The 131,331-nt window shown below is 44.7% G+C and overlaps 1 protein-coding gene across 2 annotated transcripts; it reads left to right on the top strand.

The window, feature by feature from the left end:
- Positions 1–10,613: 10,613 nt before the first annotated feature.
- TNFRSF11A (TNF receptor superfamily member 11a) lies at positions 10,614–78,593 on the top strand (the record flags this gene model as incomplete). 2 transcript variants are annotated; one of them, XM_080714442.1, is made up of 8 exons in its annotated part: positions 10,614–10,688; positions 40,052–40,133; positions 42,024–42,149; positions 47,571–47,714; positions 51,529–51,622; positions 53,680–53,774; positions 56,391–56,507; positions 78,304–78,593. In XM_080714442.1, the coding sequence occupies 8 exons, from the start codon at positions 10,614–10,616 to the stop codon at positions 78,591–78,593; spliced, it is 1,023 nt and encodes a 340-aa protein (XP_080570568.1). The 2 variants fall into 2 exon arrangements, with proteins under 2 accessions (XP_080570568.1, XP_080570569.1); XM_080714443.1 differs by lacking the exon at positions 56,391–56,507.
- Between the last annotated feature and the right edge of the window lie 52,738 nt (positions 78,594–131,331).

Raw genomic sequence — 131,331 nt, 5'->3', positions numbered from 1 at the left:
ATATATTGAAGCAAGAATTGACAACTGAAAGGGAAAAAATCATACATTTTGAGGTCTTCTTGATTTTAACCCATTCCTCTCAGAAACTAATGGACAACAACAACTTAAAGACCAATAATAACCAGGTGTGGTGGCACACCCTTGTAATTCCAGTACTTGGGAGGCTGAGACAGGAGGATCGCAGGTTCGTGGCCAGCCTCAGCTACTTACTGAGGCCCTCTGCAACTTAGTGAGAGTCTGTTTCAAAATAAAGAATAAAAAATAAGGCTAGGGTGCAGCTTGGAGGTAGAATTCCCCTGGTTTCAATTCCCAGTACCACTAAATAAATAAATAAATAAATACAGACGGGCGGACAGACAGACAGAGAGACAGACATACCAGTAATGAGCCAGGCATAGTGGCTCATGCCTGTAATCCCAGTACTTGTGAGGCTGAGACTGTTGTGTAACAGATTCAAAGCTAGACTCAGCAACTTACTAAAGCTCTCAATAACTTAGTGAGAACTGGGCGTGGTGGCGCACGCTTGTAATCCCCGCACTTGGGAGGCTGAGACAGGAGGATCGCACAGGTTCGAAGCCAGCCTCAGCTACTTAGTGAGGCTCTCAGCAACTTAGTGAGACCCTGTTTCAAAATAAAATATAAAATAGGTCTGGGAGTATAGCCCAGAGGTAGAAAGCCTCTGGGTTCCACCCCCAGTACCACAAAAAATAATAATATAAATAAATAAATAAAAAATAAAAGAGGGCAGATTGTGTAGCTTGGAGTTAGAACACCACTGGGTTCCATCCCCAGTACCACAAAAAAAGGGGGCCAATAATGATATAAAATATTTGAAAAAAATTTAAATCTGACATGACTTTCTTATAGAGAACTTTGTACCCAACAACTGCAAAATACACATTATTTTCAAATGCACATAGAATATTTACCCAAACTGGCTGTATGCTGGACCACCAAGCGGGTCTCAAAGGTTTGAAATCTTATTAAATATACATTCTCTGACCATAGTGGAATTATATTAAGTCAATAACAAATGTTGGGAATGTAAGTAATGTACTTTTTATGGTACTGAGAGTTAAACCCAGGGGCATTCTACCTCTAAGCTATACCCCCTACCTTATTTTATATTTTATTTTGAAACAGGGTCTCAGTAAGTTGTGGAGATCATTGCTGAGGCTGGCCAGGAACCTGAGCTCCTCCTGTCTCGGCCTTCCTAGGATCAGAGGGATGTGTCGTCTGCCAGCTGTTATGTACTTCTAATAGCAACCATAAGTTAAGGAACAAATGGCAGTGGAAACCAGAAGTTTTTATTAAATACAAATTCAAGAATATCAAAGCTTGTAAGATGACATGAAAGCCTTCCTTAGAAGAAAATATGCATCATGTTAAAATCCTGATAGTGCTTTTGCGAAAATTAATAACATGCTTCAGAATACATTTGGAAATTCATAGGACCAAGAACCAAAACAATCTTAAAAAGACGAGGGTTTTGCCGGGCATGGTGGCCACCCTTGTCATCCCCGCACTTGGGAGGCGGGGACAGGAGGATCGCGCAGGTTCCAAGCCAGCCACACTGGCTTAGGAGACCCTGTTTCCAAATAAATATAAAAATAGGTCTGGGAGTGTAGCTCGGAGGTAGAAGGGCTTTCAGGAACCCCAGTACCACCAAAAAAAAAAAAAAAAAAAAAAAAAGACAAGCGTTTACAACGCCTGTTAGAAAGACTTCTTATAAAGCTGTAACAATTAAGATAGTGTAGTTAGAGGCAGAGATAAAGAAATGGATAAAAAGAACACAGCCAAAGAAGCCAGAAATAGACCCAGAAAGGAACTGAACTTTTCAATAACTGCTACTAAACCAAATAATATCTTTACAGGGAAAAAGACTCTGGTGGATGCTAAGATAGAAACGTAAATTAGCCACGTATCTAAAAGATAATGTGAGATGAGATTTCCAGTCTTGAATTAGAGATATAACTGCGTGTGTGTGCGCAGGCGTGCACATGCACACTCTATCAGGGATCGAACCCAGGGGGATTCTACCTCTAAACTACACCCTCAGCCTTTTTTTAACTTTTTAAATTAAAAAAACTAAATTTTATTTATTTATTTATTTATTTAGGTGGTACTGGGGTTACTGGAAACCCTTCTACCTCCGGGCTATACTCCCAGACCTATTTTTTTTTATATTTTTATTTTGGAAACAGGGTCTCTTAAGCCAGCACGGCTGGCTTCGAACCTGCGCGATCCTCCCAAGCGCGGGGATTACAAGCGTGCGCCACCACGCCCAGCGTAAAAAACTAAATTTTAAAACAGAGTCTCCCTGGGTTGCTGAGGCTGTCCTCAAACCTGCGATCTTACTGTCTCAGCCTCCTAAGTATTGGGATTATAGGTGTGTACCACCAGGCCTGACTGAGATATACGTTTTAAATAACATACAAAATGTACTAATTACAAGGGAAATGATTGACAAATTGGAACAGTTAGTCTCAAAGGATACTATTGTTAGTCTCAAAGGATACCATTAAGAGGTTAAAAAGATAATCCACAGGCACACACTTATAATTCCAGTACTCGGGAGGCTGAGAATACAATTCAGTGAGGCCTTCCACCATTTGGTAAGATTCTGCTTTAAAATAAAATAGGGCTGGAAGGAAATCTCAGAGGCAGAATGCTCCAGGGTCCCATCCCCAATAACACACACATATACACACAAAGATAATCCACAAGACAGGAGAATATATTTGTAATACATATAACCAACCAAAGAACCAAATCCACACTATATACAGAATTCCCACAAACTCCTAAGAAAGACAAGAACCCGTGGATAAATGGACCACAGGCTTGAACAAACCCTACACGAAAGAAGATAACCAAGGATCAATAAGTTAATGAAAACACATTTAACTTCATTAGTCATCAGGAAATAAAAGGATACTAGTGATACATCTTTAGTCGTAATGGTACATCATCACAATAATACAACATTTATAATGATAACTCATCACGAGATGACACTCAATACTTTCTGGAAGAGCCAAAATGTGGAGGCTGATAACTCCAAGTGTTGCTAAGGAAGAGGAACAGGAACTCTTCACACGCTTCTGGCAGAAGTTAAGATATGGAAAAACCAGTTTGGAAAACCAGCAGTACTTACTAAGACTGAACCTAAGTCTCCCCGTGACCCGGCAGTCTCATTCCTACAGAAACACACATACGTTTTCACCAGGATACACCCAGGCACGTCCACAACAGCACAATTCCTTAAGAGTCTCAAACTAAAATAGCCTTCATGAGTAAACGGATGAACACATCGTACTGTATCCATGCGTTGCTGTGCGGTAATGACATGGATGAATCTCACACACAACAGCAAACAAAAGCCACACACACACAAATAATGCCCTAGCGCAGACTCCATTTATAGAGAGTTCAAAAGCAGGCAAAGCTAACTCAAGGAGCATGAGCTGTGCTGGCCATGTTCTGCTATCGGATTAGTGTGTTGGCCATGTGTATATTGTCATTTTCATCAAGCTTTACATCTTATATGTTATATTTGGTAAAAAAAAAAAACTATTTAAAATATTCCTTCAGCCGGGTACATGCATGTAATCCCAGTGTTTGGGAGGCTGAGACAGGAGGATTGCAGGTTGGAGCACAGTCTCACTACTAGTGGGACTCTCATCAACCCGTAGGTGAGACCCTGTTTCAAAATGAAAATAAAGGCCGGGCATGGTGGCGCACGCTTGTAATCCCCGTGCCTGGGAGGCAGAAACAGGAGGATCGCGCAGGTTCAAAGCCAGCCGCGCGCACTGGCTTAGGAGACCCTGTTTCCAAATAAAAATGTAAAAACAGGTCTGGGAGTGTAGCCCGGAGATAGAAGGGCTTCCAGGAACCCCAGTACCACCAAAAAAAAAAAAAAAAATGAAAATAAAATAGGGCTGGGGGTTTATCTTGGAGTCGAATGCCCCTGAGGTCAATCCCCAGTACCACACACACGAGAAAATGTTCTTTCAAAAGTCCATAACTTAGCTCACGTAGTGATCATTTTTAGATTTTCTTTAGATATGGAGTTGCATGTAGCATGACATCCCAGGCTGGCAAATACTCTTCTTGAATGTAAAATATTGACTTTTCAAATTAGCAAAAGGCACATTTTGCTAATTTTATGAGAAATAATTCAGAATAAAGCTGGATGACTATTTTTAAACTGCACTGAATTTGAATTTATAACTAACGGGAAAATGGAATGGGGTAAATTAGTACAATTTGTTTTCATATCCAATGACCTCATAACTGGTGTCCGTGGCATGAAAATCGCAGAATATGTCAGGAGAAAAACTCATTCTATCTTGATCTAGATGGAAGGGTTAGTAGTCTACTGAACCTGAGCAATCTGACAGTAAAACCTGGCCACCAGCCGCAAGACGACACTTTGTTTCTGTTCATGTGCGAGGGACGCACACCTCTGTCCTCCCAGTGTGACATCAAAGCATGACAGGAGGGAAGACGGAGGAGAATAGAAAAGCAAATTATATTTCCGCTTCCACTGAAAACTGGGTTGCTCTGGTAACAAGATATTCAAAAAGTGTGTGATAATTACTAGTTTTACTTACAGTTTAGAAATGTCTTTATTTTGAATATGTCTGTAAAACTGAAAAGAAAAAAAAAATTCTTACCAAAGTAAGCAAGACAGGATCCCACATATACAGTTCAAAGTTTTTCTGTTATGTTCATGTGTTATTATGGGGTAATACTATGCCTTGATTTATCTCGGAGTCAGTACTGATTTATTAATGGTTTACTTTCACTTAAAGTTTTACAGAAGATATAAGAGTAAGACCAAAACATTAACAGAGTAGGCAATAAAAATATTTTACACCGGGCTTGGTGGCACACGCCTTTATACCCAGTACGTGGGAGGCTGAAACAGAAGAATTGCAAGTTCAGGACCAGTCTTGGCAACTTAGTGAGGCCCTCAGCAACCTAGTGAGACCTGTTTCAAAAAAAAAAATACAAAGGTCCGGTGTTGTACCTTAGAGGTAGAATGCTCCTGCACTCAATTTCAGTACCAAAAAGCAAACAAACAAACAAGCCAGAAGAATAACAGCAAAAACCTTTTAACTACAAGAAGCATTCTAGTTTTACACTAACTTACTAACTTTAAGTATTTTATGCATCCTTTTTAGCTTTTTACCCGATAACAACAACTATTTTTATTATCACCAGGTGAAAATAATTACATCAACTGATGACTTCTCGTTCTTTTCTTTCTGACACTTCTAAGCATTCCACTTACAAGAGCGTGCCCGTTTTCTGTCGCTGAAATGGAGACCTGTTAAAATGTGATGTAACACTTGCAAGTCGTCCACCAGAAACAAACATGACGCCACATTCTTCTTTCACTTTGTAATGGTGAAAACTAGAGTTTATGCAGAAGTCCGGATAAGTGGGATTTCCAGGGTGAGGTCTACACTGTCCTTTAATCCTTTTCAGTATAAAGCGGTGATTCCGAAATGTGCATGCTATCTTTGTTTCTCCCCAGTACAAATAATAAGGTTCATTGTCAACTGGTTACTTATTTAAAGTTGGAAACTTTGGCTGGGCATGGTGGTGGACGCTTGTAATCCCAGTACTTGGGAGGCTGAGACAGGAGGATCCGGGTTCACGACCCGTCTCTGCATCTTAGTGAGACCTCGTTTCAAAATAAAGAACAAAAAATCAGGCTGTGAGTATAGCTTGGAGATAGAATACCCCTGAGTTCAATCTCCAGCACCACACACACACACACACACACACACACACACGCACGCACACACGCACACACAGTTGGGAACACTGAACGCTAACAAATATTAAAGCATTAAGTGTTTAAAACATATTTGTGCATTTATCACATATAACCAACATGTAATTGTGTGCTTTTCAAAGTGGGCTTTTTCATCACAAATAACACAGTAGTTTTTGAAAATGATGAGCAAACACCTTTGCTATCAGTGTGTGCCTTCTTCAGTTAATATTGAGATAACTTACTTCCACACTTGTGATAAGAATGCTCTGTATATACTTATGTATAAGTATCACATATATAATGCGTGTAAAGATGTCATCTTTCACATATATATCTATCTGCTATCTTAAAGATGAAATATATACATGTATATATGAAACATGACATCTTTACACTTAGTGGATTTTATTCGCAAATGATATTCTGCATGAAAATTTATAAAATATTTCAATTACTTGAGGGGTAGCTCTGTCAAGGTAGAACCTTTAAAAGTAACTTAATTCGTTTAACTAAAAACATTGTGGTAGAGTTAATGCATTATCAGGGACCTTTCTCTGTTCAAAAGTGCTTCCAAAACCAGCACACACCCTTCAGGGGCTTTCCAAGCAGAAGTTTAAGTCCCCTGATCTTTTGTGAAAATAGCAAAGGGCAATGCTGGAAGCGTTCCAGGAATAAGCCTTGGTACTTCTCATGAAGCGCCACCGTAAAAAGTACCTGCTCCTACAAGCCAGTTCCTTTCAGCAAAATCATACCTTAGCCAGCTTTTCTAACTGCTTTTTCCAGAAAAGTCGTGAGACTTTTCAAGAGAACAGAGGCCAGATTACTCAGTATTATCTCATCTGTACTTGGGACCACTCCTGCAGGCTCTCTATTTGGAGAAGTTCAACATCCACGTACCAGGTATACACAACTGTGAGTTGAAGATGCAAAAGTAATTTGCCCAAACCTAAATCAGCGATGAGTACATGTTTATACACACAAGTTTTTACCCCAATAAGTTGTATGAATATAATGCACCAATTAAAAAAAAAAAAAGTAACTTGCCCTCATTGTACTACAGACCATTCCCGGGTTATAATGATCAGACTCGTAAGAGAATTTTCAATTTCATGACGGTGCAAAAGTGATTCAGTAGAAACGGTGCTTGAGTTCTATTCTGGTTCTTTTCCACAGCTAGCAATAGAAGGTACCACCTTCTCTGGCCGTGCTGCGCGGTAGCAGTGAGCTGCAGCCCGTCACCAGTGGGGTCAAGAGGGGACCCAGCCAACACGAAGCTATGACATTTGGTGGGTTGGGTGTATTCAAAGCAATTTTGTTTTTCCTTCCTCTTTCCTTTCTTTCTCTCTTTCTCTTCCTCTCTTTTCTTTCAGTTGAACTCAGAGACTTTCTACTTCCAAGCTACTCCCCAGCCATATTTTGTTGTATTGTTGTTGTTATTGTTGTGTGTGCGCGCTTGTTTTGAACCAGGGCCTTGCTAGATTGCTGAGAACCTAAGTTGCTGAGGCTGGTCTCAAACTTGTAATCCTCCTGTCTCAGACTCCCAAGTACTGAGATTGCAGGCATGTGCCACCACATCCAGCTTTCAAGGCAGTGTGTGTGTGTGTGTGTGTGTGGTGTTGGGGATTGAACCCAGGGGCATTACACCCTCAGCCTGATTCTTATTATTTATTTTGAAACAAGGTCTCTAAGTTGCAGAGGGCCTCACTAAGTAGCTGAGGCTGGATGCGCCTGATCCTCTTGTCTCAGCCCCCCCCCCCCAGTACTGGGATTACAAGCGTGCGGCTCGAGGAAGTTCTGAGTTAGGATATTTCCAACTTCTGATGGGTTGATCTTGATGTAACCACATCGTAAGTCAAGGAGCATCTGAAGCTTAAAAAATCAAAAATAAAGTTAGTACTTTCTCCTTTCCCTTCTGCAACTCGCCTGTTATTAAAAATTCGGTGCCTTGTGAGTTAGGACAAGCAGTCCAGAGGCAGGCAGCCAGGATGCGAATGGTAACTCTGTCATCTACTGACGACAGCCCTGGGCTGACTGACCCCTCTGTGCCTCAGTCTTCAGCTGAAAAAATGAAAGTAGTAATGGTCTTCCTCTCAAGGCAGTGTGCTGGCAAATGTGACTCTTCTATGTAAGGATGCTAGCCGGGCGTGGTAGTGCATGCCTGTAATCCCAGTACTAGAAAGGCTGAGACAGGAGGATCACAGGTTCAACGACAACCTCAGTGAGCAGTAAGAGTCTCAGCAACCTAGCAAGACCCTCTTTCCAAATAAGAAACAAAACTGGGCTAGGAGTGTAGCTCAAAGGTCTGGGTTCAATCCCCAATACCACACACACACACACACACACACACACACACACACACACACACGGATGTCATCAACCTTATATTACTGTTCTTTCCAGAAACTTCCTCTGCTTATATAAAGCCGTTTGCTTATATGAAATCACATTATAATTGTTGTTTTTTGTTTGGTTTGGTTCAATTACTGGGAATTGAACCAAGGGGCATTCTACTTCTGAGATAGACTCCCACCCCTATTTTTTATTTTTTTATTTTGAAACAAGGTCTTGATAAGTTGGTAAGGGTCTCTTTAAATTGCTGAGGCTGCCAGGAATGGTGGTGCATGCTTGTAATCCCCGCGCTTGGGAGGCAGAGACAGGAGGATCGCGCAGGTTCGAAGCCAGCCGCATGCGCTGGCTTAGGAGACCCTGTTTCCAAATAAAAAAGTATCAGATAGTTCTGGGAGTGTAGCCCGGAGGTAGAAGGGCTTCCAGGAACCCTAGTACCACCAAAATAATAATAATAATAATAATAATAATAATAATAATAATAAATAGCTGAGGCTGGCCTTGAAGCTGAGATTCTCCTGTCTCAGTCTCCCAAGTACTAGGATTACACGTGTGTGCCACCATGCCAGGCTTCTGGTGTTTTTTATTTGTTTTACAAGTATGTGATTATGTTGCTCTGTAACCTGTTTCTTTACTTGATATCATGGTCATCTTCCAAAACCTACTTACGTTTCTCAATATTTTATTCTAAACTATGAGGGACAATAATACTTTTGACCAGTTCTCTATTAACACTTCTCTATCACATTCTTTTCTTTCTGTGGTTTTATAAACTGCTACAGTAAACATCCTTGTGCTTCTCCTTTTATGTATTGATGTGTTAATGCAGAATTATTTCATCAAAGGATATTGGCATTTACAAAGTTTTAAGTCAACACTCCCAGATTACTTTCTAAAAAGCACATAAGCAACTGGGTAGTGCCCCAACCAGAGTACACAGTAGGGAGATTAAAAACTATATGAATAGTGTATCTACAAAAGCACCCAGGTAAGGAAGGGGAAATGGAAGTGTACTGTCGGCAGGTTCTCACTGAAGTGGCAGAATCTTATCGGAAGGTCCATTGCAATAACTCATAGAAGCCAGCTCTAACCCTAAAAAAAAATAAGTAAATAAAACCAGGAGACAATATAAAGTAGACTAACAGTGGAGAGAAAATGGAATCCTAAACAATAATCCAAAAGAAGGTGGTGAAAGAAGGAACCAAGAAGTCACCTGGAACAGAGGAAAAAAATAACAGGGTAGTAGATTGACATTTCACCAAATACATCGTCACATTAAATATGAGTGCTACAAATGCACCAGTAGAGAGACAGAGATCGTAAAAGATAAGATGGAAACGCAACCGTCAGTTTTGTGCTACCAGTTTAAGCAGGCATAAACTGAAAAGAATTAGACCGTTTAAGTGCTCTTCATACCAAAGGGGATGTAACTGTTTAACGCAGTCACCTTGAGAGCCTGACATTTCGTCGCTGATCAAGGATTGCATGTGATAATGATAAAAAGTTAGCTCATCCGGAAAACATAACACTAACATTTTATGCCTCTCATCAATTTTAAAAGCGCACACACACACACACACACACACACACACACACACACACACACTTGACAGAACTGCACTGAAGGGAAAAATAGACCAATCCAGTGATTGTTGGGAATTTCCACACTGTGTTCTCAGAGCAAGTGGACAGAAGCCACTAAGATATACCACGTTCTGGGCCAGAAGTCAGGCAAGCAGATTCAATTTCTGGCTGTCAAGAATTCAAAACGGAGTATTGTATGGACTGGGAACACATATCTTCATATATATAAACAGCGCCCTATACAGAGGAGGCGCCGGTGTAACCAACACCGACTTAGAACGTAAAAGAAGACATACTCATAAGCATGTAATGGCAAGCGACAAAAGACCAGTGATGCTACGCCCCGATGGCCTATCTCTGAATCAGAACAGGGACGACGTGGCGATTGGGGCGAAGGGACAGTCGAGGCTGGAGCCTGTGCCGCCCCGGAGAGCTTGGCGGGTGCAGGAGGAAGACCAGTGAGGGGCGGAGACAAGTGTGGAGAGGGGTCGGGAAGAGAGGCCAGAGGGAGCCAGGGCTGGCGGTCTTCAGGAAGCGAAGCAGGCATCCTGTGGCTCCTTTAACTGCAGCAAGGAAGTCTCCCACCCGGGTCCACCTCCCGTTAACTCTGGGTAGGCCCGGGGTGCAGGAAGGCGGGGTCCGGTGATGGAGGCAGGCGGTGCAGGGCGGGCGAGGTGCCCCCTGCAGAGCCCAGGGCCAGGCGGGGACCCGAGGAGCGGGGAGCGGCCCCCTTGCAGCTGTGCGCACCGGACCTGCGGCCTCGCCCTCGGGCGCCCCCTGGCGGCGCAGCGCGGCGCGGCCGGAGGGCGCAGGTGCCTTGGGTTGGGGCGGGGCTGGCGGGCGGGAGCCGGCCACCCCGGCCAGAGGCCGCACCGCGCCGCCCGCACCGGCCATGGCCCCGCGCGCCCGGCGGCGCCGCCCGCTGCCCTCGCTGCTGGCGCTGTGCGCGCTGCTCGCCCCGCTGCAGGTAAGGAGCGGCGCCCCCCGCCCGCCGCCGCCGTCCTGAGCCCGGGACGCGCGACACCTGGCTCCTCTTTGGGGATGCTGGAAACCTGGGGCTTCCTGGCGGTTCCCGGAATTGGACGGTGGAAGGAGAGAAGGACGAGTGGAGGGGTATTGGGGCACTGAAGGGGACCCCAACACCGCGACACGGGCTCTTCCGAACCCTCCCCTTAATCGCAGGCTTTGGTGATACCATTTGCCATCCAAACACTTACCCAGCATCTACTAAGCGCGTATGGAAAGTAGATACAGGCGGGGCAGAGCGGTGTAGACACTGTTCGGTGTAGACCTCTGTCCCCCGTGAATCGAGTAAGCGGGCAGACAACGCCCAAGGTAGAGGACCCTTCCTAAAGACGGTTTCTCTCTAGGGTCTGCTTTCAGCGGGACTCTCGGGAGTTTGGGTCTCTAGCGTGGGTTTCAAACCCTTTTCTACCTTCCGATTTCTTTTTGCATCCCCCGCCCCAAAGCGGGGGTCTTGGGGGTGGGGTACAGTGAGAATTGGGAAGTTTCTTTGGAAAAGATGTAAGATTTCTTTTTTTTGTATCTCTTTCCCTCCCTTTCCCACTGCTCTGTTCTCCCCCAAACACCTCAAAGTTTGCCAGTTCCAATGAAAAACTATAGAATTGCTTATTCTCAAAAGCTCTGTGCATAGCTGAATTTTCTTTTTCTATTATTATTATTATTATTATTATTATTAATTATTACTGCAATTGGAGAAACCAGGGTACTGATATGTTTCAAGCCAGCACTAGCACCAAAAACAGAGCTCTACTCTCCAAGTCAGAGCCTGACTGGGACCCTGCCTGACTGCAGGAATGCACAGCGCTGGGTAGGAGCTAATCTCTGTGGTCAAGGCCCTTCTGGGGTTTCCTTCTGGGGCACCCACAGGTCCAAATGCAGCCCCGTGCCTGGAACAAATCACTTCTGGAGAACCTGTCCTCTCCCCAGACAGCCAAGTGTTTGCTTCTTGAAAGAGTTCTAATTGCCTTAATCCCTGGGTTGAGGGGATGTCTTTGGTCAGAACCCCTGGGAACCCACATGAGGAGCATCTCATGGCCCATAAAGAGCTTCAGCCCCAGGTGCAGGGCTGCTGGAAACTTGAATGGCTTCTCGGAGCTTTTTCACCACGCAGGACACTCCGCAGACTGCTCAATACGATTGCCAAATAAGTAAAGCCAGGTGCCCATTTTGTGTTCCCAGAGGAGAGTTCCGGAGTGCAGCGGCCCCAGCAGCCAAAAGCGTACAGTACTAGAAAACTCACTTATACTTGAAAGTTGCTCAGACGGAAAGGTGAATGTTGGTGGTTTTCTTGGTTTCAGTAGTTTGAGATTTCCCGTCTCTGTCGAAATTGGCTTAGGTTTCCTGCTGAGGTCACTCCCGTGGAGACTTAGGGAGGCGCTCTTAGAGACTCTTGTTTGGGTTGAGAAGAGAGGAAACCTAGGGCAGGTAAAAGCCTTGACAGAAGTAGTTGAGATGTGCTGAAAATTCTGGTGAAGATCCATTTTATTCCATTTTCAATTGCATGGGTCTCTCGGAATAGTTGGAGGAAAAGAAAGCGGAAAAACCTAATGGAATTTTTCATCTTAAGCACACCCAGTGTTGCTTAATTAAGTGTTCAACAGGTTGAACAGGGTGCTACCTTATTTGAACTAAAGGACTGGGGCCCCACTGATCAGCCAGCCACCTAAGACAAACCTGCCTGTCCTTGCAGCTAAAGAAGTATCTTATGTTGCTTTTGAAAAACCCGATACATGCATATATGCATGAAATACATTCAGTTCCAATGTTAATAACATATTTGGCCAGACACAGTGGCATATACTTGTATTCTCAATACTTAGAAGACTAATACGGGAGGATCACAGGCTTCTGGAAGTTCTCAGCAACCTACTGAGGCCTTCAGCAACTTAATGATACCCTGTTTCAAATTAAAAAAAAAAAAAGACTGATGATGTAGCCAAGAGTATGAGATTCCTGAGTTCAATCCCTACTGCTGAAAAAAAAGAAGAAAATTCTATTATAACAGGTTTATTTTTCAGAGTGATCTTTCAACAAATGTCGTTGTTGTTGTGTGTGTGTGTGTGTGTGTGTGTGTGTGTGTGTTTTACTGGAATTGAACCCTGAGGCATTCTACCTCCAAGCCATAATCTCAGCCCTATTTTTTATTTGTTAATATTTTCATTTAATTTTTAATTCTTTTTATCAGTGCATTGTAGTCATACATCTTAATGGAGTATAAGATGGTGGAGGCATGCATGCATACAACACCCATTTAGCCCTTACCCAATTTTTTGTTTCAAAACAGGTTCTCCCTAAGTTGCTGAGGCTGGCTTCGAACCTGCAACCCTTCTGTCTCAGCCTCCTAAATACTGGGATTACAGGTATGTGCCACCTTCTGGCTTCCTTTAATGCATTTTAATTTTGTGCATTAAAAAAATAAGAGGCCTATTCTATCAAGTTACTGGGAGTGTGCACTGCTAACATTCAAGTTACAATGGATGAGCTACCACAAACAATTAGAATACACATTAGTTACTGTGTGCATTTTTAAGTAGACCTAAACTTCTACATGAGTTAGTTCCAATCAAATGACACTGTGATGCTCTGCTTATTTTAGTCTGTGCCCAGCCTCCTGGAGAGAAGTGTGTGCTCTCTGAAACCTGGGGCTGAAAGACTCAAATTATCAAAGATTCAATATTATCCCTCAAAGATACAGTGGTTACATGTATTTCCTGTATTTAATTACTGCATCTTTGGCCAACTTATTCTCTGAGTCCAAAAATGTAGGGATTGCACTTGGCAGCAAGGCTTAAGGAACTGCTTAGCTGGGGAATTGATTGTGCGAAATAGTTGGCAAAAATAGATTCCGGAAAGTGCATTATCTGCAAATACTGTACTTGGTGTCATTTACATTCAACTAAAGAGATTGAAACTTACCTAGGGGGATTTAAGTTTTGCCTTTCAAAACATATCTGTGATTGTTTGTCTGCCTGTATGTGTGATTGAATTTGCCTTTAGACATAAAGAAGAGCATTTGAGTTTGTATACTGATGGTTTATTCTAAGTAAGAAAATAGAGATGCACGCCAGGCATCATGGTGGCACATGCTTGTAATCCTAGTACTTGGAAAGCTTGAGAGTCGGGAGGCCCACTGCAACTTCATGAGACCCTGATTCAAAATAAAAAAATAAACCAGGTGTGGTGGCACACGCTTGTAATCCCAGCATTTGGGAGACTAATGCAGGAGGATCGAGGTTCACGGACAGCCTTGGCTACTTAGTGAGGCCCTCTGCAACTTAGGGAGACCCTGTTTCCAAATAAAGAATAAAAAATAGGACTGGAAGGTAAAATGCCCCTGAGTTCCATCCCCAGTACTGCAATAAATAAGCAAGCAAACAAACAAATAAATAATAAAATAGGGCCGGGGATATAGCTCAGAGGTAGAATGCCCTGTGTTCATTTCCCAGCCACACACACGCGTGCGTGCACGCACACACACGAAAATACAAATGCACACTTTTCATGAAGAAAATTGTCTATGCACAGTTATGTTTATTCTGGGTTACTTAAGACCTAAGGGCAGCGCCAGCATTCCCAGGACAACCAATGTCTCTAATGCGCAAATCATCCTGCTGGTGAGAAACGGACAATGATATGACTGTGTCTTCACAGGTCACAGTCTAGTGAGGAGGGCCAGGTGGGGAGCACTGCCACGATAGTGAGGCAGCCTGTGATAAGGAGAGTGTAGAGGGCATGGGAGGAGAGGAGGGGCCAGCCCAGCCAAGAGGCTCTAGACGGACTGGGAGGAAAGCATATCTCAAGCGGGTTTGAAGGATCGGGAGGCATCAAGGGTCAGAGAAGAAATGATCCCGAGAGGCGGGTGAGGAAGAACGCTTTCTAGGTCAAGAGGATTCTGTGAGTGGTTTAGATCTAAAGGATTCTTGCCAGAAAGAAACCACATAGGCCTCTGACCTTGCAGACGGCACAAAGCACTTCCTTCAGGAAATCCCACCAAGCACATGGGCATTATAAATTTACAGTTTGGAGATAGCTGCGGTGTGGCCCTTAGTGAGGTGGATAAGGTGGATAAGAAGCAGATCGGGTACAGGGCGCTGGACCGGCCAGCGTGGGGAGCCCTGGGAGGAAATCCCCTAAGGTGGGGCTCGGGGTTATAGGGTAGGTGGGTCCTCATTTTTCCTGCCCATCCCAGAGGTGAGACTTGGTTATAGATTAATTCCCTATTTGAGAACACAGACACATAGACCCATGAGCTTTCTCTTGGTTTGGTTGATAAATATTTCAGATACCTCCCCTGTTATTTCCTTTCCCCTGCTTCCCGCAGACGACACATCTGTGATGGGAACACATTCTCTGTGTTGATAAGAAGCCATGAGCCTGCACTTTGTAGCTATCTGCCAGTAGTTCTCATACCAGGAAGACCGAAACAATACAGACATGTCTCTGGAGGTGAATAAATCAGTGTTTTATGAGGACAGGGAAAGGGAACTTCCAACCCTGGGCCTCCTTCGCAGAGAGTGTTGTTTTAAGAAGGCATAGTGTGAATTTGATCTGCCAGATCAGTAATTAAAAATGTCCCTTATTGTATTTTCCTAGTTTTGGAGTACATGGGAAAAAAATATATATGTATACACACACACACACACACACAGTGTTTTTCCCAGTTGGTGTGTTCAGTGGCGTCTAGGAATGTTGTCTGTGCCCTGGCCCCCTGCTGTTCCCTGGGATCTGCATCCTGTCCTGATGGTCCTGGGCTGTCCTGGGGGTTTATTCTCTAGCCCATTTCGCACTGGCCAGGTGGCTGCCCTGGGAAGGCTGGCAGCCTGTCTGCTGTCTCCTGGGCCTGGTTAGCACACCTGCCTCTGAGCACACAGGTCTCTAACCCCAGATCTCTGTATCCCAGGCCCGGGTGGGTAGGGTTCAGCTCAACAGGTGAATTTTCCTCTGAGCACCGTTCTAGCCTCTTCCTGATATGTAGGGAGGCCTTTCTCTGTATTTCCCAATGGGTGCTAGGTGCGGGGCTTTCAGATCATTCTTCTTTTCTTTCTTTTAATTTTTAATTTAACCGTATTTTATTGTGGTACTGGGGATGGAACCCAGGAGCATTCTACCTCCGAGCTACAACCCCAGCCCTATTTTTTGTTCTTTAACTTGAAACAGGGTCTCATTAAGTTGCAGAAGGCCTCACTAAATAGGGCTGGATGCAAGCCTGCAATCCCCCTGTCTCAGCCTTCCAAATACTGGGATTACAAGTGTGTGCCACCATGCCTGGCTTAATTTTTTTTTTTTTTTATGGTGCTGGAGATTGAACCCACAGGTACTCTAACTCCAAGACACACCCCTAGCACTTTTTATTTTTTCACTTTGAAATAGGGTCTTGCTAGATTGCTAAGAGTCTCATTTCATTGCTGAGGCTAGCCTCCAGGGAGTGATCCTCCTGTCTCAGTCTCCCAAGTACTGGGATTGTAGGTGTGCGCCACCAGGCCCAAACTCACGCTAAATGCATCTTTGCAGAAGGAATTGAATCCAGGGGCATTCTACTCTGAGCCTGAAGAAATGAGAAAGGAGTGGTGCGTGTTAGCCGGCAGGCTTGGTCCCTCTAAAGTTCTGGCTTTTGAGGTTGGAAGCCCTGTGGGTGTTAAGGAAGGTTCCTTCTGTCCTGATTCTGAGAGAGCTCTGTTTTCTGCCAGCACTCCCGCAGCAGGCTCCCTTTCTGACTCCATCACCAGGGTGCTGGTCAGACAGGCTGTTCTCAGGGCAGCGAGAAGCCCCCAGGGTGTGCAGGCAGAAGCAGGTTCCTATTGACTGCGCGACAGCAACCTTTTATCTGCACCTGTTTTGTTGGTCACCACTGCCTTTGCTGGGGGCTGCCACGTGTAGAACACACTAATCATAATGAGCAGAGGACCCAAATTCATGCTACGGGCATCTTTGCAGGAGGGATTGAATCCAGGGACAGCTTACTCTCAGCTCCACCCTCAGCCCTATTTTATTTTATTATTTTTTAAACAGGGTCTCACTAAGTTGCGGAGGGCCTCACTAAGTGGCTGACTCTGGCAGGGAGCCTGTGACGATCCTCCTATCTCGGACTCCCAAGTACTCAGATTACAGGTATGTGCCACCACGCCCAGCTAAAATGCATTTTTTTTTTTGCACTAATGGGGGTGGAACCTAGGAACATTCTATCTCCAAGCAACATTCCCAGCCCTAGTTTTTTTGTTTGTTTTTGTTTGTTTGTGTTTTTTTTGTTTGTTTGTTTGTTTTTTGGTGGCACTGGGGTTCCTGGAAACCCTTCTACCTCCGGGCTATACTCCCAGACCTATTTTTATACTTTTTTATTTGGAAACAGGGTCTCTTAAACCAGCGCGGCTGGCTTCGAACCTGCGCGATCCTCCTGTCTCCGCCTCCCAAGCGCAGGGATTACAAGCGTGCGCCACCACGCCCAGCCCTAGTTTTCTTAATTTATTCTTTATTTTGAAACAAGGTCTCAGTAAGTTGCAAAGGGCCTCACTAAGTAGCTGAGGCTTTCTGCGAACTGCCATCCTCCTGTCTCAGCCTCCCAAATGCCGGGATTACAAGTGTGCACCACCACACCCGGCTTAAAATGCATTTATTTGTTTATTGCAACAAAATTGACACCTGCTTACCTATACAGCACTGAAGTGGGCTAAGGAGACAAGAGTCCAAGGGCTACAGCCCCTATCTTTAGGAGACTCCAAGTCTAGACATGTGCAGACAGTGGAAATACAGCCCGGGCATTTTCAAGACGTGATGGGCACCCGGGACAAGGTGTGCTTTCTTCTGATTTGTTGGAGAAGAGCTCCCAGGTCTCCTTCCTCCATTGCTGTGTATGTCCCAAGGGCAGGGAGGGCAGGGGGCCTAACAGTGGAGTGTTTTCTACATGGGAACTGTAGAAAGCACGGTTTAGGGTGTGGAGGACAGAAGACAGAAGCCCACACTCAAGGCTTGTGAAAGCAAAATAGTTGATATGTATCGTACTGCACCGTGAGCCCCGTGAGGGACGTGATCAGATTTGTGTGTGGGGAGACATGTCCGGGGTGGAGCCTGCGGCCAGTGAGGAGGCCACTGCCTTGGTTTGGGGACAAGCTATCAAAGGCTCAAATCAGGTCAGGGCAGCGGTGTCAGAGGCAGCTGAGCACAGGAGGGATCTCAGAGCCAACAGGGCTTCGCTGGCGGTTACAGCACAGGTGCAAGGACATGGCCACTTAGACCTGTTATTTGAAAAACAAAACAATACAAAAACCCAGCTGGGCGTGGTGGTGCGCGCTTGTAATCCCAGCATTCAGGAGGCTGAGACAGGAGGATCATGGTTCGCGGACAGCCTCAGCTACTTAGCGAGGTCCTTTGCAACTCAGTGAGACCCGATTTCAAAATAAAGAATAAAATGTAGGGCTGGAGATGTAGCTCAGAGATAGAATGCCCCTGGGTTCAATTCCCCAGTACTGCAAAAAATAATAATACGAATGATTAAATAAATAAATAAATAAAAAGGAATGGAAGATGGTAGGACAAAACAGGTGACCGTTTGGATTCTATCTTTCACAGCTTAGGAAGGACATTGCTGTCTTCGTCTAAATAAAAATTTTGTTCAGGTTCAAGTGAAGGACTTTTCCCTCTAAACAAATAAACAAACAAACAAAAGAAAGGTGGAGCCTAGAGTGTTGAATCTCAGCTTTGGGGGGGAATTATCTCACTGGGAGGCAGGGACAAAGTTCCTTTGTGTAGTCATAAACAAGCTAAAAAGCATCCAGGCAGCCGGGCGTGGTGGCGCACGCTTGTGATCCCAGCGCTTGGGAGGCTGAGACAGGAGAATTGCACAGATACACAGCCAGCCTCAGCTACTTAGTGAGGCTCTCAGCAACTTTAAGACCCTGTTTCCAAATAAAGTATAAAATAGGTCTGGGAGTATAGCCCAGAGGTAGAATACCCCTGGGTTCCACCCCCAGTACCACAAAAAAAATAAAAAATTAAAAAAATATATATATATATAAAATAAAAGCATCCTGGCACTGGCCTCGTAGGGTATTTGCAGGCTCTGGAACCCAAGGCCGTTTCCTGGCGCAGGGGTGTCTTGAATTGAGAAGTTCAGGCTCTGAAACCCATGCTGTGCACAGATAAGCACCCATTATCTCCAGGGGCTGGAACAGGTGTGGCCTGACCCCTAGTCTCACCCATCAGCCTCACACAGGTCACCATTCCCAAAAGAAGACATGTTTATCTTGGCCCGATAGCTCAGTCCAAACTTCTCACTTGCCTGACAACTGTTTCCTGGCAGAATCGTCATTGACAAAGATGAGCATTTCCCTTCCTCTGGGACCTCCTAGGGTCTCCACCTACAAACTCCTAACCCAGCCGGGGACACGGAGGCCCCCTGGCAGCAGCAGAGTCAAGGCTGCCAGGTTTCCAAGCGGCGGGAAGAACCGACTGCAAAAAAAACAGGCTTTCTGTTCATTCGGCAGAATAATAATAACTTATTACATTTCCTGTTCAGAGCGTCAACGGTACAGGAGCCACTTCCTTATGCTATCATAAGTTTGAAGACTTTCCATTAAAAATGAGGAAGAAAAACTAGCTTTTGGTGAACGTGATGGCTGAGCTGGACAAGTGGGGACAGGGGACATGTGGCGTGGCCTGCGACCCGTGAGCGCGCAGTGCTCACGTGGAAACGAACCGCCTCCCCTGGGTATCGCGTTCGTATTTTTATTTTTATCTTCTTATTATTAATTGTTTGCGGTACTGGGGATGGAACCCAGGGGCATTCTACCTCCGAGCTATATCCCCAGCTCTATTTTTTATTCTTTATTTTGAAACAGGGTCTCACTGAGTTGCAAAGGGCCTCACTAAGTAGCCGAGGCTGTCCACAAACTGTGATCCTCCCGTCTCAGCCTCCCGAATGCTGGGATTACAAGCGTGTGCCATCAGGCCTGGCTATCAAAATTTTTAAAAGATATTGATTTCTTTGTCTAATGTAGTCAGCAGCTAACTTGAAGGTGGACGGCGTAGCATCTCACGCCGCTGCCACGCACATACCCAGTTCAGAGCCCTTCGAAGGAGCTCTCGGTGTGAGACCTGAAATCACAGCAGAACTGGGTCTGCAGCTTTGCTCCTGGATGGAGAACGTGTTCCATTTCTAAAGCTCAGTAGAGACTGCTCACATCCGCCCTTGCTATTCATGTCATTGTTTAATCATTCCTAACGTCAGAAACTTCCCTAAAGCGGACTCCTCCTAACAGTCACAATTTGACTCTACTCCCTCTCATTTGTTATTTAATAGGGCCAAGTTTGGTGGGTCAATGTCTCTCCTTTATTTTACTATTTGCTTTCTCTTTTTGTTTTGGCATTGAGGTTTGAACCAAGGGGCTACACCCCCAGCCCCCCCCAAAAAAATACACACACACACACACACACACACATATATATATATACATGCATATACATATATATAATTTTGAAGCAAGATCTCACTAGGTTGATAAGAGTCTCACTACTTGCTCTGGCTGTCCTCGAATCTGCGATCCTCCTGTCTTGGCCTCCCAGGTACTGGAATTACAAGCGTGGGCCACCATGCTCAGCTGTTACTTTACTATTTCTGTTGTTGAAGATTGTGAGCCTGCAACCTCCACCTCCCCTGGTTATTCATGCCAGTTCCTTTAGCCTCTTTGTGAACTTTTTCTCTCCTTCCAACTCAATAGATGCTTGTTTTCTATTTACTGGCAAACAACAACAATAATAAGGGCTCCCACAGACGGCATGGTGGCGCACACTTGGAACCACAGCATTTGGGAGGCTGAGACTGGGGGAACACAGTTCGTCGACAGCCTTGGCTATTAGTGAGGTTCCTTGCAACTCTGCGAGACCCTGTTTGAAAAATAACGAGTAAGCTGGGCGTGGTGGCGCACGCTTGTAATCACAGCATTTGGGAGGCTGAGACAGGAGATCGCACAGGCTCAGTTACTTAGTGAGGCTCTCCGCAACTTAGTGGAACCCTGTTTCCAAATAAAATATAAAAACAGGTCTGGGAGTATATCCCTGAGGTAGAAAAACCTCTGCGGTTCCACCCCCAGTACCAGAAAGAAGAGAGAGAGAGAGAGAGAGAGAGAGAGAGAGAGAGAGAATAAAAATAGGTTTGGGGGTATAGCTCAGAGGTAGAATGCCCCTGGGTTCCATCCCCAGTAACTAAAATAAATAAGTAAGTAAGTAAATAAATAAATAAATAAATAAATAAATAAATAAGGGCCCACAGGCGTCGTGGGACCTCAGTGTCAGGGCTGCCCCTCTCCTTCCTTGCACAGTGCTGCAGAGAGAAACGGGCTTGGAGGGCGACTGCAGTGCAGAGTCAAGCCGGCTGGTTTTGACCTGGTAGCGGGAGCAGAGGTGGGCAGGCAGAGCGCACCCAAGAGAACCAGAGCTTGGCTGATGCCCGGGCCAGAGAGAGAGGGTCTGGGGAAGGAGGCAGATGGGGAGGAGCTGTGGGTCGGCCTCCCAAAGGCAGTGCCAGAAGAGCTCCGGACTTCTCCAGCTGTGGTCCTCAGACAGCCTCAGCACCACCTGGGAAGCCTGCACCTGCTACATCGTCAGCAATGGGGGTGGCTTCTAGCAATCTGTGGCTGAACCCCTGACCCCTGCCATAGGCCTTGGGATTCCGTGACAATGCCTTGGGCCCGGCTCTGAGTTAATGATGGCTGGGATTAATATATTGAAAGTCCTAGTCACATAACTGGGTGTGGTCAAGCACCCCTTATTCCTAGTGCTTCATAGGCTAAGACAGGAGGATTGCAGGTTCAAGGACAGCCTGGGCAACTTAGAGTCTGTTTCAAAATTAAAAAATAAGCTGGGCATAGTGGCGCATGCTTGTAATCCCAGCGCTTGGGAGGGATTGCACAGGTTCGAAGCCAGCCTCAGCTACTGAGTGAGGCTCTCAGCAACTTAGTGAGACCCTGTTTCCAAATAAAATATAAAAACAGGTCTGGGAGTATAGCTCACAGGTAGAAAAGCCCCTGGTTCCACACTCAGTACCACAAACAAAAAAAAAAAAAAAAAGAGAGAGAAAAGAAAAGAAAAGAAAAGAAAAGAAAAAGGACTGGGGGTGTAATTGCTCAGATACAGAATGTCTCTGGGTTCAATTCCCAGTACCAATGCAAAAAAAAAAAAAAAAAAAAAAAAGCAAAACAAAACAAAACCCAGTCACGGTGGTGCAGCCCTGTAATCTCAGTACTTGAAAAATTGAGACCAGAAGATCATAGGTTCAAGACCAGCCTTAGCAATGTAATGAGACTCTCGGCAACCTTGTGAGACCCTGTTTCTAAACAAACAACAAAAAAATATAGAAAGCATTGGGAGTATAGTGTGGAGGTCGATGCCCCTGGATTCAATCCCCAGTGCGTGCGCGTGCACACACACACACACACACACACACACACACACACACACATGGTCCCCGCCTTTCGTTAAGTCCTCCTATGTGCAGCACATGCTAAATGCTTCATCTCTAGTGCTCACTCCTGGCTGGAAAGATGAGGAAACCAAGGCACGGAGAGGCTAAGAAACTTGCCTTGAGACAGGCTGGCCTCACACCTGCGATCCTCCTGTCTCAGCCTCCCAAGCACTGGGTTACAAGCGTGACCACCATGCCTGGCTAAATGGCAGGGGCTTCAAATATATGAGTTAGCACGGCTAGCAAGAGGCAGAGGTGGCTCGTCCCAAGGGTCTGCTCTAGTGGCCAAGCCGAGCCTTTGGGTGAACTGCTTGTATGCTTGCCCCATCACGGGCAGATGGGGTAGAGGAAGAGACTTCCAGAATGGTGGGACAGAGCAAGCCTTCTCATATTTTGCAAGATCCCACGGCCAATCAGCATCTGTGGGGTCCGTGTTGTCTACTTGAGGATGTGTTCTGCGAGCCCTTCCCACAGCTCCTGTTAAGCAGAAATGAAAACGGTGTGCCTCTGAGATGACTAGAGAGGAAAGACAGGCACCCCGGGCTCCCCCAGCACCATGTGCCAGTCCATCCCTGACTCAGGAGGAAATGAAGTGTGATGCGGTGAATCATTCCTGCCATTTCCTGAAGCAGAGATCTCTCTGCTCCTCTCTCCCAGGCCTGCAATGGATGGCCCCAACCGCTGGGTTCAGCCAGCTGTGCCCAAGACAGTCCCCATTCACACCCAAGACAGTCCCGTTCACACCCAAGACGGTCCCCATTTACACCCAAGACAGTCCCCATTCACACCCAAGACAGTACCGTTCACACCCAAGACAGTCCCCATTCACACCCAAGACAGTCCCCGTTCACACCCAAGACAGTCCCCGTTCACACCCAAGACAGTACCGTTCACACCCAAGACAGTCCCGTTCACACCCAAGACAGTCCCCGTTCACACCCAAGACAGTACCATTCACACCCAAGACAGTCCCCGTTCACACCCAAGACCCTGTTTCAATAAAATAGGGCTGGGGTAAGGGTAGAGTGCCCTTGGGTTCCATCCTCAGTACCATTAAAAAAAATGGTGTCTGTGTCCAGTGCAGGAGAAATGGTCCTGGGTATCTATCGTATGGACAGATGAGTGCGCCGTGATTGAGAACAGAACGTGTTGACTCTCGGCCTTTGGCGTCAGTAGGCGCACACAAGCCCAGCTCCAGGGCTTGGGATGCCGTGAGCATGGGGTGACTAAGCACCCAGCGGATGCACCTGGGGACACCTTGCTGCAAGTGTTCAGGAGGGTGGGGAGGGTGTGCTGATGGCCTGGTCACAAGCTCACATTCTATCAGAAAAAGCCAACAAATAAAAAACAGTCGTGGAGTGTCAAAGAAACTAGAGTAGAAAAAACGTCCACGAGTAGTGAGACCACCAGCCCTTGAGTCTTCCCAGTGTAGGTGTGAGGGACATCTTAGGTTAAACCGAAATAACCAAGATCAGTATTGTCACGTCTCAGCTTGATAGTTGGTGTGAGTCTCTAGGGTTCCCGGGACCGCACGATTGCCGGGAGAAATGGAGGCAGGGGTCTGGGGTGTGTTCAAGACCAAGGAGCCTGGACCCGGCTGCTAAGGAGAAGCCAGAGAAGAGGCTGGAGGTGAGACGGAGCATGCGTACAGGGCATCCTGAGCCTTGCTGGGGAGCTGGATGTCATCTGGGTCTGTCATGCAGTCTCTGACCTTGAGCTCAGATATGGGCAACATCAGCATCAGCCTGGGCGCTTTGGAGGAAATGCCGAGTCTCAGGCCCGGCCCCAGACGTCCCAAGTCAGAATCTGCGTCTTCATCGGATGCCGAGGGAGTCTGTTGCACATTATAGATGCACTCGGTTTCCCCCTGAGAGTCAGGAGCAGTCAGAGAAGGGGAGGTGGCAGACAAGGGGAAACCTTCCTTCTTGGCCATTTTGGGGCTCATGGTCTTAGCAGCTTCTACCCCCAGAATGGAGGCAGAGCCTGGAAGATAAGCACAGAGGTCATTGGCTTTCACTACAGTAAAGAGGAGAAAGCAGTTCTCATCTCAGATGAATAATAACTTTTAAAAAAAGCTGGGCATAGTGGCATATGCTTATAATACCAGTACTTGGGAGGCTAAAACAGGAAGATCACAGGTTCAAGGCCACCCTCAGCAACTTAGCATGACACTCAGCAACTTAGTGATGCCCTGTTTTAAAATTAAAAATAAAAAAGGGCTGGGGATATAGCTGGGAGGTAGAATGTCACTGGGTTCAATCCCTCGTGCAAAGAGAGAGAGAGAGAGAGAGAGAGAGAGAGAGAGAGAGAGAGAGAGAGAGGGAGAGGGAGAGATATTGATTCACACCTGGAGCATTCAGTGGAGCCTGGGGAAGTCATGTTGAGGGATAACAGGACAAGTCAAAGTCAACCTAATCACTGCGTTCAGGAAACAAACCTTCCTTGCACTCTCTTTTCAAGTGGCCCACAGATGCAAACTTTTTTCACTTTTTATCTCTCTGGAAAACAAAGTCACAAGTTTTTGTGACTAATGCAAGGCGATGTCTTCTTTTTCCCTTGGGCCACACATTTTCATTTCAAGGAGCAGAGAAAATAAATGCATTATGAAGAAAATAAGAAAGAGGTTTTGACAGAAATCAGTAGACCTTTGGTAAGCTTTTGGGTACATCTCTCTTGTTTTTCTTTAAGTAGCATGTCCGTAATTAAGGTGGTGGTGGGCAGGATGCTGAAGGGTCAAGGAAGAAGCAACTTCTAAGGTAGTGCATAAAGTCAATTGTTTTAACATTTGCTGAATAAAAATGCTAAATATATTAAGGCTTCTGATAGGCCACAGTTACTTTCTATTTATAATGTTTTTTAAAATTAAACCTGACCCAAGTCAGATTTCTTTCTTTTTTTTTTTTTTTTTTTTTTTTTTTTGCAGTACCAGGAATAGAACGCAGTGGCATTCTACCTCCGAGCTATACCCTCAGCCTATTTTTTATTATTTACTTTGAAACAGGGTCTCACTGAGTTGCAGAGGGCCTCATTAAGTAGCTGAGGCTGTCCGCGAACCGTGATCCTACTGTCTCAGCCTCCCAAATGCTGGGATTACAAGCATGCGCGACCACGTCTGACCCAAGTCAAATTTCTTTTTCTGTGCTTGTGTGTGATATTTACTCCAAAAAATGTTTGGCAAAGTGGTTAAGATAATAAATTTGATATCATGTGTACCTTATCACAATTAGTAATAGCTTAAGAAAATTTTGTGGCAAATTGTCTTAGTCTGTTTTTACTATAATTTCAAATATGTTAAGATATGTTAAAATATGTTATTAACATAAAAATATGTTAATTTCAAATATGTGGCCATTTCTAATAAGCTACAGTTACTTTATACTTTTAATGTTTTTTTCAATTAAATCTGACCCAAGTCAGATTTCTTTTACTGTATGTGTATGTGTGTGGGGGCTTGCACACACAATGTTTACTCAAAAAGTGTTTGGCAAAATGATTATGATAATAACTTCATATCGTGTATATTTTATAAAATTAGTAATAATTTAAGGAAAATTTTGTGGCAAATTGGCTTAGACTGTTTTGTGTTACTATAACAAAATACCCAAGGCTGGGTACTTTATAAAAAAAGGTTTATATGGCTCATGATTCTGGTGGCTAGAGAGACCAAACAGCATGATGCTAGATAGCATCTGGCGAGGGGCCCCCGGTGGAGTCACAACAAGGCAGGCATGCATTGCCAGAGTGTGCCCAAGAGCCACAAGCATCAAGTTAGTTTGGAGGAAAGTTACATGGTGAAAGAAGAGACCCGGGAGGGCTCAGGCTCATTCTTTGATAACCACCTGCTCTCTCATGGACTAATCTACTCCTGTGAGCCACAGCCCACTCACGAGGCCCACATTAATTGCTGCAAAGGGCAGTCATGACTCAGTCGCTTCCCACTGGACCCATTTTCAGTGCTGCTGCAATAGGGAAGTAAGCTTTGCCATGCATTTCAGTGGGGACCAACCCCCTTTAAACCATAGGCATTCCTACCTGGTCGTAAAATAGCATGGAACGCTTATTATAGAAACCTTCACAGGGTATTGGCCACGTCCACTGTGATCCTCAAGTCAACACCACACAGTCCTGATTCTATAAATGCATTTGCATAAATTCTGTGGCCACTCGTGTGACCTTGGAGCGTGCTCTCCTCTTACTGAGTGGGCTTTCTTGCTGCTCCTGGATCAGGCCATGTGGACTCCCTCCCAGGATGTGCAAAGACTGTGTTCTCCAGAACATTCCCAAGACGTGCTGTTGATCCGGCCGGTCCCTCCCTTTATGAAGGTCTCCACCCCCATGTCACCTGAGCATCCCATAGTAACCCCATCACCTTGCTTACATTGTCTTATTTTTCATAACAGTCACTACAATCAGATTTGACTGTGTGTTTATTGCCATTCTGCTCTGCTGGACTGTCAACAAGAACTCTTCCTGGGAAATATCCATCCACTCGATCCATCCACTCTATCCTAAAATGGTCTCCAGCACATAGAATGCATGTGGTTAATATCTGAGGGCAAAAGGCAGATGTACTTAATGTGTCACACTTTTAAGTTGCAAATTCATGGGATATGTTTGGCTTAAGTGCTAAAACCCTAGATTATTTTCTAAAGAACCATGCGGTAGTGCTGTTAAGAGTGGGAACACTTTTCCTAAAAGCAAGAATTTCTTTCAAAATGGTGAAAATAAACTCGAGTCCTACCACCCCCTGATGCCTCTCCTGCTCCATGTCGTGAAGCAGCTGTCACAGCTAAATCAAATCCTGTGAGCTGGTCCAGCAAATCAATTTTCCCATAAAAAGTAGCAATGAACTTGAATAGATATCTCTCCAGAGAAGGTATACAAATGGCCAGTAAGCACATGAAAAGATCATTATTCACTGGGAAAAATGCAAATAAAAACTATGATGAGATTTCACATCTATTAGGATTGCTCTTACAGAAACAACAACAGTTACGAACATGCGTGTGGTGTTTGTAATCCCAGTACTTGGGAGGCTGAGACAGGAAGATCACAGGTCCATGGCCAGTCTCAGGTACTTAGTAGGCTCTCTGCAATTTAGTGCAACCCTGTTTAAAAAAAACTAAAAAATAAAGAATAAAAAAATAGGATTGGGTTTGAGCCCACAGGTAAAATGCCCCTGGATTCAATCCTGGTACTGGAAAGGAAAGGAAAGGAAAGGAAAGGAAAGGAAAGGAAAGGAAAGGAAAGGAAAGGAAAGGAGAGGAGAGGGGAGGAGAAAGGAAAGAAGGAAGGAAGGAAGGAAGGAAGGAAGGAAGGAAGGAAGGAAGGGAGGGAAAACAACACGTGTTGCTAAGGATATGGAGAAAAGGGAACTCTCATGCGTTCCTGGTGGGGATGTGAAATGGTATATCCCTTGTGGAAAACAATCTGGGGATGCCTCAGAGAGCTAAACAGAATCGCCATCTGTTATAGCTTGGCTATGGAATGTCCTTCAGAAAAGCTCATGTGTTGGTAGCACAGCAGTGTTCAGAGGCGAAATAATTGAACCTCAGGGGCTCTAAGCAGTGGATTAATCCCTGGTGGGTTAATAATCTGAATGGATTTAGTAGTAACTTTCGGCAGGGGCGGGCAGATGGAGGAGATGCATCACTGGGAGCCTGGCTTTGGGGACCGTGTCTGTCCCTCTCTGCTTCTGCTGCCCTGAGGTGCACATGCCCTGCCTCCATGATGTTTCATGGAGCCAGCTGACCATGGACGAAACCTCTAACACTGAGCCAAATAAACCTCTCTTCTTTCAGTTGTTCTTGTCAAGTATTTTGGTCGGAGCAGTGGAAACCTAACGCATCATATGATTCCCGGGTATAGACCTAAAAGAATTGAAAATAGGACTGGACCAAACACTTATGCACCAGTGTTCATTGCAAAAGGTATCCAAAAGGTGGAAGCAACCCAAGTGCTCATTAACAGATGAATGGGTAAAAAAAAATATGGTGTATCCATATAATTGAGTATGACTCAGTCAAAAAGAACAACAGAAGCCGGGCGTGGTGGCGCACGCTTGGAATCCCAGCGTTCGGGAGGCTGAAACTGGAGGATCGCGGTTCACGAACAGCCTCAGCTACTTAGTGAGGCCCTCCGTAACTTCGTGAGATGCTGTTTCAAAATAAAGAATAAAAAAAACAGGGAAGGGGTGTACTCGGAGGTCGAATGCCCCTGGGTTTCTTCCACAGACTCACGAAAAAACAAACAAAAAGAATAACACAGTTCTGGTGCATGCTGTGGTATGAATGAACCTTAAAGACATTATGCTAAGGGAAATAGCCAAACACAAAAGGACAGATATTGTATGATTCCACTTACAGTGGTCAAATACATAGAGAAAAAGAATAAGATGGTGGTGGCCAGGGGCTGATGGAGGAGTCATGGGGAGTTATTACTTAATGGTTGTACAGGTGTTTTATTTGGGGCGATGAAAATGGTCTGCGAAGAGACAGCGGTGAGAATTACACTCACTGTGTCAGTGGAATGAATACCACTGAACTACACACTTAAGATGGTTTAAAGGGCAATGTTTATGGTATATGTATTTTACCACAATAAACATTTTCTTTAATTTTTTTTTGGTGGTACTGGGGGGGGGTGTGGAACCCAGGGGCTTTCTACCTCCAGGCTATAATCCCAGATCTATTTTATACTTTATTTGGAAACAGGGTCTCACTCAGTAGCTGAGGCTGGCTTTGAACCTGTGTGATCCTCCTGTCACAGCCTCCCAAGCGCTGGGATTACAAGCGTGTGCCACCACGCCCAGCACAATAAACATTTTCTTAAATTTTAGTTACTGGGAAAGTTTTTTTTTTTTAAATGTAAATCAAAGAATGAGCATAAAAAGAGCCAAATTCAGGGGCTGAGGATGTAGCTCGGTGGTAGAGCGCTCCCCTAGCATGTGCAAAGCCCTAGGTTCAGTCCCCAGCACCAGAAAAAAAAGAAAAAACAGAAAAGTCAAATTCAGTAATTCAATATTATACTATGTGTGCATGTGGGGGGAGACAGCCCTTTCTTCCCTCCCCCAATTGAGCTTCATTATTGCCTCTTGCAGATATGGCCACCCAGAGCCCCTCCTGCCCAGGCTAGCTCCCTCCTGTCCACTCCCTCTGGCCACGCCCTTTATGAGGTCTAACCAGGATCCTGGCTCTGTGCTTGTCTGAAAAAGAGCTTGTCTCTTTTTTTTTTTTTTGTCTTTTTTTTTTTTTTTTGCGGTACTGGGGATGAAACCCAGGGGGCATTCTACCTCTGAGCTACACCCCAGCCCTATTTTTTATTCTTTATTTTGAAACGGAGTCTCGCTGAGTTGCAAACGGAGTCTCACTAAGTAGCCGAGGTTGTCTGTGAACCTCAATCCTCCTGTCTCAGGCTCCAAATGCTGGGATTACAAGTGTGCGCCACCACACCCAGTCTTATTGCCTTTCTCATCCCAGTGGTCCTTTCAATTTGGTGCCTGGGGCTGCTGAAGAAAAGACCCTCCCCTATTTGGCCGCCACTTCACTGCCCTTCCCAGAAGGCCTGAAGCTTCTCCACCCGCCACTCCTAGCTGCAGGTCAGGCTCTCAGCCCTGTGCCTTCCCCAGGCTCCCAGGGCCTCTCCTCTCCCTTCCTGCACCTGCCCACTCTCCCCTCTGTCTTTGCCCCTTCCCCTCCCAGCCTGGGCATCCGTCCTGTGTGGCAGCCATGCAGTCAGCACCCTTTCCCAACCCCTCCCGCACCCAGCCCATCTGAAGCCGGGGCTCTGGGCCACTTCTCCTGTGTGACCCTGGAGAGCTGTCATTCAGGACTGAGTGGAACTCGGACCTTTTTCCAACGCACTAGTGCTTGGATGTAGAGCGGAACTCCATCAGTGCCCTTGCCTCTCTGCCTCCCTGGCTCTGTCCTGCAAGAGCAGGAATAGCCCCATCCTTCAGTACCTTGTACAAGCAAAGGAAAGGAAGCTCCGGATGTTGTGACGGCAGCACGTGTCTTAGAGGTTTATACTCCACTGTTAAACCCTGGACTACACCAGGCTTCTGGTCTATATTAAGAGACAGATTTCCCTTGGAGATAAAAGGTGACTGAATCACTCAAAGGAATGACTGGCCAGGTTCTGTTGTTTCCACGAGGAGCAGATTGACTCCGTGCCGCTTTGGGGGTGATGCTGTGTTCGTGGGAGGCACAGCTGACTTGTGCTTGGAATCTTCAGTGGCGCCAGTAGGAGCCAACCAGTTGGGATGGATAGCTTCAAGTTGGAGTTTCGAATCCTCTTTAATCTCTGGACACTCATTCACAGAGAGCAAGAGAGAATGCCCTACATCTTTTGGTAGCAAGCCAATTGTAATTTTTATAATGGTCATAATTCTTCATCATCTTTTCAAAAGAGCTAGGCATATCTTTTTATATTGTACTAATCACAAGTACTGAGTCTAGCTTTAGGCAGGGGATTTTTTTTTCAAGACCCGAGTGTAAAAGATATGATGGTTTTGAAACAAATTCTATTTAAAGCACTTGGGGAGTTTTTGTTAAACCCTCTGATTCTCTGTATCCATTTCTATTTTCCTTTATACCATGTACCTGGCTGGTATAACCTGGGGCCTCTAAGTTTCCAGCAGGATCTGTAGTTCACTGATCTCCCAGGTGAGATAAACATTACCCAGGGAGTGCCAGCTAATACATTGGGGTGCATAGGTGACCCCCAAATACTTCCCCTTATATCTTTAATTAATTAGTTAACTAACTAATGTGTGTGTGTGTGTGTGTGTGTGTGTGTGTGTGTGTTACTGAGAATTGAACTGAGGGACATTCTACCTCTGAGTTACACCCAGCCTTATTTTATTTTATTTTATTTTATTTTATTTTATTTTATTTTATGTTTGTGGTACCAAAGATGGAACCCAGGGGCATCGTACCTCTGAGCTACACCCCTAGTCCTATTTTTTAGTCTTTTTTTTTTTTTTTGGTAGTACTGGGGTTCCTGGAAGCCCTTCTACCTCCGGGATACACTCCCACGGGCTACACTCCCAGACCTATTTTTTAACTATTTTATGTGAAAACAGGGTCTCTTAAGCCAGGGAGACTGGCTCCGAACCAGCGCGATCCTCCTGTCTCTGCCTCCCAAGCGCGGGGATTACAAGCGTGCGCCACCATGCCCGGCTAGTCTTTTTTTTTTTTTTTTTGAAACAAGGTCTCACTGAGTTGTGAAGGGTCTCGCTAAGTAGCTGAGGCTGTCTGCGAACCACAGTCCTTCCGTCTCAGCCTCCTGAATGCTGGGATTACAAGAGTGCGCCACCACACCCAGCCCCTATTTTATTTTCTAATCAAAACAAGGTCTCACTAAGTTGCTGAGAGCCTCACAAGGCTGGCCTTGAACCCACAATCTTCTCGTTACCCTCCCAAGTACTGGGCTCACGGGCACGTACCACCACGCCCAGCATTATCTTTAATGTATAGCGTACTATATTCATAGGTACCTATGTGATGCTGGTCTGACGTATGAACTGCAAAGTTTGGGCTTGTACGGAAGAAAAATTAGCTTGCCATATGTTTTCTCTGCAAATCTGTGAGCTTGAAATTCTAGCTATAAGTAGATGTAAAACGAGACATTCTAGAAGGGCATTCGACCATAAACTCATTTACTGTTCTGGTGAACAGAAGTCACCATAGATGTAATCTGTCCATGGCTTCATCAGCAGATGCACTGAGTAAATGGTCTCTGCCTGCACCCGAGCGTGGACCCCACCCAGCTGAACCCCCAGACAGAAAGCCACAGAAATGACTCGAACACTTGTCAGGAATTCAGAGTGATGCCTCCACCTTCCAGTTCCATGAAAAAGCACTTCTTTATTTGAAACCCAAAGTACTTTCTTCCCCCCACCCCCAACCAACTGTGCTTCTAAAATCCTTGGCCATGCAGCCTTGATTTGCCATGGTCAGTTTCAAAATAAGGAAAGATGGTGCACTCAGAAAAGAAATCTGGCCTTCAGGATTTTTCTGAATCTCTGGTCTTTTCCTTTTCTGGTGGCACTCTCGTCGCCTGGATCCCCGGAGGGAATGACTGGGTGTGAGTCAATTATATTTACTAGTTCTGTTCAGATGTGTACATGAATACCGTCTTCTGTGGAATGCAGACCTTGCACTGAGGGCTAATGGGGTTACATCGTTTAGCTCTCCCAAGCACCTGCTAGAAAGGCCTTAAGCGTCTAAGTGATGAAGCAGAGGCTGAGTGTTCGTGGAGTGCTGCACTTACCAGTGCTTGGTCATTTGTGGGAACCGTCACGTCTGAATCTCAGCACAGTAGGATGGGTACGGTCAGCCCCAGTACACAGGTGAGAGGACTGAGGCTCAGAACTGGCCTTTGGTCTGTTGTCTTTGGGTCTTCTTGTTATATGAGTGTGGGTGATTTTATTAAGGAAATGTCAGGCATTCTTTTGTCCAGACCAAACTGGAGGCCTGATTCCAAGAGCTGACCCAAAAGAAAATAATCTTCCAGCTGAGCCAGATGTGGTGGTGCATGTCCGTAATTCCAACACTTGGGAAACTGAGGCAGGAGGATCACAGGTTTGAAGCCAGCCTCAGCAATGCAGTGAGCCTCTCAGCAACTGAGTGTGACCCTGTTTCAAAATTAAAAAAAATAATAAAATAGAGCTGGGGATGTATCTCAGAGGTATAAAGCCCTTAGGTTCAATCTTCGGCACCACACAATAAATAAATAGATAAATAAATAAATAAAATAACCATTTTGGCAAAATATAGAAAGGAAAAGAGAAAAAAGAAAAAGAAGAAGAGGGAATCTTGCCCTGACGTGCACGCTGCCTGGGCCATGGTGCCTGGGCAGGCCTTGTCTTAACCTCATCACCCGGAGGCAGGTACCAAGTCCCCTCCTCTAACCTGAATTCTCTAGGCCTCTCTCTGGTCACTACAATTCCTGTATTCTGTCTGATCAGACTTGACTTTAGTTAGTATTTGGTCTTGGCTTTATTTTCTAGAGAAAGCTGCCCTATCTGACTTCTGGGCTACAAGTGATTCTCCTATCATCCCTCTTCCCCATCTTGGACGTTTAACTGAGAGGTACAATGCTAGGAAGCGTCCTTCTCATCACAGTGTGTGACTATGAATGATGATCGGGTTCACAAAGCTAGGAGCTAGGCAGGCGCCACACGCCTGTAATCCCCGCGCTTAGGACCAGAGGCAGGAGGATCGTAGGTTCATGGAGCTCAGAGGTAGAATCAATCCCCAGTACCAAAAATAAAAAAGAAAGAAAGCTTGAAATGGGGTGAATCTCGGTGGTAGAGTACTTGCTAGCATGTATTAGGCTCAATCCAAGTACCACAAAAAATAAACAAACAGCTCCCCAGGAGGCTACCGCGAAGAAGAGGTCAAACTCAAGAGGCTTCCGAAAACATCCCTATTTCAAGGGTCTGTGTTTTGACTCACTAATCGAAAGGTTTAAGAGATGTAGACATGCTCTCCATACTGCCTTCTCAGCTGGCCGAGGAAAAACATTCAAAGAAATGGTCAAAATTTCAAAGCACTTATTTTTGTAAGCTACTCTGATCTCTTAATGTGACCTGTGGTGTTTTTTTGGTTTTTTGTGGATTTTGTTTTTGTTGTTTTATTTTGTTTTTGTTTTTGCAGTACTGGGGATGGAACTCAGGGGCATTCGACCTCTGAGCTACACTCCCAGCCCTATTTCTTATTCTTTACCTCTAAGAACAAAAGGCATCACAGAGAAATCATTTGTTAGCATGAGACTGTCATAGAAGGAAGTTCTGTTGTTTAGCTGTATACTATTCTAGGCCGAATTCATTCTAACAGTGACTTTCTGTAGCCTGTTTTTTTTTTTTTTTTTTGGTCCCGTCATCCCAGATATAGAACACCAATAAAAAAATAAATATAGCACATATTATAATTATATAACATATAATTAAATTAAAATAAAAAATAATTATATTATAATATTAATATTAGTCTTTCCAGCTATACTACTCCAAGTCATCTTTCCACAAGGACTGAAATCAGAGAATTACAGTAATATATGCATATCCATGTTCATAGCACCAGAATTCACAAGAGCCAAATTATGGAACCAACCCAAGTGTCCATCAATAGATAAATGGATCACAAAAAATTGTGGGATGGCCACACAGTGGAATTCTACTCAGCGATCAAGAATAACAAGGCGATGCCATTTGCAGAGAAGCAGATGGACCTGGGTAGCATTCTGCTGAGTGAGATGAGCCAGTCACAGAGAGTGAAGGGTCATAGGTTTTCTGTCATGTGTGGAAGCCAGAGAGTAATCGGGATGCCAGAAAGACTCCAGAAAATGAAGAAGCCCTAGCGGAGCCAGGAGGCGGTCTGGGGGAAGACTGCGGACCAATGGCGGAATCACTTCCACCTGCATTGTGTATCTCTCTGAGAATTCCAGTGTCCGTCTCAATACCCTGGATGGGGAGGGAGCGGGGAAAGCCCACCAGGTGCTGTGTGCATGTACGCCACTATCACTATGCTTTACATTATGATGTGAGACTATAATGCACCAAGAAAATATTAAAGACATCAGTCTAGATTACATTAGTAATCTAGATTCTTATTACCAACCTACTGCACCTAGGTCAATTTCACTGAGATAGTCACAGAATTCTAAACTTGGGACTGAATGGGTTAAGGATTTTTTTTCCCAAGGGCAACAGGACCCTTCAGTGAAGTGTTATTTTTACATTTAATAGTTTCTCTCTTAACAACAACAACAAAAAAAAACCCCACATCATTCAGTTCTACTCCAACATTCAGAAATGTGATATCATCCCTTCTGAAATTATAGCCAAATGCTTAAATATCATCATGAATGACTTTTTATAAAGCCTATGGAAATTCCCTCATTAGTCCTCTTGGGTGAGGTCTTCTTTCCCTCCTGGCCTGACAGATGGAGTCAGGCTCTCTCTACTTTGTCCTATGTCAGCATGAGTTTTCAGTGGAGCAAGGAAGCAATTTTAGCGTCCACACCGACTCTCTTACAGTCAGTCTGATTGACACCGTGCAACGCAGATATCTAAGTCAACCTGCCCGACAGGATTCCAAACACAGATCCACCTGTCTCTGCGGCTCCATTGGCAGAAATCTGTTTCTTTACTTGATTTTTTTTTTTTCGGAATTAGACCTAACACAGATTTGCATAGGGAAATAAATCCACAGAGCTTTACAAAGGGACTTTTTATTTATACTTTATTAGCTCCCCTTCTCTCCTAATTCCTTGCACAGACTGTGCAAGAGAAGGAGAAAAAGCTGGAAGCAGAGATCCAGGAGGGAAGAAGAGAAGGGACAATAAGGGCACAGCTGACCTCTGCGGGTCGTGCGGCGGGCGCTGGTGTGAGGTCTGAAGGCACACATCAAAGCGTACCGTGTAACTGCGGAGCCACGGAGGCTTCTGCTTAAGCTGTGGCTTAAATCAGATTAAAGCCATCATTTTGTGCCTCGCCATTGCAGATTTCCCCAATGTAAAGTTTGTGCTCTATTGTAAATTTTTTTTCTACTAAAAGTTCAGCACCTGCTTTGCAGGTGTGGCACTCTGGATTCAATCCCCAGTTTCAAAAAGATGAAAAATAGAACCCCTTTAAAATGTTCTATAGCTCTGTCAAGTCAACATATCTACTTTGGAGGTGATGATAATGTCCTGGTTGTATAATCATGCAAATATAATAAAAAACATTTAATGGTAAGTGTTTGTGTGTGTGTGCATGTGTGTGTGTGTGTTTGTGTGTGTGTGTGTGTGTCTGTGTGTGTGTGTCTGTGTGTGTCTGTGTGTCTGTGTGTAACTAAGAATTGAATCATCCAGGGGCATTCTGTTTCCAAGCTACACGCCTGGCCCTTTTTGTCTTTTGTTTGGAAACAGGGTCCCACTAGGTTGCCGAGAGTCTCTCTATATTGCGAAAGCTGTCCTCGAACCTTCAACCCTCCTGTCTCAGCCTCCCAAGCATTGGAATGACAAGACAAGTGTGGGCCACCACTTGCAGCTAATGGTACACTTTTAAAAGGTTAAATTTAATGGTAAATGAATTATATCTCATTAAAAAGAATGGAGGCAAGTCTGATAGAATCAGAGTAAAGTAGAAATTTAGGAGAAAGAAACAGGTTTTGAGTAATAATCTGAGCTGGGTACGGTGGCTCCCGTTGGTAAAATCTCTGTATTTGGGAGGCTGAGAGGAGGATTGCAGGTTCAAGGCCAGCTTCAGAAACTTAGTGGGATCTTAGCAACTAGTGAGACTTTCATTCAAAATAAAAAATAAGCCAAGTGTGGTCACACACTGCTGTAATCCCAGTACCTGAGAGGCTGAGACAGGAGTATCACAGGTTGAAGACAGCCTCAGAAACCTACTGAGACCCTCAACAACCTAGTGAGACTCTGTTTCCAAATTAAAAAGAAGAAGAAAAAAAAAAGAGGCTGGGAGTGTAGCTCAGAGGCAGAATACCTCTGTGTTTAATCTCCAGTACCACACTAAATAAAAACACATTAAAAAAAAATAGGGCTGGAGATTGTAGTGCAAAGGTAGAACACATCTAGATTAAGTCCCTGGTTTTGAAAAAAAAAAATCTTTGGAATAACCTGTGAAAATCTGTCCCAGCGGGAAGGCATCTGTACAGTTTGGAAAACTGATTGCTCTGTGTGTGGGGAGGTGCTGCGCTCCTGGGTCAGGCGCCCACAGCTGAACGAATCCCAGCCACCCTCCTGAAGGTGGATTCGAGCTGTCCACGTGCCAGTCAGACGCTTCGCCACCCACGGCAAGCCCGGAGCCCGGGACGCACACCGCCAGGGACTCTGATGGTGCTCCTATGCGGCTGCCCCGGACACTCGCCAAATTCCCCTAAAAAGCCCCTTTCTCTGCTTTTCTCACAAACATAGCACACGCTTATCTGGCAGACAGCGTCGTAGCTTTCTCATGGGTTAGAAGTGATTGCTAACCTTCGTGGTCTGAATGGCAGCCCGCCCGCACGCTCATCCTGTTTGCCCTTGTGACTGGCACACAGGAGTATCCTTGGGCGCAGAGACATCCTATTTGTCAGCTGAAGTCTGTATCAGCCGCATTTACCATGTACTTCCGCTCCTCGCGTGTGTGTGTGTGTGTGTGTGTGTGTGTGTGTGTGTGTGTGTGTTACTGTGCTAAACCTGTTACCAGGGCTTTGAGCTTCCATCACTTCTTGTCTCCCCCAAAGATTTCATTTTGGGGGGGGGGGCACAGACAGGGTGAGCATAACGGGTTTTATTAGGTGGGTTAAAGAACAGTTATTGAGAGGGTTACAGAGCTGGCTGCTCCTGGAGCAGAAAGGACGAGTCTGCTGCTTGGTGAATTTTTATAGTCCAGAAATCCCACCCCTCCTCATGCATAGTAATTTGGGGCGGTGACTGCTTCCGGCGACTGAGACTGCGACACCCTACATTGACCGTGATGGATTTTCCGCTGGTGTCTAGAGCTGTACTGTGATGAGTTGGCGTTCTCTGACCATGGCTGGGTGGGGCAATCTCCATATCTCTTCCCAGGAAGATTCCTCTCGGTCTCATTTTCTTTTCCCATCCTGCTCCTCTCTGGCTAACTACCTAACAGACCCAGAGAAGAGCAGAGCCCTTCTACCGATTCTGGTAAAAAAAAAAAAAAAAAAAAAAAAAAAAGCAAAGGAGAGAGGAGAGAGGAGTGGGCTTCCTGGGAATCTTCCCAATTTCCCCAGGGCTTGCTACAATACCCTCAAAACCCTGTCATCTGGTGAGCCAGGCGTGGTGGCGCATACTTGTAATCCTAGTACCTGGGAGGTAGAGACAGGAGGTTCGCACAAATTTGAAGCCAGCCTCAGCTATTTAGTGAGGCTCTCAGCAACTTAGTGAGACCCTGTTTCCAAATAAAATAGGAAATAGGTCTGGGAGTATAGCCCAGAGGTAGAAAGCCTCGGGTTTCATCCCCAGTACCACACACAATAAATAAAAAAATAAAAAAGAGAAACCCTGTCATGGTATAAAGGCTTGGGGAGCATCAAATGTGTGTTATGTGATGTCCGTGGAGAATGGGAGCCAGGCAAGTCCACGCACAGCCGTCCTGGAACATGTCGCTCCAGTATCCCACTAGGACCTTCTCGTGGAACTCAAAGTTATAGTATTCCTGCTCCACTAACCTGGCCAGGGTGAGACCAGAGTTTCCCATACCCCCTCGTGCCCCCCTCCACTAGCTTTCAGCCCTTGGGTTGATGGTTTCTCTATAAAACTTCCTTCCATAATTGAAGTACTGTGAGGATCCATGTCTTCCTCCAAGCCATACTCTTTCTGCACTTTCCCTCCAAGTTCTCTAATCTGCAGGTGAAGCCTCCTTGGACCTTGACTGAGGGCTGGCCACCTGTGTTCTTATCTCCTGCCTCTGCTAATCAAAGCTGGGCTCCAGCCAGACCCAGGCCACTTGGGACCTCAGGGTGACGAAATCACTCATCTAGTCTGCAAAACCCTCTCTGCCCTTCTTGCTCCCTCCACCTGCCAGGTCCTGGTCCATCTGATCTCTGTGCATCCTCCAAGCCAGTTCACTCACACATCACCAAGGAAACCTTCCCTGGCTCTCTTCTGCTGAGGTGGGGCCCATCTGCCTCCACTGTAGCATCAGCCAGGTGTCTATTTCCATTCAAGTCTAAGCCCCTTGAGGGAAAGGTCCATACCTTGGCATCTGTGGACCTGGCTGGGTATTTGGTGTGTTGTATGTACACACTGATGTCCATACAAGTTAAGTCCAACCATTTGGTTTTGCTGTTCCATTCCTAACCTGTCTGCTTTTCAATCTATCTCAGGGTCTACCATTGATTCTTTTTCGGGGGGGGGGTGGTACTGAGGATAGAACCCAGGTGCATTCTTTCTCCAGGCTACACCCCCAGCCCTAGTTTTTATTTATTTTATTTTTATTTTGAAACAGTGTCTCACTGAGTTGCAAAGGGCCCCACTAAATAGCTGAGGCTGTTTGCAAACTGGGATCCTGCTGTCTCAGCCTCCCGAATGCTGGGATTGCAAGCGTGCGCCACCATGCCCAGCTTACTATTGTTTCTTATTCTGAGAAATCTAATGAGGGAAGAGCTTTCCTTCCACATCCTGTAAGATGCCCGGTGACCCAGGAGACTTGGCTATTTTATTTTATTGATATGAGCAGATCCAGAGATTGGTATTTGCATTTCAATCAGACCAGAAAGGAAACAGAAACTCAAAATGCTTAAAACGCTTGTCCAGGGTCTCTCAGCCAGTGGGTGGTTGAGACTTAGCCCATGATAGTCCCATAGCGCATTCTTGACCCCACTCTTTAAATTTTTCTACATGTTTAACATTTTAGAAGGTGGGTGGTATTAAACATCTTTTAAAATCCACAAGTAATTTGTAAGACCAGATTTGACATCATATAATCATAACAAGGGGCCTCGTTATATTCTTGTAGTTCCATGACCAAAGTTGATTGAGAATATTGTCTACCATCTGACCCCAGAGAGGTAGGGCCAGTTTTGTATGTGGCTGGTGTAAAGTGTTTTTCAACTCTGTTCCCGATTTGCAAATTTCCTTTAGTCCACCATATCTCTGTGAGCATCACTGAAATGTTTTTAAATAGTTAAACAGGTATAAAGCTCTATGCTCAAAGATTGGATTAATACATTTGGTGGAAGGCGGGAGAAATGGGCAGGAAAGTGACATTTTTAGGAGGTGATAATTTGAGTAGCTTGTGGTATTTTCTTGTACTTTTTAGATGTGCAATTTGGCAATTGACTTTTTGTGTTATCCAGGAAGAAATGGGTATAATATCTACTTGATGTCAACTTTCTTTCCAGGTGAGCTTCCAAGTCGCCCCTCCTTGCACAAGTAACAGGCATTATGAACATCTTGGGCGGTGCTGTAACAGATGCGAACCAGGTATGCTTGCTTCCAGAATCTTCCATGGTCTGCCAAAGTGGGGTGCTTCTCCTTTTTTTTTTCTTCCCCTCCCCCTGTTCTAGTAGATGAAAAAAAAAGAAATTGGATAGACCTATCATCTGAGTGGCAGATAATAATGTTTATCACTTGGAAAATAAAAATCTTTCCCTCAATAGATAAAATCACTCTCCAACCAAAAGCAATTTCAGAAACTAGTACTTAATTTGTCCTGAAATACAATTTTCCAAAACATTCTCGCTTGAGAAGACAAGGTATACAAACCCATATTTTAGCACTTTATGATTCCAACCCACAAAGTGTGAAATATGGCTTTTATTTAAAACTGTTTTCACAGGAATTTTATTTTGGAATAACCATACTGAAATTGTCATTACTGAACTTCCCTGAACCCTACTAGACCTTCTCCCACATACCTGCAGAGGAACAGAAGGGAACTTGCTATAACACCCCAAGGCACTCTGGCAGAGTGGCCAAACATTCCTGCAGCCCATGAGGAGTCCGCAGCCCACGGGGTCCTCAGCTCCTCATCACGCGGGCAGGGCACCGGGAGGGTGGGCTACCTTCTTACAAGGCCCTGTGGATACTTCAGCTGCAAGTATTTCTTGGTTGTGCATAAACAAGAGCCAGTGATTTTTCAAGTGTGTGTGTGTGTGTGTGTACCCTGTACATATGTGTTTGTGTGTAAATGTGCATGGGTGTGAGTCTGGTCGGACTAAACTAGCCATCAGCGGGTGGTACATGGAGGGCACAGGAAGTTTACCATCCAGAGTGACGTCAGAGGGGAGTGCGAAGATGGGCAGGGGAAAGGGATGATAAGAAGTGCCTCCTGTTTAGACCACTTATTCTGAGGGACTTCTAGGGAATCCCTCAAGTGCTCTAGGGCCCAGCTTAAGTCTATAGCTCCATTTTTCATCAGCAAAGTTCTCTCTCTCTCTCTCTCTCTCTCTCTCTCTCTCTCTCTTTTTCTTTCTCTTTCTTTCTCTTTCTTTCTCTCTCTCTCCCCTCTCTCTGTTTGTTTGTTTATTTATTTATTTAGCGGGTCTGGGATTGGGCATTTGACCTCTGAGCTACACCCCCTGCCCTATTTTTTTTATTCTTTATTTTGAAACAGGGTCTCACTAAGTTGCAGAGGGCCTCACTAAGTAGCTGAGGCTGTCCGCGAACCACAATCCTCCGGTCTCAGCCCCTTGAATGCTGGGATTACAAGTGTGTGCCACCACGTCCGGCTATTTATTTATTTATTTATTTTTGCAGTACTGGGGATTGAACCCAGGGGCATTCTACCTTCAAGCTACACCTCCAGCCCTATTTTTTATTCTTTGTTTTGAAACAGGGTCTCACTAAGTTGCTGAGAGCATCACAAAGTAGCTGAGGCTGTCTGTGAACCTGTGATCCTCCTGTCTTAGCTTCCCAAGTACTGGGATTCCAAGCGTGAGCCACCACGCCCAGCTATCAGCAGAGTTTTTTAATGCAAAAGATGGTTGGTCTTTTATTTAGATGAACTAAGAGACTGCTGTGGCCACAGAAACCCCAGGACAGGACTTTTTAGCTAGCTGAGGGGTCCGTGGAGCTCAGCATACTGTGCTCAGGGTACTGTATCAGGTTGTCTTATGGGCTTTCCGGGATGGTCGCCATGGTAACATGGACCAGTAGAATGATGCCTTATTTGTATGCTCGTTTGGTGCTGGGCATGGAACCCAGGACCGGCACATGCTTAGCTCGTGCGTTTTCCCTGAGCTCCATCCTCAGCCAATGCCTTATTTAGCTGTTGCTGTTTTGTTTGGGGTTGGTGTGTTTTGAGTTGCTGTTTCGTGATGTGTTGTTGTTGTTTTGTTTCTGATTGGTGCATTTTTCCCCTTCCAATTTAAGGAAAGTACATGTCTTCTAAATGCACTACCACCTCTGACAGTGTGTGTCTGCTCTGCGGCCCGGATGAATACCTGGACACCTGGAATGAAGAAGATAAATGCTTGCTGCATAAAGTGTGCGATGCAGGTGTGTCGGGGGAGTGTGGACACGGGTGTGTCGGGGGAGTGTGGACACCATGTGCTCCTCTTTTGGCCGTCCAGTGTCTTCTTCTATATTTTCATCTTTAGGTATGGCCAATGCTCGTGTGTGTGTGTGTGTGTGTGTGTGTGTGTGTGTGATACTGAGGATGGAACCCAGGGGCCTTCTACCTCTGTGCTACAGCCCTGACCTATATTTTATATTTTTTATTTGGAAACAGCGTCTCACTAAGTGGCTGAGGCTGGCTTTGAACCCGCACAATCCTCCTGTCTCAGCCTCCCAAGTACTGGGATTACAAGCATGAGCCGCCCTGCCTGATTGCTGCTCTTTCTTTTGAAGGGCGCAGGAAGAAGTTATGGCAGTGGGGACCCCATTCCCCCTAAGAAGATGCCTTTTAGTTCCCTAAAGCCCTGGGTTAAAATTCTTCATGGAGACTTCATCAAGAACTTTTGTTCTCCAGTATGTTTAGGTTGAAGTTTAATCATGAATACATTTTACAGTGGACAAAACGTTTCCACAACGTTTCCACTGGTGGCATGCTATTTCATTCCCCTGAATTCCTGTAAGGTAGCCATGCCCGGCCCATTGGAAAGGTGGAGAGGCTGAGACTCAGAGGTCGAATGGGTTCTCCAAGGTTAATAGATGAGAAGCAGGACTCAGAAACAAATCTGACTTATAATCTTTCTTTCTTTCTTTCTTTCTTTCTTTCTTTCTTTCTTTCTCTTCTTTTCTTTCTTTCTTTCTTTCTTTCTTTCTTTCTTTCTTTCTTTCTTCTTTCTTTTTTCTGTGGTACTAGAGATGGAACTCGGGCCTTTTTACCCCTGGGCTATACTCTCAGACCTATTTTTTCATATTTTATTTGGAAACAGGGTCTCACTAAGTTGCTGAGAACCTCACTAAGTAGCTGAGGCTGGCTTAGAACTTACACAATCCTCCAGTCTCAGCCCAAGTGCTGGGATTACAAGCGTGCGCCACCACGTCTGGCATAAGCATCTTTCTTAAATCATGTTTTATTAGCTCTACATTTTTATCTACTTACCAGGCTGTCCCGGGGTATTCTTTTCTTTTTGGCCTTGGACATTTTAAAAGTCATACTTTGTTTTTAGCACTCAGTATCAAAGTGTGTTTTGTAATCTCCTAACTTAGAGTTTCTTTCTCTTTTATTTCCCTTTTCTGGTCTGTTTATATACTGAAAAGCTCATCATGCTAGTCCTGTGGAACTTCCAGTTTAAATTTTGCTGGTTGCATCCCCTTGATGTCATTTAACATGTTCTTCTGTCCCCAGTATTTAAATTGGTTGTTAGATCTAGAAGGCTGATCAGAACCTAGCTTCCTTTTTGTTTGCTTTTCTTTTTGGCAAAACTTCTGTATTACATTACATGTCTTAAAATAGTATAGTTCATACATTTAACAGACTATAATACATATTACATCTAAATATATATATTACATCTAATATATATATATATATATATATATATATATATATATATATATATAATTTTGAGATACTGAGGATGGAACCCAGGGGCATTCTACCTCCAAGCTATACCCCCATTCCTATTTTTTTATTCTTTGAAACAAGGTCTCACTAAGTACCTGAGGCTGGCTGTGAACCCATGATCCTCCTGTCTCAGCCTCCCAAGTACTGGGATTACAAAGCGTGCGCCTCCATGCCCAGCTTATATGTAATATATATTTAATATATATTATATGTATATATATGTGTGTGTATATGTAATACTAGAATCACATAATGGCTGCTCATCTATCTATTTGTGCTATAAACAGCTGCTGATACACATGGCCAAATCTCTTCTCATTAGAGGCTGCAGAAGGGTGACTTTCTTTCTTTTTTTTTTTTTTTTGGTGGTACTGGGGGTGGAACCCAGAGGCTTTCTACTTCCGGGCTATACTCCCAGACCCATTTTATACTTTATTTTGAAACAGGGTCTCACTAAGTTGCTGAGAGCCTCACTAAGTAGCTGAGGCTGGCTTCGAACCTGCGCAATCCTCCTGTCTCCGCCTCCTAAGCACGGGGATTACAAGCGTGCGCCACCACACCCAGCAAGGGTGACCTTCTAAGTCTATCATTCCTTCTTCATTTATTGGCTGGAAAGCTTCATGAAGAGAAATTTCTCTCACCAACTCTTTGTTTCTCTGAAGCATGATACATATAAGAAAAACAGAATAAATGTTTATAATTTGACTTATTACTTTTCAAAATTATGACTTGACCAGCCTTCTCCTAAGGATATGTATTAGTATAAGGAACTCACGAAGTTAGAAGTAGTATTTGCGGTGTGTTGCTCTAATGCAGTTACTATTAGTTTTAATGGTCTGAGATGAATCCCCCTCTTCCAGATGGCCCTAAATCTTCTGATACCATCTCGGGTATCTTCAAGGGTTCATTTGATTTCAGGTTTACCTTGCGTGTTTCCTGTCCTGAACTGTAAACAGCCATTTCCTCGAGGATTCTGGATTAGTTGTAGTGAAACATTTTACTTAGTGGGGGATTCTAGGGAGACTCACTGCTGTGGGATTAGTCCCTGTTTATAGGCCTTTTCTTGACAAAAGTAGGAAATAAGTTTGTTTATTTGTTTGTTTTCTGCAGTTCTAGGGATGGAACCCAGGGGCATTCTACCTCCAAGCTACACCCCCAGCCCTATTTTTTATTCATTATTTTGAAACAGGGTCTCACTGAGTTGCAGAGGGCCTCACTAAGTAGCTGAGGCTGGCTGCAAACCTGGTTCCTCCTGTCTCTGCTTCCCAAATGCTGGGATTACAAGTGAGCGCCACTGCGCCCGGCTAGAAATAAGTATTTTTTTTAAGCCATATTTTCCCTAATGTGTTGGAGACAGCTGGCAGATTTGGAGCTGGAGAAGGTAATAGGGAAACTACACTGAGGAGAAGCATCTGACCAGTTTTTCTAATTTCCCACTGCTTAGTAATAACCCTGACTCATTGCTGTCTCTTGGAAATAAAGATTCATTCTGTCTCCTGTCAAAATTGATTATCACCTAGAACTGAGTGCTTTAAAAATATGCCAAAATTATTCGCCACCCTATGGTCTTACATTCAGTTACATTTGGGTAGGCTAGTGGGAGTACTGAGGATTTTCCAGAGACGTGGCATGTGTCTGTTTATGTTCCAGTGACCTGGGCTTGGAGGGGGGCAGAGAAAGCAGCAGGTGCTTCTCCTCATGTCCCCTTCTTGCCTGTACAACTGAGACAATCAGAGAGGGAATGGATTTCTGGTTTGTCTCTTTTACCCCTTGGAAAGCTCCCTTGGAACTTTTATATGAATTCAGGAAGATAAGGTGCAAAGGACATTTGGACAAGTGGAATGAGATAGAGTCCTACAAGGGTTCCATAATATTATGATTTGCTTTCAGTGCCATTATGGTTTTATAGTGTGTGTGTGTGTGTGTGTGTGTGTGTGTGTGTACAGCTGAGTCTTCTTATTTAAAGTAGTTTTGTGGGGATTTTTCAGCACCAGGGATGTAACCCAGGAACGTTCTCCCTCCGAGCTACACCCGCAGCCCTATTTTTAACTCTTTATTTTGAAATAGGGTCTCGCTGAGTTGCAAAGGGCCTCACTAAGTAGCTGAGGCTGTCCTTGAATAAAGTAGTAATGTTCTATAAAGCCACCATAGGCCGGTGTGGTGGCACACGCTTGTAATTCCAATACTTTGGAGGCTGAGACGGGAGAATTGTGGGTTCGCGGCCAGCCTCAGCTACTTAGTGAGCCCCTCTGCAACTTTGTGAGACCCTGGGGCTTGGAGGTAGAATGCCCCTGGGTTCAATCCCCAGTACCCCCCCCCCCTGCACACACAAAAGGTCACTATAAACACTGAATTAGCAAATCCTGGGCAAATTCAAGGTTTGGTCCCTCCCTGCTGATCAACGTGCAGCCTCACTCTCTTGTTCCTGTTTGATGTGTTGCTGACTCCTCAGCGCTGTGCCCATGGTGAGCAGCGTCACGACCCCCACCCACAGAGTTAGCCTAAGGCATGTGTACCCACCGTGAGGCAGGTCCCAGTCTTCGGGCACTCGCCACACCAGGCAGTGCTTCAGCACTACGGGACAGCCATTTTAAACAGTGAAAACAGCAACGAGCACACAAGTTACAATAAGGCAGAGCTGGATAGATGGTAAAGGATGCTCGTTTACAGTGTGAGGGCTAAGATGGTAGAGCGCCCTCCTCCAGCCTCCGCCAAGACCTGAATGTGGAGCCGCTCAAAATTCCCACGGTTCTGCACAAGTCCACAAGTAACGGAATGCTGACCTGGGCTTACAGATCAATTTTAGTAAAATCACAAGTATGAATCCCTGAATAATGATTGGCTCCTGCGCCGGGCGTGGTGGCGCACGCTTGTAATCCCCGCGCTTGGGAGGCGGAGACAGGAGGATCGCGCAGTTTCGGAGCCAGCTTAAGAGACCTTGTTTCCAAATTTAAAAAAGTATAAAAATAGGTCTGGGAGCATAGCCTGAAGGTAGAAGGGTTTCCAGGAACCCCAGTACCACTAATAATAATAATAATAATAATAATAATAATAATAATAATGAAGAAGGATTGGCGTGTGTGTGTGTGTGTGTGTGTGTGTGTGTGTGTGTGTAGAAAACCTGGAAAGAGCTAGGAGATTTGTAGTAAGAAGACAAGCACTTTGCTAAGTGTTGTGAATAAAAAAAGAAAAAAGACAGAAAGGAAAAAAGAGTGTGTGTATGTATTTTTCTAACACTCTGTACCCCAATATGATGTAAATTATAATGTACCCAATAAAAATGTGAAAAAAAAATACAGAGAAAGAAAGGGAGAGAGAAATGTGCCATTCTAAGAGTTTGGGGCAAGGTTGATTTCTAAGCATGTCTTTCTGCGTGCCTCTGCACTTTCTCCATGGATGTAATCACCGGGGGCCCTTTAAGATCTCAAAGATGAATCTAGACTCTTCAGAAACCGTTTTCTTCAGGGTCTGAACTAGCGTTGGTATTAGTAATACAGGCAGCATCAGAATTTACTAAATATCAAGAAGCTGTGTACAGCAGTTTTGCATTTGCCAAAATAGCCATTGATCATTATATTCCTGTCTTTAGTCTCCCTATGTGAAAAAAAGTCAACATGAAAATTGACTTTTTAGAAAGCCCACAAAATTATTAAAGGGGCGGGGGAGAGATGGAGAGAGCAACAAAAACTAACGCAAACAACAACAAAAGCCCGGCTGGATGTTTTTGTGCCCACAAGTGCGAGGAGGAACTCGCGAGTTCACCCAATGTCCTGATGAATCACCCAGGCCGCCGCCCTGGGCCCTTTGGGGTTGAGTGCTAGGCTGCTTCTCCTTGTGGACCTCGTGTCTGTGTCTCCTCCCTCTGGCTGGCCGCTGACCTGTCTCTTGTCTCTTGTCTCCCGCAGGGAAGGCCCTGGTGGCCGTGGAACCCGGCAACCGCACGACCCCGCGGCTCTGCGCCTGCACCGCCGGGTACCACTGGAGCCAGGACTGCGGATGCTGCCGCCGCAACGCAGAGTGCGCGCCGGGCTTCGGTGCCCAGCATCCCTGTACGATGCGCCCGCGCCGCGCCCCCTCAGCTAAACCCGCAGAGCCAGCTTCCTGCACTTTTAGCAATCTAGCCTTTAATGCTCAGGAAACCAGGACGCCCCTTGATTTTCCGTAAGATGTAGGTGCAGGCAGGACCTGAGAATGAATCCCCAGCTCAGGTTCTTCCAAGGGAATGAGCGCAGTCCGCGGAGGAGCCCTGGTCATCCCTGATACTAGAAGATCCCCACCTAGAGATAAACAAGGTAGTGCAGGGATCCTCCAACAGTTTTTAAAAATTGCGCACCCTTTTACAAGTTTGGTAAAACCACGCACCTTTGGGCACATTTTTTAGGTTGGTATCTGTATTTTATAAGTTATGAATTGAGTTGCTGATGATTGATTTAATTATCAGAGAATTTTAATTGCAGTAACACTTTAAAATAGTCCATGGGGTATAAGTACGTAACAATTTGATAACCACCACCATTCATTTAAATATGCACTAAACATATTTTAATGTTGGAAATTTCACATAGCACCTTTCTTTGGTATCAACTCCCACTTTGCCAGAAATTATATTCTAATATGTTTTTATGCTCTGAGAGCTTTCACTAGTCACATTTTAATATGCCTTTACTTCAAAAATAGGTTTTGAAATCTTGTGTGGTACTAGGGACTGAGCCCAGCGGCATTCTGTCTATTTATGTATTTTATGTTGAAACAAGGTCTCACTAAGTTATGCCTAGCCTTGTTGAACCTGTGATCCTCCTGGTTCAGTCTCCCAAGCACTAGGATTGTAGGTGTGTACTACCAAGCCTGGCTTGAAATCTTAATTTTTAAAATTAATTATGACATGTTTCTTAGGCTTAAAAACATTTTTTCCTTGGTGATTGTCACTCTATTCATTATTACAAATTGGTCACAAATGAACATATTTTTCTATATTATGAAAGTAAAAGCTTTCAAATTTCATGAGTGGGATTTTTCCACTTTGGTATTTACTTGTTGATAAAATGCACAGGATTCAGCATCAGTTCTGTTTCTACTTCTTGTAGTTATACATTTAAGAGCTGAGAAAGGTTTTGGTTACAGGAGTATCCGTCCATTCCTTCAGTGCATCTGATTTATATGTCCACAGTCTCACAGCCACGTGACTCACAAGTTATTGTTAATGATAATTGTCACTTGAGAATTCAATTAAGTCCTTTAATTTTGTCCAAAGTAAAGACATAGAAATCCTTTAAATTTACTAGTGTTTCTTAGAGTCCTCTTATACTCCTTCTAGGAAGTATAACAGAGTATTTCTTTCAAGATATAACAAATGATTATTTATGCTTGTCAATCTTTCACTTACAGACCCATTTGAAGCTAGGATACTTGGACAGGATTGGGAGAATTACAGTATTCATTTCAATTGATACAGAGGAAAATAGCTGGTACCGAGTCCAACAGGCACAGTCAATCCTTATTATCAAATACATGGACTAACTCAACCATGCTTTATTTGGGGGGGAAAAAACTAATTTTATTTCGCAACTTATTAAGATAAACATCCCCATCACAGCCCGCTCCCTCTGGATTCCGGTTCTAGATAAAGCCCAGCACCCTTCCACAAGTTTGTCATCTGCATAAAATGGGTGCCGCTGTCTGCAAGATTCCTGGTAGATGTTCTCTCTGCCTCGCACCTTTGGGAACAATGTATTTTTTATAATAGGTGGAGGACAGAGAGGCTGAGGTGGGTGAATGAACATTCTCTTCCCAGCTCCACCTTGCAGTACATTTAAATTCAGAGAAACTCCAGCAGGTCTCAGATACCTTGTTTTTGCCCTTAATGGATAGGGAAAGATGGAAGCGGGCCTTGGGTTCTGTGAGTATTGCCATCACCAGTATTTGACATTGCCAGTATTTCTACTTGTTTTTCTACTTGGCACCACAGAGGTTTGGAACCAGAGTGGGAATTGGGGGAGATGAGAAGTGTCCTTTTCTAAGTGGGAGAAACATGATTATAAAAGAGAGGAGGGAAAAGAAGCTCACAGGATGCTTCTGTCCGGTCAGTGTTACCAAAGAGTCACGTGGGTGGAAATTAATGCTCATAAGCCTTTATCTGCCTGGAAGCTTTGAGGGAAGCCGCTTGGCTCTTGAGAGCTTCCCAGAGTCTTCTAGATTGTGATGTTCATCTTCTCACAAGCTGTCTGAATTAATGCGAGGTGGTTAGATGTTAGCTGGCCTTTGTGAATATAATTTCAAGGCAAATCCCATTTCCAGATCAACGGGCTTTATTTACTTATGGAACCAAATTGCAAGAAATTAAGGATGTTACTTCTGATCTGGCTTTGGGCAAAGAAAAGTTAATTCCTTCTTTTAGTCATATATTCATGAAAAGAAATCACAGAAGTACCACTAATTTCAAGAGTAATTTGTGGTTTGGGCGTCACTAATGGCCCCATTGTGGTTTCATAGCATTGGCTCTACCAAAGGGTCGCCGTGTACCAAATGCAGTAAAGGTTGTGGACGTAGGAACCCTGTATATTTTTATGTTAAAAATATAGTTTATGAGGAATAAGAATGAGTCGAGTCTGGCTTACTAACTGGGATCAAATCCTGTTTTGAGCGCTGTGATGGAGGCAGGATTCCCAACCTTCCCCAAATGTGGTTATAAGTAAAGTTTTATTGGAACATGCAACATCAACTTACTTTACGTATGGCCTATGACTGCTTTTGTGCTAAGAGTAGTTGCAGCAGGGACCACAGGCCTGTAAAACCCAAGATATTTACTATATGGCCCCTTATGGAGAAAATATAAAGCCAGCCTTTGGTATAAGAGAGAGACCTATAGCATTCACTATTTTATTTTATTTTTTTATTTTATTTTATTTTATTTATGTGGTCTCAGGGATTGAAAACAGGGACATTCTACCTCTGAACTCTATCCCTGGCACTTTTTTAGGTTTTTTAAATTTTCAATCAGGGTCTCACTAAGCTGCAAAGGGCCTCACCAGGTTGCTGAAGCTGGCCATGAACCTGAGATCCTCCTGTCTCGGCCTCCCAAGTACTGAGATTGCAGGTGTGCACCACCATTGTCCAGCTTATTTTTCTTTTAATTAAGAAAACTTTGTTGGCACTCCAACATTTGTATGGGTGAGACTAAACTGACCAAAAAGGGCCAGTACAACGAGTTGCCTTTGAAAGGCAATAATGAAGCTTTTTCCATTCCCTGTATTCAAAGGCTGATGTAGCCGTAAAGGCAGAAAGCGGATGACAGAGGTGCCTGGCTAAAGAAAAGAGTCAGGCAGGAATAGCCAACATGGGCTCTCAGACTAGAAATTGAGTATTGGCACCTAGGACAGTCGATGTGAACAGGCAAGAGTCAGACGGAACTGAAGCTCTTCTGGACCTGAGCGTCAGATACTGGCAGTAGAGGGCAGGTTGCTTTTTTTTTTTTTTTCTGTACTGGGGATGGAACCCAGGGCCATTCTACCTCTGAGCTACACCCCCAGCCCTATTTTTTATTCTTTATTTTGAAACAGGGTCTCAATGAGTCGCAAAGGGTCTCACTAAGTAGCTGAGGCTGGCTGTGAACTGTGATCCTCCTGTCTTAGCCTCCCAAATGCTGGGATTACAAGCATGTGCCACCACGCCTGGCAGCAGGTGACTTTCTGAACGTGATTCTGTAGCTCCCCGCTGGCATCAGAACTGCTTCCTAGGCGCTGGCTGGAGGCCGCGAGGCGGGGAGGCAGGCCTGGGGCAGGCAGGGCCAGCTCCTCGGGAGCACAATCCTGGCTGATGTCTAAGTATTCTTTGTTCCTTCTTTCTGTCTGTCGGTTTCCTTTACAGCACAGCTCAACAAGGACACTGTGTGCGAGCCCTGTCTTGCAGGCTACTTCTCTGATACCTTTTCTTCCACAGATACGTGTAAGCCCTGGACCAAGTAAGTAACCGTGAAGGAGCCACGACAGTTGTTTTGTTTTATTTTAATGTTAAATAATCCTACCTCCGCTGTCTCGTCTGGTTTGAGAACAGGCTAATTCTGTCCAACCCAAGGCTTCCTCTTGGAAACAACTTGTCAATGCAGCGTGGGAAAAAGAAACCAGTCGAACCAATTTGTCACCTGGTTTCTCTGGTGCTCTGTGCCACTTGCGTGATTCAGTAGTCTGTGACTTAGAGCTGCAACTTCTCTTTTCTTTTTTCTAACCTTATTTGGTTGAATATGATTTATGAATGTGTATGAATGTGTGTGTGTGTGTGTGTGTGTGCGTGTACGTGTGTGTCTGTGTGTGCGTGCAAGCGCTTGGGAGTGAACCCAAGGCCTCCAGTATGCTAGGCAAGCACTTTGCCAATGACCTACAGCCCAATTTATAATTTATTATCATCTACTTTCCCCTCCTCCTTTTCCCAACTTTCCAAAACCGTTGCTTTATTTCTCCGGAGATCTGTGGGTGTGTGTTGAGATCCATATAAATGTTTGCACATTGTAAATACCGTGATTTTTCCCACATATTTCTTGAAGCTTTTCCTATATCCATTCACCTGGTTCTTTGTGGCTCTTTATAGCTGCATAAAATTTCATGGTAGGAGAGTACCGTAATTTATTTAATAAGTTCCCTACTGATAATCATTTAGGTTGTTCCTGGTCTCTTGCGGTAATAAACAGTTTTGCAATGAGTAGCCTTCATATCCAGGTTGAGTATCTCTGATCTGAAATGTTTGGGCTCAGAAATGCTTTTGATTTCAGAATTTGGGGGATTTTGAAATATTTTTCCATGTGTGATATTTCACATATGGGGAGGGGACCCAAGTCTAAACACAAAATTTATTCATTTCTCCCACACTGCTTATACACATAACCTAAAGTAATTTTATGCAATATTTTAAGTGACTGCAAAAAATTTCATGGTGTGGAATTTACTAATTGTGGTTTTGTGCCAGTGATCAAAAAGTTTCAGATTTTTTTTTTTGTATGTATGTGTGTGGCACTGGAAGTGGAACTCAAGGGCATTCTACCTTTGAGCTATACTTCCAGCCCTATTTTATTTTTTATTTTGAAACTGGGTCTCACTGAGTTGTGGAGGGCCTCCGTCGCTGCAGAGGCTGGCCGTGAGCCTGCGATCCTCCTATGTCAGCCTCCCAATTACTGGGATTACAAGATTGCACCATCACATCCAGCTAAAATAAAATTTCAGATTTTGAAGTATCTCAGATATTAGATTTTAGATTAGGGATCCTCAGCCTCCAAATATTATGGCACACTTAACTGGAATCTGTTTGAACTGGAATTCCTGGGTCTTTTCCAGTGCTTATAGCTGCAATGAAATTATCTCTAATAATCAATGTAATGATCCTTTCAGTTCTCACTGTATTCCTATTAAGTGTTGATATTCTGATCCACCCATCCAAGTTTTGTGTTGAAAAGGTTTGTTTTTAACTGCAAAAGCACACTCGTTGAAAGTTTATCCTTAGCCATAGAAACCGAAGCATTTGGACTCATCTTTTTTTTTTGAAGACCCTTACCTGTGCTTTTCCTGAGCAGATTCCCAGTAGTTCTTAATTTTTTTTTTTTTTGGTGGTACTGGGGTTCCTGGAAGCCCTTCTACCTCCCAGCTACACTCCCAGACCTATTTTTTTTTTTTTTTTACATTTTTATTTGGAAACAGGGTCTCCTAAGCCAGCGCACGCGGCTGGTTCGAACCTGCGCGATCCTCCTGTCTCTGCCTCCCAAGCGCGGGGATTACAAGCGTGCGCCACCACGCCTGGCATTCTTAATGTTTTCTAAGAACATGGTCCATCTCCTTTATGTTCCACTCCCCTGGAAGGGTCGGGAGATTCAACTGTCCAGGAAAGCATGCATTTCCCTTCCAAGGGAGTTGGCTATCCAGAGCAATAGAACCTTTGTTTCATGTGTGTGTGTGTGTGTGTGTGTGTGTGTGTGTGTGTGTGTCTTAAGCAAGAATAATAAACCCAAACACTTCACTACTTTTCCCTCCACAGCTGTACCTCCCTCGGAAAGACAGAAAAACATCGTGGAACAGAGAAATCAGACGTGGTCTGCAGTTCTTCTCTGGCACCCAGCAGTCTACCGAAGGGTATGCTCCCCAGAGTCACGTTGTGGGGAGAGGAGTCCAGAGTGGGCAGCTGTCTCCCCGTCTCGGGAAGGGCACGCTGCACCTGCAGGGCCTCATCTGTCCCCTTTTAATCTCATCCTACCCATGGTCAGCTCAGTATTGATTATCAGTACTTTAATCCCAGATCTGTTTTGGTGTTTTGTTTGTTTTTATTTGGTTCTTGTTGTGTTTTTGTTTGTCTGGGTTTTTTATTTGTTTCTTTGTTTGTTTGTTTTGCAGTGCTGGGGATTTAACCCAGGGCTTCATGCATGCTAGATTACTTGATATTTTTTTGTGTGTGTGGTACTGCGGATGGAACCCAGAGGCATTCTACCTCCAATCTATACCTCCAGCCCTATTTTTTATTCTGAATTTTGAAACAGGGTCTCACTAAGTTGTAGAGGGCCTCCCTAAGTAGCTGAGGCTGGCCACAAACCTGAGACCTCCCAAGTGCTGGGATTACAAGCGTGTGCCACCATGCCTGGCTTACTTGATATTTTTTTTAACATGGGATTTGGGATAACTAATAATATATTCATAGTTAAAAATATATTTGTAAAGAATAGATAAATGTAAAGAACAAATTTATAAAGAAAGCTGCAGATGTAAATGCCCACATATGGTAGAGTGGTGGTGGTCACAGAGAGGGTGTCTATGGGGAGACCGTGGTTTTCAACCAGAGGAAACGCCTTGTTAGAATCTAGCTCTCGTTATTTACGGGACATTTCATGGATCCAGTTAATCTTAAGTATGGTTTCAAAGTCTGACAGAAAGTTGCTGGCTAATGGAGTGGCTGGTCACTCCAGGAGCGTGAGTCAGTGTGCAGGTGGGTCTGGATGTCAGAAAAGACAAGAAAATGTGGGTCAGCCCACGGTGAACAGGCTGTGACCCAGAAAATCAGAGATTTAGACTTGGCATTTGGAGAAATAGGAGGGCATTGAGGCCTCTAGACGTGGAGTTACACAATTAGAGCAGTTTCCTTGCTTGTTTGTTTGTTTGTTTGTGGTACTGGATATTGAACCCTTAGACATTCTACAGCCGAGTCATAACCCCAGCCCTATTTTATTTTTTTATTTTAAAACGAGGACTCACTAATTTATCTCATGTTGCTGGCCTTGAACCCGTGATCATCCTGTCTCAGCCGCCCAAACACTGGGATTACAGGCAGGCACCAGCACATCTGGCTCAGCACAAAAGTTTTTAAAACCATTTTGAAAGCCAGGCATGGTGATGCACACCTGTAAACCCAATACTTAGAAGACTGAGGTAGGAGGCTCTCAGGTTTGGGGACAGCCTCAGCAACTTAGCGAGACTCAGAGTAACCTAGTGAAACCCCGTTTCAAAATAAAAATAACACCACCATCTTGTACTCCATTAAGGTGTATGACTACAATGCACCATTAAAAATTAAAAACAAATAAATAAAAATAAAAATAAAAATAAACAAATAAAAAGGAGCCAGATGTGGTGGTGCGCATCTGTAATCCCAGTACTTGAGCGGTGGAGACAGGAGGATCACAGGTTCAAAGCCAGCCTCAGCAACTTTGTGAAGCTCTCAACAATTTAGTGAGACTCTCTTTCAAATAAAAAGTAAACTAGGGCTAGGATTGTATCCTGGAAGAACACCCCTGGATTCTATCCCTAATGCCTAAATAAGTAAATAAATAAGGACTTGGGCTGCAGTTCAGAAGTAGAATGCCTCGGTTCAATTCCCAGTAAAACACACACACACACACACACACACACACACACACACACACACACAGCACCACCACCACCACCAGCACCACCACCACCACCACCATTTTGAAAATAGCCTGAAAAAATAACTGAGGGAATTAAAGATTGCTGTTTTTTTTTTTTTTTCTTCTTCTTGGTACACAGGATTGAAACCAGGGGATTTCTACCTCTGAGCTACACCCCCCAGCCCTATTTTATTTTTTTAATCTTGAAACTCAGTTGCCGAGGCTGGCCTTGAACCTATGATCCTCCTGTCTCAGCCTCCCAAGTCCTGGGGTTATAGATGTGTACCACTACGCCTGACTTAAAGGTTATTTCTAAAAGGAAATCTAGAAAGGAAAGATGTGAGCCAAGGAAACCAAGAGCTCTTGGTATAAAGGCTCTAGCAATGAAGCGATGGAGGGAAGATGAGGAAATGGTCCACGTTGCCTCGTAGGTGAAATGGAAATACTGCCAGGGCAGCCGTGGTTCTGCTTGTAGAGCCAGCAGAACCCAGGTGCCATGGCGGTATTTGGACAGAGGTGTGATGAAGGGTTTCTTTTGCCACAGAGGCGCCTGACTGGACAGAGTGAAGGGTTCTGGATGCAAGTGGAGAATGACGTAGGGGCCATGATGAACGTGATTAGAGTCGTTCTACCAGAGAGATGTAATGACATCCCGGGCTGGCCTCGCATGCAGGGAAGCCAGACCGAGCAGAGTGGGCTAGATGGGGCCCGTCTTTCAGACTGTGAGCCGCTCTGATTCGCTGATCCCAGACCCGCACCATTGATTCTGGTATGGGGTTGGCAGGGTTTTGTTATTAAAATAGCAAAATTGACTAATCTTGAATGCCACCTTTCTCACTTTCTCCCACTACAGAAGAAGCCCAGATTTACTTGCCCAGTTTCATTATTCTGCTTCTCTTTGTATCTGTGGTGCTAGTGGCTGCTGTTATCTTCGGTGTTTACTACAGGAAGAAAGGGAAGATGCTGACAGGTACTTATGTCTGTGGTGGTGTTTGGAATCAACCAATCTTTCTTTCTTTCTTTCTTCCTTTTTTTTTTCTGGTACTGGGGATGGAACCCAGGGGCATTCTACCTCTGAGTTATACCCTCAGCCCTATTTTTTGTTCTTTATTTTGAAACAGGATCTCGCTGAGTTGCAAAGGACCTCACTAAGTAACTAAGGCTGGCCTTGAACCTGCGATCCTCCTGTCTCAGCATCCCCAGTACTGGGATTCCAGGCATGTATCACCCTGCCTGGTGGGAATTGACCTTAGCATAGATACATGTCTAGTAAACACTCTGGAGGCTGGGTAAACCCTCATGGAAGCTGTCTGTGGGATCCGCTCACAAAGTAACTCGAGGTGGCCACACCTCGAGGTGACAATCCTTTGAGTCTGACTCGTTGGTATCTAGAACCTGGGGGATTTCTACCTCTGAGCTACACCCCCAACAGTATTTTATTTTTTAAATCTTGAAACAGGGTCTCACTCAGTTGCTGAGACTGACCTTGAACCTGTGATCCTCCTGTCTCAGCCTCACAAGTATTGGGGTTATAGATGTACACCACTACACCGCTACACCCGACTTAAAGGTTATTTGTAAAAGGAGAGCTAGAGAGGAAAGATGTGAGTCAAGGAAACCAAGGGCTCTTGGTATCAAGGCTTTAGCACTGAAGTGATGGAGGAGGGATGAGGAAATGGCCCACGTTGCCTCGTAGGCGAAATGGAAATACTGCCAGGCTCTGCCGCAATTTGGCCAGCTGGCCCGCATCACATCCAACTTTGCGATGCCTTCCTTGTAAGGTCTTGCTATTGTTATCAACATTTACGTTGCCTAATATAATACTGGACCATCAAAAGATGAATTAAAGTGGGGTGATAATTGAAGATGTCATTGTTAAGCAAAGAACAGTGTGTGCTCAGGGATGATGATGATGATGATGATGATGATGATGATTATTATTATTATTACTGTATTTTTTGGTACTGGAGATGGAACCCAGGGGGATTCTACCTCCAAGCTGACACCTCCAACCCTATTTTATATTCTTTATTTTGAAACCGGGTCTCACTGAGTTGCAAAGGGCCTCACTAAGTAACTGAGGCTGTCCATACGTCATAATCCTCCTGTCCCAGCCTCCCAAATGTTGGTATTACAAGCGTTAGCCGCCATACTTGCTAGGGACCACTTTTTAAAAACGAGTTCATTTATTACTAAGAGAGTTGAAGGTCATTTTTTCTTTTTTTCCTCCTTTTTCCTTTTTTCTTTTGTTTTTGTTGTTGTGCTAGAGATTAAACCCAGAAGCATTCTACCTCTGAGCTACACCCCTTGCCTGCTTTTTATTTTTTATTTGGAAACAGGGTCTCACCACTACACTGCTAAACTTTGCTAAGTAGCTGGGGCTGGCTTCAAAACTGTAATCCTCCTATCTCAGGTGATCATTATACCCCCAGCCTGATTTTTTATTCTTTATTTTGAAACAGTTGTCTTACTAAGTTGCTGAGGGCCTCACTAGGCAACTGAGGTGGGCCACAAACCTGCGATCTTCCTGGTACTGGGATTACAAGTGTGCATCACCATGCCTGGTCTTTGTTTTGCTTTTGATTTTGTAGTACTGGGATCGAAACCGGGGGTCTTCTACATCCAAGCTCCACCCTCTTCTTTTTTATTTATTTTTGTTTGTTTTTAAGCAGAGTCTTGCTAGGTTGCTAAAATTTCAAAATTGTAGAAAAGAGCAAAAAGAATCATGATAATGATGCTATTGATAGCAATAATATTGATGATGGTATCATTGATAGTAATAATAGCAATAGCAATAATATTGGATATTTACTGTGTGCCAGTGTGGCTCTGTGCATTTTGCACGTACTAAGTACATCTTCACAGCATCACTTTGAGGTAGGCAGTATTCTTTATCTCATTCTCTGATGAGGAAACTGAGTCGCAGAGAGGTTAAACTGAGTCACAAATAGTTTATAAAATAAGTGAGATCATGTGTATACACTCCTGAGCACCATGCCTGGCATGATTAGGGAGGGCTCAGTAGATAAGAGGTGATTAGCTATCATTATAAAAAGCAATTGTCTGCCAGCAAACTGATGACCCTTTAGTCTTAGTAGTTAATACAACATTGAATATTCATTAGCAGTGAGATAAAGTTTTATCTTTGCATAATATAAATTCATAATTTTAAAAATGTGTAGCTATGACATCTCAGCTCTTATCACTTCTGTTTTACAAAAGTTAATAGAGGTGCCCTTTGTATTTGCCACAGAACATATTCTTCTGAGAAGCAAGAAAGTATTGTGGAAAAAGCCTGCAGGTCCAGAACTCAGTGGGTCTGACCTCACTTAGCTCTGGAGCATGCACCTTGCTCTTATTACACATATATTTGAACTGGTTTGTTGAAAAAAAATCAGACCTATCTAGACCTGTCTTCTTCTCCCCGCTACCCTACCTATTACGGTCCCTCATAGTCAAGGACAATTGTTCAAGGAATAAGGATGTCTGTAGCCATAATGGCAGCTCTGGGAGCTCTAGGTATGTCCCTGGGTATTCTATGGGGTATTACTGGGCCATTTTGTTTTGTTTTACATAGGACAAGAAGTTCTGTTTTTGATGGGAGCAAGATACCTTCATATTCTTTAAATCAGATTCATGCCAGGCATGGTGGATCATACTTGTAACCCCGGTATTTAGGAGGCTGAGACAGTAGAACTGCAGGTTCGAGGACAGCCTCAGCTACTTAGTGAGGCTCTCTGCAACCTAGTGAGACCCTGTATCAAAATAAAAAAATAAAAAGTGAGCCAGAGCTATAGTTCAGAAGGAGGTAGAATGCCCCTGGGTTCCGTCCCCAGTACTGCAGAATAAAATAAAATAAATAAGATGTATTTATTTATTCTCTCGTGTGTGTAGTGCTGACGATGGAACCCAGGCCTTGTGCATTCCAGAAAGGTGCGCTACCATTGAACTTCACCCCAGCCTCAGTGGACTCTTTTTAACTGACTCCGCTCACTCAGACACTTGCAGTGAATTATGTTTAAAGATGATGTTGCCCTGACATGGTGGCCAATCATATCGATCCTGCACAAACTGAAAAGTATTACTTGATCTCACTTACATGTAGGCTTATAAAAAAGGGGGAAAATCAAATATACAGAGGTATAGAATAAAAGAGGGGCTAGTAGACACAGCGGGTTAGGAAATGGGGAGATGTATACAGGTCAAAGTATACAAAGTAACCAATGCATAGGATAAACAAGTCTAGAGAATAGCATTGTATCAGGATGCTAGTGAAAACTCTATTAACTTATCACACACACACACACACACACACACACACACACACACACAAGAAATGGGTAACTACGTAACAATATTAAGTCAAAATGGGTAACTGTGTGACATCACAAGTTCATCTGCTTCACTCCTGTAAACATTTTGCTACTTATGTTTATCCTATGCCTATGCAGTCATGTTGTATAACTTAAGTATAAAAAATAAAATTTGTTTAAAAAATATGAAATTCCAATATGAACCTGATATTCATCCCTGCTTTGTTTTTCTAGCTAATTTGTGGCACTGGGCCAATGATACTTGCAGCCGCCTAAGTGGAGATAAGGTACGAGACATCCTTAGTGATTCCTTCAGGTACTTTCAGCAGCTAGGCAGATGTGACTATAAACCATCAACTATTGAGCCCGCTGCTAAGTCCGCACTTCCATGTATGATGTTCAAACCTCAAATCCCAGCATCCATCCTACCCAGTAACCCAGGGCCCAAGGCAACACTGTTTTGATTTTTGATTTTTTTTTTTTTTTTTGGTGGTGGTACTAGGGGTGGAACCCAGGGGCTTTCTACCTCCGGGCTATCCTCCCAGACCTATTTTATACTTTATTTGGAAACAGGGTCTCACTAAGTTGCTGAGAGCCTCACTAAGTAGCTGAGGCTGGCTTCGAACCTCTGCGATCCTCCTGTCTCCGCCTCGCAAGCACGGGGGATTACAAGCGTGCGCCACCACGCCCAGCTTCAATACTCCGTTTTAAATGTCTGTTTTGCTCTGTGTTTCATTCCACTTTTTTGTTGTTGTTGTTTTCTTTTGTTTTTGTGCTGCTGGGGAATCAAACCTAAGGCCTCACACGTGCTAGGCAAGAGCTCTGCCCCTGAGATACATTTCAGTCCTCATTCCACTTAGGTCATCCTTGTGTTGTGTTTATATGAATCTTCATTGTCTAGTACAGAATCCTTTGAGGAACAAGCTGTAACTGTTCTTTACTCTGTCATTTTGCTAATTTTTAAATTTAATTTTATTTATTTATTTTACGGTACTGGGGATGGAACCCAGGGGCATTCTACCTCTGAGCTATACCCCCAGCCCCATGTTTTATTCTAAATTTTGAAGCAGGGTCTCACCGAGTTGTAGAGGGCCTCACTAAGTAGCTGAGGCTGGCTGTGAACCTGCAATGCTCCTGCTCAGCTCCCCAAATTCTGGGATTACAAGCATGTGCCACCATGCCTGGCTTACTTGATATGTTTTTTACATGGGATTTGGGATAACTAATAATATACTCATATTTAAAAGAACATAAAATATATTTATAAAGTATAGATAAATGTAACAAATATATTTATAAAGAAAGCTGCAGGTGTGAATGCCCACATATGGTAGGGTGGTGGTTAGGGTTAGCTGAGGCTGTCCACAAACTGTGATCCTCTTGTCTCAGCCTCCCAAATGCTGGGATTAAAGCATGCTCCACCACACCCGACATTTATTTATTTACTTATTTATTTTTGTAGTACTGGGGATGGAACCCAGGGGTATTCTATCTCCAAGCGACACCTCCAGCCCTAATTTTTATTCTTTACTTTGAAACAGGGTCTCACTGAGTTGCCAAGGGCCTCAGTAAGTAGCCGAAGCTGCCCAAGAACCACGATCCTCTCGTCTCAGCCTCCCAATGCTGGTATTAACAGTGTGCGCCACCACTCCCGGCAACTTCTTAATTTCTTTATGGCCAAAGACTTTTATCTTTTATTTTATTTATTTGTTTGTTTGTTTGTTTGTTTATTGGTAGTACTGGGGTTCCTGGAAGCCCTTCTACCTCTGGGCTACACTCCCAGACCTATTTTTATACTTTTTTATTTGGAAACAGGGTCTCCTAAGCCAGTGCGGCTGGCTTCGAACTTGCGCGATCCTCCTGTCTCCGCTTCCCAAGCGCAGGGATTACAAGCGTGCGCCACCACGCCCGGCAGACTTTATATTTTAAAACTTTTATTGGTGGATTATAGTCTCGTATCCTAATGCCATTCACAGTGAGAGTTCGGTGGCCTTTCCCCTGGCTCCCCCACCATGCCCCCTGCCCCATGCAGAGTATGGAGATTGGCACTGGTGTCCTCACAGAGGCTCACAGTGTCAACGCAAGTGCTTCCTTCCTTCATTCCCCCTCTCCCTTCCCCTGGACCACCGCCCTGGCTCCTCTGGGGTTTCTCCTTTATTATCTAAAGTTCCTCTGGTATCCCCATTACTTCCGAGATTTTGGAAACTTTTTTGAAAGGGGAACAAATAAGCATCAGCAAAAACCTTAAGTGTACATACATATATTGAAATAACATCTCATGGGAAGTTCGCCTGTGGACGTAGTATTAGGCCCCCTCAGTAAAAATTAAGTATTGTCCAGGGCCATGTGTAAACCATTGGGAATGAAGCACATCACTCCTCCCACTTCCCCTCGTTCACATTTTGTGATCGATGATACCGCTTTGGCTTCAGGGGTGCGAAGTGAATCTGTTTCTGTCTACTCTAGCACATTTGCAGTTGACGGGAATATTCTTGTCTGAGAAATCCTCTCCACTACACACTATCCAGGAACCACTCCCTAACCCAGTACCGCAAAGTATAAATACATACATACATACATACATACAGATAGGAGCCGGCGGTGGTGGTGCACGCTTGTAATCCCAGCACTTGGGAGGCTGAGACAGGAGGATCGCAGGTTCATGACCAGCCTCAGCTACTTAGTGAGGCCTTCCACAACATGGTGAGACCCTGTTTCCATATAAAGAATAAAAAATGGAGTTGGGGGTGTAGCACGGAGGTAGAAGGCCCCTGGGTTCTATCCCCAGTAGCGCGCGCGCGCACACACACACACACACACGCACACACACACACACACGACTTAGTGTATGTCAAGGATCATATTAAAAATCATTCTCACAGATAATCATAATATATTTATCAAGATCAAGACATTTAACAGTTGTATAATACTATTTTCCAATCCACTATTTTTTCTTTTGTACTGAGAATTAAACCCAGGGGCATTCTACCTCTAAGCTACACCTCAGCCCTTTTTAGTTTTTTGTTTTGTTTTGTTTTGTTTTGTTTTTGCAGCAGGGTCTCATTAAGTTGCAGAGGGCCTCACTGAAGCTAGCCTGGAACCTGTGGCCCTCCTGTCTCAGCCTCCCAAGCGCTAGGATTACAGGTGTGTACCACCACGCCCAGCTCCAGTCCACATGTAATATTAAAATTCCATTTGTTATCCCATTTTGTCCATCAGATCTATTTTCTTATGTAGAAAAATATATCAGCTTCAGACATCATACCAATTTCTCCAATTCCAGGCTCAACACTATAAAATCCATGATCATCCTTCCCTTCTATTTGAATCTTTTCTAGCAGCAGGACAACTGGCTCCCCTTAGTCTCAATGTGTTTATTCATTTGCTCAATTCAGAAAAATACACAGAAATTCATTTCCAAATTCCTAAGCCACACTACAGCAAAGCACAGAGCTGTTCAGTAGAGTCCCATATTTGGTTACGGTTTGGTTTCATGATGCTATTGCTGCTTTTATAAATTTTGAGCGAGGATGTATATAAGAATATTGTGTTGAGACATTATTTGGGTTAGTTCATTCTTCACAGAGTTGCAAAGAAGCTTTCCTTTGGAATGCAGTCAGATCTGTTTGTTTCTGGTTGTATACCACTCCTGCACTAGATTTTTTTGGGGGTGGGGGAGTACTGGGGATGGAACCCAAGGGCATTCTATCCCCAAGCCACACCCCCGGCCCTATTTTTATTCTTTATTTTGAAACAGGGTCTCGCTGAGTTGCAAAGGGCCTCACTAAGTAGCTGAGGCTGTCCCTGAACCGCGATCCTCCTGTCTCAGCCTCCCAAATACTGGGATTACAAGCGTGTGCCACCATGCCTGGCATGCATGCACTGAATAATTTTAAATAGCACAAATAGAGCACCGTGGTGAATCTGACATCTGTATTTGCTATGCTGAAACAATCAGTATAAACACTGTTCTCAGCTGTGCTTAGCTGACGGCGCTCTAACATCCCCGGGCAGTAACACCTCTGCTTCTGAATTCTCACCAGCAGGCATCCTCGGGGGACCCTTGTACCAGTGGTCCCTCCACAGCCTCTGGTCCACACGACATCTTACTGCTGACCCTGGAGGAGAAGATCATCCCAGGAGATCTGTGCTGTCCCGAGGGTGCTGGTGCCTGTGCGGGTGTGTGTGCAGGAGGCAGGCCCCACCTGCGGGCCGAAGATGCCGGTTCGTTCTCCCTGGTCAGCGAGATGGAGACCGAGGGTGACCCCTTCAGACAGGTGCCCACGGAGGACGAATACATGGACCGACCCTCGCAGCCGCCGCGCTGCTTGCAGTTCCTGACCCAGCCTGGAAGCAACTCCCCACCCCCTTTCTCTGAGCCCCTGGAAGTGGGGGAGAATGACAGTCTGAGCCAGTGTTTCACGGGGACCGAGAACATGGCAGATTTGAACAGCTGCAACATCACGGAGTCCCCGAGCAGGACCGAGTGGATTCCTTTGTCCCCCGAAAAGTACTTGCAAAAAGAAGTGGAGGGGGGCAGTTGCTTCCCTTGGGCAGCCAGCTCCACTTTGAGCGACAGCTGCACGGGCTGCAGGGACCCTCCTGGGGAGGATCATGAACCTCTTACGGGCGCCCCAGGACACGGGCCCTTGCCCCAGTGCGCCCAAAGCATGGGCATTCCCCCAGAGGAATTGGCCTGCAGCATGGAGGAGGGACACCAGCCTGAGGACAGGGCAGATGGAGGACTTCCGAGCTCACCAAGGAGGGGTGCGGGGTCTGCAGGCTCCCCCAGTGACCCGCCGCCTGCATCAGGTAAGTTCCTCCCCTGACCTCCCACCTCTGGCCCAAAGGACGGTTCTTGGTCCAGGGTTTGGGAACAAGTATCACAGGTTGTTTAGGGAACAAAAAACTAATGTGGGGAAATTTTTTTGTTTATCTGTTGGGGTGCTGGGAATTGAACCCAGGGGTATAGTACCTTCAAGCGATACCTCCAGCTTTTTCTTATTTATTTTTTTTCTTTTTGGCGGTATTGGGGGTGGAACCTAGGGGTATTCTACCTCCGGGCTATACCCTCAGCCCTATTTTTTATTCTTTCTTTTGAAACAGGGTCTCACTGAGTTGCAAAGGGCTTCACTAAGTAGCTGAGGCTGTCCGCAAACCACGATCCTCCTGTCTCAGCCTCCCAAATGCTGGCTTATAGGCATGCACCACCACACCTGGTGCTGACCATTTTCTCTTTAATAAGTGTCTTCAAGGAGGGGTGAGGTCTCTACCTGTTGGGTTGTAGATTGTACCGACTGCTGTGGGGTTTCTACTCCTGGGACCATTACTTATCATATCTTTCTCTCTTTGCTGTTCAAACTAGACCTCTAATCCCAGCACTGACAAGTCAGCATTGACTTTAGGATTGGCTGAATCAAGGCATTCCCTTAGATTTCTGTTTTATAGTTTTTATTTTTTTTTCCAGACAGAGGACTGAACCCAGGGACTGTACCTCTGAGCTATACCTCCAGCCCTGTTTGTATTCTTTATTTTGAAACTGGATCTCACTAAGTTTCAGAGGGCCTTGCTAAGTTGCTGAGGCTGGCCATGAATCTCCGATCTTCCTGCCTCAGCCTCCCAAGTACTGGGATTTGAAGTGTGTGCCACCACACCCGACTATAGTTTTTATTTATTTTTATTTATTTATTTTTGCATAAGATAAATAAATATTTTAAAATAAAATAAAACTGGGGATTTAACCAAGGGGCACTCTACTTTCCAAGCTAGAACCCCAGCCTGATTTTTTTACTCTCTCTCTCTCTCTCTCTCTCTCTCTCTCTCTCTCTCTCTCTCTCTCTCTCTCTCTCTCTCTCTCTCTCTATATATATATATATATATATATATATATTTTTTTTTTTTTTTTTTGGTGGTACTGGGGTTCCTGGAAGCCCTTCTACCTCCGGGCTATACTCCCAGACCTATTTTATATTTTTATTTAGAAACAGGGTCTCCTAAGCCAGCATGCGCAGCTGGCTTCGAACCTGCGCGATCCTCCTGTCTCCGCCTCCCAAGCGTGGGGATTACAAGCGTGCGCCACCACGCCCGGCTTTTACTCTATATTTTGAAACAGGGTCTCACTAAGTTGAGGAGGGCCTCACTAAGTAGCTGAGGCTGGCCTTGAACCTGTGATCCTCCTGTCTCAGCCGCCCAAGTACTGGAATTACAAGCATGCACCACCATGCCCAGCTTTATAGTTTTTATTTTAAAAGTAAGTTAGGCTTCTTAAATACCCCTGCCCCAAAACCTGGTACGGATTTCAGAAAGACAGACAAAATTGTTTTGTTGATCCTTAATTAATATTTTTTTGAGGAGCATCTTAGTTCTGCATCAAATTAATGATGCAGTAAGTGTCCTTTATATGCTTTATAGAAGACTCTTTTAAAACTGCTATGTATACTATGTTTATGGAAACCAGAGGGCAATTCACAACTTAGCATCATCTTGTAGATTTATCACCACGACACTGCTTGAGCCCGAATCACCCACCAATAACAACATTATGAATCTTTGTGTTGAGGGTAAAGTCCCATCTGTTTTAGTAGGCAGTTACAAAAAGACTTTTTCTACAGCTGACAGCGAGGACTTTCTCTGGCTCTGGGAATTATTAGCCAAGGATTTCATTAAGAATCTTCCAGAAAAAAATAAGTATGTGGATATTTGCTATTTAAGGGTCTTCAAAGAATCCTCCAACTCAAAAAAAAAAAAAAAAACTCCAAAAACCACTCATGTGCCGCTGTCTCCATTCTTGCCTGCTCCTTGCTAGAGACTGCAGGTGGTATCTTTGAATTATTTTAAAATCCTGAGGTAGCCAGGGCTGAGCCTTAAGTGTCCAGGTTGTTTCTCCTCAAGGTGACGTGTTGGTAGAACTTGGTGTTTGTGTTTCCCTGGCTTTGTGGTTTGCTGCAATTACACAGATCCATGGATGGATAAATTCTGTAGCATCAGTTACCAAACTAAAAGAAAAAGATGCATCCGGGATGTTTTTTATAAAGAACTGGTATGAACCGGGTGTGGTGGTGCATGCCAGTACTTGACATGGTGCGACAGAAGGGTCATAGGTTCAAGGCTATTTATTGACAGGGACCCCAGCCGGGCATGGTGGCGCACACTTGGAATCCCAGCACTTGGGAGGCTGAGACTGGAGAATCGCAGGTTTGTGGCCAGCCTCAGCTACTCAGTGAGGCCCTTTGCAACTCAGTGAGACTCTGTTTCAAAATATAGAATAGAAAATAGCGCTGGGGGTGTAGCTCGGAGGTGGAATGCCCCTCAGTTTCATCCCCAGTGCCTCAAAAAAAAAAAAATACAGGGACCCCAACAATTCTTGATTAATTCTAGCTGTATATTTGCTTTTCTCTAAAACCTTTGTCAAATATCTGCTGAGCCACAGAGACTTGGAAAAGCCTGGAAAATAAGTAAAGATTGGTGTTAGGGTATAAGATTTGATTCCTGTAAATAATTCCAGAAATGAAGCCCTTCCACACCTGCCCCTGCCTCGCCTGTGGCCCGCTGCCTATCATGAGCCTGGGGCTGTTTCTCACAGAGCCTAGGCACTGTCCTGTCAGATCTAGCAGCAGCAGAACAATCAGTAGGAATTTTCATAACCTCATCAGCCCTCATCTTCCTTGTATCTCCAAAGATGGCCTAGTCACGGTATCATTAGTGGGAAAGTGTCGATACGCGCATTCAGCACTTATTCAGCCAGTCAGAATAAGTAGATGGACAAGAAAACATCGTCCCCCTGTCTGTCCCCAGTGGGCTCTTAGTCTCCCACATCTGTGGTCTGCTCTCGGAAGTTGGACGAGAAGCAGGTAATGGAAGGACTGGCCCTGGCTGTCCTCAGCACCCCCAGTTGTCCTGGGAAGAGGAGGCAGAGAGCGTGGAGCAGACATGGGCTGGCTCATCCAAGTGGCACAGACTCTCCTGGGCAGAGCTTGGGAGCCGAGGGGACCGGCCCAGCAATGAATGGTCCTCTCTTTCTTTCTCTCCTGTTAGAATGAATGCCATGGCCGGGCATGGTGGCGAACGCTTGTGACCGCAGCATTTGGGAGGCTGAGACAGGAGGATCACGGTTCGTGGCCAGCCTCGGCTACTTAGTAAGGCCCTCGCAACTTAGTGAGACTCTGTTTCAAAACAAAAATAGGGCTGGGGTTGTAGCTTGGAGGTAGAATGTCCCTGGCTTCCATCCCCAGTACAGCCAAAAGAAAAAAGAAAAAAAAAGAATGAAGGCAATGTACCAATTTGTCTTTCACTTTTAGCTAAGTAATCGTAAAACAGACATGAATTAGCTTGTTGGCCCTGAATCTTTAAGTTAAAATGGGTATTTTTTTTTTATCATTTGGTTATTTGGTAATATACGCAGTATTCATTGGTATGAAAAGTCAATGTATTGTTTCAAGATATATGAGAAAATTGTTCTCTGTATATATTCCTTAATTTAGACCTGCCTTCCTTCCTTCTGTACCAGCAGGGCTCATTTTGGAAGGCTTGGTCCTAGGACTTGCTAAGTAATTTTCAAGTATGATTCATAAGGGAACTATTAAACCTTGTTTCTCTACCCTTATCACCACAGACCCAGCTTCTTCCAAATGCCTGAAACAGAGCTCACATGTCCATAAAAAGGAAAGTCACATGAGAAGCATATGGGTTAAATATAAAAGAAATTTTTTAAAAATTCCAGAAGAACCCAATGGCGTCTGGGTAGTTTGAGTGTATTTGTGTCTATTTTTAGTGCCGTGACTTGGAAGAAAATCTACATGACAATTTTGGTGGTATTATTTGGCATAGTTCTTGTGATTTAGTATCCACGTGTTATGCATTTTAAACGACATAATAAGCTGTTGAGAAGAAAAGTGTGCATTACCTCGCTAAAATATGTAAATTCTCTCAGGGATTGGGTTCTTAGAATTAAGCTGCTTCTTTCTGCTTGAGAAAAACCGAGTCCATGGAGCCTGCTATATAAAGCATGGATTAGCGAAGTGTAAACAGCTTTCTGATTACAATGGGACACACCATCCATTCATCGTTTCTATTCACTGGGACACTATTTTTAACATTCTCAAGTTATCTGAATATTGTTTCCAGTGAAATCACTTTAAACATTAACTCAACTAATTCATTTTTAAATTTTTTCTTATTATTTTATTTTTGTGGTTTTGAGAATTAAACCCAGGGGCATTCTACCTCCAAGCTACACTCCCAGCCTTATTTTATTCTTTTATTTGGAAATAGGGACTCACTAAGTTGCTAAAGGTCTCATGAAGTTCCTGAGACTGTCCTAGAACCCCTGATCATCTTCTTCCCAAGTACTGGGATTACAGGAATATGCCACTCAACTAATCTTTTTTTTTTTTTTTTTTTTTTTGGTGGTAGTGGTACTAGAGATTGAACCCAGGGGTATTCTACCTTTGAGCTACACCCCAGCCCTATTTTTATTTATTTGTGTTTTTTTTTTTTAATCAGGGTCTCGCTGAGTGACTGAGGCTGGCCACAAACCTGCGAGCCTCCTGCCCACCTTCCCAAGTACTAGGATTGCAGATGTGCATTACCTCGCTAAAATATGTAAATTCTCTCAGGGATTGGGTTCTTAGAATTAAGCTGCTTCTTTCTGCTCGAGAAAAACTGCTTGAGAAATGCCCGGCTCACCATTCCCTCTTAAACTGGTGATACTGACTTTATTTGATGACCATGCCCTGGACAGTCCTCACAGAACAAGGGCAAAACATGGGCCTGGTGCAGTTGGCTACTCTGGCTGATTGAGGGGCCGTGGCCAGGCCAGGTCTAGAAGCTTCCACAGGAAGGAACACTTGGCTGAGCAGTTAAGTGACTGTTACTTGGCCTCTGGTGAGACTCTTCTCCTCTGCCTCTTGTTTCTGGAAGTTTCTATTTTCACTCTCTCTGATTTATTTGGTGGGGAAACCCCTTCCTCCCACAAGCCTCCACCCTCTTTTTTTTTTTTTTTTTTGTGCCAGCAAAGTAAACTTCAAGTAAATGTGTGAGGACAGGCTTGAGGGAGGAGACTGTCAGAAAGTCTGAGGAGAAGTTGGGCGTGGTGGCGCACGTTTGTAATCCCCTTGCTTGGGAGGCTGAGACCGGAGGATCGCATGGGTTCGAAGCCAGCCTCAGCTACTTAGTGAGGCTCTCAGCAACTTAGTGAGACCCTGTTTCCAAATAAAGTATAAAAAAAGGTCTGGGAGTATAGCCCAGGGGTAGAAAGCCTCTGGGTTCCACCCCCAGTACCACCAAAAAGAAAAAAAGAAAGAAAGAAAGTCTGAGGAGAGCCGGGCGTGGTGGCCCACACTTGTAATCCCAGCATTCGGGAGGCTGAGACCGGACAATTTGCAAACAGCCTCAGCTACTTAGTGAGGCCCTCTGCAACTCAGTGAGAACCGGTTTCAAAATAAAGACCCGGTTTCCAAATAAAGAATAAAAAAATAGGGCAGGGGCTGTAGCTCGGAGGACGAATGCCCCTGGGTTCCATCCCCAGACCCGCAAAATAAATAAATAAATAAATAAATAAATAAATAAATAAATAAAGTCTGAGGAGAGCGCCAGAGGTGACAGGCCCTTGCTTTGCTGTTTTCTCCTAGGCCTCATGAACTAATGGCAGCACATTCAAAACCCTCAGGCCGTCTTTAAAATAAAAGACTTTATTTTTCAGAGACGTTTTAGGTACACAAGAGAATTAAGGGGAAGAAACAGCAATTTCCCATCTACCCTCTGCCCTGCCCTGGCCTCTCCATGATCAACATCCCCACATAAGAATGGGGTCTTATGTTACAACTGATAAAACTACATTAAATTGACACAGTATTTTAATGTCAATTTTTTGGTGTGATACTGGGAATAGAATCCAGGGGTCTTCTACCTCCGAGTTACACCCCTGGCCTATTTTATATTTCATTTGGAAACAGGGTCTCACTTAGTTTCTGAGAGCTTCACTAAGTAGCTGAGGCTGGCTTTGAACCTGTACAATCCTCCTTCTCAGCCTCCTAAATACTGGGATTACAAGCATGAGCCACCATGCCGGGCTTAATGTCAATTTAATATAAGCTCAACAGTTATAACAAACATGGACATTATCTGTTATCACAACATTAAATAGGCATTATCACCTCAAACTCATAGATTATGTTAAGATCCACTCAGTACATATTACATAAGTTTTGACAGGCGTCTAAGGCCAGGTATTACAGTGCTATATAGAATAATTTCACTGCCCTAAAAAATCCTCTGCACTTTGCCTTTTTATCAGTGCCCCCCACCCCAACCAATGATATTTTTACTGTCTCCATAGTTTTGCCATGTCCCAAATGCCAGATGGATACTTAGTGACATGCACTGAAGTTTTTTCTATATCTTTGCAAGGCTCAGTTTACAGGACTAAATAATATTCCTTTGTCTGGACATACCAGTGTTTTCATGCATTCACCTACTGAAGGACTCCTGGCAGTTTCTAAGCTTTGGCAGATATGAGTAAAGCTGCTATAAATATCTAGGTGCAGACTGTCATGTGGACATCAGCTTTTAGTTCTTTTGGGTAAACACCAAGAAGTACGATTGTTGGATTCTACGGTAAGCCTATGTTTAGTTTTGTAAGAAGCTGTCTATACCATTTTGCATCAGCACCAGAGATGAACAAGCATCCCCCTTGCTCTGCATCCTTCCCAGCACCTGTCAGAGTCCTGGGCTTGGGCCATTCTAGTAGGTGTGTAGTGCTATCTAATTGTTATTTTCCCTTTCCTTGTGGTGTATGATATGGACCGTCTTTTCATATGCCTGTTTTTCATATGAGTATTTCCCCTGGTGAGATGTCAGTTAAGGTTACTGGCCCATTTTTAAATTGGCTTGTTTGCTTTTATTATTGAGTTTGAGGAATTTGTTGAATCATTTGAGTGATAGTCTTTTATCAGATATGGCTTTTGCAAATCCTTTCTCCCAGCCTGGGTCCTGTCTTTTCAATCTCACAAGCCTCAGACTTTTGTTGGGCCATCTAGGATAAGCCACCCTTCCCCCTTGCCAGGTGCTCACAAGCTGGGTACCTAACAGCAGAGCATCCTGGGAGTTTCTTGGCATTCAGTGGAAAGAGTAACCCTTCGGGGGCTTGTATCAGTAGCAGAAACCATGGCAAGTATGCTGAAAAGGAGTCCCCACGGCACCCACCTGACTGTGCAGTTTACCCACACGTGGTGACCAGGCAAAAGCCCCACACTCTCAGATCAGCCCAGGTAACCACTGTAAACTCGCCTGACTTGAAATGTAGACTGCAGATTTTAAGGAATGGTTTCCTTCAGCAAGGACAGTTCAGGACCGAGCTACACCAAAGAATCAGGACATCACCGATTCATCCTGAGCCTTGATCTAGTCTCGCACGCATTCAGCTGGTGGCTGGCTACCGTGCGACTCAAAGTAGATTTATAGAGATGAGTGTCCTAACCACAGGCAAGCAAAATGATGGATGATCTCCGAAAAGAAAACAAAAGTTGGTTAGATTTTCAGAGGAAAGTGCCCTTGTGGTCTTTAAGACATACTGAGATCCTCCAACAAAGGGAAGTATAATAATATAATTCTCAGTCCATCTCAGGAGCCTCTGTGTCCTTGGGAGTTTCCTGGGAGCTGATACTCCTTTCTGGAAGTAGAAATGTCATTAGTCAGGCACCTCTACCTAACTCCTCGCGATTTCCCAAGCATTGCAGATCCATCATCTTCCCACACTCTTTTGCTCCTTTATTTAACTAATAAGGACGAGGCGCCTGCTGTACATGGCTGCGCACTGCTACGCTAAGCCAGCCTGCCTGGGTTATTGGCGCTCGTGTTATACATCAGCAAACTGAGATACGAACAGTTGTTCAGCGACTGGTCCCAAATTCTTGCCACTAGTGAGGGCCACACCAGGACAAGAATAGAAAACCTTGGGACCCCGCTCTCTCCTCCATCGACTCCTCTTTATCCTCCCATTAGTACTCAGGTAGCCATTAGTACCTCCATCCCTGCGGTCACAACCTAGCTCTGCTCATCAGAGGCTGAAACCCTACGGTGATGTGGGCGTTAGTAGATTTATGTTCGGTGGGTGTGGATTACGACAAGCTGTGAGCTAACAAGGCCAGACAACCATTTCATCCTACCCGAAACGTGAATATGCAAAGCTCCGGCAAGGTAGTGTCTGTAATGCAACCAGCCTGGTGTGGAGAGGATGCTCACGGCAGTCTGGAAGTGGAGTGTTATTTTACTTCCCTTGTGACTGTAGTGGATGCGCTCCTATCTATCCCCTTTATCCCTCAGATTAACACACACTCGGTTCCTCTGTGAAGAAAGTCCACTGATGCCCTTGCACACGGACCGCTCACAACTCGTTGGCTGCCCTAGAACACCCAGGCGTCTGCTCCCGGGTGGATGATGTGCCTGCTAGAATCCACAGCCTCCCCTGATCCTATGGGTGTCAGCCGACCTTAGTGTGATTTAAGACTTTAACAGGCAGAGAGGACCATTTCTCTTCCAACTACTGAATGCTTCTGGACGATTCAAAAAATGAATTGCCAAAACTATTTTGCTATTGAGACAGCTATAAAAAAATTGGGAGAATCAAACCCCAGAGGAATTCTGTACATAACCTGCTTGGCGGTGACTTTTTATTCTAATCCCACTTTAAAGAAACCTAAACTAGCGATTATAGGCAAAGCATTAAAGTTATCATTGCTGCCGTCAATAGACCCATTCTAGTCAGGACTCAGTTCTACATCAGAAAATTGGTTTTTAAGACATTTCCAGCAAGTGGCAGAAGGCTTGATATTAGGAAAACATCACAGGGTCTGTGCTGTGAAAGCTAGGTACCAGGGAATAATCTCTGTAATTCTCTACTGACTACTTGGTTCATCAATAGAGAAATGTCACTGGCAAACACTTCTTTCTTTTCTTTTCTTTTTGTGTGTGTGATACTGAGGATTGAACCTAGAAGCATTCTACCTCTAAGCTTCACCCCAGCCCTGTTTTATTTTTTATTTTGAAACAGTTTAGTCTCACTAATTCGCAGCGGCTCTCGCTAAGGTGCTGAGGCTGGCCTTGAAGCTTCGATCCTCCCGTCTCAGCTTCCCAAGTACTGGGATTAGAGGCATGCACCACCACACCCGACTTGGCCAACACTTCCGCAATATTGAAACGCGTCCAATGTATAAGATGTTACCTCCCCAAACAGCGATGCTAAATTAGAGCACCCATGAAGTGGGGGCAGGTCAGTACTTGTAGGAGTTGCCTGATGCTCAGAATTGTCAGCATAATTTCCAGAACCCCACAGAGGATAAATATCAAAGCCCCTTGTGCAAAAATTAATCGCAGTTTCTAGACGATGGCTGCAGAGCCTTCAAGTGAGCATGGGGCCCTTTGGAGTGCCAGGCGCTGAGCCGCTGGCAGGTCACACGCCCACAAAGATCACCCCAGGGCACTGTCGTCACCCAGCTGCCAGCATTGTGACTGTAAAACAGTGGACCTTTTCACAAAACACTTTCTTCTGTACCACGTTACTACGGCCCACAAAAGTCAGCGTGCCAAAATCCGTCAAAGATCGTTTGTCATAAATTATACCTTTGAGGAAGAAACTCCTGAAGCATAAACTCGATGATCCCATTCTTCTTCTAGGTACATTAATTAATTTATTTATTTATTCATTCATTCATTTATTTTGCGGTGCTAGGGATGGATCCCAGGGGCATTCTACTTCCCAGCTACACCCCCTGCCCTACTTTTTTATTCTTTAATTTGAAACAGGGTCTCACTAAGTTGCAGAGGGCCTCACCAAGTAGCTGAGGCTGGCTGCGAACCTACGATCCTCCTGTCTCAGCCTCCCAAGTGCTGGGATTACAAGCATGTGCCACCACGCCCAGCTTCATTCTTTATTTTGAAACAGGGTCTCACTAAGTTTCAGAGGGCCTCACTAAGTAGCTGAGGCTGGCCATGAACCCAGATCTTCCTGTCTTAGCCTCCCGAATGCTGGGATTACAAGAGTGCGCCACCACGAACAGCTAGGTCCCTTTTTTTCTTTTTTACTTCCAAATTGTCAGGAACTTAAAGGCCTCGATTTTGTCTTCTCCTCCATCCACTCATGGCCCTCATGGTGGGTCACAACTGTAATCCCAGTACTTGGGAGGCTGAGACAGGAGGATCACAGGTTCTCAGCTACTTAGTGAGGACCTCTGCGTCAGAACTCCACAACGCCATGAGCAATTTAGTGAGACCCTGTTTCAAAATAAAATAGGGCTGAGGGTGTAGCTCAGAGGCAGAATGCCCCCAGGTTTAACCCCAAGTACCAAAACCAATAACAATAACAATAATAACAATAATAAATAATATCCTTGATCCAGCATCTGAATTAAATGTTTCTGGAATGTTAAAATATATTTCCTAAGTTAATAAAGAGTTGTGTTACATTTTAGAAATAAAAATAGAAGACAAAGATAACTATCAGTCCTGTAGGACTTTTAGGATGTCACTGTCAAAGATATTTGTCATGGGACAGTAGCTTAAAATGAAATTCTTAAGATGTAAAATTTTATGCACAATTTTATGTATAAGGCAAGGCCAAAAAAGCATAGGTTTTTACCTTAGCTTAGACCAATAGAAGGTTCTAAGAAAGAAAAAGTAAACAACAGTGGATTCCTGAGAATGATTTGTTGGAAAATAGAATGCAAAATGCTAGGTAAATCACATATACTATGAAACAGCCAGATAAATCTAAGTACAAAGAGGACAAAGAAGAGATAAGGTTAAATTCAAAACCGTAAGTCAGTGTGCAGTGACTGGAGATGTCCTCTGTGTAGTTTTATATTATCTTGAAGAACCACAGAGCCAGCAGTCAAGGATGTTGCAGTAATAAAACAGTAGAGGAACCAGGCCAAGAAACCACGTGCAGCTGGGCGTGGTGGGTGGTCATGGTACTTGGGAGGCGGAGACGGGAGATCGCAGGTTCGCAGCCAGCCTCAGCTACTTACGCCCTCTGCAACGTAGTGAGACCCTGTTTCAAAATAAAGGGTAAAAAATAGGGCTTGGGGTGTAGCTTGGAGGTAGAATGCCCCTGGGTTCCATCCCCACAAATGCAAAAAAGAAAGAAAGAAACTCCATTCTTCTAAGCAATTTAAAATTTCTGATTTTATTACTTCAACATAGTATGTTTTAATCAGAATAGAGTGTTTATGACATGCATGTGTTATTTCTGATTTCTCACTTGGGGTTTTCCCTACAAGTTGATCTGGTGAAAGCGACCTCAGGACTAACTCGGTAACTGGCAGGAGCAGAAGGCACAGACATCCCTAGTGAGCGTACTGTGTGTCAGAAGCACCTGTCGGCATGTTCTAGAGGGAAGAGAAATGCCCTGTTGGGAAACGGAAACACCAGTTGAGCCCTTCCTGGTGGATGGTGGGTTTCTAGACAAATCCCCACCATTATTCATCTTAGAGGGTGCCCCATTCAACAGCCTATGGAAGAAACAGGAGGCGCGCGCGTTTGTGTGTGTGTGTTACTAGGGATTGGACCCAGGGGCATTCTACCTCCGCTACACTCCCAGACCTTTTTATTTTTTTTATTTTATTATTATTTGTGTGTGTGGGGGGCACTGGGGGTAGAACTCAGAGGCTTTCTACCTCCGGGCTATACTCTCAGACCTATTTTATATTTTATTTGGAAACAGGGCCTCACTAAGTTGCTGAGAGCTTCACTAAGTAGCTGAGGCTGGCTTCGAACCTGTGCAGTCCTCCTGTCTCAGCCTCCCAAGCACGGGGATTACAAGCGTGCGCGACCTTTTTTATTTGTTTTAAAATGGTCTTGTTAAGTTGCTTAGAGTCCTGCTACATTGCTGAGGCTGTCCTTGAACCTGTGATCCTCCTGACTCAGCCCCTCAGTGCTGGGATTACAGGCATGCACCACCATGCCTGGCATCCTTGGTGACTTTTGATCTGCTGCTTCCATTTGAAATTCCCAAGTTTTCACGAGCTTTTCACTCTCTGCCTCAGCGTCTCTGGGGGCACCAGTGGATGGGGGGAAGACTCAGGGAAGGAATCGCGGTTATGCCTATTGGCCATCCTTCCAAATCCAGGGGAAATCTCCTCATGTGGAATGGTAAAAAGAGCTTCATTTTATATGTATAAATCATTGTTAAGCTGGGTGACATTTAAAAAAGACAAGGTAGATAAATACTGAAGAGCCATAAGACTCCTCGTAAGACTAAAAGATTCTGTTTGGGATGCTGAGAATTGGGGAGTTCCTAGATCTGCCTGGGTTAGGGTACCTATTTTCATCTGGGAAGTTTCTGGAATATTCATCTTTATTTTTATTTATTTGTACTACTGGGGGTTGAACCCAAAGACTTTCCATATCAAGCTACAGCCCCAGCCCCTTTTATTATTTATTTATTTATTTATTTATTCATTACAGTACTGGGAATTGAACCCAGGGGCATTCTACCTACAAGATACACCCCAGCCCTATTTTTTATTCTTTATTTTGAAGTAGGATTTCACTGAGTTGCAAAAAGCCTCACTAAGTAGCTGAGGCTGTCCCTGAACCGCGATCCTCCTGTCTCAGCCTCCCTGATGCTGGGATTACAAGTGTGTGCCACCACGCCCGGCTTATTTTTTTTTTTTTTTGGAACAGAGCCCCACTAAGCTGAGACCTTGCTGAGGGCCTTGCTGAGTTGCTGAGGCTGGCCTTGAACCTGTAATCCTCCTTTCCTAGCCTCCCAAATACTAAGATGACAGGTATGCACCACCTTGCCTGGTCTAAAGCATCTCTCTTAAAAATGGAAGAGTAATAAAAGTTGGCAGGTTTCCTAACATGTGTCACACTTCATATTTTTCAAACTGTTAATTAAAGACCGGCTTCTTCCAGTCACTCACAAAAAAAGTACTGATGGATTAAGGGACTGATCACCCTTCAGGGTTCAGAAGGAAAGAGTGATTTATAGGATTTTCCCATTTTCAGTTTTCCAAATCCCCCCCCCTTTTTTTTCCAGGAGTAATTTTTTTATGTTAAGGAAATATATTAACCTCTGCTGAAACCGGAGGCCACATGGCCCCATGATTCCCCAGGGCTGAGCCGTCAGGGCCTTCCATGGAAGACTGGGGGGAAGATGGCGCCGGGGGCGGCCATGGCCCCAGACAGAGCAGGGTGGACTGAAGTCGGCTCGTGCCCGGGGCTGGACATTAAGCTGTGCTTGCTCGGTATTGACCTGTCTGTCTGTCACTCACACACGCACTTGGAACGCCTGAATCCCGCCTGTGATCCTGCAATGCGGTGGCTTCCCCCGCAGTGTCTGGAGCCTGGGTGTGGCCCCGGCTGGCTCCTCTGCCCAGGCCCCTCTCCCAGGCCTCCTCCGGGCATCAGACGCTGACCCAACCTCCCTTCCGTGCTCTCTCCCCTCCCCTGCAGGGAACGTGACCGGGAACAACAACTCCACGTTCATCTCCAGCGGGCAGGTGATGAACTTCAAGGGCGACGTCATCGTGGTGTACGTCAGCCAGACTTCTCAGGAGGGCGCGGCGGGGCCCATGGAGCCCATGGGGCGCCCGGTGCAGGAGGAGACCGGGGCGCGCCAGGACTCCTTCGCCGGGAACGCGCCGCGCTTCCCCGACACGTGTGCGAGCGCGGGGCTGCAGGAGACGGACCCGCCTGAGAAGGCGTCCTGGCCGGTGCAGGAGCAGGGCGCCGCCCAGGCCTGAGCCCGCCGAGCACCTGCCTGCACGCGCACCTGCCCACACACCTGGACCCACACCTACATCGGGCACACCTGGATCCACACCTGCTCCGTTCACACTTGGAGCCGCACCTGCCCGCACACCTGGACCCACACCTGCTTCGCGCACACGGGGACCTGCACCTACGCCGTTCACACCTGGATCTGCACCTGCGCCATGCACATCTGACCCCCCCCCCACCTGTGCCACGCACACCTGGACCCGCACCTGCTCAGAGCACACCTGGCCCCTCGCCCGCCACCCCAGCACAGGCAGAAGCAGCTGAGCTGCTGTCTTTCCTCCCAGCTCCCTCTGACCCTGGCCAAGGATCACTGATGCCAAATGACCTGCCATCTCTGCCCACCTGGCTCTTGGAAGAACCAGTGATTTGTCACACACACACACACACACACACACACACACACACACACACACACACATCAGTGCCTGTGACAACTCGCTGGTATCCAGAGCCACTTACCCACGCCGCTCACAGTGCACAGCGTGTCTGTCCTGGCTGTCCATCTCTCACTAGTTTTTAGGGCTTTCCTCTTCCACCACCCATTATCATTTATTCAGTAATTTGTCCCTTTAAAAAAAATTGGGGGAGGGGTTGTACTGGGGATTGGACCCAGGGGCATTCTACCTGAGCTACACCTCAGCCCTGTTTCATTTTTTATTTTGAAATAAGGTCTCACTAAGTGGCCTCAGACCTCTGCTCATCCCTTCTCAGCCTCCCAAACTACTGGGCTTGCGGACCTGGACCACCGCACCCAGCACAGTTTGGCCCTTTTGGACATGTGTCATGGCTGGTTCTGTCCAGGTCTTTAGTTTCCCCTTCTGCTTATATTTCGTTTTCTTTCCTACCATCATTCTTGATACTTTTTCTCCACACTTTTTTTTTAAATTCTCCTGGAAGTGACCGTCTCCTTTCAACATTTCCCTCACTCCTCTTCTTTCGGCATTCTGGGGATGGGCGGCTTTCTGGTGTGTCTCGGGGGAAGGTTAGACACTCTCAGCCTGGAGTAAGCTTCGGGAATGAGGAAGGGACCCTTACTTCCTAGGAAATGATGTGTGTCCCCATTTTTCTAAAAGGAAGAAAAGTGGCAATCCCTCCCCTCCCCCGGTTGTTTTGTAAGTTTGTTTATAGATCTCTGAGAAGAAGCAGCTCATTTTGCATACTCCCTGGCTTGTTTATCCACGCTTCAGAGGCAACAGGTACTTGGCAACTCAGTGCCTAAAATTCCCAGTTGCCTAGCGTTCTGGAGAAAATGAGCAGGATGCAGGACCAACCTGTGCCGTGTGAAGAGTGAAAAGAAGGGGCCGGGGAAATGCAAGAAAGCATGGATACACTGACACGTGAATTGGCATTTTCTCATTCTAGAAAAGAATGCCGTCCGTGTGGCTAGCCCGTCAACCCTGTTTTCTTCCTAAATACTTGTGCAACTGCAATTTAGACTTGCAGAAGTGCTATGTTTCAGGGCATTTAAATTCCACACCAAAGCCTCACATTGTGAATCTAAGAACACTTGGTATCCCACAATGCTTTTCTCTTGACATGGGTGTTCTTGAGAGAAAACACAGCAGCAGTCAGTCTGAAAGGAATCGCCTGGCTGGATACAAAGACTCTGACTGTGAGGCTTGGTTCTCTGCAAATACTAGAGCAAAGTTGAAACATCTGTGCAATCTGGTATTTTGCACATCTGGTAGGGTTAACAGCCATGGCAGTGCAGACTTTAGCCATAAAGGCCCAGTTGAACGGAATGGCCATCGATTACTGGTTTCTCCCTCCTGGTTGGTAGCGTTGATGGTGATCTTTAACAAAGAAGCAGAGGAGGGTTGTGTCATTTACAAACTTCTTCGCTGATGGAAAGAACTGCAGAAGTAGCTACAGTGCTAGGGCGCGGATGATCCGTTGGTGGGACTTCACTGCTTTTCCAACTTTTCGTTAATATCCATCCAAAGAGAGAGGTTACAGAAATAGGGGGAACAGATCACAACTTTTGATAGGGAATATAGTAAACAGACAAAGCTCAAGTTCACAAAGTAGGACGCTGAGATAAAGACCCAAGTTTCTGCCGTGACTGGCGTCCTCTGACGGAGGCCATCTCATTCTCCTGTGCTTTCGTTTTTATGTAAAAGGGAATCATGAGCATTTATCATGGTTTTTCTACCCAGAGACATCAGAAGGATGCTACAGCGAATGTTTAAGTACCTTGAGCTCCTTAAGTCAAAGGTGCTATCTCAACACCGTGAGAATCTGCTCCCAGAGGAAGGGAACATTCTTCCCTATGCTCATCCCTACTAATTTTGTATTGTTCCACAGGCCATTAAATGAGAGAAAATGTATATAACAAACATTAGGACTGCGTCTGTGTGTTGTAGAGCTGTGTGTGACCGTTGTAAACAAAATGAAATGAAAGCGGCAATGAGAATTATGTGAGGGACATGATAAAGAGATTATTAAACCTATATTTGACCATAAAAATACTTTTCATGGTTTGATAAAACAGGAGTCAAATAGAATCATAATCCAACTTATTCTTGATCTCTATGATGTGCTGTGATGTCAAATGCTGAGGTTTTTTGTTTGTTTGTTTGTTTGTTTGTTTGGCTTTTTGTTTTTTGTTTTTGAGGGGTTTTGTTTTTCTTTGGTACCAGGGCATTCTACCTCAAAGTTACCCCCCATCTCTTTTTGGCTTTTTATTTGAGGCTGGCCTTGAACCTGTGATCCTTCTGTCTCAGTCTTCCAAGTGCTGAGATTCCAGGTGTTTACCACCATGCCCAGCTTCAAAAGTGATTTTATTGTATCTTATTAGTGGTTCCCTTGACAACAAACGGACATGGGAGAGAAAATACTCTTTGATAATTTGATAATTCTCCTGTTACTCTCAAAAGACAATTATTTAAAATATAGCCTGGTGACCTAGTAAAAGAGAAGAAAGAGAAATGGAGAGTAACATTTCCCATCCACATCTAACTGAGCTAGCTGCTAGAAGTTTTTTTCTCTCTACCTACAAATGTGAGCTGTTTGGATATAATGTATAAGGCAGGGAAAGGAGGGTTCCTGCTGTGTAACAAGCCACCCCATGACTCGGTGGCTTATGGCCCGTTATTTAGCTCACAGTTCTTTGCGTTGGATCAACTTGGTTGGTTGTCGGCCTGCTTCATCTGGGCGGGGCTTGCTTGCGCGTGTGCAGTGGGCATGCTGGCCTGCTGCGGTAGGCTGGGCTCACCCGCACTCTCTGCACATGGTCCCCATCCAGCCACAGGGCTGGGATTGTTCTCATGATGGTATCAGGGTCTTGAAAGAGAGAAAAATAACTGCCAGTTTTCTGGAAGCCCAGGCTGGCCACTTCATGCCTGCTTGTATTCTGTTGGCCAAAGTCTGTCTCGGGGCCAGCCCAGATTCAAGAGATGGGAAACAGACCCCGTGAAGGGAAGAGTTATAGAGTCACACCGGGGATGGGTACAAGGAGGGGAGGAATGGGGGCCTTTTCACCAGCTGGCTGTCATGGGGACATTGTTAGGTACAGAGAAGAAGAACACATCTGGGAACAAGACAGTTGCACTTCCCAGACCCTGATAGATGAGGGGTTCCTTTGACGCACAGATCTGTGGTTCTTCAATGGCAGAGATACCAGCTTCGTGTGTGTGTGTGTGTGTGTGTGTGTGTGTGTGTGTGTGTGTGTTACTGAGATGGAACCCAGGGGCATTCAACCTCCAAGCTTCACCCCCAGCCCTATTTTCGTTTGTTTGTTTGTTTATTTATTTATTTATTTATTGCAGCACTGGGGATGGAACCCAGGGGCATTGTACTTCACCCCAGCTATACCCCCAGCCCTATTTATTTTAGTCTTTATTTTTTTTGGAAACAAGGTCTCACTGAGTTATGAAGGGCCTCACTAAGTAGCTGAGGCTGTCCACGAACTGTGATCCTCCAGTCTCAGCCTCCAGAATGCTGGATTACAAGTGTGCACCACTAAGCCTGGCTTACCAGCTTCGTTTGTAAGTCCTTAAGTCCCTTCTAAGTCAAATGCACAGGACTTTGGAGTGGGATCTAGGGCCCTAGAGCCAAGCTCCATTGGCACAGAAAACCGAAAAGTGACTACTTGGAAAACCAAGTAAACTGGTGCAAGGCTTTGGGTGGTGCCTGAGGCCACTATACCCCAGCACCCCAGAATCCCCAGCGGCTGTATGGCTGCCTTTGGGAATCTGTGAGGTAGAGGAACTTGATTCATAAACAGATCAGACACCTACTGCGCTCCCTCCCTTTACTCGAGTCCAACACACCCCTTCTGATTATGGGTAAGCGTGAACAGGCACTCTCTTTTGGTGGAAGAACTGTGGTTTGGAACTGTTTGCCCTGTGTTGGTCTCAGGTAGCATATAACGCCCCCTATTCATCTGCATTGGGGTGCTGTGGGACACGCTGGGCAAGAGTTCCATAACCCACTTTTTTTGTGTGTGGTACTAGGGATGGAACCCAGGGGCATTCTACCTCTAAGCTACATTCCCAGTCCCATTTTTTTTTTTTATTTGAAAACAGCGTCTCATTGAGTTGCAAAGAGCCTCTCACTAAGTAGCTGAGGCTGTCCACAAACTGCGATCCTCCTGTCTCAGCCTCCCAAATGCTGGGATTACAAGGGTGCACCACCACGCTCGGCTTATAACCCACTTTTGAGAGAGGATAGAGCTTCACTGAGGAACTGCTGCTCTCAGCAAAACAACCCCCAGTGCCAGGGTTTGAACAAGGAGGGTTGGCCTCTGACTAGGTCCTCTTGAGCCCCCCCCCCATTCCTTTATGGCTCCTCTAAGGCTGGCCTTCTCTCTCTTCTCTGTTTCCTTCTCTACTTCACAGTTACCTTGACCCCAGAATAAGGCTGAAACTCATGCCTGGTTGAAAACATCTTTCTTTGATTACCCTAGTAAAACTGACATATCGGAGCACTGAAAACAGATAAACAAACAAACAAAAAAACCCTTAAGAGTACGATGACCAGTAGCATAAAAGTTAAAATTACAAATTATAGGTCTCATTACCTGTAGCTTTATTTGAGCCAAAGAGCTGGAGAAACTACCCTCTTCCTCTACATAACGGAACAAGCAGATATTTTGCCGTCAGCTCTGATCACGACTCGGTCCTGCCACTTATGGACTTACCTTGTGCAGTCACGCGCTTCTTAACCTTATTTTGCACGTGTGCCCATGTGCAAAGACAATAGTAGCTTGTAGGACTGGTCTGAGGATGACCTAGGGTGGGAGACAACCACACCCCAGCATGGTTCCCTAAGATACCAGCAGGAGAGACACGATTATCCTTGATACAACTCTTCCCCTCAGTCTCTGACACCTGTCCACGCCCAGACACAGAAGCCATCTCAGACATCACGTTCTCTTCCTGGGTCAGACCACACAACTGTACCCGAGCTCCTCCACCACCCGCCGCCGCCGCCTTCCCACTCACTGAAACTAGGTCAGAGGGACGGACGCACGTCTCCCCGGCCCTGAGCAGGGCTGTTGTGGCTGACCCCAAGGCTGTCATCTGGTGCGAACGTGGCACATGGAGGGAAGTGTCTTATCAGCCTAGCTTCACATTATGCCATCTTGAGAGATGACAATTAAAATGGGCACCTGTAAGCCTTTCACACGCAGCCCAAGGCACGTGGCCAGAGTGAAGAATACCCGGATGTGGCGATTGAAAAGCTACGTGCTATATATATCTTTTTCTTTTCTGAGAATGCCTGGTGCCTGGTACCTCGCTCAACTTGGGAAGAACAATATAATTGGCCACCAGCTTAGAGGAATTGATATTAGACTCTGGAGCCCCATACCATAATTTTTATATTAGGTCTATTGAGCTTGTGATATAAAGTGAAATTCACTCTTTTTAGGTTCACAGTTTTATGAGTTTTGACACTTTATGGTTGTATAGCCACCATCACCACCACCATCTTAATCAAGATATAGGATATTTCTAGCACCCTAACATTTGCATTTCCCTTTGTAGTCACAGCCCTCCCTGCCACACCTGCTATAGGCAATCACTATCCACTCCCTCCATCCCTACGGTGATGGCTTTTTCAGAGTGCCCTATAAATGGAATTATACAATATGTAGTCATTTGAGCCTGGTTTCTTTCAGCAAAGTCATTTGCTGATATGGCTAGTCAAGATCAAGCCAAGTCATTGGGTGTATCAGTAATTACATCCTTTTTGTTGTTCAGTAATATTCCATTGTATGGATTTACCACCATCTATTCACTAACAAAGTTCTTTTGGTTTGTGGGGAGAATTACAAATAACACCACTATAAAAACAGCTGGATGTGTGCTTTCATTTCTCTTTGGGTAAATGTGCAGGAATGGGAGGTATTGATATTTTCTGGTTTGACTCTTTTTTTGTACTGGGGATTGAACCCATGGGCAGTCTACCTCTGCCATATTCATATATACATATATATATATATATATATATATTTTTTTTTTTAAACAATCTCTCTCTGAGTTACCATGTTCTGACATCAAACCTATGATCCTCCTGTCTCAGCCTCCCAAGTACTGGGATTCCAGGTGTGCGACACTGTGCTGGACTTTTCATTAGCGTCCCCCTTTCCATCGCAAACAATCAGAAGATGAGGACAGTGGAGGAGATGGAAAGTGGCCGTGACCAAGGACAAGGGTCACTGAAGAGAACACGTCAGAACGTCTCTCCTTTCTCCATCCTCTCCTCTCCGTTTCCTGTGTGTCTGGATTCTCTGCCCTTCCTCTCTCTTTTCCTGTCCTTGGCTAACTCTCTGCCCCCCCCGTGTCCCCCCCCCTCCACCAACCAAGGTCATTATCACCTTCCCTGGGGCCCACCTTCTCCCCCATCACTCAGCCACTCCTCTGGACCGCCCGCCTCGCTATCCTAGCTACCAGGGCCTCCGACCTCCGCCTGCCCAGTTTCCTTACTTCCTCCGCCCAGGGCCCTTTCTTGCCCTTTCTTGCTGGTCTTGGCTCCTCCCCAGATGCCATGGGGACACCTTCCTGCTGGAGCGACACCTGCCAACTGCTCATCCACCTTGGCCATATCCCAAGGACTTGTCCTGAGGTCTTCCTCATGCATTTGAAAGCTCAGTCTAGATCCTGCCTTCCCCAAGAGACTCCCCCAGACCCCAAGGCAGGCATTGGATCCACTCCCACCATTTTAGGCACTGGCCGCCTGTACACATTTGGCACATTTATTTATTTATTTATTTATTTATTTATTTATTTATTTATTTATTGTAGTACTGGGGATGAAACCCAGGGGCATTCTACATCTGATCTACACCCCCAGATCTATTTTTTTTAGTCTTTATTTTGAAACAGCGTCTCCCTGAGTTGCAAAGGGCCTCACTAAATAATAGCTGAGGCTGTCCGCAAACCGTGATCCTCCTGTCTCAGCCTCCCAAGTGCTAGGATTACAAATGTGTGTGCCACCAAGCCTGGCTAATATATATATATATATTGTATATAAGTATATATATTACATAATATATTATGTATATATAAATAACTCTTTAGATCTTCAAGCCCTACTCAAGGGTAGTTGAGACCAACAACTATTTTTACCTGCCCCCAAAGGTTTGTGCAAAGGTGTCAGGGAGCAGAAAGCCACTTATATTAAATAAGGCAAATTTCAGAAGAGATCTCAAGGGACCAGACTGTCCCTCTATTATTTGTGTGTGTGTGTGTGTGTGTGTGTGTGTGTGTGTGTGTGTGTATGGTACTTGGGACATAATCCAGGGGCATTCTACCTCTGAGCTACACCCAAGCCCTATTATTTTATTTTTTATTTTGAAACAGGGTCTCACTGAGTTGCAAAGGACCTCACTGAGTAGCTGAGACTGTCCTTGAACCGCGATCCTCCTGTCTCAGCCTCCTGAATGCTAGGATTCAAGTGTGTACCACCAGGCCTGGCTTTGTCCCTCTATTCTTGGCCCTCATTTTCTCCTTCTCTGACTCAGTTTCTCCCTGCCTCCCCCTGTAACTTTGAGATGAACATTGCATGTAATGGTTGCTCTCTTCTCTTAGGGCCACTTCTCAGTGGCTGCTATGGATATGCGATGGCTGTCTATCCCCAAGGACAGACTCAAGTTAGCCTCAATATATATATATATATATATATATATATATATATATATATATATACATACACACACATTATATATAATATACATATATACATTATATATAATACATATATATACATTGCATATATAATATACAAATATTTTTTTGTGTGTGGTACATATACATATATATTTTTGTCTGTGTGTGGTACTGGGGGTGGAACCCAGAGGCTTTCTACCTACATGCTATACTTCCAGACCTATTTTATATTTGATTTGGAAACAGGGTCTCACTAAGTTGCTGAGAGCCTCACTAAGTAGCTGAGGCTGGCTTCGAACCTGTGTGGTCCTCCTGTCTCAGCCTCCCAAGCGCTGGGATTACAGGTGTGCACCACCACGCCTGGCTCAGCCTCACATATAGTTTGAACCACATCAGTCGAATCAGCTGTGTCTGAGGAGAACTATTCCAATGAAACAAAACCTGGGGTAGCAAGGTCATGGTGAAAAATTGACCAGAACAGGGAACCCTTGAAACAGGCACAGGTCTAGAGCAGGTGCCACCCAGGAAGGACAAGATTTCTTTTTAAAAAATTTTTTATTGGTGCATTGTAGTCATACATCTTAATGGGGTACAAGACGGTGGAGACATACATGCACACATCACCCAGTTAGCCCTTCCCAGTTCCCACCCCATTCCCTCCCCCTCCCTCCTTCTAATGTTTGGCTAAGTGATTGACGTTGAGATGTTTGTTAATGTACATCATATACATTAGAGAATTGTACGGCCATACCACCCTGAACTTGCCCGATCTCGTCTGATCTCAGCAGCTAAGCAGGGTTGGGCCTGGTTAGTACTTGGAAGAACAATATTTCTGTAGGACTCTTTTCTCTTCCGGTCTCTTCTCATCCGTGATGTCTCCAGATAAGATCCATGTTCCTAGTTGGAAGCCACATCAAGAAGTAGTCATGGGTCCAGGTTCTTTTTCTCTGAAAAAGATGGATAGGAGGGAACTGTTTTGATACACATTCTCGATGGGTCCTCTCACTTTTGAAAACAGGCATTTTTATTAAGCCAAAGCTGGTTATAAGTCAGGTTAAGAAAGGACAGAACGATAATTCTTGGCAATAGAAAAGACAAACCTCAGGCCCTGCAGGGGCTAGATGTCCTGGCAGGAGCGCGCTGCAGCAGCAGAGCCGGGTCCTCGAGGCTGACACTGGGCTCATTTGACACAGAGCTGCCTCCCTGCGCTGATGGCAGCCTCTGCTCCTGACCTTAAAGCCCCGTTGTAAATAAACCCACTGCCGCTGCTGTTGCTGCTGCTCTCAAGGTAGCATCTGCAACCATCACCAGCAATTCTGTAGGAGGCAGAAGACGAGAAGAGGGACGTGCTCGAGATAAATAGTGAGCCAGGTGTGGGAGGCTGACACAGGAGGATCACAGGTTCAAGGCCAGCCTCAGCAACTTAGCAACTTAGTGAGACCTTGTTTCCAAATAAAAAATAAATAAATAAAAATAAACCAGGCATGGTGGTGCACAATTCCAGTGCATGGGAGGCTGAGACAGAAGGATCACAGGTTCCAAGCCAGCCTCGGCAACTTAGTGAGGCTCTTTCCAACTTAGTGAGATTCTGTTTTCAAATAAGAAATAAAATCAGGTTAGAAGTATAATTTGGAGGTAGAATGCCTCTGGGTTCATTCCCTAGTACCAAAATTTAAAATAATATTAAAATTAAAGTGAAAAGTGAAATAGGGCTGGTGATATAGATCAGAGGTAGAATGCCCCTGGATTCAATCTCCAGTAACCTCCCCCACACACACACACACACAGCACTAATCCTGTTCCTGAAGGCTCTGCCCAAAAGATCTAATCACCTTTCAAAGGCCCCACCTTCTACTACCACCACCCATCTTGGCAAGTAGATTTTAGCATATGAATTTGGAGGGAACACGTGTATATTTATAATACAGCAGTATTAAGAGCTACAGCAGCATGAGATATTCAATTTGCTCTATATCTTTGCCAACTACTGGTAGTTTCCACAAATTGACTCCAAAAATCGTTCAGTATCGTTGCTAATGATGGGCAGAATTTTCTTGGCTTATTTTGCTTTGTTGTTTAGGTGTGAGATTTCTCTAGGCTTTAGATCAACCTAAAGAAATCAATAATGAGGTCCAAGTATTCGTCTGGGTAATTACTCTCACAAATGATGTCTTTTTCCTTTTTAGTATTTAATTAAAACTTTTATCACCAACATATTTATTATCCAGCCAGGAGGTAGGATAGTAATTGGTCCTGTGTTCAAGAGGTATTTTTAAACATTCGAATGAAGGTGTCTTTTCTTCAACAGGAAAGACTCACTTCCTTAATGCTTTTTTGAAAAGAATGTGAAGATTCCTGTGCTCTGGGAAAAACCAAAGCCATAATTAGAAAAATGGCAACCTTGTACTGGTCTCATTTCTCTGCTGGGAAATGACTTGTTTCTGTTTCTGCACGTTATCTGTCTACCCAACCCCTTATCTCCTTCTAGAATGATACACAACCGAGCTTAACAAGTTGCCCCAGATTTCCTGTAGCTCCCCTTGTTGCCCAAGCCATCTGAGTTTGTTTTCCAAGTCAGTCCACACGTGCTACCAACCAATTTTAAATAATTAGCCTGGGTCCAAATGAAGCCCAAACAGAGAATTAGCTCAGTAATCAAAATAATTATATAAGCCAGTATGAAGACGAATACTCACAGCTTGAAGTGCTCCCCCTCTTTGGAGCATCGAATTTGCAGTTGTTCTTCATTAGCCTGGGAAATTGAAAATAAAATGAAGATGTGTTTGGCAACAGTGTGACAGGGGATGACTTGAGGGAGGAGAAGGAGCCGCCGCCCTGCAGGACTCCTCCGCCCTCCCTGGCCTGTGGTCCAGCAGCGGTTCACAAGCCAAGTGAACAGAAATGCTCTCTGTAAAATCAGTGCCTAAGGCCAAGCGTGGTGGCGCACACTTGTAATCCCAGCACTTGGGACACTGAGACAAAAGGATCACAGGTTCACGGCCAGCCTCAGCTACTTAGGGAGACCCTGTTTCAAAATTAAGAATAAGGCCGGGCGTGGTGGTACACACTTGTAATCCCCGGCTTGGGAGGCAGAGACAGGAAGGTCGCCCTGGTTCGGAGCCAGCCTTGCTGGCTTAAGAGACCCTGTTTCCACATAAAAAGGTAAAAGAAAATAGGTCTGGGAGTGTAGCCCGTGGGAGTGTATCCTGGAGGTAGAAGGGCTTCTAGGAGCCCCAATACCACCAAAAAAGAAGAAGGAGGAGGAGGAGGAGGAGGAGGAGGAGGAGGAGAAGGAGAAGGAGAAGGAGAAGGAGAAGGAGAAGAAGAAGAAGAAGAAGAAGAAGAAGAAGAAGAAGAAGAAGAAGAAGAAGAAGGAGAAGAAGAAGAAAAAATAGAGCTAGGGGTGTAGCTCAGTAGTAGACTGCCTCTGGGTTTAACCCCCAGTACCATTATACACACACACACACACACACACACACACACACCACAACACACATACACACCAGTGTCTACAAAGGAAACATAGCTTCTGGAAGATTTGGCCCAATGTCCTCAGTAGAACTGTTGAATGTGTGAATTACTAGGGAGACCAGGGGATATGCGTTCAGTCTCCCTGCCATGACTTCTAGATGTGTCTCTTGAGGTCTCTGGATTTGAAGAGCTATGCAGAGAATAAAAGATGCTGTCTGTGAGCTCCAGAATTGGAACTACAGAGGCCCATAGCGGCCAAAAGGTAGAAGACAAAAGCTTTCCAAGAGGCGATATTCACAGACTCCTTCTAGACTCCTGCAAAATTGTTTCCTCCATGACTGACCCCAAATAAAACGGAGCGTATGAGGAGAGGGGGGGGGCTCACATGAGCTCAGCGACTCCTGTGTGCTAATCATTGGGCCCCAGTCTATCTCAGAATCTTCAAGTTTAATCTTCTTAGCTACCATATGAAGGACATATAATGTCACTTGCTTATGTTGCTAAGTGGTCAAAGTCCCACCAGACCTCCCTTATTCTCTCCCCGCCACCCACAGCTGCCTCCCCAAAGCCTTGACAGCTCTTGGCAGAGTTGCCAGGAAAATACAGGCTGCCCGCTTGAATTTTCAGATAAACATCACCAAATAGGTTTTTGGTATTTTGTGTGTGTCAAATATCGCAGGAGACCTACGTATACACCAAAGAGTCATTCCTCATCTATCTTAAATTCTGAACTGTATCCTGTCTTCCTGTTTGCCAAATCTAGCATTCTTGCCTTCATCGATTGATTCTGGCCACATGATGGAGATGCCAATATGCTGCAGTTTGCCCTTCTGTATTATGAACTCGTTCGCGGAGAATTCTGCTCATGGAATTTTCTTGGGTGGTGGTGACAAGGGAGGGTGCTAAGGAAGGGGTCCATTTTTGCACAATCACGTAGCGAACATAACTAGCCCTCCCTTCTTTATGGACAACTGAACTGCAATGGGGCTGGGAGATGCTGGACTGGCCTGGTAGATTCTATAAAGGCCAGTGGCCTAGAATCTTCCAAATGTGTTTGGTGGAGACTTAGTCATGAGCTCTTTATTTTGTGCATGGATAATGTTAGGAGTTGCTACAAAGAGCATCTCTCCTAGAGAATCCCAGGGCTCATTAGATTATGAAAGGTCCTGAGGGAATCTACAGAAATGACTGCTGCTCGCTCTCTGGAACTTACACATTCTCAGTCTCTTGGAGACTAATCATGCCTCCCCCCGCTGGAGTAATGAGAGACCCATTCCTCACATCCCCTCTTAGACTCCTCAAGCCATGTCTACGTTTTCTTTTTCCTAGTTACAGGGCTCCGAACAGAGTTCTGAGAACACGAGGTCTGTAAATCCTTAGAGGTGTCACCTGTGGGCTGGGCTCCTGCTCCCCAGACTACTGAGCCCTTCCGTATTGGTTTTACCCAAGCATAAGCAACGAGCTTGCTTCCTATGTACCCTATTCCAGCACACAAAAGACAAACTGCATTGGAAACCAGTCCACTCCCAGAGCTGTGGACCAGTGTTCTCTGGCAGTGGGAGGCCAGTAAATGTCTAAGGAGCTGCTGGAGGGGGCTGACTCTAGTGTTTGTAATTCCTGGGGTGTAAAAGCTCCCCACTGTCGTGTCATTGTGGGAGTTGGGAAAAGATCCACAGTAGCATAATACCCTTGTGTGGTATGCCCCCACAGGGGTGCAATGGATCTCAAGAGTGCAGATGGTAGAAATATGCAGTAAGATAATTATGAATATGAAGTACTTTTGTTTAATGTAACTTATTTTATTGCAATTTAATATAATTTTACATGATAGGTATGTTTATCAGTCAGCTTGCAAAATCCCTCCAAAATTGCCAATCAGCTCTTAGAGTCTGTTCAGAGGGATCCAGCACGCTAATATAGTCTCAAGGCAAATCCATCCTTAGACTTCAGCCTGCCTGGATCCAGGTTGGAGCATCTGTAACTCCTATCCAGCACTCGCTTCTCCGATCCCCACCCCAAGCAATGAACATACACTCAAAATCAGTTTTGCCCTACCTTCAATCTAGGGCCAAATGCTTTACTACAAATAATCTGCAAGATGCGGATGTGCCATTAACAAACATAGACTTGTATATTATCATACATGTCCCCATATCATTTTGGAAGAGGACATTTGCTTCACTTTGCATAAATAAAAGGACAAGCTGTATTTTTCCCAAAGCAAAAGAGTAGACTGCCTACAAAGGTGAATTCTGGCCTCCAGCTGAAAGTCAGTGCAGTGTAGGACGCAAGGACTTTGAAGCCAGAGGTGCCCCCCAAGATTTCAAGACCCAATTCTCTCACTCAGGAATCTTTCTTCTCAATACCTGCTGAAAAAAAAAAAACTTTTCCCAGTCATATGGCCAATGATGGGTATTGAAGTCATCCTGGGTTATACTGGATCAGTATGGGTCCTCAACCCAACCACTAGCATCATTATAAGGAGATAAAGCGGCCAGATGTGCTGGCACACACCTGTAATCCCAGAAATTGAAAGGCTGAGACAAAAGGATTGTAGGTTTGAAGCCGGTCTTAGCAACCTGATAGGGCCCTCCACAACATAGACCCTGTTTCAAAAAAAATAAAATAGGGCTTGGATATAGGGATTGAATATAGCTGTATAGAGAGAAAGAGAGGAGAAAGAGAGAGAGAAGGCAGAAGAAGAAGAAGAAGAAGAAGAAGAAGAAGAAGAAGAAGAAGAAGAAGAAGAAGAAGTGGAGGAGGAGGAGGAGGAGGAGGAAAGAAGAATGAAGAATTGGACTTGAGCACACAGACATATACACAGGGAAGACCATAAACAAAGAGACACACAGGGAAGACAACTGCAAGAAGATGGAGGCAGAGATAGAAATGATGCAGTCTCCAAGCAAAGAGCACCACTGATGGTCAGAAACCATTGGAAGCTTGGAATGTTGGAATGGGCAGGAATGATCCCCTCAATACAGCCTTCAATACCTCAATTTTGGACTTTGAGCCTCCCAGACTGTGAGAGAGTACATTTCTGTTTTTGTTGTTGCTCTTGTTTGTTTTTTTGTGTGTGTTTGTTGTTTAGCTATAGAGTTTGTGGTATGTTGTTACAGAAGCCCTAAGAAACTAACACAGTTTGATACCCAGCTCTACTGGGCAACAGCAAAGACCTGTCACTCTTTTAGAAACGTTGCTATTCAGACAGAAGAGGATAGTGCTAGGAAAGCAGGTTTCCTGCTGCCATCCTGTGTTTGTTCAGCAAGTCTCCATCCTTTCTCTGTCTTTGTGCAGAGACTGACAGAAGATGGACCACATCAACATGCCCCCTGCCTTCGGCCTCTGGTTGGGATTGGATGGCAGAAAGCCATGGCAGGGAACTGCATCCTCCAGCTTCCTCCCTGCAGGGTCAACCGTGGCTGAAGATCACAGCCCCTGCCCCACCTTCACCCAGCTTCTCTGTGTCCAGGTTCCACTGGCCCCTTGAGCCCTGGCCTCTTTAGACCTGAGGATGGTGATGCTCCGCTGTCCCCAGCCCTCTGTACCACACTATTCCTCACGGTTCCCTAAGCCCTGCACATTAGTCCTAGGCCATGCACTCAGCTCTGGAGTTTCCAACATATTGGGTCTGACCTTTTGCCCCAAAAACCAAATGGAAAAAGGTAGTGCTGAAAAGTAGGAAAGGCGCTCTAATCAATGTGGCCATACCGGGAAGGCAAGGTGCGATCAGCCATCTCAGCCCTGCCTATGGGTACTGACGTGAGCTTTAGGTTTAGATAGGTTTAGAATTGGGGCAAGGACGATAGGTGTGCCTAACCAAACAGTCTTGGTCAGAATGTGGTCTGGGGAGTCATTGCCTCAGTTCTGGCTCCGTGAGGTGGGTCTGGAGAAGTCACTGTCACGTGAGGGGCCATGTCCATCTCTCGCTTGGGTATTTCTTAATCAGGCCTGTGATCCTGGACGGCAAAAGAGTCATTTTAATTATCATTTTAATTATTTCTAATTTTAATTTTAATTTATTTATTTATTGGTAGTGGAGGATTAGACCCAGGGGCATTCTGCCTCTGAGTTACATCTCTAGCCACCCTTTTTTACTTTTATTTTTGTTTTGAAAGAGGTTCAAAATAATCAGGATGTTAATAGTCCCTCTACATTGCCAAGGCTGTCTTTGAATCTGTGATCCTCCTGTCTTAGTCTACCAAGTATTAACCGCCACACCCTGCTTAATCTTTTAATTTTGATGGGGGCTGGGTTTTTTGGTGGCACTGGAGATTGAACCCATCCTACCACTGAGCTATACCTCCAGACCCATTTTCTTTTTTCTTTTTTTCTTTTTTTGGAAAAGGGTCTCACGCCAGGCATGGTGGCTCATGCCAGTAACCCCAGTACTTGGGAGGCTAAAACAAGAGGATCACAGATTCAAGGACAGCCTCCGCAAGGCTGTAACCAGACTCTCAGAAACCTAGGGAAACCCTGTTTCAAAACAAAAGAATAAAACAGCAGGGCTGAGGGTATAGCTCAGAGGTAAAATGTCCCTGAGTTCAATCCCCAGTAACCGCCCCCCCCAAAAAAAAAGAGAGAGAAAGAGAGTGAGAGACAGAAAGAAAGATGAGAAACAGGGTCTCGCTAAGTTGCTGAGGGTCCTGCTAAGGTTCTGAGGCTGCCCTGGAACCTGAGGTACCTCTTGTCTCAGCCTCCCAAGTACTGGGATTACAGGGACTTTTGAATCTGAATTCACAACAAAACATTATCACCTGATTTGGGTTATTAACTATCTCGGTATGTCTTACTGTGGCTCATTCTTCAGTGCTGTTCTCCCCTCCGTTTGGGGAGGTGTGTTCTTTATTTTCTCTATGTATAATTTGGGCAGAGAAGAAGGTAAAGAAAAATGTTCCAGAAACATCTTGAGCCTCAGTGAGTTTAAACCTCCACAAATGTTTGAGAACCACTTTACCAAAATATATCTTTGGGGCATTCTCAGTCTGAACAAACACCAGAATTTGACAGCAGCTGGAAAATATAAGTATCTTCCACAAGGATCAGGAAGGAGTTACTTCAGAGCTGCCAACATAGGGGAATGATTTCCAATCAGCTTGTCTTTCATAATTAGAAACAGAAAAAAATTTCCTGGCCTCAGCTGGGCATGGTGGTGCCACTTGTAATCCCAGCATTTGAGAGGCTGAGACTGGAGGATCGCAGTTCACGGACAGCCTCAGCTACTTAGTGAGGCCCTCTGCAACTCAGTGAGACCCTGTTTCAAAATAAAAAATAAAAAATAGGGCTGGGGGTGTAGCTTGTAGGTTGAATGCTCTCAGGTTCCATCCCCAGTACCACACACACAAAAAAAAAAAAAAAAAAAAAATTCCTGGCCTCAAATTCCTTTAGTTCCTCCTCCTCCTCCTCCTCCTCCTCCTCCTCCTCCTCCTCCTCCTCCTCCTCCTCCTCCTCCTCTTCCTCCTCCTCCTCCTTTTCCTCTTCTTCCTCCTTCTCCTTCTTTTTCTCCTCCTCCTCTTTTGGTAACTGAACCCAGGAGCATTCTACCTATGAGCTACACCCCTAGCCCTATTTTATTTATTTTGCAACAGGCTCTCTCTAAGTTGCACGGGGCCTTGCTAAATTGCTGAGGTCCTCCTGTCTCAGCTTCCCAGGTACTGGGATTACAAGCACGCACCACCACGCCCGGCTTCCTCTGCTCCCTTCTGACAATGTCCATGAACTCCATGAAGATGTGAAGAAGTGAAGTGGTGCCCCGCTAAGGTCGCTCACGCTGACAGGGAACGACGGGGGCTTGCGGAGGCTCCTACTTGGTCATGACTTTCCACGATCTCTGCACTTTGCCAAAGGACTTAGAAGATTTATACAAGATAAACAGATCCCGCTACATAATTAACTCCCTGGGTTATTCTGTTCTGATCTTATCCTTGATTTTGTAACTGATGCAAACATGAATCCACCTCTATTTCAAGCCCGTTAGTGGTCCGAGAAAGAAAGAAACTGATTCAGAATTCTGGGCCCTGGGCTACACCTGTCGGATTATTGCATCAATCATGGCCTCTAATGAATCCCACCGCCCGTTTCTATGGCGGTGCAGTCCCCTCCCACAGAGATGCGGGGCGAGGCCACGTGACATGCTTGGGCCAATAGACATGTAACCTACGGAGACTGAATAGCACCGAGATTGGTGCCTGAATTGGAGAATTCTGTTTCCACTTTGGCAAACACCTGAGCTGTCCTGCTGGAGAGGCCTCGTCCAGGAGAACCGAGGCCCCCGGCCAGTAGCCCCAGACATGTGAATAAGGACTTCTCAGACTCCGTGGTCCCAGGTGAGCCTCCAGGTGAGACTGCGGCCTCCTCGGTGACTCTATTGCCGACGGCACAGCTGAGCTCAGAATGGCAAGCGGTTAACGGTGGTTGTTTAAGCCACTAAGTTTGGGGGTGTTTTGTTACTGAGATGCAGATAACTGAAACACGGCCTTGGGTCCTGACTCCCACCCATCATTCTATCTGTACCTCACTGAGCCCCTGTGGGCTGGGGATCGAACTGACAGGCCTCAGGGTTATGAAGATGAACACGGGGAGACTCTCCCATCAAAGAGCTCAAGGTTCCAGGAGGGAATATTTGATACCCAGCCAGGGGGAATCGGGAAGAGAGGTTGAGGGTCAGGGAGACATTTCCTTCCTCCCCTCCTTCCTTCTCTCTTGCATTAATGAGTATGTGTGAGTTTCTGTTTCATGCCAGTCTCTGTGTCCATCACAGCACCCAGAGAGCTAGGGTGAGGTGGATGCTTCCCCTTCCTGGGCTTTATTCTGAAGAGAGAAATCAAAGTTGGGAGAAGAAAGGAGAGAGGAGAGAGAGAGAGAGAGAGAGAGAGAGAGAGAGAGAGAGAGAGAGAGAGAGAGAGAGAGAGAGAGAGAGAGAGAGAGAGAAAGAGAAAGAGGTGTTGCTGAGGATTGAACCAGGAGCACTCGATCATTGAGCTCCATCCCCCTTCTTTTGAGACAAGGTCTTGATAAACTGTCCAGGCTGGCCTCACACTTGCAGTCCTCCTGCCTGAGCCTCCAGAGTAGCTGAGATTATAGACCCGTGCCACTGTACCCAAATAGTAGTTATGACTAGAGCCCGGGCACTCTTAGATGACCTACTGGATTCTGACTGAGATTGAACTTAGTAAGTCCCAAGTCTTCAGGTCTGCAGCAATTTTCAATGAAATTGACACAGGTGCATTGAATCTGGTGGTGAGTCATAATCGAGTTTATTGCATAATTTATTACTACTACTAATAAAGTCATTAGTAATGTTAAGGAATATGATCATTAATCATTCACCTATTACGTATCTCAAAAAGAATAGAATTCTAAGAACATAAGTGGTTATTTCAAAGTTACGTGAAGTAGTGTATTTGTTGGTCAATTTAAGTTTTAATGGGACCTAATGGGTAAAAGTGGCCGAACCACCTGAGACCAGTCTTAATGAATGCGTGTGTGGACACTGGAGCCGATGCCTTTATCCTACTATCTCATGTCTCGTAAAAGATCAAGGATGTTGGCTTAAAGACTTCACCTTCACTCTAGGTTGACCAGCATCCCCACAAGCAGGCTTCTCTCTCCCGTCGTGCCCAGTTCATACAACATTTTGCCCAGGCTTTAGATTTTTCAACCTATCTTCTCTCAAGATAATGGTAGTGACTAGAGCAATCTGTCTTGTCTTTTGTCATGCTGAAAAATATAGGATTCCCAGCCTGTCGGGCTGGAAGGACCTGAGATGAATTATGAATTATTATAATTGATGTTGCAGTCATCTCGGCATATTTTCTCCACAGTAATTGTCAGGGACCTCATGATGACTGCTTCTGCCCAAATCCTTTCATTACCACGCAGTCATGTTTCTGAATATTAAATTCATAAGGCTTGTTGGCCACCTTACTGTAAAATGATGTGTAATAACTATTAGTGATGGAGACTGGCACCTGCAGTAATGTCAACCGTCAACCCATACAAGGAATGTTCTGTCATCTTCCAGGGAAATTCTAGGACACCGAGCAGAGCATCTTAAGAAGTTTCCTCCTAAAAAAAAAAAAAAAAAAAAAAATCTTGGGAAGCTGAGATGGGAGGATCATAGGTTCAAACTAGCCTCAGCAACTTAGCAAGGCTCTCAGCAATTTAGTGAGACCTTGTTTCAAAATAAAAAAGGAAACAGGGCTGGGGATTTGCTCAGAGGTAGAATGCCCCTGGTCCTATCCCTAATAACCCGGAAGGAAGGAAGGGAAGGAGGGAAGAAGTGAGGATGGAGAAAAAGAAATAGAAAAGAAACTCTGAGAAATACCATCAGTGAGGCTCCTCTGGGAATCACCAGGATAGTAACTATGCCTCTATTTGCCTAAGACAAAAAATATTTTTGAGAAGTATTTAATCAAGTAGTCAAAAGTAGTCTTTGGAGAGTAGGGTTAATCTCCAACTCCCTCATAAAACTGCTTGGAGAAAGTAGTTTCTAGAGTCTGCAGTACTTTGTTAGGGGACCACTGTCTCAGGTAAAAATAGGAAAAAGAGGAATTGTAATCACTTCCTCTTAGGGTTAATAATTTTCTGCTTTGGACCTAAACCTTAAGTCTGCAAGACTTTCTCAATCATTTATTTGAATACCAAGGTAGAAGACCTTGAAATCAGTTATCTTGGCCATAGTGATTAAGGAGTGTCATTGTAAATTTTTCTTCTGATTTTGACCATTTTTCATTCATCATTATGACAGAGAAAAGGAAATATGATGCATAAAACATAAAATCTACAAAGCCAAAAGAGCCACTATTTAAGAAACAAAACATAGCTGGGTGTGGTGGCACAACATTGTAATCCCAGTACTTGGGAGGCTGAGACAGGAGGATCACAGGTTCAAGGACAGCCTCATCAACTTAAACTTCCAGCAACTTAACAAAACACTGTCTCAAAAAATAAATAAATAAATAAAGAGGACTGGGAGCTTAGCTCGGAGGTAGGATGCTCCTGGGTTCAATCCCCAATACCAAAAAGAAGAGGGGCTGTGTAGGTAGAACACCTCTGGGTTCAATACCCTGTACCACAGAAATAAAAAATACAAAGAGAAAAATGTAATATTCTTCAGTGTGTTGAAAAATATTAACATTAGGCTCAAATACCTGTCAAGACCAGATACAGAGATAGCTTATATGACATCAACAGGATTTAATTTCTAAAAGCTAAAGAAGGGAGTTAACTTAGCTAGGGTACATGCAGGAAACTGAAAATATTACCAAGGATGAGTATAACCTTCTCAACCCGGGTTCTCCTATACATCATTCTGATGTGATGGACATGCTCTGACCCTGTGCTGTCCACATAGTAGCCACTGGCCACATGTGAATATCGATCACTTGAAATGTGGCTAGTGCCACCGAGCAAATATATTTCCAATTTAATTAAATTTAAGCTTAGCCGGGCGTGGTGGTGCACACTTGTAATCCCAGCATTTGGGAGGTGGAGACCGGAGGATCATGGTTCATGGACAGCCTCTGCTATTTAGCGAGGCCCTTCACAACTCACACCCTGTTTCAAAAAATTAAAAGACACCGGGCGTGGTGGCGCACGCTTGTAATCCCCGCACTTGGGAGGCGAAGACGGAGGATCGCATAGGTTCAAAGCCAGCCTCTCTGGCTTAAGAGACAAATAAAATATAAAATAGGTCTGGGAGTGTATCACGGAGCCTGGAAGTAGAAGGGTTCCATCCCCAGTATTACCAAAAACAAACAAAAATAAAAAGACTAAAAAAATAGGGCTGGGGGTTGTAGCTCAGAGGTACAATGCCCCTGGGTTCCATCCCTGGTACCACACACAAAAAAAATTTAAGTTTAACTAGCTATGACTCATATCTAGTTCACTATATTCTCATAGGAAGGAGGTATCCACATTTTGGATTAGGTTTGCTATGCTTTGGATACATTTCTCCCAAAGAAACATGTGTTAAAGGCCCAATCTGCAGCTCATACTGCTTTTGGGAGTGGTGGAACCTTTAAGAGGCGGAGCCTGTTGGGAGGTGTTTAGGTAAATGGGGGTTGCCCTTAAAGGGGATTGTGGGACCCCAGCTTCCCAGCCATGAGATGAGCAGTTTTTCCCCACCCTGCCATGATCTGCCTCCATATGCCCAAAGCAACGTGGGCAACCGATCTTAAACTGAAGCAAAATTAACCCTGTCTCATTATTATTATTATTATTATTATTATTATTATTATTATTATTACTATTATTATTATTACAGGCTGATACCCTTGGATACTTGTTATAGTGATACGACGACTAACACAAAGTCTGGGGGAAATGAGGGTCGCGTCACACTTCTGGAAACCTTCGTATATATCTATAGCTAACGCAGGCTTGCATGTAGTCTGACCTTCACAGATGCCAGAGGTCACCCCATCAGCGCCAGGTGCATGCTGTCCATCTCAGAGTGAGCCAGGGCACAGGATACGGTACACTCAGTTATGCAGAGTGACTCAGCAATCTCAGGGGCCAGTTTTGCACAGCCTGGTCCAAGGACTTTCTGAACTCAGTGCCAAGGAACTGGAGCAAGGTTCAGCCTGGACATCTTTAGGAATTATGCTGACAAGTCTCCCGGGCAGCAAAAAAAAAAAAAAAAAAAAGAAAAAGAAAGGGCTTATTTCTCCTGGAAATAGGAGTCGTGCATGGATAGGGGGGAAGGAGTTCCCAATTCATATTGTCCCTGTAAGCAGTGAGCATAATTATTAACCACAAAGAAAGAGCTGCTTGGGAGCCCATGCTATCAGCAAATCATTTTGCCTCTGGATTAGTAAAAGGGATAGTATTTGCTGTCATTACAGGTACAGTAGTTTAAAAAGAGTAGCAAAAAAAAAAAAAAAGGCTTGATCATTGGCTCATTTGATATTACAGTTCAGGAATAAGAGTGGAATCAGAGGCATTAAGCAGTATTCTATGAAAATTATTAAAGAGAAATGCTACAATTCATGACAGGTATTCAGTTTACGTAAGAAATTTTCAAACATAAAAAAGGAATAAGAATAATATAATAATCCTCTGTGGTTCATCAATAATTATTACAATTAATAACTATCATCCACATTTTTTGTGATATTGGGGGTTGATCCCAGGGGCATTCCACCTCTGAGCTATACCCCCAACCCTATTTTCTTAATTTAGAAACAGTTTCTGCTAAGTTACTGTACACTGGCCTTGATCCTGGGATTTTCTTGTTTCAGCCTCCCAAGTGCTAATATTTATTTATTTATTTGCATTTATTTATTTATTCATTTATTCATTTATTTATTTTGTGGGTCTGGGGATGGAATCCAGGGGCATTTGACCTCCGAGCTACACACCCTGCCCTCTTTTGTATTCTTCATTTTCTTGGGGGGATAGTACTGGGGGTAGAACCAGGGTTGTTGGTTTTTTTTTTTTTTTTCCTACCTCCAGGCTATACTCCCAGACCTTTTTTATACTTTATTTTGAAACAGGGTCTCACTAAGTTGCTGAGGCTGCCTTTGAATCTGTGCGATCCTCCTGTCTCAGCCTCCCAAGTGCTAAGATTATAATCATGCACCACCATGCCCGGTTCTTATTCTTTACTTTGAAACAGGATCTCACTAAGTTGCAGAGGGCCTCACTAAGTAGCTAAGACTGTCCAAGAACCACAATCCTCCAGTCTTAGCCTCCTGAGTGCTGGGATTACAAGCATGTACCACCACGCCCGGCCCAAGTACTAGAATTTACAGGTCTGCACAACTGTATAGTCAAATTAGTGTTTTAAAGACATTTATGTGTGATTAAATTATTAAGTCAGCATACAATTAGATTTATTTGTTTTTAGTAGAGCCTTTCCATTTAAATTTTGAATTTAAATGTTTAAATATATATACACAGTTAAAAGCTGTGTGTGTGTGTGTGTGTGTGTGTGTGTGTGTGTGTGTGTGTGTGTGTGGTACTGGGGTTCCTGGAAGCCCTTCTACCTCTGGGCTACACTCCCAGACCTATTTTATATTTTTTATTTGGAAACAGGGTCTCTTAAGCCAGCGAGGCTGGCTCCGAACCAGCGCGATCCTCCTGTCTCCGCCTCCCAAGCAGGGGGGGATTACAAGTGTGCGCCACCACGCCCGGCCAGTTAAAAGCTTTAGCCACAAAATTAGGTCACTTCAAAAAGTCTATCTGCAATCTCTGTCCACTCTCTGATGACTCCCTCTCCCTGTACTAATATTATTTTTGTTTTTATTTGTTCTTCAATTGTTTTTATACAAGCAAATAAATATATGTATGCACATTTGTTATTTCTTCTCTTTGAGAAAAGATAATATATCATACACATTTTCTGTACTTTGATTGCACTTATAAATAACTCAGTCCATATTGGTACAAAGAGAACTTTATTTTTTTACAGTTTCATAGTACTCTAACATGTGATTATACATTCATTTATTCAACCATTTTCCTATTCATGGACTTTTGGGCTATTTCTAGACTTAAACACAGTGTTGTAATGGAAAGCCTTGTGTATGCGCTTTCCCTATTTTTGAGAGTATATGTTCCTAAGTGATTCCTAGAAATGAGAATGCGGAGAACAAAAGGCAATGTCTATAATGGTGCTAGTTCTTTCCAAGTTCTCCTCTGCAAGGACTGTGCCAGTTAGCATTCCCACCACCCAGGGCCATGTTTTTCCACTTTGGGGTTTTGCCTCTCGAAGTGAGAAACAGTACCTCAGTGCAGCGCACATTTCCTTTATTACTGTAATCCATATTCTAAAAACTGAATTCCAAAGAGCAGGACTCCTTTGGACAACGTCTTTGAAATTGTCAAAGAAGAATCATGGGTCATAGGTTTTCTCTCACATGCAGAAGGTAGGGAGTAATCGGGATACGAGAAGGACTTTAGATGATAATCCGCGGTGGGGCGAGGGGTGGTCTAGGGGAGGGTGGAGAGGAGGAGGGAAAGGGAGGACTCGTGAGGAAAATATCCCATGGATGTTATGTACACATATGAGAAGACCAGCGCCAGTCTCAGTATCTTGTATGGGGAAGTGGGGAAGCAGGAAGGGAACCGGGTAGAAGCTCAGCAAGTGCTTGTGTGTATATATTACTATCATTACAACATTGTCATGTGAAATTATAAGGTATAATGCAGGAGGAGGAGGAGGAGGAGGAGGAGGAGGAGGAGGAAGAGAAGGAGGAGGAGGAGGAGGAGGAATTATTCCTTGGCTACACTGTACATTGAATAAGAAAATTTTTCTCGCAGATGGCTGTGAGCTGTTAGGTTCTCATTCAGAGTAGCTCATTCATGGGGAGTTTATGGGAGTGAAGTAGCCATCATTCATAGGACAGAAGCCTCAAAGAGCTCCTGTGAGCAGTATATGCCTTTGCTCACCTGCAGAATCATTCATACCCATCACACAGGCAGTGGACATTTTTTGAGAAGACTGCAGCTAACTCTAGAGTTAGAGGCTCTTTGTGCAATTACAAAAAAGCCACACTTGAGAGTGAAAGGTTAACCAGAAAGAGGACACTCTACCTCCTGTCAAAACGTTACAGAACTCATAGTTTAACTCATACTTTAAGATGGTCCAACCTAGCGTCCATCACCAGATGAATGGATAGAAACTGGTTTATATACTGGATGGAACTTTACTCGGCCATAATGAAGAACAAAATCATCTCATTTGCAGGAAAATGGATGGAGTTGACAATATCATGCTGAGTGAGATTAGTCAGTCTCATAAAGCCAAGGATTGGATGTTTTCTCTCATTTGTGGAAGGTAGAGAGAAAGTAGGGGTGGGGGAAGGAACTTTAGAGGCTAGTGTGATGGCACATACCTAAAGTCCCAGTACTTGGGAGGCTGAGACACAAGGGTCACAGGTTCAAGGACAGCCTCAGCGATGTAGTGAGACTCTCAATAACTTAGCAAGATCCCCTTTCAAAACTAAATAAATAAAATAGGGCTGGGGTGTATTTTGAAGGCAGTATACCCTTGTATTCAATCCTCAGTATCACCAAAAAAGAAAGTTTGGGGGGGGGAAGGGGCTTCAGATAAATGAGAAGAAAGACCAGCAGGACAGGATGAGAGAGAGAAGTGGGAAGGGTCAAAGGAAGATGGGGAAGGAAACAGCGTAAATAATGTTCTTTCCATATAGGAAGCGCTCACTACCAATCTCACTAGCATGTACATGGAAGGCAGAGAGGAGAGAGGGGAGGGAAATACAGACACCAAGTGCTGTGTGCAGGTACGAACACATGGCTTGGAATCTCACTGTGATGTATAATTACAATACGCCAATAAAATTATTAAAAGAGAACAACACTGCTATGCCCGTTCATGTACAGACGACCTAGTAGACTCGCAGTGGATGTGCTGGGATTCACCTTCGAGGAATGCATGGGTTTTCTCGAGGAAACAATACATCTGTATGTCATGTGCAGTGATAGAAATTTAGGAAGCCCTCAGCTCCTTCCTCCAAAATGGCATCACCTCAATTTTCCTGTGTTTCGGAGCTGGGAGGGGCCTTCAGCACTCGGGGTCAGGTGAACCTCCGGGTCACGGTTATGATGAGATGTTACTCAAACCACAGTTCTCCATCTTACCCACTTACATGGAAACAGGAGTCTGCCAAAACCCACATTCATGATCTCTGTGAACCTTCCCCCTGATCTGGTACTTCAGTAGCAATGCCATAAAAACAGGAGATAGGGTTAGTTTGGCAACACCTGTTCTTTCTGTTCAGGCCTCTGACTGGAAAAAAAAAAAAAATTGACTGCTTAATGATAGATTCTGATCCTCAGCCAGGAACAAATGCTGATTGGCCTCTCCTTCCAAGCTTCCACCTTCCCCTCTTTTCCTTCATCACGTCAGACCCTGTGGATTCAGGGATTCTCTATCCTCGCCCTGGTTCTTCTGTCGGGTACCGCCCCTGCAGGCGCTCCCAGCCGGGGAGTGCAGCTCACTTGAGCTGCTCTGCTCTTCCTGTCTGGGGCGTTTATCAGGATGTTGAGCTGCGGGGCTCCTTCCTTTCTGGGTGTCACTCGCTCTAAGCTCCTTTTTATTATACCTTTCCCAGTAGGAAGATCATTTCCCCTGATAGAGAAACAAAAGTGGTATTGAGAACTCTGAGTAGGTCTCTATTCACCCCCATGCGTTCATACTCTCCCTCCAGCGGAGGAGGCGGAGGCTGCTTCCTTGTTCCTGGCTCTCAAGGATCAGTAGAGCCCTCTGGTCAGTCCCAGCACTTTCCACAAGTTCTGATTATTGTCGTCCCTGGAGTGTCCTCGGATGGTTCTTAAAGGTCCAGGCCCCTCTTTTGTGGATGACGTGGCATCCTTGGGTACAGGGCTGTTTGCTTCTGGGGACTGTCTGGGAATAATTCTGGGTGGTAAAGGATTTCTCCTTGTTTCTCTTTTCACCGGGGTATCGGGGATTGTCTAGCCGCTCTCCTTCCTAACCACTACCTTTTACTTCACTTCTGTCTGTCTCTGTAGGAAGGAACCCAGTTGCATATCTTGTTTTGTCTACTCTAACTCGGAATATGGTTCGAAATACTTCTGAAGCCAGCTGAGGTGAATTGGCCCTGGCCAGGGCAGGAAAATAGGCAATTAAAAATAATGGGAAAATGGCACCAAATCTTTAACATCTATAAGAGTCATCCCTGAAACCCACTGTGACATGACTGACTATGGATTTGGTCTTTATCAGCGCCCCCATAGGATCCACAAGTCCTCTCCCCCTCCCCTGTCTCCCCCTCTCTGGGCGCATTTGTAGGGACACGCGTGAGTTTTTCTTCCTTCTTTTCCCTCTTCTTCTTACCTGTACCTTCCTGTGTGGTATGAAAATGCCAACATTAGGGCTCTTGGATCACAAATCAGAAAGCCTCTCCAAATGCAGCACTGCTTGTATTCCCAGCCTAGTCATCTTATTCCATAAGTCTCTCCTCCTGTCTGGTGTGCATGGGATTCATTTCAGAGATCACCAGGCAGCCAGGCTGATACCTGCAAAGGCCAGCCCTCAGCAGTGTCATTTGGAATAGTATTTACTCAGAGAGAGGGGGTGGGGGAGAAAAGGAGGGAGGGAGGGAGGCAGGGGGATTGGATAGAGAGAGAGAAAGAATGAGTGTGAGAGAGAGAGTCAGTCAGTCAACTCTTGCTGTTTATAATAGCTATGGTCTGTCAAGTCACCATGAATACTAACTCCTGAACTGTTATCTCCTAGAAGAAATAGAGGGTTAAGTTCCTATGAGCTTTGCGTCACATTTTCTTTTATCTACTGGCCAATTCATAACCTTGTTTTATGTATGGTTTCTATTTAAGGACTCTTTGTTATTCATTAACACTAAACTCGTGGCCAAGAGCACTATTACTCTGCCCAAACAAAGCTTATCTGGCACATGTTTTATTGTTATTAGTTGTTTGTTTGGGTCCTGGGGCTTGAACCCAGGGGCATTTTACCTCTGAACTCCTCCTTAGCCCTTTTCATTTTTAATTTTGAAACAGGTTTACTATGTTGCTGAGATTCTTGATAAGTTGCCAAGGCTAGCCTCGAATCTATGATCCTCCTGTCTCAGCCTCCCAACTACTAGGGTTACAGATAGGTATGTGCAGCCATGCCCAGTTTAGCGTATGTATTTTCTCCATAAAGCTCATCACAGCCTTCTTGTGTTTAGAAATGGGAGAGAGTACTTCAGCACTGTGTATGATCAACACAATCATCCACAGAAAGCACAAAAATGTATCCCTAAATGGGCTGGGGGGGAAACACTTGTTTTTATATTTGTAAATAAGAATTGACTACAAACACACACACACAAACACACACCCCACAACTCCCAGGGCAGATATCTTTGCAACACCACACGTACCATACCAAGGTCAAGATGTGAGCCTGGGGCTGTGACACTTGGTTCCCCCAGGCTCACACCACACCCAGAACAGCACCTGCCATGCCATTGGAGGACTCCTCAAATACTTGTTAGCTAAGTCAGTGAATCACTGAAAATCCAATAAGGTCAATTATACAATCCATTGAGAGAATAGACTCTATCTACTCCAGGTACATAGTTCAGACAGATTAGATATAATCATATGAAAGCTTCTAAGGCCATTTTAAAGATGCCCATCACATCTTCATCGATATATAATTTTAATTATTATGATTATGACATTGGTGTGGTTCTTTTTTTTTTGGTGGTACTGGGGATGGAACCCTTCTACCTCCAGGCTATACTCCCAGACCTATTCTATATTTTATTTGGAAACAGGGTCTCTTAAGCCAGCAAGGCTGGCTTCGAACCTGCGCGATCCTCCTGTCTCCGCCTCCCAAGCACGGGGATTACAAGCGTGCGCCACCACGCCCGGCGCTGTGGTTCTTTATGGGTCAAAAATATATTCCTGTAGTTCCAACTTCCTCTAAGGTCTATTACGTATAAACAGAGGGTTGATTCAACCATCATCTACAATCACTGTGGATTTTTTCTTTTAATAAATCTAGAGATACCCTGATCAATAGGTTAGTCCCATGTGTTTGACTCACTGACGATCTGGCTCTGGTTCTAGGCCCATTTTGACCTTGTTGGGCTCAAATTGGGGAAATGGGCTCTCTATGGCACTTTGTGGAGTTCCCTGTCTTTGGGAGAGAAAATCGGCGTATCTCCACCTAGTGGTCAGAAGAAAAATGATAGCACCTTGGTCTGGTCTGGCCCCTCGGGTTCTGGGCTACGTGTCTAAATCTGGGCTCTACGTCACAGGATTGTGAGAGGAAGGAGAACTAGACTGGCCAAGGAAAGTACAGGAGGATTTTCATGGGAAACATTACATACGGGTAGTCAAGTATGAGCTTTGGAATCGTAAACTCAGTTTCAGATTCCAGCTCCACCACTCATGAGCCATAGGATCTGGGGCAAGACGCTTATCATCCAAGTCTCAGCTTCCTCATAGGTAAAAATGGAAACAATAGTATTTACAGCATCAGTTCATGTTAAGGCCTATAAGATAATGCGCGTAAACCTATGGGCACAGTGGCTGGCAGGTTAAGGCGGTCAGGACATGACTAGTATTATTTTGTGCCTGTATGAAAGGAGGGTAAAGTGTTTCCTCAAGGACAGTAATTAGGAGCTGTATTCAGGCCTCTGTTTTCAGAGACAAGATGTAAGTAACGATGAGGTCGTGCTGGAGAAGGGTGGCACTAGATGTGGCATGACAGGTGTCCTGTGAGAGCAGAAGAGGCATGCACAGGGGTGTGGATCATGTGAAGACAGACATGTGCAGAGGCCCACAGAATGTGGCCTGAACCGGAGGCAGAGCCTGGAATGGTGTGCCTACGAGCTGAGGAGCGCCAGGCATCACCAGCAACGTGGAGACGATGAGAAACATCTGGGAGGGATTCTCTGCAGAAAGACCAGGGAGAGCCCTGTGGACATCTGGATTTCAGACTCAGACCTCCAGTGCCGAGAGAGGATATGTTTCTGCAGCGTCCAGTCCCTTAGTTTTGTGGAATCTGCTACAGCAACAGCCACAGGGAACATACATACATCATCTTTGCAGGAAGGAGTGAGGTACTAGCTGGGTAAAAGGTGTTGATCTGAGCCGGGTTTGTTTTTGTTGTTGTTGTTTTGTTTGGTTCTGTTTTCTTTTGCAGTACTGGGGATGGAACCCAGGGTCATTTTACCTCTGAGCTATACCCAGCCCTATTTTTTATTTTTTATTTTAAAACAGGATTTCACTGCCAGGTGTGGTAGTGCACGCTTGTAATCCCTGCGCTTGGGAAGAGGAGACAGGAGGATCACGCAGGTTCAAAGCCAACTGCGCTGGCTTAAGAGACCCTGTTTCCAAATAAAATATAAAAAATAGGTCTGGGAGTGTAGCCTGGAGGTAGAAGGGTTCCATCCCCAGTACCACCAAAAACAAAAACAAACAAACAAACAAACAAAAAAACAGGATCTCAGAGTTGCAAAGGGCCTCACTAAGTAGCTGAGGCTGTTCACCAATGGCGATCCTCCTGTCTCAGCCTCCCAAATGCTCAGATTATTGGTGTGAGCCACCACGCCTGGCCTGAGCCATTTCTTAATTCCTTGAAATTCTAACTTAACACATCATGACAAGCTGCCTCTAGACAAGAGGGATGAGGGGATCGAGGTCATTTGTGTTCAAAGTGGTTGAACAAGCAAAAGCTGCTGTGGAAGATATTTCAACATTTGGGGTCCTGAGTTTGGGCCCACCTGGGCGCTGAGGAATCTCCTCTCTGCTCTCCAGAGTGGAGCTTTGGAAGCCTCCGCCAGTCACCTGTTTGCTTCTGAGTGTGTGGGGAAGACACCGGTTAATCTGCCAATGTCTGATCTTTTACAGAAATGTCCAGATACTTTTTCTCTCTTTTTGCCTGTCTTTTTCCAGCTGCCAGAAACTCTGTATCCTCTTTCCTGGCTCCTGTGAGGAGCAACAGAAATAATTCAAGGTATCGGGCTTTGAAATCTCCTTCTTAGTTAGTGTAAGCCCTGTCTAAATCCGTGGCACGTCACCTTGCCTACCTGGGTTTAGGGAATGCTCCATCATCCTATTGACCCAGTGCCTAAGAGCAGCGGCAGGTGCCAGCCCTTCTGCAGAGAGCTTCCCCGAGGCAGCACAATGCCTGCATTTGAACACACCTCCACTAGATGGCGCTCTGTCAAAGGTCAGGCCAAGGGTCCCTGCACTGCCCTCACCAGGCAATTATGGGGATGAAATCCCAGAAGGAGTAGGAAGCTCCCAGAGGCAGATTTAGAAGGCTTTATTTACACTTGGTGTTTGGTTTAATCTTCAGATTAGACAATTTCCACACCCCATCACCAAAGCCAAGCCGCTAGACACCCTGATACAGATGTGTGCCATAAGCAAGTCCTCACCGCTTCACTTTCACCACCTTCAAAGCCGATTACTGACTTAGGAATGGTGGATAAGGGAGCAAGGGGCCTCCCGCTGCCCTTCAAAGGGGCCCAAAGACAAAGCCAGCGGTGTCCACATCCAGCCCAGCCTGGGCCAGGCAGGCCGCCCTTTCTGAGCCTTCCACAGAATGTTGTGAAACAGACTGCTTGGGCTCTTGCTTTCCTCACTCATCAGAGATGAGATCCCACTTTCCTCTATCCAAACTTGATCTCAAAGCTGGACGTGGTGGCGCACGCTTGTAATCCCAGCATTTGGGAGGCTGAGATAGGAGGATCTCGGTTTGCACACAGCCTCAGCTATGTAGTGAGGCCCTTTGCAACTCAGTGAGACCCTGTTTCAAAATAAAGAGTAAAAAATAGGGCTGGGGCTGTAGCTCAGAGGTAGAACGCCCCTGGGTTCCATCCCCCGTACTGCAAAACAAACAAACAAACAAACAACAACAAAAAACCCTTTATCTCAAGAAAATAAAAAGATCAGTATTATAGTGAGATTCAAAATGTCCCCTGAGGAGTTCACTCATTACTAGGGTTGATGTAGTAGAGTCATGAGGGCTGTAATTCCAGAAGTAGATCACTCCATTTTAATGGATCCACCTGAGTGGCCCTGGTAGGCTGGTGGGGTTTGGCTGGAGATGACCAAGATACAATCAGCAATTAACATGTGTGTAAGTGTGTGTGTCTCAAGATTCCTCCTGATTTATTCATCACTAAGAAGGTGGCAGAAGAGTTTAAGGATCTTTAGCTACCCCTGAAATTTTCCCATAGGCAGTATAAAGGGGAAGTCCTTCCTCTCTCTCTCTCTCTCTCTCTCTCTCTCTCTCTCTCTCTCTCTCTCTCTCTCTCTCTCTCGGTACTGGGGATGGAACCCAGGGTCATTCTAACTCCCAGATATACCCCCAGCCCTATTTTTTTATTCTTTATTTTGAAACAAGGTCTCACTAAATTGCAGAAGGCCTCACTAAGTAGCTGAGGCTGTCTGCAAACTGCAGCCCTCCTGTCTCAGCCTCCCAAATGCTGGGGTGACAAGGGTGCACCACCACGCCCTATAGAAAATCTCTTTTAAGGTCCTTAGAGCGCTTTTCAGAGTTGCAGTACTACTCAGTTCTCTATATTTTGGGCCTGATATTCACTGAGATCTTTGGGTCTCTCTGAAATTACCCTAAAGGATGACTCTCCCCTTCACCCTACCTCCTCTAAAAGCTAAAAGGATCGATATTCAGGACCATGGATCACCCAGGAAATGCTCCCGCCCCTTAGCCACATCAGAGAAGGCTTTAAAAGTAAACCAGTCGGCCAGGCGTGGTGGCGCATGCCTATAATCTCAGTACTGACTGTCTCAGCTGTGACAGGAGGATCACAGGTTCATGGCCAGCCTCAGAAACCTAGTGAAACCCCCAGGAACGTAATGAGACCCTATCTAAAAATTAAAATAGAGCTGGGCACAATGGCACATGCTTGTAATCTCAGTACCTAGAAGGCTGAGATTAAAAAAATCATAGGTTTGCCGCCAGCCTCAGCAACTCGGTGAGGCCCTCTGCAACTTCATGAGACCCTGTTTCAAAATAAAGAATAAAAATAGGGCTGGGAGTGTAGCTCGGAGGTAAAATGCCCCTGGATTCAATCCCCAGTACCACAAAAGTAAGTAAGTAAATAAATAAATAAAATAGGATTGGGTGGTGTAGCTCAGAGGCAGGATGCCCGTGGGTTCCATCCCCAGCACCCTTCCCTTCACACCCACGTACACACAAAGTGATTCCGTCACTTCTCAATACCACGTGAAGAAGAGAAGTGATCAATGAGGCGTCTGTGATTCTGCTGCCAGAAGAAGTACCTGGGTAGGAAGGGTTGGGACCACTGCTAGCTACATTGTGCCTTGTTGTCTAAGTCCAGAGCTTCAGGACAAAAGACAGTCTGTATGGTCTCTCAGCATCACGGCTCCGAGGTTTCTTACAGAGAGTGACTGAGCAGAAATATGGTATTGGAATGACCAGCAGTAGAGGTGCAGACGTAAGCTCATGTACACAGGCTCCCAAGAAGCAGAGTCAGGTTGAAACGTCCTAAAATAATACCGTGGATTAGACCTTTATTGGGCACCACCAGCCATTCTCTGAGTTGCCCATGTGGCTGGCACTGAGTTTTGCTCCAGTTGCAGAGACAGGCACCTCACACATGCTTCATGACTCTTTTGCCTTGTACCATGCTCAGGACATCCCCTCTCAAGTCCTGGGGCTTCCTGTTTACTGCTGAGATGCATGGAATGTGCTTGGCATCGTACATATGCAAAACAGAAGATGGGGATCTAGTGCCCATGAGGCAAATTTTTCTCCAAAGGAGAACAAAATCCAGCAGATACATGTTTCTCATTACTTTTTTTCCCCTGAGTGAACTGACCAAAGACCTGATCATTCAGACAGCCTTTTGGAAGACAGTGGACCAAGAATGAGCCGTCAGTGGCCCATGGTGCAAAGTGATACCCAGCTTAATAAATTCACCCTCGTTTCCTTATTTGTTCTCTTTTCCCTCTTTGTTTCTTGCTTAGTTTTCAATTCTTGCTATGATCTGAATGTTTGTACTCCCCAAATGAAATTGTAACCCAAAGGTGATAATGTTTTCAGGTTGGACCCTTTGGGAGATTAGGTCATGAGGGCTCTACCATCCCGGGATTAGTGGCCTGATAAAATAGGTCCAAGGAGCTCATTCACCCCTTCTCCCATGCTGGGACACCGTTTGAAAGTGTCATCTATAAAGTGGAAAATGGGCTCTCACCAAACACCAGCTCTACTGACACCTTGATATTGGTCTTAGTCTCTAGAACTGAGAAATAAACTTCTGTTGTTTATAAGCTACCCAATTATAGTATTTTGTTACAACAATCTAAATGGACTAGGAATCTCTTTAAAAAAAAAAAACTATTAATGCATGAAGTTTGCCTCGGGCTCAATATATAGAAATTCAGTCTAAGACAACCATTCCTTGTAGAACAGAGATAGCATTTTATGTTTATATAACAGATAAAAAGTGCTTGCTCAGAGCCAAGTAACCTAACTTACCAAATCAGTCAATGATGCCTCTCATTTCTTGACTGGACCAAGTTAATCTCTCTTTCTGCCAGAAGAAAACTCCTAACTCTTTGGAAAATAGTAAAAACATACGAAACCTCTTCAATCTATGCACCATACCTTTGCAGCTTTAAAGCCAATATTGCTAGGCCCGCCACATCCTGGAGCCCCCAAACGAAAAGCCAAGAGGAAAAGCAGACGAAAGAAACAGACCCACAGATAATTCAGACATTGCAGATATCAGACATGGACTATATAAGTCTGGTTAATATGTTCAAGAAAAATAGAGTTTTAACAGGAACTTTCATTGGAGAACCAGAAACTGGTTTTAAACAAAGAATCAAGTAGAATCTTAGAACTAAAAAAGAAAACAACTAATATTTTAAAACTACTGAAAATAATTTATCGAAGAGTAGATGCAAGAGAAGAGAGTGAAGTAGAAAATGGGTTAAAATATCAATTCGGAGGCACATCCACAAAATGATTTAAGAGCATAAGAAAGGGCGTACGCATGAGAGAATGATGCGTGCATATATGCTTTTATCATCCATTAACATATATGACTGCAATATTCCAATAAAAAAAAGTTTTTAAAAGCCTGGGGGGGAGGCAGTGGAACAGACAGAGGACCAAAAATAACCAATGAAAATATATTAATTTAAGCACACGTACCCAAAAGCTGAATTCATCAAAACACCATGAGCTCAAAAAGGCAGAAGAGCCAGGCATGGTGGCGCACACCTGTCATCCCAGCGTTCAGGAGGCAGAGACCAGAGGATTGCGTTTGCGGACAGCTTCAGCTACTTAGCGAGGCCCTTCGCAACTCAGTGAGACCCTGTTTCAGAAATAAAAAGACTAAAACACAGGTGGGGGTGTAGCTCAGAGGTACAATGCCCCCCAGAAAAGGCAGAAGAAACTTTTACCAAAACTAAAACAGTTGCAATGATTCCTAAGAATTCAAAGCAGGAAACGATAATTTACCCAGTTGAGATGAAAATTGTGGCAACAAAATTATTAGACATAAAACCAACTGAAGTACAAAAAATATATAAGACGCCGTGAAAAGGCTCAATACATGTAACTAGAATCCCCAAAATGGAAAGGGGGGGTGGAGCACATAAACCATTTAAAGACGTACTACCCAAAATTTCTTATAAACTGAAGAAAGACAGTAAGTCACAGGTTTAAAAATCTCTGAAAACTTCAAGCGATATAAATACAAAGAAAACCACATATACCTTTATCATAGATCAATGCATAAAAATAAATACAAAGAGAAAACCTTGGAATCAGCCAGAGAGAAAAGCTGCATCACCTTTAAAGTAGCAATGGGAGAACCTACAGGTAACCTCACCTCCAAGTCAGGCAACAGAATGACATATTTTAACCGCCTAAAGGAAAATTTGCTATCTATAAAAGAAAAATCTCTAAAAATAGAAGCAAACTAAAAAGACATTTCCAGAAAAAATATGGACTAATTTTTCATCTGCGTACCTACACTAAAAGAAGTGCTGGGGAAATCCTTCAGATAAAAAGAAAACTTAGCCGGGCGTGGTGGCGCACGCTTGTAATCCCCGCGCTTGGGAGGCGGAGACAGGAGGATCGCACAGGTTCGAAGCCAGCCGCGCGCGCTGGCTTAGGAGACCCTGTTTCCAAATAAAAAATGTAAAAATAGGTCTGGGAGTGTAGCCCAGAGGTAGAAGGGCTTCCAGGAACCCCAGTACCACCAAAAAAAAAAAAAAAAAAGAAAAAGAAAAAGAAAACTTACCCTACATGAAAGCGAGGTAATGTGGGAAGAAAAGAACACTGAAAAGGATGTGTGGGAAAGGGACTTAAATTTGAGCCTTTAAAATAATTAAAAATCTAGGGTTTAAAATATACGTGGAATGAAAATACAAGACGAGAACAGGAGGTCGGAGCTGGGTGACTTAGGTTGAAATGATTCAGTTAGATCCTCTCATCTGGGGACGATGGAAGAATACTTATTTCAGATAAACGAGTAAATAACAAATGCCTCTTGTCCTTCCTAGAATAGCGCTGTCAAGAGAACTTTCTGCAGTAACCTAAGCTTCCTCTAGCTGTGCTGGCCAATACGGTAGCCGTTAGCCACATGTGGCTAAGTAAGCCCTTGAAAGGTGGCGACTGCAACTAAAAAAGTGAGGTGTTAATTTTATTTTACTTTTGGTGGTACTGGGGTTCCTGGAAACCCTTCTACCTCCGGGCTATACTCCCAGACCTATTTTATATTTTTATTTGGAAAAAGGGTCTCTTAAGCCAGCGTGGCTACCTTCAAACCAGCGCTATCCTCCTGTCTCCGCCTCCCAAGCGCAGGGATTACAAGCGTGCGCCACCACGCCCGGCTAATTTTATTTTAATAAATTGAGATTTTAATGGCCGGCTACGGCTACAGGTTACACATTAGATCATGCAGCTATAGGACAATCGCTAAAAAGAATCAAGACTGGTCAATAAAGAGAGTTCAAGCTGGAGAGACAGTGAGTACCAAAGTTTCTAATGATACTACCCATGTTCAGTTATATGAAGCATAGAATGTGGCAATCTTTTTTTTTTTTTTTTTTTTTTTTTGGTAGTAGGCATTGAACCCATGGGTATTCTACCTCCAACCTATACCCCCAGCCCTTTTTATTTTTCACTGTGAAACAGGGTTTTACTCGGTTGCTGAGAGTTTCGCTATGTTGCCAAAGCTGTCCTCGAATCTGCCATTCTCCTTTCTAACCTCCTAAGTACTGGGATTACAAGTGTGTACCACCACACCTGGCAAGTTGCAATCTTTTTTTGTTTTTGTTTTTGTGATGATGGGGATTGAGCCCAGGGGCATTCTATCACCGAGTTACACCCCCAGCCTGATTTTTTATTCTTTATTTTGAAACAGGGTCTCACTAAGTTGTGGAGGACCTCACTAAGTAGCTGGGGCTGGCCATGAACCTGGGACCCTCCTGTCTCAGCCTCCCAAATGCTGGGATTACAAGTGTGCATCACCACACCCAGCATGTTGCAATCTTTGAAAGGAACCATGCCCTGTGATCCTTTAAGCACGCAGTCTGTACCACGTTTGGTGACCACTGCCCAATATTGAACAGCTACTGGAAATTTATAGCCAAGCTCCAAATGGCCTTAGCAGACACTCCTTCCCCATAGGAAAGACACTATTCCTGAATACTCATGTGTGCACACCGAGCTTTACCTCTGACCTGTACATAATTTTATTCCTCTTCCTTCAGCTTTGAGGCTGATGTCTAGTCTGTTGTGCTCAGGATCCGCCCAAGATCATTTCTTCTGATCCAGGTTCCCAGCCCCATCTATAGCTGCCCTAGTCAAGCCCAAATGGCCAGAACTACACCCGTGAAGTTTCCTGTGGACTTTTAGAAAAACAGGGGATCCTGAGCTATAGAAATTAAATCCTTCAGTATAGGTTGTTATAGTTAGATATAATGTGCACTTGAAAGAGCTCATTTATTAACTTTTGAAACTGATGAGATCCAACCTTGAGGGTTGTAATCCCAGCAGTGGGCAAATCCATTGTAATCGATTTTTCTGGATGGCGGCCTAGGCCCGTGGGATGTGGCAGGAGGAGGTGGATCCCTGAGGGTGCGGCCTTGGGGATTATATAAGGCTCCTCCTTCCCCTGGTCACTCTCTTGCTTCTGGCCTCCATGATGTGAGGGCCACAGTCCATGCATGCACTTTTTCTCTTTCTCTCTCTTCGCCTCCTGCCGCCATAATCTGAGATTCATGGTCCCCAGCCTCACATGGCCTGAACCCGAAACCACAAGAAAATAAATCTTTCCTCTACACTATGTGGCCAGTCTTTTAGATTATAGCTGTGGAGACTACTGACTAGAACGTGGGTCCATTTGGTTTCTCTTTCTCTAAGAAGCCAAAGCAATCTTTCCATTCATAACTAAGGAGGTCTGCCTTAGATGTTTCTCTACAGCAGCAGAAAGCTGTATTTATTTTCTCTGAGGAAGAATAGAGAGGAGAGAAACTAATAACCCCGCTTAACCTTCGAGTCCCTGGAGCTTTTGCTGACTTCTGGGAGAAGCCTCGTCCTGTGACACACATGTGCCTTCAGCTTGAGGGCTGCCGTCTCTCCCTCACACTTCTGGAAGGTTCTGATAAAGTATGACCGAAGGGAAGGGGCCCTGAAATGATGAGAGAGGGAGCCAGGATTTTATAGGAGTCTTTGAGGTGAAGACTTCAAAGGCTTATGCTGGAAGTTTGCAAATCCATGACAATTATGGTTAATTTTGAAACTTGAGGGTTGTTTTACCAAATTTGAGAGTACCCAATGCAAAGAGCAATCCCTGAGAAGAAAGAAGGTAGTTTTAGGGCAAATAAGAGTAAAATAGCCCCTTTTTACACTGAGTCCATTTATTTTTCATTCATTTATGTTTTACTTTTGAAAGGGGTAGGAATTCAAGCAGATAACAAAAGTGTAAGATGCCAGATGTGGAGGCACACACCTGTAATCCCAGTGTCTGGAAGACTGCGACAGCAGGGCTGTGAGTTTGAGGCTAGCCTTGGCAACTTGGCAAGCTCTTGTTTCAAAAGTTAAAAATGGGCTGGAGGTATGACTCAGAGATAGAATGCCCCAGGGAAGGGAGGAGAAAAGGAAGAGGAGGAGGGGAAAAGGAGGAAGAGGAGGAGAGGAAGAGGAAGAGGGGTTGTTTAAGAAATGTTAGGGTGTGATTTTAAAAAATTGGCCTTAGCTGATTGTCAAAGGCCTTAGGGATGCTAACTCCAAGGTCCAGGGAACCCCGGGAGTGCCGTGGCTGGCTGGCTTTGAGCTTGGAAAGTAGCTTCTCCTCTTTGGAGTCAGCCGCAGAAGGACTCTGGTCATTGACTCTGCTCAATCTTTATTTATGAGGCATTTTTATTTATGAAACTACTCTGTCCTGGTTTGCCCATTTCTTCAAGGAGACCATTGGAAGCATGCATGTGTTTCAGAAACCTCTCAGCTGTGGCATGGAGGTTTGGAACTGTTGGGTGCTTGCTGCTAGAATTCCTGAAAAAAATGTCAGCAAATCGCCATAAATAAATGTTAGAAACTAAACAGAGAATGCTAGGCATTTAGCATATTTTCAAAACACTGTTTAGCCATTTCTTTGCCAATGATTTGTGTTGCCTAACAGCTTTTGAAGATTTGGCCTGGACCCACCACTCAGAATCTGATCCTGGATCAAGGAAAATGCTCTCTGGATTCAAACCAGACAGTTGTGCAGGTACATTTGCATAAGTAGCTAGATTTGATCCCACTCCGGTATCAAGCGTGTATAGAAGGTGTTGCCTGAAGATGCAGAACAGAGAATAGGCGTTGATGCCTGAAAGGCCAAAACAGGGATGGCAAACACGGACTTCATCCCAGTTCACTTTTGGATCCCTCTTCCATGGATCCCTCGTTCTTATTGGACGGGGATGATCCTTCTCCATGCAATTCTCCAAAGGTGGCACTTTTATAGCAATGAAGCTCTGATAGAGCTTAATGTGGATACCTATTGGCAGGGCCCAAGCCACAGGCTAATTATTAAATTCCTTAAGACAATGTGAAGTAGGCCTCTTCAAAGAGACAATTGATTGTCCTTAAATTTTCTCTTCCATCAATAGAGAGCCAACAGAATGGAAGAAAATCTTTGTCAACTATTTCTCCTATGGGGGACTAATATCTAGAATATACAGAGAACTCAAGAAACTCAGCACTAAGAAAGCAAATAACCCAATCAAAAAATGGGCAAGTGAACTAAATAGACACTTCACAAGGGAAGAAATTCAAGTGGCCAATAAATGTATGAAAAAATGCTCAACATCATTAGAAATCAGAGAGATGTAAATAAAAACTACCCTGAGATTTCACCTAACACCAACTAGAATGACAATCACTCAAAACAAACAACCACAAATGCTGTCAAGGATGTAGAGAAGTGGGAACTCTAAAACATTGTCGGTGGGATTCCAAATTAGTGCAACAACTTTGGAAAACAGTATGGAGGATCCTCAGAAGAATGGGAATGAACTTAACATATCATCCAGCAATATTACTTCTGGGTATCTACCCAAAAGAATGGAAACCAAACTACCAAAACCAATGAATGTGCATCTATCTTCATAGCTACACAATTCACCATTGCCAAACTATGGAACCAGCAAAGATGTCTATCAATAGATGAGTGTATTACAAAACTATGGGATATATACACAATAGAATTTTACTCTAAAGAACACAGTTACGTTACTTACAGGGAAACGCATGGAACTGGAGGACATTATGCTAAGTATGATTAGTCAGTCACAAAAAATAAGAAATTGGATACATTCCCTAATATGGGAAGCTAGGGAGAAAAGAAGTCATAGGAGGAACTTTAGATGAAGAAAGAGATACTATAGATGAACAAATCAGGCGGCCTAACTGAGGGGATGAGAGGGGGAAGAGGGAAATTCTTCAATGTTCATGATGTACATTAACAAACATATCAAAGTTACTCAGTAAACCAGACATGAGAAGGAGGGAGGGAATGGGGTGGGAATTGGGGAAGGGATAAGTGAATGATGTGTGCATGTGTGCCTCTAACATCTTGTACTCCATTAAGATGTATGACTACAATGCACCAATAAAATTTTTTTAATTTTCTTCCATTTAACAAATGGAAAAATTGAGGTTCAGAGAGTAAATGGCTTAATATTATACAACTAGTAAGAGGCAGGGATAGAATTAATAAAACTGGGTCTCTCTCACCCCTGAGGCCCTCACTTTCTCTACTGTATTACACAGCATTTGAAGGGTGAGGATTTGATGAGGCAAGAGGCATGGGAGGCAGAGAGAGAAAATTAAATTCCTGGGAGAAAAATGAGAGGAGACCATAAAGAAGGCTACAAAGATACTTCACCCAGATTTCACAGTCTTGGGTTGAAATAAGATTTCACAGTCTTGGGTTGAAATAAGAAAATTTCAAAGTAGAAGTTAGTATTTCCACCAGAATCAAGGTAATAACATCCAATGAGACTCTGTTTTGTCAACTGAGAAGAGAAGCAGATGGCAAATATCTTCCAGGTGATGAAGGTAGCCCCCCCCCAAAAAAAAAGTATCAAGTTTGGCGCCATTTTGTTTTGTTTTGTTTTGTCTTGTTTTATTTTGTTTTTGGTGGTACTGGGGTTCTGGAAGCCCTTCTACCTACGGGCTACACTCCCAGACCTATTTTATACTTTTTATTTGGAAACAGGGTCTCTTAAGCCAACGCGACTGGCTTCGAACCTGCGCGATCCTCCTGTCTCCGCCTCCCAAGCATGGGGATTACAAGCGTGCGCCACCATGCCCGGCTTGGCACCATTTTCAATACAAATTTATATTCTGCTATTATTTTCTTGGTAGAAGTGAATTTCACCTTTGAACCCTGGAATGCTGTCTGCTCTTGAAGTTAGCCTAGATTTCTGAGTATTTGGGACCCAGAGTGGAACATTTTTAACAACTTTCCTACCATACATGCCAGATTAGTTTTAGTATTAATAGCAAAATTAAACAAATCATAATAATGGCTGTAAAAGAAATGCAGACGAGCCAGGCATGGCGGCGCACGCTTGTAATTCCAGCATTTGGGAGACTGAGACTGGAGGATCGCAGTTCATGGACAGCCTAAGCTACTTAGACCCCATTTCAAAATAAAGAATAAAAAAACAGGACAGGGGGTTTAGGTTGGATGTCAAATGCCCCTGGGTTTCATCCCCAGACTCGCAAAAAAATAAATAAATAAATAAATAAATAAATGCAGACAATAAAATTTTTCTTGTATGAAACTTTACATACATAATCATGACAGATAAATATAACATTACCAAAAAAGAAGAAAAAAGGTTTTCTGAGAAAAGGGGAAAAACTTTTACCTACATGTTGGTAATGAATAGAAGGCTCTAACTTTTGGCTTTGAGAATACTGCAGATTTGTTGGCATTTTTATCAAAATTCATTTTTGTGTATTCACATATGGATGACAGTATAGCCCGATTTATCAAACTATCTTTTTTACTCATCATTGATGGAAGAGTATTTTATTTTATTTAGTGTGTGTTTGTGTGTGTGTGTGTGTGTGTGTGTGTGTGTGTGTGTGTGTGTGTCTAATACTGGGGATTGAACCAAGGGGCATTCTACCTCCAAATTATACCCCAGCCCTATTTTTTATTCTTTATTTTGAAACAGAGTCTCACTAAGTTGTGGAGGACCTCCCTACGTAGCTGAGGCTGGCTGCGAACCTACAATCCTCCCGTCTCAACCTCCTAAATACTGGGATTACAAGTGTGCGCCACCACATCTGGCTCATTTTTAACTCCTGAAGCTTTTTCCCCCCGTGGCAAGATACATACAAAGAGTAACAAGCACAAAGATAACTTTGGCAGAGATCCCTTAAATCTAGTGTCACGGCAATTTCCAGTAAGTTTTCAAATGACCCCACACTTAAAAAATTTTGGTTAAGAAAACCATCATCAAGAAATTTATCATACATTTTTCTTCTGCAAAAGTTAGAGAAAGTGGCTGAATGATAGCACATGGGGACCTACGTCATTGCCCAGTTCCTGGTGAAACTGATCAAGGCTTCAAATATTGCCCCTTACATGTAAGACTGGCATCTCTGTTCATCTGTCCTAACATTTTCTTTTCTTATGATGGTTCTCTTTTTAATGAATCTGTCCATTTCCTCACTATTTTTGGGCAGGGGCAAGGGTAGAGGTGGCAGAAATAACAGCCCTCTCTACAATTTCTTTGCACTGATTTTTGATGAATTATTTGATTTGCAGTGCTGGGGACTGTATCTAGGATCTGGCACATGATAGTCAAACACTCTGCCTATAGCCCCAAAGAACAATTTTAAACGTTGGTATACCTAATGTATTAGATAGCTTTGCATTACTATAACAAAATACCTGAGACAAACAACTTACAAGAAGGAAAGCTTTATTTTAGCTCATGGTTTCAGTCCTTAGTTGGTTGACAGCATTGCTTTCAAGCCTGTGGTAGTTCAAGAATCATGGTGGAAGTACAAGCTGCTTACTTTTGGGCAGCCAGGAAGCAAAGAGAGAGGCAAAGGCCGGGGTCGCTAATATTCCCTTTAAGAGCACGATCCCATCGACCTCAGTTACACACACTGCACTCTACCTCTGAAAGATGGCAGCGCCCTCCCAAAGGTGCCAGAGGCTGGCGGCCAAACCTTTAACACATGAGCCTTGGAGGACAGTTATCCAAACCATAGTATTGCTTCTGACACGTCCTCTCTGCTTACAAATGCTTTCGCATGGGTGCACAGAATCAAAGTCCCGTTTCTCCAGGGTCACGATCACTCCCCTTGTTTCTTTCTCATCTGCCTCGTTCAACAGGCCCACGAAGCCGAGTCCTTGTGAGCTGACAGCAAAAATGAGCTTTCATGTGGAACCCAGTATTTATTAAAGGATAAACAATAAAAACGTGCCAATTTTGGCTTCCCTCTATACTGTTAAGCTCAACAGTAGCCCCATTTGTTTAGAACTGAGACCAACAAAAGCTTACTCAGGGAGGAGTTCTGTCACTCGCGTAGCCAGCGCTTGGTGAGAATGAAAAGCAGGCAATTTCTACGCGTGAAACCGTTCCAGACACTGTCCCTGGTCCCCGTATTACCAGCTCTGCCACTCGCCCACCCGCTCTTAATCTACTAGAGGCTTCAGCTGGAGAAGTCTTTGGTCCCAATGCCTTGGTTTGAAAAGCAGCAACTTGCCCGTGCTACCCCCAATCCCAGAACTTTTTGCTATCATGCTGATTTCATTAAACAGATTTATCTCTTTTATTTATTTATTTATTTATTTATTTTTATTTGCTTAATTATTTATTCATTCATTGAACCCAGGGGTGTTTTACCTCTGAGCTACACCCTTAGTCCCCCCCACTTTTTTAGGATCTCACTAAGTTGTTGAGGCTGGGCTCCAACCTGCAATCCTCTTGTCTCAGCCTCCCAAGTAGTGGGATCACAGGCCACCATGCCTGACAACTAAATAGATTTAAGGACTGAAATCCCACCGGATTGTTTCCTTGGCTTGAGCCGTACACTCCTGGCCCAGGAAGGGCCCTCGGTGTCGTGTTTCCTGGGTCTCAGCCGCCTCTCAAGTCCAGCTCTCCCTAGGAAGTTATAGGGTTCATCCTGGGGGTGTTCTCTGACCCCCATTAGCCTGTCCTCTCTGGGCCATCTGAGAAGTGGAGCTCTTGTCTCCTTTCAGCCAGAGCTCAGCTGTAGGGTCCTGGCAAGCGTGACCTTTCTCTCTTGCTTCCTCATTTTTAAAGACAGGAGCAAACATTTATGCGAATAATTTGCTTACTGTCCTCAGGGGCCTCCTGGGAAGTGGACAACCTTGGCCCAGCTGCCCTGGGTTCCCGCACACGGTGCCGAGGAAGTGAAAGGTCAGCCCCTGGAACCGCCCGCTCCCTCCCTCGGGCTCCCGGGGCCACTGCTAACTTTTCAGAAGGTCCTGTTTCCTTGTTTGGCAGCTTCTGAACGGCCAGGCCCTGGAGACTTCCAGATGCCTCTCTCTAACTGTCAGAGCAGGATTTCCTGGGCATCAGGCAGACACAGTTATTTAAGTTGTGGCTCTGCCCTCAGAATGGCCGAGAACAGTTCTTCGGAGATGACCCAACCTCTGCCTAGACTGTGTTTGGTTTATGCACAAATTCACACGGCCCCACTCCACCCTGTTATGAAGCAGCGGGACAGAGAGTTTGCTCCCATTTTGGAGCTGGAGAAACTGAGGTGCACAGGGTCAGAATAAAGGATCTATAAGGCTGCAGCCACCCTTGGGGGCAGAAGTAGGGCTAGAACACCCCAACTTCCTACTCATTCACACACCCATCCCCAGCGTGCTGAGCTCAGGCCTGGCCCAGGCCCAAGAATCCTGGTTACACAACTGATACCAAGCGTGCACTCGCCACAGAGTATAAATAGACACAGTGCCTTGCCTCTGAGGATTTATGATTCAAAAATCACAAGATTTGTACATTGAGCAACCAGATGTCTTTAGAAACATGAAAAAGGAGTAATAGTAGAGAAATAACTTGTTCCTATGACTTTTCTTTTTGGTGTTGTTGTTTATATACTTTCATACCAGGGCATGAAAATCTATTACCTAGCCAGGCGTGGTGGCGCATGCTTGTCATCCCAGCATTTGGGAGGCTGAGACCAGAGGATCGCAGTTAGCAGACAGCCTCAGCCACTTAGTGAGGCCCTCTGCAACTCAGTGAGACCCTGTTTCAAAATAGAGAATAAAAATTCAGGTAGGGGTTGTAGCTTGGAGGTCAAATGCCCTTGGGTTCCATCCCCAGATCTGCAAAAAAAAAAAAAAAAAAAAAACAAAAAACAAAAAAAACCAAACTATTACCTACGTCTGACAACGTATTTAGGAACTGGTCCTAATAAAAGGTATATACTAGGGCTGATGAATTTGTGGCACCTGGCCCTGTGGATGTCTGTGCTGCTTTGTGACTCCATGTTGGTGCTCTGCCCACCTGACCCAGATGCAGCCTCAGAATCTTTCCTCACCCGGAACTCTGCTCAGTCACGTATCTCATGCAGCATTTCAACTACTGAACCAAACTCAATTTGCCTACAACGTTTAGGCTTCTTATTCTAGAAAACGGAAAATGAGAAAAATTTGGGTTGGTAGCCGTTTTGGCCAGCAGCTCTCTGGCAAACTTTCTCTCTCTCCGCCCAATGTCCCAAACAAGGATGGGCAGCAACTAACCACAAGAAAATAGGTGTTCAAACAAACAGCGCACGCCTGGGACCTATAAAACACTCGCAGGCGTGCTGGCAGCTTACTAGGGAAATTACGGTATTTGCAAAGCACTCCTTCCTGCACCCCACTTTGGGAATTCCTAAGGCAGACGTTCTTGCTAAAAGCCCCACCCCTGCTAGATGTTTCTAACGTGCCCTGATGACTGGAAATTGAGAAGTGACTTCATTACCTTCCTGGAGATAGTTACCCTTGCTCGGAGGCTTGACTCTTGAAGACTGAGTCACATCACTTAGAAATGATTCCTGGGGCCGGGCGCGGTGGCACACGCTTGTCATCCCCGCGCTTGGGAGGCGGAGACAGGAGGATCGCGCAGGTTCAAAGCCAGTCTCAGCTGGTTTAAGAGACCCTTTTTCCAAATAAAATATAAAATAGTTCTGGGAGTGTAACCCAGAGATAGAAGGGTTTCCAGGAACCCCAGTACCACCAAAAAAAAAAAAAAAAGAAAGAAAAAGAAATGATTCCTGGGGCTGGGCGTGGTGGCGCACGCTTGTCATCCCCGCGCTTGGGAGGCAGAGACAGGAGGATCGCGCAGGTTCGAAGCCAGCCGCGCGCGCTGGCTTAGGAGACCCTGTTTCCAAAATGAAAATGTAAAAAATAGGTCTGGGAGTGTAGCCCGGAGGTAGAAGGGCTTCCAGGAACCCCAGTACCACCAAAAAAAAAAAAAAAAAAAAAAAAAAAAGAAAGGATTCCTGGGGAACTTTCACTCAAGCGCCGAGAGCCTTAGTCTCCCTCTGTACCTCTTGTGGAACATCCACTTTTCCTACCCTTCAGGTTGATGGTTGATTCTACTCCCAACACCAGGTGATTCTAAAATGAAGGACCATAAAGGAGCCTTGAGTCCTATACTTGGTTGGTTAGTGTTTCCCTAAAAGTTCATGTTCACCTGGAACCCCAGCATGTGAGCTCACTTGGCCAGGCATGGCAGTGCACAACTGTACTCGAGCTGGGAGGATCACAGGTTTGAGGCCAGCCTTGGCAATTTAGAAAGACCCTTAGCAACTAGTGTATCAAAACAAACAAATAAATAAAAAGTAGCTTGGATACAGAATACCCTTCAATCCCTACTAACAACAACAACAACAACAACAACAACAACAACAACAACAATAGAGCAAGCTTATTTGAAAACAGGGTCTTTATACTAGTTTCCAACTGAGGATGGAGATGAGATCATACTCCTCACGGTAGGTCCTCTCTCCCACAAGAGTGTCATAGGACACAGAAAAAAAGATAGAGAATTCTATGTATGAGACCGGGGAGGCAGGGACACAGTGACACATACAGTTCTGTTGCTTCAAGCTGAGGTAGGATAAAATATATAAAAGAAATAAATAGGTAAAAAGTAGATCAACAGGGAAGAAAAGAGGGTTTGCAGCTTTAAACCTAAAACTCCATGATCACCCTCACCTCTACCCCCTGGGCCCATTTTCCTCTGGGCCTTAATTCATAATGGGTCCAATAAATCTTAGAGTCAGTACTATAAGTCCAGTTGATTAATGCCTATATGCTTTGTTAGCTTATAAAATATGTTTTTAGACTGGTCAAAAGAGGTGTAGAGAAAGACATTGTCCAAAACCCAGTGATACAGGTACCACGCAAGTGCCGCTTGTCAACCGGATAATGTCAACCAGAAAGTTCTAAGAAGAACCAGACCCATGTCACTTGCTCCACACTCCATGATCAAAAGAATCGGGCTCAAGCCAGGCATGGTGGCTCACGCTTGTAATCCCTGTTCTTGGGAGACTGAGACAGGAGGATCACACACTGGTTCGAAGCCAGCATCAGCTCCTTAGTGAGGCTCTCAGCAACTTAGTAAGACCTGTTTCCAAATAAAGTACAAAAAAAAAAATAGGCCTGGGAGTATAGCCAGGAGGTAGAATGTTCCTGGGTTCAATCCCTAATACCACCAAAAAAAAGAATCAAGCTCACTAGACTGAGACAACCCCACAGACCTCTCATTCTCTTCATTTGCAAAATTTTCTTTAAAAGAAGAGCCATGAACGAGATCTCATCTCACTCTGGAGACGGCCTGCATTCTCCCTTGAATGTGCATTTGTACTTTCCTACATCAATCTCTCCTATGTCTCTCCTGCAATTCTTTTCTGTCACGTAAGCCAAGGTCCCTGCCCGTCCTGAGTTTTGTTCCCCTATCCTTCCTGAGATTCATGGAATCAACCCTTCTCTGGTGACAAGGCCAACCCAAATTGTGGTCATTTGTTATAGCAGCCGTAGGAGACTCATACATCTTCCAAACAATAGGTCTGGCCCCAAATCTTTACTCAGGTTCTTCTCTTGGGAGAGAAGAAATCTCTATCAAGACAGTAAGTATAAATATCCCCATATTATAGACAAGGAAACAGAGGCGCAGGTTCATTCATGAAGCAGCAATAGGATTTGCGCCCCATGCATCTATGTTGTAGCTCAAATGAGGCTGAGCCCATTCTCTAAGCAGCTGCTGAACATTCATTATTCTGAATACAAATAGAAGGCCTGTGGCGGCATTATTGGCTTGGGCAGCCCACCAAAACACCCAAGAAAAACAGACGTGACTATGAGCTACTGCGTACTGTAAAGAGGGTCCTAACAATAAAGAAGTGTGAGTTCTCTTTTCTAAGCAATGGTTGCAGTAAGAAGAGAGAGAAGGGAGGAAGGAGGAATGACCATTCTCTATACTTAGGGGAAGCAGAACTTCCAGAGGTATAATCACCAGGCACTTTATTTTACATCTGTGGTCGCTGGCTGGGAAATTTCAGAAAGTCAGGGTAGTTTTGCCTAAAAAAATTGCTGTAGCCAGGTGTGGGGGCGCACGCTTGTAATCCCTGCATTTGGGAGGCTGAGACAGGAGGATTGCAGTTCACGGCCATCCTCAGCTACTTAGTAGCTTTGCAACTCAGACCCTTTTTCAAAATAAAGAATAAAAAATAGGGCTGGGGGTGTAGCTTGGAGGTAGAATGCCCCAGGGGTTCCATCCCCAGTCCACACAAAAAAATAAAAGAGAGAAGAAAGAAAGAAAGAGAAAAGGAAAGGAAGGAAGGAAGGAAGGAAGGAAGGAAGTTGCTGTAACAATTAGTAGCTCAGAAGAAAATACAACAGTACATCTCTTTCTAGAAATTATCTTTTTCAAGGTAATATGGCTTACAATTTTTTGAGAGTTCCCGAATACAAACCCATATTTCATCTTCAGGGATAAAAATGCTGGAGTCTTCTTGCCTTTTCCTCGACTTATAATTATTGCTGAAAATAACAGAACAGTCTCTGTGCTGACTGCCTTTACAAACTTTAGTAACTACCCTGTCAATATGCTTTCATCTCCTCTGGAAAGGGAAAATACCTTTCCCAAGAGAGAAGCAGCCTCGTTCATGATTTAAATCTCCAGGGCATTGATTATTCCCACTTGGTGGCCAGGGCAGAAGGTGTTCTCAAGGGACTGATAGATTCTATGTAGGGCAATGACCTGGTGTTCTTGTACTCCCCAGCTGGCAGAGGCTGCTGTCTGAAGAACTGAGATTGGAGGGTTCACTGGAAGTGAACTGGAAAGATGGATGAACAGAAGCATCCTCAGGTGGGCTATGTTTCACCCACACACACTCCCGTCTACTACGGGGCCCAGTGCTTTGTGCATGGCTCCTTGGTTCCTAGCACACAAGAGTGACTCAGAGGCACAGTCGAGCCAGGGAATGTTGGCAGGCAAGCTCTGGTGACAGCTAGTGATCTCTGTAGGATAAAATGCACAAGGAGAAAGACTGGGTCTGGTTTGGAAGGAAACGCAGTGGGGCCTCTGGCCTTGGGTTCCTAGAAAGATAGCTCCATGGCTCACTCATGGTGCCAGACAGGGGGTCCACTGACCCACATAGATTGAAATCTCTTGACCACTCCCATTGCCTTCCTGGAAGGTTCCACTACCCACCCCCCTAAACAGGAGGAGCTCAGTGGAAGCCCAGCAGTTGGCGTTGCTGCTCCCCACCAAAATGGTAAGGACCATTTTGTATTCTCATGATATGCACCAAACTTATTCTCTAATTTGCATGATTCTGGAACCATATTTTGATTGTTTGATGTGACTTCTGGAATATATTCCAAAGAGAGGTTAACTAGCTCCCTGGAAACGTGATGCCAGGTGAGGATCCAGTCGCTCCAGAAGGCTGGTGAATTCCTAAGTTAGAAGGGACCCATTGATTGCCTGGGAGGGTACAGGGCAGGGTAGGGACCGGGCTCAGGAGCCACAGGGAGAGAAGATGGTGGCCCAGTTGGGGGTCTAGCCCCAGCACCTCTCCTGACTCTCCTCAGAAGGGGAACGTCCCTGGGTGGGTCACCTGTGCGGCAGACACATCATACACTGTGGTCACCCATGTCTTGTCTGTACCCAGCATTTCCTACTCTTGTCCTGAGACCCCCCAGCAGATGCCCAGTGGTTCTCTTGGATGGTTCAAAACTGTTCCTTGCCCTCCAAAGCTCACAAAGGAAAATGAAGAGAACTTAGAGATGGCCTCCACTCTCCAAGTAAAAAGCTTGAAAAGCTTGGGAGTTTTTTCAAAAAAACTCTCCCTGGGAGAGGGAGAAAACGAGTCAGTTAGGAATAGGGAGTTACAGTCAAGGTTGTAAGAGTTTACACAGAGCATCTTCAAGACAGCTCTTAAGGAATGTGTGGCCTTGCAGATTCTGTCCCCATGAATTGTCACAAAACCACGGATGCAAACTAATATTCATGTTGTCTGCTCTGACTGTGCCAACTACAGCTGGGAAGGGGCGGGACAGAAAAATGCTACCCTCAGCTTCCAATTATGCTACGATGACAGTTTAAATTTTATTGAGTAAATAATTATCCCCATGGGTTTAATAAAACACAAAACACAGCCTAACGCCCATTAGTCATCAGTTTGAGGTAAGGCTCAAATATATATTTAACACGTGCATCTTTTATTCAGTGCCCCGATTCAGAGCAAAGCCGGAGCTATTCATGCCTCCAGGGGGTAAATGACTAGTTCTTTTGGTAAATTAGGTTTTTGTTTTCATTTCCTGTTAGAATCTTTGGCGTGGGTTATTTTAATTTACTTTGAACCAAAGGCAAGAATGGGACATGGGTTTCTCACCACGACCTGTGTGAGAATGGGGGGGTGTTATAGACAAAAATTGCAAGCCAAGTAGGTCGCTGCTGAGTCTGGTTCCTAAGAGAACAGAGAGGGGCACTGGTATTGCCTGGAATGAGCAAGGAAACAGATGGTAGAGCTCTGGACACACTGACGAGTCTTTAAAAGAGCAGTTGATGGCTGGGTGCGGTGTGCACGCCTGTAATCCCAGTACTTGAGAAGGTGAGACAGTAGGATGCAGGTCCAAGGACAGTCTCATCGACTTAATGAGATCCTGTTTCAAAACAAACAAAACTTAAAAATACAAGGGCTAGGGGTATAGCTCAGAGATAGAATTTCCCTGGGTTTAATCCCCAGTACCAAAACAAACAACAAAAAATGAGGAGCAATTAGTGAGCCCTCCAAGATGCCCATGCTGGGTTCAAAGCAAAGGCTTTGCACACGGTATAGCAGATGCAATATTGAGATAGGACTGAGGGTGTAAGATATTTTCCCTTTTGATTATAATAAATGAATTCAAAGTCGTGTGTGCATGGCTCTTATCAGCTGTCTCCTGCCCAATGACAACAGTTCTCTCTAAGTAGAAAAATGAAGAGTTAGGGTGCTTACAGGGACTGGATTGCAAAAGTCCAGCCTCCTTGTATCAAGATGGGACAACTTCAAGGTCTCCCAGCATTCCCTACAGGACAGAGCTCCAGGAAGAACCACCCCCTGGCTTAACTTTCTTCCCTTGCCTGATCCCCTTCCCTCTTCTCCTTAATGGTGGCGGGGGAGGAGGGGTACTCCCTCAATAAATGATATTCACAAAAATCCCTACCTTAATCAGAAGATAATACTCTCTGAGTCCACCCAAAGAGGAATTCAGGAGCCTGAGGGAGGCTCCAGAGGCTGAAAGTGATTCTGATGAAAATGAGCCAGGCTGCACAGCTGGGGAGAGTCCTGCCCATTCTTCTACTAAGGAACAGTGTCTGCGCAGAAGGGGCAGCAGGTATATGGGGTGGACCCTCCCTTTAGTTCTTGTTTTACTAGTGATGCCCTTGGATCTTGAAGAAAGCACAATTTTTTATTTTTTATTTTTATTTATTTATGTATTTATTTATTGGTTGTACTGGGGTTCTGGAAGCCCTTCTACCTCCGGGCTACACTCCCAGACCTATTTTTTTATATTTTTTATTTGGAAACAGGGTCTCTTAAGCCAGCGAGGCTGGCTCCGAACCAGCGCGATCCTCCTGT

Source organism: Muscardinus avellanarius (genome assembly GCF_963383645.1).
Source record: "Muscardinus avellanarius genome assembly, chromosome: 17".
NCBI classification, from domain to species: domain Eukaryota; kingdom Metazoa; phylum Chordata; class Mammalia; order Rodentia; family Gliridae; genus Muscardinus; species Muscardinus avellanarius.
Note: the sequence above shows the minus strand (reverse complement) of the source record. Positions and strands in the feature narration are given on the sequence as shown.